The sequence below is a fragment of the Adiantum capillus-veneris genome, chromosome 21, assembly GCF_014529385.1.
Source record: "Adiantum capillus-veneris isolate H3 chromosome 21, ASM1452938v2, whole genome shotgun sequence".
Classification (NCBI taxonomy): Eukaryota; Viridiplantae; Streptophyta; class Polypodiopsida; order Polypodiales; family Pteridaceae; genus Adiantum; species Adiantum capillus-veneris.
In genome coordinates, this window is record NC_140951.1 from 136775743 (window position 1) to 136897638 (window position 121896).

Consider the following 121896-nt stretch of genomic DNA (forward strand, 5'->3'; position numbering starts at 1 on the left):
ATCCATCATGTATCGAGTGAGTAGGTTCCTTGTAAAGACCAAGAAATAGGGCCCCTTTTTCTTTAATAGACAGCAAAGCAATGCTATAGCAACTGCTTCTGATAGTGCCAAAAATTGATGAAGTGACCCACATGAGAAAGTGCCAGATCCTCACTACAAGAGACATCCTTAAGATAGATGTGTATACCAACACATCTAGTTCTTATGTGTGCAGTATTAAATTGAAAGCAATGGAGAAAAATGTGTATACCAACACATCTAGTTCTTCTGTCTCCAGTATTAAATTGAAAGCAATGGAGAAAAATGTTGGCACAAGTGATACGAAGAAGGCAAAGAATTAAAAAGCCCCTAGCAAACATGGGTTTTGAATCTCAAATTAAAAAAATTATCTCCCAGATTCGGCCTGACAAACAGACTTAGTATTGGAGTATAACTTGGCGTAAACAAGTTGAAGGTTTAGCTAGACAATTTCTTCAAAATTTTTACAAAGTTGTGCTTGAACTCTATTTTGATTTAACCTATGGTAGCCTTAGTATATAAGGTACCTAGGTCATTTTGTAAAGAGAACTTAATCATAATCAAAGTTTTAAGCTGTCATTGACCGTGTGTGAGAGAGAAAGAGAGAGAGAGAGAGAGAGAGAGAGAGAGAGAGTGAGCTTCATCCTGACACTACTTCTTGCTTGCTGGTCGCATTGGAGATTCAACTGCACCATCACGATTGGCTCAAAGAGATCTACACAACAATGCCAAGCATTCCTTGCAGACCAAAGCACGTGTGCTAACTCATCTACGAGTCGTTTGTGGTTGTAAATGTATCAAATGATGTCTGTTTTTTGCATGCAAGTAGTCATTATAATCGTGGAGACACTAGGTAGCTCCCACAACAAAGGTAGTCATTGATCTCTCTCTCTCTCTCTCTCTCTCTCTCTCTCTCTCTCTCTCTCTCTCTCTCTCTCTCTCTCTCTCTCTCTCTCTCTCTCTCACACACACACACACACACACACAATTGAGGACTACTTGTACCAATCAAGGATTGTAGCCCCCTTATGCATCTTACTCGATATATAAAAGCTATTTTCACCCAATTAAGGATTATAGCTCTCAAATTGTGCGGTAACAATGTATATCAACTCAAATCTATGATGTTGAAAAATGCAAGACTTCAAGGATCTTTATATACCCAGTACACTAGTACACGGCATCAGACCCTTGACTATCAACAGATCATTTACATATGCTCATCTTCTAAAACCAACTTCGGCCCTTTTATGGACTAATGGCTTCGTCGCAATGAGCACCACTCTCGAAATTATCAATTGTTTTGGCTTTGTACCTTTTCATTTGGTGAAGGATTAAAAATATTTTTAGAAGTGGTTACCGAATTAAGAATCACAGTCATCCCAAAAAAAGGACTTGTGACTTTTTAACCTTAGGTCAATTCACAAGGAGATGATTGTATCCGACGCTCGGATACACTCCCTAAGTATTTTCTTAGTCAAAGTGCCAAGGTTAGAAGAGGTTTTACTTTATATAATTATGCCCGTCAGGCTTTTTTATTTTTGCAACGAGCCCGCCATGCAAAAGACACTCCTCGACAGGCCTGCAGGGACCGACTGGCTCGGGGGGAAAATAATGAAATCCAACGGGCTAATCAGCTCTATTGGTTTTTGTAGGTCATTATCAGGATTACATTAACGATTAATGTGATCACATCTTTTGCATGTATAATTACTAGTGTTATTAATGTAATCACATAATCGTGATCACGTCAGTGAAATCCCTGTATCTAAGGCCCCTTTCCTACGATGGCACCCCCAGGGTTTTTTGCTTTGCACCTCCTCTAAAGCCCTTTTTCATGTTGGTTCTAGGCCTCAAGTCCTTGTTGAAAAGCTTTTCCATTAGCCGGCTTTCTCCGCGGGTCTAGGAGAGAAATGTTTTCCCGCAGTAGTAACACCCTCAACATCGAGCTCCAAAACCCCTTGGAAGCTGTTCACACAGCTATTTGCAAAAGAGAATTGACCTGCAACCAATACATATGTTTGCAAAATCCACCATGTATAAAGTTTGTTTTGAAATGTATGTATACACATGTATCTTTGAAGATAATTTGATGATTATGCAAGATTAAACAGTGCCATGAAATATGGTAAGACATTCTTATGAGGCAACACATTATACACACACACACACACACCACATGAAATGTTTGTTTGTTTTGCAGTATTGGATATGGAGATTTCATCCTCGGCATGAAGGACCAACAAGAACAAGAAACTCAAACACTATATCAACGTACAAATAAAAAGGAAGGAAATGACATGACGATGAAGATTAACTATGAAGAAGAACAACATGGAGATATATCCATAAAAATGACAAGGACCCATGAAAATGACAAAGACATGAAGATGATTTTGAAGAGGATACTCACGAATAACCTCTTCGCATATGACTGAAGAAATGAAAGGATGATTTTGTACTACCTAGGAGTACTAGTAAACCTACTTGAATCAAATTGAACCACCATGATGTATCACGTGGATGAATCATGTTAGCCTAGGATTACACCATGATATGAACACATGAAATCTTTGTAAAACCCCCAAGTTTGGCTTAAGGGGCTGATTGTTGCAGTAAGTCCAACCTATGGCTCATATGGGAAAGCCCTCCCAGCCACCTAGGAAGAAAGGATAGATGATAAGATAGTCCACCCAATGAGAAGAGATTGAAACTCTCTCTAGCTAATGATGGTAAAGCATACGCCTATTTAAGAGGCCATTATCTAATGAGTTAATTTCACTTTTGAGTTTAACATTTGTCACTATAAGAGGTTATGTGCACTTGTGATGGCTGTAGCGATGAAAATACACTAGGTTATCCCCCCCCCCCGACGTCGCAAGAGAACATCGTTACAAGCGTTGTTGTATGCATCGCTATATTGCGACGCATATAGCACTGCTTATAGCAATGCATATAGTTTCCAATTTAGCGATACTGCAGAACCTTAGATAGAGACACCTATAGCGACGCTCGAGAATTTTTTTAAAAAGGGCAATGAATTCCTTGCCACCCATCAACCATATTGAACATAAAGTTTTTAGAATAAAGATGCAAAACTGACAAAAGTGAATTGACAAAAGTAATGCAATGATAAAATTATACACATCATAGGCAAAACAAGAGTTTGGAACGCTTGAACCCATCAAAGTAACTTCCTTATTAAGTATAGAGTGGCCGGTGCCAGATTTGTGGTCGGTAGCATCGTTCAAGCAAAAGATGATAATAAATGTCCAAAACTCTTTGAAATACTCTAAAGCTTCTAGGTTTGTGGGCTTGAGTTGGTGTTTGCCTATTCATTGTTTTGTGCACATTTTTAAAGAGTTTGGATTTGTGGAGACTACCACAATGCTTGTATGTAAATATGTGCATTATGAGGAATTAGGAAGGCTTTTAGAAGAGGATTGGGGTCTTGTGGAGAGCATGCACAATGGGGACCGGTATCGTTGTAAGGTTGGAGCTTCAGGTATTGGAATGCGCTATTTGAAATCCCACACCTCCTTGTACATACGATTTCACTATGATCGTTGGATGTGCAAGCTTGGAGTGTGGACTCCTTACAGAGTGTAGACGGCGCTATTGCAAGCTTTGACATTGCAGTTAAGATGCCCAATGATGATTTGGAGGCAGTCCAAGTGAAGAAGCATTGGACTCTTAGTAATGTGCGAGAACATTTGGTTATTATGGGTTTTGAGGCCCTTCAACAAGCACAATTTCGTTTACAAGGTCACAAGGCGAGAATCCTTCCACCACATTTTCAATACATCATAGTTTTTCGATCATTGGATGCTTATTGTAATGAATGTCCGCAGATTGGGAAGAGAATGGAAGACAAATTGAAGGTCGAGGAGGATTGGGGGATGGATGGAACTATGCTATTGCTCTTATAACTTTGTAACTCTTGCAATTTTAAAAGCAATTTTAAAAATGATCCCCGATGTAATCAACATGATTTGCTGCGGCAAATCATGTCTTTGAATATAATTTTTCGCATTGAGATGAGAGATCATTTTTTGGTGAAAGTGTCTCTTTTTTTTTAATATCTTTAAAAAAGGGACCATTATAAAAGGGGGTCCGCATAACTCATTCACTATTTTCACTTTTGCAACTCTTGAGCTCCTCCACTCTCTATCTACACCCCAGGCTAGACATGGACACTTCCACAGCCTCTTGGCATCTGCACCCACATCCACCCCTTTGTCACGCTTCATCCTATTCGTCGAGGACACCAAATACAAAGAGAAGTTGGACCTCCACACATTTTTTACTCATCTTCCTGACCTTGATGCCACAATTTCCCTTCACATGGATGCATTTGTCGAGATTTTTGCGTTCATGAAGGAGCACATCATTAAATATTCCGTATCTAACTCCCATATGCAAGGATCTGGGTGCCTTGCAATCTTTTGCGCTACATACACAAAGGTGATTTCCCATTCTCCAAGCGGTTGCAACAATTCTAAGAAATTGCCACCGGCACATGCCATTTCTTGGACGAGCAAGCCCCAAGGGTGTCAACTCTCAAGAAGCGCAAGTTGGGGGTGGAGTACCTTTCTCGGCTAGCAACATTTATCTTCTTGGTGAGCGAGGAGCGTGATTTGGACGAGCTCCGCTTACCACACCTTCAGGTTGGGTCCTTTATCAAGGACACCAAGGAGCAGGAGGTTATCCCCATGAACCTTGCAGCAGCGGAAGGAAAGACAGTTTGGCTCGAGTACCCCAGGGGGCTCGAGGAAGTGGTTGAGAAATCTATCGTTGTGGTTGTCCCTAGTGACACTCCAGTGCCACTACCATTGACGGATGTGGCTATCCCAGAGGTAGCAATCAGTCGCTTCTCCTCAATGGTAGTGGATGGGAAGGAGTATGTGTTTATGCATGATTTAGAGAAAGAATTTGGCATGCGCATGGATGAATGCTTGAGACTGCTATGCAACAGCACCAAATGTCCCTTAGACAATATGCCATATGCCCTAGAAAGCAACCTCTTCCCACTTGGGGACTCTGTTGCTGACACTATTGCACTTGTATGTGAGGAGGTCCTGGCAGCAGAGTAGTTGCACGTGGTTGAGGAAGAATTCCAAGCCACGCAAGCCAAGGTTGAGGCCGCTAGGATGCCTATGCCATTATGCAACCTCCCATTTGATGATCCGAAGCTCGTAGTTGCGGTGCATGGGAGAATTGACTTGGATGCAAAGGGCAACAGGGAAGAGGACGACAAGGAGCAGGAGGTAAACTCTATCCTAATTTTCATGTTATTATTTTATCCTTCATTGTCTTTTTTCTCAACCTTCATTGGTTTATGACAGGACGTTATGGAGGTTGATGATTTTGATGCAAGGACGGGTGGCAAGCGAACGGGCTTTGGACCTCATTCTTCCCTTGCACATTACCTAGGACAACTCCCCCTTGGCGATGTGGCCATTATCCATAATGAATTTACTCCCCATGCCCATTTTATGACTTGGTCGTTGAAAGCTTTGAGCAAGTTTTTGTGTTTGAGCACCATTGCTCAAACTGCACATCTTGTGTTCCTAGTGCGTAGATCCCTTGTATACACAGCGTTTGGCACTGGCTTTTGTGGTGAAGTGCTTGCCCAGATAGGGATACATGCTTCCATTGCCTCAAATGACCCAAAGGCCATAGCACAGTCCCTCTTGAATGGGGAGTTGCCTTACACGCAAGATAGGCGCCAGGAAATGGTCAAGAAAATTATGAACTCCTCAGATACATGATGTAAACTCACCTTTTTGGAAGTAATAAAAAATATTCTGAATTGTCTCTCTATCTTGTAAATTCTTCTAAATGTGATTGTCAATCTTGAAAACTGTTGTAATTGGTGATATGTTTCAATAAGCTGTGTCTTTTTTGCTTGAAGTAACAACACAACGGAAGTTGGATGCACATGATACTGGGAAAGTATAAAACACATTTGAGTGAGAAGAAGTGGTTTCTCTAAAGGAATGATGCAAAAGCAATTGCTTTCAGTTAATTTATGTTTTTTAAGTATCCTAGGCGGTAGAGAAGCCTACTAGGTGCCAAAAAAAGGGTGGCCACAAGGGCGTGCAAATGACCCATCCACCAATTTTGGATGGCCCATTTGCGCGCCCTTGTAGCCACCCTTTTTTTGGCACCTGGTAGGCTTCTCTACCCCCTAGGATACTTAAAAAACATAAAGTAAATGAAAGGAATTGGTTTTGCTCATTACTTTAGATGGAGCCTTGTGGCCACCCTTTTTTTGGCATATGGAGCATATGTTTGCACTCAAGGACACTAGAAAAGGTGAAATCAACTCTGAATTTAAGTTTTCAAGCACACTATCACCTGCTTTATCTCTACCTAATACACCCCTGCACCAAAAGGCCCAATTACATTGGACATTTGAAAAATCTAAATCAATGTTGCATAGACACTTGGTTTCACAATATGTTAACTTTTTTTATATCCTATGGGGTAGTCAAAGCTTGAAATTGCCAAAAAAAAGGGTGGCCACAAGGCTCCATCTAAATTAATGATGCAAATCCAATTGCTTTCAATAACTTTATGTTTTTTAAGTATCCTGGGGGGTGGAGAAGCCTACCAGGTCCCAAAAAAAGGTGGCCACAAGGGCGCGCAAATGGGCTATTTTTGCGCCCTTTGTGGCCACCATTTTGTTGGCACCTGGTAGGCTTCTCTACCCCCCAAGATACTTTAAAAACATAAATTAATTGAAAGCAATTCATTACTTTAGAGAAACCACTTCTTTTCACTACCTAATACATCCCTGCACCAAAAGGACCAATTACATTGAACATTTGAAAAACCTAATTTAATGTTGCATAGACATCACAATATGTTAACTTTTTTGATATCCTATGGGTAAACAGAACTTGAAATTGCAAAAAAAAAGGTGGCTACAAGGGCCACATATGGATAATAGACACAGTAGACACAACGACACAACATGTTTATCATATTGTCATTGCAAAGTCATCTCATTACAAAGATAACGGTGTGGAATACAAAAAGAGGGGTAGCTTCGGCTAATGCTCGAAGTCTCGTCGCAATCGACGTGCAAGCTGCATATCTTTTGGCTGTATTGTCACTCGCTTTGCATGAATGGTGCATAGGTTGGTATCTTCCAACACCAAAATGATGTGGGTCTCTGCAGCTTCTTGAATAGCCTCTAGCGCTATTGCTTGCATTCTATACTAATTTCCATAGCTGTGAAGCACCTCCTTCACTGTGCGAGCAAAGGGGGCGTGTCGAATCAAAAGCTTTGTAGTCTTCTGGTAGTGGCGGATTTCTACAAATGCCCTTGCTATTTTTCGATGCCGCTGCAGTTGTCTTGGGGGCACTTGCACATTTTTTGGCTGGCGGCGTTAAGGCTTCTTGAAAAACTTTGACTTGCACCTTTTTACATGCTTAGGGGTTGGATCTGTAGCCTCTTTTAATTCATCCTCTTCCCTTGGCTGTGGATCTTGTGTTGTGGGGAGAGCTCCCTGACCTCGAGGTAGTGTCTTCCCCCCAATGGGCACCCAGTGTGTGCGCCGTATATCAGCTCGTAGCCATGGTGGCTCACTCTCTGATTCAGTGTCTGTATGGACCACCTGAGTCCTGGATGGTTCTGCTTGTGATTTGTGGCGTGACGGCTCCTCCCTATCGGACTCTGTTGTTTGTTGGGCCTCTTCTTCTCTCCAGCCCTGGGCACGTTGCTTCATTCTTTTTCTACATGTTTGTTCTTGTGGACGTGGAGATTCGACAGCCCTCGATGACTCTGGTGCCCTACTACCATGCCCAATGCCAAGAAGAGTTCCTACAACGGCCAGGTGTTCATGGCTGTTTTCTTGTTCCTTTAAGCCATGCCGGCTTCTCACATCCTTGGAGGGTGTTTTTGTTGGCAGGCGGATGCTCTTTCGCGGTTTGTTTGGTGCGTGCCATTTCGTATGGTAAGAGCTCACCTGTTATTAAGAAATGAGTGGTTTATGAGAGCATGCAATATTTATAAGGGCCCAACTATTATTTTTTAAATGAACATGTCGTTAAGAGTTGGACCCTGCGTCCACATGTAGTGACTCGCGCAGAATCCACTTTGATCCTTGTCGCACTCTGCATCGCCGCCATGCAGCATGCTTGGCAGGACCTTGCGACATTTTCCACTTGTTGCTATGCTCTTGACGACTCCATTTCCGCACTTCAATAGCAATCTTGAATTGTCGCGCACGCTCCATTGTAAGCTTACGAGCAAATGTTGTGCAAAAAACCAATTGAACATCTCCTCCAAATAATTGGATTGCACCATTCCACCACCATGTCGCGTATTTTTGAAGTACACTCCCCTTGCTCGATAATAATGGGACTTCTCCATGCCTGAGTGCTAAAAATTTCAAGCGATTCATACTTGTGCATAAAAAATGCACCATGTGCAAACAAGATATGTTGTTCACATGAGTAAATGATCCACATTATTTAATAGAAACAATCCCTTGTAATAAATTCACCACGTAACATGGCTTACCATGTGATGTGTGATGTTATTTTCACCCAAAGAAACGGTGAAGACCTTGGTAAAATCCGCCAAGGCTTCTTGAAATGATTGGCGTTGTTCTTCTGTTATGTTGTTAAGGCCCATAAGCTTGACCATTTTATCAAAATGTGCCCAAAATTGCTTGCGCTTGTTTGCAAGCTCTCCATTTGAATCATTGTCAGTAGTAACTTTGCATAACTCCTTCCAAATCTCCCAAAGGTTACCTGCCTGCTGGTTGGAGCTGTTTTGAGCAACATATCGACTTGGCTTTCCTTGGGAAACTTTCTTCAAAAAGTGTCTAGCTTTTTGTCCACTCATCGACACTTGTTGAGCAATTTCATGGGCCTCCCTGTGTTCTTTGCAGCAACGATAGACACATTTCCACCGTGACAGCCAATGGAGTTCAAGAGTACCTCCACTCTTTCGATCGCTTCCTGGGACTTTTCCAATGGTTTCATTGTGAAAGCATAGTCAATGTGGAGCTTCAATAGCCTATCAAAAATGCGCATGAATGTGTGTAATGTACAAAAATGTACATTCGATAGAGGAAATGGAAAGATTGGATTCCAAGTGTAGTCCTTTTGATCACGGTCTGGGGCATTGAGCATGGGACATCTCAGAATAGACTCTTCCCATTCTCTACCTTCATCTCCGACATCACGGAAATCTAACCCTTGCACTCCATGCCCTTGCCATGGAAGCATGGAACCGACCTTTGCAGTGCTCTTATGTGATTTTTGTCCATTAGGTTTGTACCCTTGAGTGTAAAATGGACAAGGCATGCGAGAAGAAGCCCCTTGTTTGCAGCCAAGCAAACACCTTATGGTCTTCAAGTCCCCACCTAAGTGCCACTCCACATCATAACTACCAAAACCCTCAACCTCCAACTTCTGACCTGCAATTTGGGAGTGTATTACTTCTGTGATCCATGGAGTTCTCTCAAAAATCCATGAAAGTACTCCATTGGTCTCTTTGGGCACCTCAATAGCACCCAACCACCAAATGTCTTTCTCTAATTGCACGCTAAAAGACAGGGTGGGAGATGGCTTGATTGAATCCCTTCGCTTGGTTTGCAAAAGGGCCTCGTTCATTAGAGTGACACTTAGCCTATCTAACCTTCTGCCTTTCACTATTTGACACTCATCGAGTTTCAACACAAAAGCAATCTTTGTGCCAAAACATTACAAAATAAATAGTGCCAAGACCTTAAACTTCAAAGTCTATGATAAGAACAATACCAAAGAAAAAAGTAAAGTGTGTCACCTTCTTCGGGTAACTCGTAAAATCTAAGCATGGCTTGTTGAAGTCTTCTAAGGTCCACAAAAATATTGTTCCACATTGGAAGCCCTTCTATGAAGGTCTTATGGATTGTTTCTTACCTTTTACCCTTGTCTTTGTTGCGCACGAAGCATAAAGGGAAGTTGTCATTGTGTCCTCAATGTGTAGGTATGTCCCAATGCGGGAGAACACATCTTTGTTTGTGGCTTTCTTTTCGAGGTTGACCTTGTAAGGAACGGGAAATAGGTTTTTCACAATGCATGCATGCTCTTTGAGGGCATCCTTTAGGAATTGTAAAATAGCATGATAGGCTTTGGTGCTGATTCCAGCCTCATCACAAGCTTGTTGCACATCATCATCGACACTAACCACATTTCTCAATTTACGCATAAGGTCCTTGGTGAGACTGCATCCTTAATGTGCTTACCTCCAGGGGATTGTAAGATAAAAATCACATCCTGGGTATTGAGACAACTAGTGAGAAGGTTGACTCAATCATCTTGGCTTGGTCCACCGCATGCCTCCTGGATGAAGTTTCTAGCAACCAATAAAAATAAAATGTTAGAAAATAGTCTGAAGCAAGAATGCATCATGCAAGTAAAGACCAAATCACCTTGTGGCTGTCACTCGTCATTTGCATTCTCCTCCCGAATGTGCAAGAGTTTCAATGGGTGAATACATGCGTTTGCGTTCCCTTGCACCAAGGGGTGTTTCTTTCAAGTATGTGATGGTGTTGGCAAGCTTCTTAATGTGGGACTCCTTTTCTTGTATTTGTTGTTGAAGAGTTTCAACCACCCTCTCCAAAGAGGCAACACTCTCTTGTAATGCCGTCGTCTTGAGGTGAAGAGCTTGACATTCGTGCATCCACATATGCAAAGAAGCACCTACACCCATACACAACCGCTTGCAACAGCCTAACAAGCCTGCTTCTCCCCTCCCAAAAAATTGAAGAAATATTGAAAGGCTATTAAAAGATGGATGGAAGCGGCTTATAGGATCGTAAGGGTACAAATGGCCGTCCACCCAAACGTCAACATTAGTCTCACGAGTGGTGCGACGTTTCTGTGATGACCTTTGATCACCCTCAGTAGCGGTCTTCGGTGCAAAACGCCAGGGGTAAGCAAAATATGTATGCTTTTGGTGTGCGGAGTATGTGGTGGTGGAAGCAAACCATTAGTGATGTCCGTGAGCACCATGGAAGCTGTTGCATGAGGAAGCAAATGATGAAAATATTGAGGGGGAGGGGTAGGGAGATTGAGGAAGATGGGAGGAGAGAAGGAGAGAGGGGGGGGGGGGAGGAGGAGGAAGGTAAGGGCAAGGAGGGAGAGGATAGGGAGGAGGAGGAGAGAACAATGTTTTTTACTTTTCGGGGGAAAAGATTTTTGAAAAAATAATCTTTCTAAGCTTGTGGGTTTAAAAATGGATCAAAAAATGATTTTTGGATATGTATATATGTTGGGAGGGAGTTTTAAGTCAAAAATAAGTAAAAATTATTTGTTTTTTAAAAAGTCAAATTTTGACTCTTAGTGACCCACGTTTTTGTTGATGTGGTCACACCCCTATGCTTCCTTCACTTTAAAAAAACTAGAGAGAGAAAGTAACCCCTTAGGTCCACATCCTACATTTGTTATAAAAAAAGGCTAGAAAAGCCTACTCAAAACTACCTTCTTCAATGCCTTTGCCCCCTTAACCCCACACAACATTAGTCTTAATCCTTAAAAATTAGGATTCTTTACAAGGCCCATGCAAGATTCATATTTCTCCTAATGCCTCCGGACGTGCCTTCTTACGCATATATCCCTTGAGAGTTTTCATCAAACGTTTTTAAAAGAACATCCATCTAAAATGTGTTGTGCCTGCTATTTCCACCTCATCAACTATGTGAACAAGAAGATGCACTTGAATGGTTAGCATGATAGTAGGAAAGTGTTTCTTGAACATACATACAACCTCCGCAGCGTTTAGTTTGGAGGATGGTATGGAACCTACATGGATCTCCTTCTAGGAGATCCATTGCACCAACTTCTCAAGTTTGTAGATTGTGGTACGAATGTCAAGAGACAAAAAACCCTCAATGGCCACCAATAAAATAAACTGCAAAACACATCTAGCAATGGTATTAAAGTCCACACATGGATATGCTACACAATTCCTGCTATAATATATTCACTTCAAACATACTTGACACATTTTATGCGAGTCGTGTGACTTCAAACTAGTAAGCTTCCCTTCTTTAGTGAAACATGTTAGGAGTGAGTGCATTACGCTAGTGGGTGTCCGTACGGATCGAATGATCTCTTTTACTTTGCGTTCTTGGTCTCCTGTCAAAATGCATGGTGATTTAGAGGGTTTTATGATCAATCCGTTGGGTGTTGTCTGTGGCCAGTATTGCTCCATACGATCCGCATTTCTAAGGTCAATTCTGGCTCCCAAAGTATTTTTCTTGCCAATGAGATGGTCCCACAAGAGATTACCCACATTCTTGAATATGTGCATTGGATCGAGCAAGTGATTGATCGTGAGTCTAGACCAATATGGTGACGCATACTATAGAAAGAGTCTCTTCATCCCTGGGAGCAAACCATAATCACACATCTCCTTTTGCTCTAACTATGCTTGAGTAGACATCCTTGGTGGCTCTCTTCCCAAAAAATCGTCGCGTAACTTGTGATTCTCTGGAAGATGCGCTTGATGACCTTCGTAGATTTGCTTCTTCAGTGAGGGCGCCCGACGTGCATTAAGTCTAGGTCCACATGTGATACATACTTTGTATCCGCTTGTTTGAAGCCCTGCATGTATACACATGACAATAGATAAGCTTGAGAAAAACAAAGGTTTATAGTGTTTGAGTTTGAGTATATATCACCTGAGCTTCTGTTAGTCTGGGATAGTCATGCATGGTCCACATTAGAATGACTTTGATCAAAGCATTGCATCGACCTGTGTGTTGGCTCATATCCACCACTTCTATGCCAACCCACAATAGTGGACAAAGATACACGTCCATATTCTTCACTTTATACTGCCCCGACACAATCAAGCTTTGAAACAGGCGTCTCTTCTTGGTAGTCAACCACGGGGGAATGTTGTAGTTGACAATGACAACTGGCCATACAATGTAAGATGTTGACTTCTGACAAAATGGATTTACGCCATCCATAGCCAGGCCGAGACACAAATTTCGAGCTTCTCTGGAAAAATCTGACCATGTGTCGTCTATATGCTTCCAAGCAGTGCAATCTGCATGAATCCGTAGCACACCATCCGAAGATCTATTCTCCTCATGTCATGATGCTAGGGTGGCCACGGACTTACATTCAAAGCAATGCTTGATGCGAGGCAGCAGAGAAAAGTGTTGCGAAACCTTCTGCGGAATTTTTTATCCATGGAGATCTACTCAATTTCGCTTGGAGTTTTTGGACACTTCTCCATGTCTATGTATTCTCCTCTGAAAAGAATGCAGTAGTTAGGACAAGCATGAATAGAATTGTAATCTATCTCCAAGTTTTACAAGATCTTTCTTACTTCCTCTCTGAAATCTGGCATCACATTATAAGCTGGCAGTATGTGCTCTTTGAGAAAGCTACACAGAAAAAAATGTGGTACACTTGTGAGTAATTTGGTACATTATACATTTGGAGTTTTTTATTGAAGTAAACACATTGTAATAGATCACCTGAAAAGTGTTGTGATGCTAGTGTCACTCCATCCAAACTTTGTCTGCATGTTGAGAAGAACCAGGAGCGCCTTCAATCTAGATACACGTGCTCCACCATACAATGGCGTATCGGCTTCACTTTTCATGTCATCATAGATAAGCCTTTTTGAATCTCGACCATTTCATCAATCTCGGGCTCCAACATAGCCTCGTTGGGAATGTGGTCTGCATGATCACTCTCCGAGCTGTCAGAGGCTGCATCTTGTAGCCTCATATATGCTGCTTGACCAAAGCTCATGCGAACACGTCTATTGGGTTACAAGATTGCTGCCTATTGGCCAACGTCAGAGTCTGACAAGTTGTAATTGGCAACAAGTCGATCTATAATAGATGGGTCAAACTTTTCAAATTCGCGAACGTGCTGCAAAGAAACGCATCTTGTCTGTCGCACAACATGTTTGTATTGATTACAAGGACATAAGATCCTTGTTGAGGGATAGGCGTTTTGGTTGGACGGCCCCACATCGTTGTCTCACTAAACATATTGAATGTAAAAACCTTATAACCTGAACATAAATTTAATCTTCTATTGGCATCCTCTCTCTCTCTCTCTCTCTCTCTCTCTCTCTCTCTCTCTCTCAATTTCCCTCACAATCAAGAAACCATAGATTACACTATAAATTACCTCAAATTCTCTAGCCACCTCCGATCCCCGTACACCTCGGTCTAGAGTTGCACGAAGATCAGAACCGCTGGGTTATAATCTCCTCTTTATTGGTCAATGCCTATATTTGTGGGTAAGAAACATCTACACACCCACGTCTACATGACAATGCATGTAGTGGACAAAACCCCTTTGTCTCTTGTTTATCTATAGCAATTCACAGCAGCTAAACATCTCTTCACAACAGCTCCTTGTTCGAGGGATTACTGTGCACATTACATGTCTACCCATTCTGAGTATCATGCCGTTGAAACCTTTCCAACTTAATGCCGCATCCGTGGAGAGGAAGAGAGGAAGAAACAGAGAGAGACGTTTTCACTTATGAGCTTGCATACAACATCCGTAGCGTTTAGGTTGGAGAGAAAATGAGGGAGAAAAGAGAGAGATGTTTGCACTTGTGAGCTAGCAAACAACTACATACCTAAACTCATGTGAGCTACATGCACACTACTGCAACCATAACAATAAATCTAACTCTCAATTTAAACCATAATCTTGAAGCTAGAAACTAAATCAAAAATCAAATCTTAAATCTAACCTAACCTCTCTCTCTCTCTCTCTCTCTCTCTCTCTCTCTCTCTCTCTCTCAAACATGCATGACATACATAGAATAAAAATGCAGATTTTTCAAATGAAAACTGCTCCTGCTACGTCGTCCGCTTTAGCTGCTCTAATTCCTACTCAGCACTGTGAGTGCTCTCTCTCTCTCTCTCTCTCTCTCTCTCTCTCTCTCTCTCTCTCTCTCTCTCTCTCTCTCTCTCACACACACACACACACACACACATACAAGCCAACTTGATACGTTGTGAAAGTCCTGAGCTATCCACTTTCCTCTTCCATCACTCAAGCTCAATAGAAGGAGAACGCTTTCAGCAGCTAGTGTTGTTTCCCACCCCTTGAACATTCCAAAGCTAACTAGCTTCAAACACCTTTAAGCCCTACAAAAAAGAGTGAGCGGTTGGGCCTCTTCTTAAGCTCTAAACCTTAAATCTCGAATTAAATCCTAAACCTAATCCCAAGAACTCAAACACCTTCGAAGGTAGAGAGAGCTAGCGGGCAATGAGGATAGGGAAGAGGAAGAAGAAACATTTCATAGGAGAAAGAAATAGTTCCTCACTTCTCATTACTCTTCTTGCTAGCATGCAAAATAGCATAATAATAAAGATGGAGAATATGGCAAGCTTAAGCATTAAAGCATGGCTCTTGGTTGGATAGCATTCCATAGCCAAGAGTGTTGATGTAGGCTCTCACTTCTCACAAGCTTGGAGAAGGAGGTGGTGTTCCTCAACTTTCACCAAGTGAGAATCCCTTGCAATAAGTGTGTGTGGAATATATCCCCCTAGCACCCCCCCTCCTTGCTTTGGGCGAGTGGTAGATTTTCCACATGCTTCCATCTCATTGGACTCCTCTCCCCCTAGCCAATCACATGCAGCATGCAGTCAAGTACATGGGTAGTCTTTTGACAAGTGTCCTCCTTACCCCTTAGAGAGAGAGAGAGAGAGCTTGAATATATCTAGATATTTTTTGGATGGAAGTAGAAGCTCATTGGACCCCTCTTTAGCCCAACCAATAGCATTCAAGCACCCCATGTGGTTAAGCTTATCGAGAGTCTGACATGTGTCCCATGTACCCTTTTAGAAAAGGGGTGCCCATTGGGTGAGTGGAAGGTTAGGTCAAATATTCCCCTAACTTTGGGACTTTTATGCATAGGAAGCTTCTCAAGCACTTCGTCATTAAGTGTGTAGGGTCTCTTTTTGACTCAAGCATATTACCCCCCATACATAAGAAGCTTATGAAGCAACTTCCTCATTAAGTGTGTAGGGTCTCTTTTTGACTCAAGCATCTTACCCCCCATGCATAGGAAGCTTCTCAAGAAACTTCCTCATTAAGTGTGTAGGGTCTCTTTTTTACTCAAGCATCTTATCCCCCATGCATAGGAAGCTTCTCAAGCAACTTTCTCATTAAGTATGACAAGTACCTCAAGTACCTTAATCATCAAGCATGACAAGCACCTTAGGTGGAGTTCCCACCTCGCTTGCCTAAGGTCAAAGGCAAGTTTAGGTCGGGTTCCCACCTCAAGCACAGCCCTAGCTTGCTTAAGATCAAAGACAAGTTTAGGTCGGGTTCCCACCTCAAGCTCAGCCCTAGCTTGCTTAAGGTCAAAGGACTTTTAACGCTAACCATTGGAGGTTTTTAATGAAGCTAACCCTAAGGTCTTTTAAGCTCCATTAGTTAACCTTGCTCTTTGACATACCATCTCTCATTTGGGCCCCTTTACCATTGGCCCCGTGTTGAGATAGATCCATAAGCACATGTCTATATTCTAACCCTTGTTCCCGTTTATTATCCCACATTAAATGATCAATTTAATATGAGAAAATCATTTGGGTTGGTTAGATATCACATTAATGAGAGAGAGAGAGAGGCGTGTGTATACGTGTTTCGCAAGAGCGTCAAAACTCAGATATGAGATATGAGTTTTTGGCACCCACGGATTATTTTTTAACCATGTTGATGTCGCTATGGTCTTCGCTATGCAACAAATAATGGATTTTCACTTTTGAGCGTCACTAATATGAGGAACCATGTCGACGTCGCTATGGTCGTCGCTATGCAACAAATAATGGATTTTCACTTTTTTAACCATGTCGACGTCGCTATGGTCGTCTCTATGCAACAAATAACTTTTGAGAGTCACTAATATGAGGAACCTCTTGTAGCGTGTGTCTATACTCTACCCTTATGGTCTTGCTCTAAGCTCTAACCCTAACCTTAATCCTATTGGTCTAACCCTAGTCCTAGCATCATGGTGAGTTTAAGGCTTCATCCTCCATAGCCTTACTCAGTAATGTGCTTAGGGTTAAGCACATGTTTCCCAACAACACTAGTAATGGAGTAGCTATGAGTAGTACATTTTATAAATAATAAGAAACTAGAAAAAGTTAATCTAGAAGTCATCGAAAACATAATTTCTAACACTTGGTTGAACATCTAATAAGTTCTAGTAGTGTGGTAGCAACCTACCCATAAAAGGATTCATGTAACCAACTAGTATCAGGGTGGTGGTACTTTGATAGGTACCTATCCAAGAGAATGGTAGTTGTACCACTTGTTCATACACATACCCTACTATGCATAACCTTGCAGTTTTGTTGCAGGTTTATCTATGCACAATACCCTAAAGTGAAAAAGAAATTTTCATACACACTATGCAAAAACTCCATGCACTACATAAACAATACCAAGGCATAAGCTTCTATGCATGTGTAATCATTAGTAAATTGTAGGAACACATGGTAGTCCTACTAGTGAATGTTTCAACTATTGAAAACTAAATTACAATCTCTATGCGAACCGGTTGGTCCTTGTGATAATTTGGCTTTATGAAGAAATTCACATGCACAGTGAGGGTGGTACATGCATGCAAATTGTGCTCCAAATTCTCCTTAAAAACTGTGGAAGAGAGAAAATAAATGAGCAGGGTAGAGAACAACTTACCTCTGTGTTGGGTATCACAATTGAATGAATTTTGGATTTTGCCTTTAGTGTGACCTCTTTTTTGGGAGTGGCTGCAATATCTTCCTTTTAGGATGGCTATGTTGGGTCTTTTGCTTCTTCTTGGCTAGTGGAAACTCTGATAGAGAATATGTGTGAGAGGTCTGAAGAGTAGACACCAAGGATCCCAGAGCAGAGGGGTCAAGCTTTGCATGATTCTTCATGCTCCACCTCTCAGGCAGCACCACCTTACTGGAGCTCTACTGCTTGCTTGCCTTGCCTTGCTTGCCAACTATGCTCCCCTCTCATTGCGAACGTTGCTTGCCCCCGCCTCCCCCCAAAAAAAAGCACTTATGACATTAGTAGACTTTCCGCGCGCGCTTCAAATATCATAAATAAAACATTCAATTACAAGAGCTTTAATATTCAAAATATTTGAGCACTTTTACATTTTAATATTGAAATATTCACTCAGCTTTTAATACTCACATATGGGTGACCCCTTTCACATTTTTTTAACTGTTTAGAATAATAGAAAATTAAGTCCTTTCAATTTTAAAAGTATAGAACATGTACACTTTATTTGATCGTGTACCAAAACTACTACCTGCATGCCACCATCCCTGAAATTAGGTAACTAGTGTACCACCAATTCATGCATACACCCATATCTTATCTTCCAAATCTTTATAAGAAGACTTGATGCATTCGCTTGTAGCGCACGTGAAGTAGTCTACTACTGTTTGCATTTTCCCCAAGATTCTTTCAATTTGTCTATATCTCTTGTTCCCTTAATGTTTGTGATTAAGCTTGCTACCAAATATGGTAGCTTAATCTTTCTACCATAACCTAGACCCAATCAAGACCCAATCAAGGCATTTACTAACTTTGTGTTCCTAACAAAAACTTATAAGATAAGTAGAGTAATGGCACGGTCCTTTAAGCATGCACTTGGCCAATAATGAAGAGGTGGTAGCAATGAGCTTCTTATTGGTATCATCTCAAAATTGGGTTCATATACTTTACTACAAAAGTTGATATATTTTAAGTCCCCAAAGCCCTTTGTTAGACCTAAATTCATGAAGGAATGTTATGTATTATCTCTAAAAGGATAGAATCGCCAATAAATAGATGGGATTCCATATAGAGGTGCACAACCCCTCAAACATAAAACACTTGTCTCCCATTTGTCTAGCAAGTACCGTACTATGAGGTTGAACGATTACACCTTTTGAAACTTGGCCCTTCTACAAGAAATCATGGCTTTTTGGCCCTTAGTGTGGCTCCTTCTTGGAGCCCATTTTTGGTACACACAATTACATTAATCTTGTTGTATTTTTTCTTGTCGAGCTTAGAGAGATGATACACCAAAGTCGTTAGAATGCCCTTCAAAAGGCGATTCATATGAACTCTCCATGGTTAGAAATTTCCCTGAGAGGAGAGAGATATAAGCATGCACATTTCGTTGACTATATGATGGCTCATCTACCTTAGTACATTGAGTGTTGCCTCTAGAGATTTTGTGTGTGTGTGTGTGTGTGAGAGAGAGAGAGAGAGAGAGAGAGAGAGAGAGAATATGAGAATTTGAGAATTTTTAGATGCACACAAGAAAGAACACTCGTGATTGAAGCCTTTTCAAAGTTGCTATGCACACTCATTTTTATGGCAAAAGCTTAAAAAGAGAGAAAAACCTTGGTCCTTCACATACATTACAAGGGTCCATAATGTGAATGAGCTTTGTCTCTTATCATGCAATACATCATCCCGAGGTGGATAGAAGGTTCAAAAAGGCAATATAATTGTAAATGAATGGATATATTGTTTTTGTACATAAAAGAATACAACTTAACATATAAAAGATGTATGTGATCTTCAATACAATAGAGATCCATGTTTGCATACAAAGAGAAAATCACTCTCTTCAGAGGTCAGAAATGAGGGAGAAGCCTATGTGAATTGCCTACAACTTACAGCTAATTGCTTGCCACTTGCATGTGACGTAGACGCTTGATGCTAATGGTTTAGTTAGGTGTACAAATGGGGAGAACTTCTCCTCCATTGATGTTGATGCCTACAATATTACTATTACTTGGAGGGTAATTCTAGTGGAGGGAGCACAAGCAAAAACCTCTAGTGGAGGGTTTTTTTCAGAAATGCTGTAAAGGTGAGTGGATGCATATGAGGAGCTTTTGTGGGACACTCCTCTCAGAAGTTGGGGTGGAAAGAGGAAAAGGAGACTAGCCCTAAATTTGTAAGCACAAGGATGGACGCCAAATCGAGCAAAGCTCAAATAGCCTACAATTGACGAAACCATCAGCCTCCGGTGCTTTACCTTTAGCCTTTAGGGCCCTCAAGGCTTTTGCCCATCGCCAATCCCGATGTTTGTCGGAGGGCCCCCGAGAGCCTGTCGCTACAATTAGAGAGGAGAGAGGGAGACGGGTGTAGCCTATGTATCTAGACAGAGTGTTGGAGAAAATAAATAGTGGGTGTGAATGAGACCCGGATAGCCGCCCTTTCCACGCATTTCTGAGTTGCCCATTGCAAGTGTCGGCACTCTCTCGCGCCGGTGTCGACGCCGCTGCCGCTGCCGCTGCCTCTTCTCTTTCTCGTTTAAACATACGTACCTATCTCTCTGTCTCTCTCAGACTTCAGTCCCAACTCCCGCTGAGCCGCTCACTCTCAGCCTCCGCTCTCATCAATTTTCACCCGTCCGAGTTCGATCCTGAGCCCCCGCTAATTACCACAGAGCCTCTCTCTCTCTCTCTCCAAATTTGGTGGTGCCACTGCTCGCTGCAAGCCTGCAACCCTTGCAGCATCCACTGTGTGACACTTGACCAACATCCAGTCAAACCGTCCAGCTGGTCGACACGAACACACCTGCTCAGTTTTTCCCTCACATGCCTTAAGGCTTAGTCACAGAGCTGCGACGCACCCTCATGTACGCCTGTACCCGATCGTCGTAGAGAGACGCTTGGCCTTCCTTTCTCTCTCTCTCTCTCTCTCTCTCTCTCTCTCGGCGAGCCGTCCAAAGCTCGAACTCTTAACCTCGCTCTCTGGAGTCTGTGCAGTGTACAAAGGCGGGAAGGGGGAGAGAGATCTCTCTCCATCTCGGCGAGCCGTCCAAAGCTCGAACTCTTAACCTCGCTTTCTGGAGTCTGTGCAGTGTACACAGGCAGGAAGAGAGAGAGAGAGAGATCATGAGAACTTCAGAAGGGGAGGAAGAAACATGTTACATAGTAATCTCGTACAGAGACACACGAGCTTGTCAGGCCTTAAACATTGCTAAGCAAGCAAAGCTAGAACGAGACGCTTTTCAATCTCAACTGTGCAGTCGAGAATCGAACCATACTGTTAATGTTCACCGGCTACATACACTCACTCCCTAAGTTACAATTACTACCCACACTGTTGCACACAAAGCTGCTTGCAACCAGGGTATGCTCCTTTTGTCCGTAGAGAACAACATTTGCTACCTCACTTTCACGAGTGAAACCCACCATTGCTCCCCCCCCCCCCCCCCCCCCCCCCCCCCCCCCCCCCCCTTTCCCTCTCTCTCTCTCTCTCTCTCTCTCCAACAGGGACTCTAACCCTAGAACAGCACCAGGAGATACATGATCCTTCACGCAACCTCACAACCCTGGTGTCAATCATATTTATATCCACAACATTGGACGGCCTGTGCACTGCCCGCAAAGGCAATCCCCCCCCCCCCCCCCCCCCCATAATAGACTCCATGCTCTGCTCTGTCACTCAGTTACTCTGCTCACACACAGACATATAACACACTTGCCTCTTATCCGAGGCCGTTGTGCCCCACCAGTGTTTGTAGCCCCTACGTTTCTTCTCGAGCGCTGAGGCCCCCAATTAATTAGCAGCAATCGGCTAGAGACTCTTCTGCTGGTTATCGGGCCCATTGAACCCTCTGCACCCTCCCAGGCCTGGTGGGCTATTTCGTGCATAGATCTTGGGGCTGATTTTTTTGTCGTAAAAATGTCGTGAGAAAAAGAAGCCCTTCATTTTCACAGTCTTCCTGAACTAGAGGGTGGGGAGGCAACCCCAAGGCGCTTAGCTGCATGAAAATGGACCTAACAGCAGGAGCTGCCAATCAGCTGCTAGTGTCTCACTACAATGGCATGAGTTGCAGCATGCAGGAAGAAACAAGCCTTCCATCATACGGGCCTATGATGGCACTCATGACTGCAGAGCAATTAGATCTTGATAAGAAGTGTGAGCAGCAGCAAGGCGTGCCTGCAGCATCTACTCACTTCATGCACGATTACTACAGCGATGCATATCCGGTCACAGTTTTGCAGGGCGACAACTCAAGGTTGCCTCAAGAGCTTTCCTATGAGCAGCTCGCCATGGCTAGCTGTGTTCAGGCGCCAGCAGTGGACATATTGGCTTGCGCGCAAGTAGATCAGTTTACGCATCAGGGCCATGGGGATGAAGATGACGACCTGGAAGAAGAAGGCGAGCTGAGCCTACGGAGGATGCATGTGCAGCCTGGAGTACCAGCAGCGGCAGCCAGGACGGTGATATCGAGAAAGAGCGAGAGACCAAAGACCCGCGTTTGCCACGGCAATGCAGCGGTACTAAGCTCACATGAGGTCTCTTCTCTCGACGATATTGTCGAAAGCGGAGATATAGCTGCAGGTCACGTGGATATAAAAAGCGCTGCAAAGGAGGAGATCGCGATAATTACGGATCAGAGCTGCAATGCGTCAAGTATTGTGGATACTAATGATCAGGGGCGCATAAGAGAGAGAATAGCAGCGCACCCCGAATATTGCAGGCTGGTCTTGGCGTACATAAGCTGCCGCAAGGTAATCTGAAGGGATAATTAATCGCAGTCCCTTAATTGAAGGTGTAAATAGGATCGGTAATTAGCGTGAAAGACTGTGTTATTAAGGTGGGTGCGCCGCCAGATGTCGCGAGACGGTTGGACGAGCTGAGCCAGGAGTACGAAAGGAGTCCGGAGCTGCTGAGCATGGTCAGCAAAGAAGCCGCAGCCCCAGACCCTGAACTCGACCATTTCATGGTAGCGTATGTTTGTTTTTCTTTCATTTTATTGTATACCGGTAATGTATTTCATATCTTGGCTGCTTTCGGCTTGCATCATGCACACGCACGCTCTTCCAATCTCACAAGCACACATTCTCTCTCTACGATCCCTCACTGATCAGCACACTCTCTCTCTCTCTCACACACACACACACACACACACACACACACACACACCATGCCCACGCATGAGCCCGCCCCTCATGAGCTTGTGTGCGCTCCATCTTTATATGGCTGGTCGTCTCCTCGCTCACCCCCTTGTCTAATCTTTTGATGTCTGGTCGTGCAAGCAGAAGGCCTACTGCCATGCTCTGCAGCACTATGAGGAGGAGCTCTCCAAGCCCTTCAATGAAGCCATGGCCTTTCTACAAAAGGTGGAGCTACAGATCAGCCAATTGGTGATGACCAGCGGCACGTCCACGACTCTACCGGGTACTTTCTTGTGGGCGTCATCCACATAAAAAAATAAATTTAAGATAAAGTGCACATCCGTCTGATTTTGAAATTACCGCTTTACCATCGTGACGTGGACGCTTAACCTAGACCTCATATTGGCAAGTGCTTTAACATAGTGAAAGTATGTATCGTGCTCTACATAACTACGTTGCTTACAGATTTTCCACAAACCACAAAAAGGAGACCATGGTTGTTAATGTAGACAACTGCTATACACACATTAACAACTACTCTACATTACACGTCAACACTTATCATGTGTTAAGGTGTGGTATTTAAGTATTGAAGGTGCTCAGGAGTAGTAGTCACAATCAGCTGCAATCACAATCACAAGGAGAACACATGAGTCATAGATTATAGAGAAGATAGAATTCTACCCCAAAGAGATCACTGTATATGACTAAAATACCTCGCTCAACATGCGAGGATAGCTTGTTATGCTTGTCTATTTGAATGAGAGCGTAACAAGGTGCACCAAAGATACAAAGGTCAGGCTTTGCACTAGGAAGAATTCCAATTTTGGACATAGCACACTGTAGCGGAAGCTTCTTCCTAGAAGGATTGGGAAACACCAGCATCAAGCAATGTACAATTTCTTCTTTTAGTTATACTATTTTGTTGAGGTAAATAGGGTACAATAAATTGCTGAATAATGCCAACTTGATTACGATAGACTTTGAAGGAATTTGATATATATTCACCGCCATTGTCAAGGCGAATGCTCTTGAGTGGCCTATTGAGTTATCACTCTATAAATATCTTATATTTCTCAAATTGAGCAAGTATCTTAGATTTATGCCTCAAAAAGTACAACATAGTGTACTTTGACCAATCGTTGATAAAGGTTAGAATGTAGGAGGAGCTAGTAGTGGAAGTTGTAAGCATGGGTATGGGTCCACATATGTCAGAGTGGAAGAATTCCAGAAGCTCTTTGATCTCACTTTTGGATCTGCAAAATTTGGTGTATCAGCTTACCAAAGAGGCATGTCTCACATAATGAAATATGCCTCAATTTTGGTGTAAAACACATCAAAATCATATGGGTTTGTAGAGTGTGCTTCATTGAACATGGGGATGTCCCAAATAGTAATGCCAAAGAAGAGTTTCCTCGTCTTGAGAGCCGATAGCAGAATGAAGTTCCATGCTTGGACGAATGACTCCCAAGTTCAAGAGGATATAATCAACATTTTTTGGGACATATATGAGGTAGACAGTGACACCAAAAGTGGGAGGGGGGGTTATTACGCAATAGCTGTGTTGAGACTCCACCGAAGTACCATGACTAGTCCACTCATTGATAGAGAGAAGATTCTTTGCCAATCCGAGAACATAATAGATACTGGGAATTGTAGTGGTTGCGTCCATTGTTAGCAAATGCAAGGATCCGTTTCTAGTAGCTTGGTAGAGCAAATCAGCACCAAGGTGAACTTCAAGAGATAAGGAGATTGGGTCGTAGTCATGTAGTTGCTCTTGAGTTCCAATCATTGGGTGTGTACCACCAATATCATGGTGCCAAGTATCAATATGAGGTGGGTTGGCTATACAACATAGAGATGCATAGTGGTAAGGTCATTACTCACATCATGAGCATAATAGCCAAATTTTCATTCATACTGGCTTTGAAAGGTACGTAGCTGGTGCCACTTCATGCAACATTGTCGCTTAGTATGACCTTGTCGATGTCAAAAGTTGCATGTGGAAAAGGTTACTCCCGTGGGAATGCCTCAATCTATTGTGAAAGGGAGAGGGAGTAAATGTGGGCTATAGAATTAAATTTTGAAACTATTGTCTCGATAAGGTGGATCTAGGTTGTGCGGTAGATGGAGAAAGTAGTTGAGATTCCTCAATTGGTTGTGAAAGGGGGAGGGATTAAAAGTGGGTTATAGAATTAAATTTTGAAACTAGTGTCTCGAGAAGATGGATCTAGGTTGTGCGGTAGATGGAGAAAGTAGTTGAGATTGGCGAGAGTTGAATTGTCTAGGGTGAAATAGGAGAGTGAATGAGAACCATCACCAAGCATGGTCAAAGGTGTAATGGGAGAGTGCTTGAGGATGGAGATGTATAAGTCCTTCCTCGATTGCGAATTTAACCTTCCTGACTTATAGTAGCCAGTCAATTTCAAATGAGATGTATTAGAGTGTTGTGAGACAAAATATTTGCATGTATCAGGTGAAGCTCCAACAAGTTTATTTACTTGACCCTCCTCAGGGGGGAGGGGTAATCCTGCAATAAGTAGGTTATCATTCTTGGTCACCATCTAAATCTCATTTAATAGCTTGTGGAGAAAACAACATTGGTTTGTTGACATTAAGAAGTTTCTAATGTTCAAACAAGTTGTAGTTGACGATCACCAAGATGCATGATGATTTTACTTTGGGCTTCAAGGTCTTTCTTCTTTCACATTGCTTTCTCAACATTGATGAGTACTTAGGCACCAATTGCAATAAGTTTCTTGGCGGGATCAAGTTTGGAATGGTCAGTGACATCCCAATTATCAGCTTTTTCAAGGACCATCTTTATGCACATGCTCGAACGTCGATAATTGTTGCCTTGTAGATTTTTGATTTGATAGAATTTTGGCATGGTCGAAGAAGTCGATGCCGCGGCCATGGCTTCTTGAAAAGTTTGGATTGAATCAAGAAGCAGATCTTGTAGCAAGAAGGGAGACGTCTATGAAAGAAAACGATTAGTAGTTGTGAGCAATTGCTACCATGTAGACAACTACTATATAATATTGTGAATGCTCAATTATTGAAACATCATATCACGTAAATATAATACAAAACACTTATCATGTGTTTTCATCGCAGCAGAGAAGAGGAAGGCAACGAAAGACGAACGTAGCTTTCTCTTTTGTAATATGCTTAATTAGTTAGTCGTTATACATAAAATCTTGCACCTTATTATTATAGGTGGTGTGTTCGTTTTTTAATGTTTCAGTAGTTTGATGATTATAATCGAAGTTATAAAAGAAACTTTGTAGTATTTTGTTTATAGTGAACACTTAATTCTTAGATAAGGTCTTTGTTAGTTATTGTGCTCTTTGAAGGCTTGGACCTTCACAACTTGTTTACCCATGCTCAAATTCCTGTGGTAATTGGACCTTTTCACTGCGCCATTGCTTCAGAATGAAAAGTTGCAATTACGTAGGTAAAGGCAAGTTTGTATCGCCTCTCCTTCTTCGAAATGACCTCACTTCATTAGCGATAGACTTGCTTTTCAGCCAACAATAGTACACGACCTTCAAGTCCCACTCATCGAACTCAATGTAAATGTCACTGCCCTCTTATCTCACCTCGGCAAGCTCGCCACTCAAAAAACCCTCTTCATGTGCTTGCCTCCAATCAAGCTTTCCAACTACCTCAACGGCATAGATGACACCTTTCACTTGCAGATCGAGGGAACTAAGCAGGTAGTTGAACGTGTATATAACCGTGCAAGTCAATTATGGAATTTTTTCTCTGTGATCATTTGGAACTTTCCCCTACGCCACATCCATGCTAGCATTGATGGGCGTGCCTCTCTACCGTCATTGGTGTTGCCTAAGACAAAAAGAATAGAGAAGGTATGTACAAAGCCACACACATGTCTAAACCAACTTTAGAGCTATGGCTTAGCTTTCAACTTGACTTAGGTATCAATCGATGTAGCTTGTGATGACAATCCATTGCTTAATTCAAATTCTTTGATAATTTGCTTTATTGGCAATGCTCTTACCTAAAGTTTTGTGAACCATCATTTGTTTTTAGCCTTATTTGTGGCAAAGGGTGGACACTCACTATCTCTTGAAGTAAATAGAAACACTCACCATCTCTTGAAGTAAATAGAAAGATCCATTTAGTTATATGCATAAAAGCCTTGGAATCAATTCTTATAGACAAAAAAAAACATGAATAAAGCTACTCTATTATCTAGAAAGATCAGAGTATTTGATCAATAAAGTTTAGTTACCTCAAAAAGAATTGGCTAAGTCTGACCAAATCCATCTTTTAAAGGGTTTGTTTGGTCTTTTTGGATGACTTGTTGTTTAATAGCTTGGCCAAGGGCAGATGCACCATAAGGTTGGTTTTGCTTGATTTATAGACTCTATCTTCTCCCTCGCTTATAGCTCATGCTCCTTCTGTTTGCCTCCATCCCCTTTGCAATAATCTCATGCAACATAGCTAAGTGGCCTTGGATGCAAGTCTGCGCACATGATATATATATATATAGAGAGAGAGAGAGAGAGAGCTGCAAACAATTTGCACATAGAATGACAAAGAGCATTGAGGGTGAATGTCATGATCACCTCCTATAGAGGGCATTATATATATATATATCTATATATCTATATATATATATATATATATATATATATATATATATATATATATATATATAGAGAGAGAGAGAGAGAGAGAGAGAGAGAGAGAGAGAGAGAGAGAGAGCTGCAAATAGAATGACAAAGAGCATTGAGGGTGAATGTCATGATCACCTCCTATAGAGGGCATTAGAGCAAAGCCCTCGTTAGTAAATCTAGATTGCCCAAGTTGCCTAAGGAGTCCCCAAATAGAGTCAGAGAAAGTTAGGGAGACTGAGTGGATGGCCCTAGCTGCAATCAGTTTGCACATAGAATGACAAAGAGCATCGAGGGTGAATGTCATGATCACCTTCTACGACCAAAATCATAGAGGGATTCAGAGCGAAGCCTATGATAGTAAATCTAGATTTCCCAAGCTGCAAGATGCCTATGGAGTCCCTAAGTAGAGTCAGAGAAATCTAGGGAGAGGAGTGGATGCAGAGCAAAGGGTAGTGAAGTTTGTGTATCCACCCCTCATGCTTGGGGGATTTATGTACTTAACCCTTGTTGTAGGACACGTTTACCTACCCAGCTTTGTGCTGGGAGGATTTGTGTGCCTACACCCTATGTGTCAAGGAAAGGCAAATTTGTGTTTATCCTTGTTTGTGTTTTGAAGGGAGGAAATTTGTGTGGGTGCTATACCCACAAGGGGAGGGTTGTTGGGGTGCGAGCATTGTACTACCTCACTTGTGGTAAAACCCCCTAGATTAGGATTCATGTGGAATATGTGTGAGCCCTTGATAAAAGGCATGAAGTCTGTGAGAAAAAGAAGTTGGTGTGAGAGAAGCATGTCAACAAGGCAAGGTCCATGTGACAAGCTTGTATAAAGAAACCCTTTGTATCCACAACTAAACCTAATGCAATTACTATGCTTGCTTTCATCATGAATGGCTTATTGTGCTATCCACCCTAGCCTTGAGAGAGAGAGAGAGAGAGAGAGAGAGAGAGAGAGAGAGAGAGAGAGACTTTTGACGCAACCAACCTTGGCAATGAAATAAGCATAATCTAAAATGGGGGCTACGTGTGTTTATATACTCACCTTAGTAAATTACCCTACCAAAGATTTGTCGAATAAGTAAAATAAATACGTTGAGCCAAAATAAATATTCGAATTACATTGAGATATTCATTTGAGATGCTTCAACCACTCTCTGCAGAGCATACCTAAAGCCAAAAAAAACATTGGGATCTTACATTGGGATACACTTGAGATTCTATAACCTTTAACGCCCTCTTTACAGCTCATAGTGGATATAAATAGTGAGACCAAATTGATGAAGAAGCTACCACGAACACCCCACCAATTGCTGTCATGTTGGGTACGCCTTGGATTTGCTATTCTATCATCAATGTGTCACCTGAGAAGAATGCAATCTTGAGGATCAATTCTCTCATAGAAAATTGAATTGTAAACCACACTAAGTCCAAGAATTCCCATTTGTGGATTGTGAACACAACACATCCACACTTTTCAAGATAATTAACTTCAAAACACATCATGTCCATAACCTAGTCCACAACAATGAATTGGTGCACTCATCCATAGTGTTTTGGACATGTCTGATTTGTTTGTTACTTGATGCATGTGCATTAAACTTCGACTCACAGGTTCAAATACCGATAACTTCAACTCCAACACATGGGTCCAAATCATTTGTAGGAGCATGGTTTGCCCTCTATGGGTGCCACTCACAAACCTCTGCTGGGGCGGCAACAACATCCAGTTGACTAGAAGGTGGGAGCCTTTGTCAGTGTATTCATACCAGAAAACTCCTGAGAATCCTTCCCTAAGTCATTATTACTACATTCTCATCATGCTTGCCTTTACCTTTGTCCTTTGTAGAGCTTTTGTCTTTGCCTTTGGATCTGCAATCTTGAGACAAATGACCATGCTTCCTATAGTTGTAACAACGACTATTAATTGGTCTTTGTTATGCAATTTGAAGCGGCAAGTGCTTCATCACCCTTGTCAAAAACTTAAATTCTCCCTTGAATGATTAATATGGATTCCTTCTCAATGAGAAAAGAGCTGAAATCATCAAACTCCCTCTTTTTCTTTGTGGTTTGTAGCAGAACTAGTGTCTTAGACACCATTTTGTACTCAATTATTTTCATGAGTACCAAAGGAGCTAATTGAGTAGTGTGGTCAATGCACTTTTCAAATCCTATACTTAATCATGAGTAGCCTTTGCCTTCATAAGAAAAAACCGCATTGAACTTTGAGTTAGAAACTTGATGGTAGGTAAGTATCCAAGAAGGGTGATTGCGTGCATAGTGAAATTGTGATCAAACATTTTGACAAGCTTGAACCACATAGCATTGGCAATCTTCCAAGTCTATATGGCTTGGAAAATTTCCCCTTTAAGAGATGCCATAATGAATGGCATTGCCTTGCGTTACTTATATCCTAATCAGCACGTGATTTTTGATGCTCCTCATCTTGAAGATGGTGTACATGTTGCTAGGATCCCTCGTAGGACGAGGCTCCAAGCCGTCGACTATATCCCACAAGTCTCTTTGTGTGAACCAAAGTTATATGATCAAATTCCAATGGACATAATTATCATCCTTTAGTTTGTCATTGACACTCGAGCAAGGGGGCCATGTTGCAAGTGTAAGATTTGGAAACTTGAGTCGCTTCCTTCTCGTACTCCAAAAGGCCTCAAGAAATCTCTCAAGCCTCTCAACAAGAAAAGTTTACCAACGCGTGTTCAAAAAAAAAAAAAAAAATCTCTAAAAAAAATGCTCTAAATCTCCTAGGTTGGAGCCTATCCATAGGTCATAGCGCCTCGGTCGTCGTTGGGGTTTACTCAACCAAATCTAGCAGCACCACAATCGGAGGTTCAAAATGCTAGTGGGCGCGCAATAAAAGGAGTGTGTACTTTGATGAAGGATGTTCTAAATTGTTGGCTTGTCATAGGAGAGAAGGAGCAAAGAAAGGGATAGCTTGCATATCAAAACACTAGCAAGTTTGTAGTTGTCGCTAGAAGCAATGCCCATTGCGTATTAAAAACAAAAATAAAAGGAGGGAGTGGAGCACTATCGGTGTGAGATAGCAATGGCATTTGAAATGTTATTGGTAAGGGACCAACGGTAGGTAGCAAATTTGCCATGATTACTAGTGCTCCAATATAGAATAAAAGCTTGTGTTTTAAAATGCTACAAGGGGAGGTAAGAATGCGAAGAAGGCTACACTACGGCTTCTCTTTGAAACTCCTCAATGGTGCTGGTTACTCCAAGGCTTTGATATCATGTCAATGTTGATGATGCAAAAGCACCTGAAGAGAGAGAGAGAGAGAGAGAGAGAGAGAGAGAGAGAGAGAGAGAGAGAGAGAGAGAGAGAGAGAGAGAGAGAGAGAGAGAGAGAGAGAGAGAGATTATCGTCTTGGTGGTCATATATGGCATCAAAAAGTCATACCATACAAATGGTTCTTGATAAGGGGGTAGTGAAGCATGAGTAATCATGGATACAATAAAATGCAACACATTCCACTTAGGGGGAAAATAAATAGTAACTAAGGGGTGGTGTTCATGATGGTAGAAGTCTTGGGAGATTGGAACTCTCGTATGATAGCCTTCTATGCAGTGGATTGCCTATTCTTCTTCGCCTCATGTTGCATGCACTTTCTTGAGCTCTGTGCCTTTATTTTTGAGTTTTGATGGGGAGAGTTCTTCTGTGATCCATAGCTTGGTGCCCTTAAGAAGGTGTGTTTTTTGTAAGATCTCTTCTCTTCTCAATTTCAAGAATGGCTTGGCCCGCTTCCATCGACCATTTCTATCTTTTTGGGGTCGAGCTTGATCGGCTTGAGGGTTTTGTTGCGGAAGTTGATGCGCCGCTCCAAAAGTCCTTTACCACTTCCCACGCTTGTGGTAATCCGTCAATGCAGACCTTGAGGGTATTTGCTTCTTCGTACATTTGTTCTTAAAGTTCCATTGCCACACATGTCTTTCTTGAGCGAGCATCTACGAGTTAGGCTTGGGTGACAGGAGACTGGCCTTCTTCGAAGCTGCTATGACGATTGAAAAACTTAGCTATGGTGGCATCGGGGTCTTCCGGAGCCCCTTTTTGCTAGAGTCTTCTTCAATCAAAGTCTTCTTCAATCAAGGTTTTCCTCCTCTTGCGAGCCATTTTTTTGAGAACCTTGCTTTGAAGCTTCTACTTCTCCTCCCTAAAACTACTCCTAAAGGTTTTGCTGGCACTCTGGGGTCGTGGGATGACGGATACACATGCTTTGATTAGAGGGGGCATTGCGGGCTGAGGGATACACATCCTTTGGGCTGGGTGTGCACTATGGGCTAAGGTACGATGGCCATCAAATAGGTGGGATGAGGCATCGTGGCCATCGGAGAGAGAGAGAGAGAGAGAGAGAGAGAGAGAGAGAGAGAGAGAGAGAGAGAGTGAGAGAGTTTTGAACCAGCCAACCTTACCAACCTTTGCAATGAAATAAGCATAATTTACAATGGGGACTAGGTGTGTATTTATAATCACCTTAGCAAAGTGCTCTACCCAAGATTTGATAAATAAGTAAAATAAATACCTTATGCCAAAATAAATATTGGGATCGCATTGGGCTATTCACTTGAGATGCTACAAACTTTAACACTATTTTGGATGCACATCCAAATATAGCAAGAGAAATGATGTCGCAAAAAACTAAGGAATCACTTTTAGTAAAATTTAGAATTACCAAAAGTTAAACCTTGCAACACAAAATGTAATATAATTAATGAGATTGTAATCCCAAGGGAAAACGCAAAGGGAGTCATGGATCCACGTCAAGGGCTGGCTACTAGGTGTGGACAAGGATTCTAAGTATGGATGGCCAAGGGCCTATGTTATGCGTGGTAGGGTGGAGAATCTTGTACGGTAGTTCTGTTAGTCTCATATTGGTATCAGAGCCAAGGGGAGAGGGGTAGCTATGGAGGAGGGGGAAAGGAAGCTTCGAAAGTCTCGCATGGTGATGCATGAAGCTCTCTCTCTCTCTCATAGGAGTTTGCATGGCAAGGTTGACAAGGGATATATAGGGCCGCAAGAGCAGTCCCTTCCATGGCGTGCTCAAGCTTTAATGAACGAGCAGGTGAGCATGTCCCCTTAGGTCAAGCCAGAAGGTTCGATAGAGAGGTGTCCACAGGAAACAAGGCTTGTAGTCCGAGATGGAGCTAGGGTCGATCGTCCACAAGACAACCCGCAAGCAGTCTCAATGGAAGCACATTTTTTGTTTCTATTGCGATGGTGTTAGTGCATCATACAATGGCGCATGAGAATCACACGCCATCATTGCAAGAGTTGCAAATTTTTTAATTATTTATTTTCAGTTTTGGGCCACCCTATTTTGGCCACCCATTCCATAAGGGCTTTTTCCACGATGCAAGGCAGGGGAAGAAGCAATGAAGTTCGTGTTTCCAAGCGAGGACCCAGAGGCTTTCAAATATCTGCCAACTCAAAAATTGTAAGAGTTCCTTGACCTATATGCAAACATTTACTATACAAGGCATGAAGAACATTGGCAAACTGTGAAAGCACAAAACTCCCATGGCCTTTGTGCAAGGCATGGTGGAAATCATGGAGTCAATCAAGAGGCTTCTAAAAGTTACATTTATGAAGCCTAGTTAATTTCAAAGCCTTGGAGATTGTGTGCCTCACGATGGATGATCACAAAGGAATTTACCAATGGAAGAAAGGATTCTGCTTATGTGTCATTGTCGACCATGTGACATCAAGACGCTTTATATTTGACGAAGTTTTTGATATCGAGGTTTTGATGGCAGATAAGTACAATTAACTTGAAATTAATGTTTTACATTCATTTCAATTTTGCATAAGTAAAAGCAAGACACCAATTCTAGACAAGCCGCGTCAGAGTAGGTTTGAAAATTTTTCTAGGGATAATTGAACTATAGCAAGGCTGTTGTAGATTGAATATCCAAAAAGTTCAAGAGAGTTTTGAGAAGATCCATTTTTTCCCCGTTGATACATGAGTTGCAATTTTGCTCTACCTTTCAACTATCCTTATGCACGTTTTGTTGCACACCAGTTTTAAGTCATGTAGAAGCAATATATTGACCAAAAGAATTTTCTATGAAAGAATGTTGTGCCTTGTATTTAAACACAAAAATCATAAACAACCCACAAGATTGACATTTTGTTGATATAGAGCTTATAATTTTCTATCATGAATGGATGCAATACTTTTGGTTTAGGTTACAAAGACTAGTATTTTCATAGTATGCATTCTTGGATCTAGACTTTTGAGTTATGTCATGGATAAACTTTCTTGTTCAAGGTAGTGAAATATCCTTTATATGATTTTGTTGAATTTTAATTCCTAGACATTATCAACCATATATATCAAATTTGAAGACAAAAGCTTTTGTACATGTTGAATAAAGTTTACAATATTTGAGAAAAGTACTTTCATCAATATATAAGAGATAAAGTATCTCAAGGAGATGTTGACCATCATGCTTCATATATAACTTGGGATAAAAAAATAGTAAGGCCATGTGATGTAAGAAATTGGTGGATCTTCATATAACATGATTGTGAAGCTTTATTTAGACTTTAAAGCACAATGAAGTTCACAAACTAAGTACACCTTATCGGGAATGACATTCTTTTGGTTACTCCATATATATCTCTTCCTTGATATCACCATTAAGAAAAGAACTCTTCACATCCTTTGGGTCAATGTCTAAATACATCCGTGTAGCAAATGCAAAGAGTACTTGAATGCTCGTGAAAAACATGTGAAAGTACATTATGATAGTCAAACCTTGTAACTTGTGAGTAGTCCTTTGCAGTCAAGCAAGGTTTGAACTTATCAAATGATTTATTTGCTTTGTTTTTTTTTTTAATACCCACTCATATTTGATAGGAAGGTGATTGGATGTTAAATCAGTAAATTGTATATTCCTTTAGAAATCAAAGTTTCTTCCATAATTGTCTCAATTCATCCTTGTGTGTAGATATAGTTGCCTCTTTATAGGTTGAAGGACCTTCACAAGTAGCCATTGCGCAATCAAATCTGTCAAAATACTCATCGTAAACATGATAAGAACCATGGTCCAAACCTATAGGTAGATCAACACAAACGTCAACATTCGCTTCAAGAAGAAGATTCTCCATAGATTTCTCTTTTATACATGATAGATGTTCAATTATTTCAAGAGTAGAATCATTATCAAATAGAAAAGGGAACTCTCAAGTAGAGACAGTGTGTCGTCAAGATTTTCAAAAAAGCACATACCTCATTGATTGCTCATTAAATATGGCACTCCAACTCACGATTGCCTTTTGAGAACTAAGATTATAGAACTCCCAATTACTTTGGGACCTATCAAAATATTTAATAAAAATAATTCTTTTTCAAAGAATTGAACTTTCAATGTGACGCTTTGGGAATATGAATGTAAGCAATGCTCTCAATGGTACGAAAATGTGAAATAAAGAAAATCAAACTTGTCTATATAAAAATTGATTATCTTATTAAACGGTACCATAGTGAAAATGTGGTGCTATACAAGTACTAGTAAAAAGAATTCTTGAGCCCAAAAACTAAGAGATAATCTAGATTGAATGAGTATACATCTCATGGCATGGAGAGTAGTACAATTTTTATGCTTTGAAACTTCGTTCTTCGAAGTTGAATATGGCATAGTATACTTGTGATAAATATCTTTAGAAGTGCAATAATCATCAAAGAGATTAGATGTACATTCACCGCCATTATCATTGCAAAGAGCCTTGATACGTGGACCAATTGATTGCTGATATTTCTTTAAATATGGACAAGGTCTCGTATTTTTGTTTTTGTCACAAGAGAAAAACCATTGTATAATGTAAGAGACCATCAATGAAAGTTATAAAGTAGTGATAATGACATCTTGAAGGAGAAAAAGGTCCATCATAAATATCAATATGAACAAGATGATCCAAGGAACTAGAGAAGCGAGTTGTTTTCAAGGTAGTAAATGGTTTACAACGATTTTTACCAGGAGCACAATATTTACATATCGCCACTTGAGGATGAGCTTTAAGATTTAATTTGTGCAACAAATCATGATGTCAAATATCAAGCACCTTTTAAAATTTGAATGGAAAAAATGATGGCGCTATATCTTAGAGTCATGACCTCTAGAATTGTAAGACTTTCTAACGTGATCATTCATCAAAAGCTCAAGCTGATTACCAAGAAGCAATGGCAATTGTATGGCCATCCTTTTCTATGTGACATTGTGTGATCAAATCCAACCAACAATGCGAGATCAAAAAGTTTGGCAACATAAGGTAGAACTCTTTGAAGATCTTGGGCATGCAAAACTCCACACAATGTTTTTGTTGAAATAATGTATCAATTTATAAATCTCAGTACCTAGTACTTGGTATCTAGTGTCATCAACCAAATAGACCTTCTTGTTAGTAAAAGATATGATTTTTTTTTCTAATAAGGCTTATATGTCATATTTTTAGAAGGATTACAATCAACAAAGAAAAGAGAGCCATCACCAACATAAAGTACTTTTGCTGGAGAGACAATATAGTGAATTATGCAATTAAGCTGTTGTTCTATATGATCCATCTTCAAAAAGGGTATATTGAGCAACATAAGCAAGATTGCAATCTTGATTGTATGGATTTTTGTAGCAACAATTAGGGCAATGACATGTGCTACTACAATAATCACAAGGTATAGAAAGATTTCCAAAGACGTGGCTCCCTAGTTATGTCATTCTTTTTTCATATTGTTGTGAGCTCAACAGTAAGATGTAAGATAACCATGTCTATCACAGTACGAAAAATGTTTACAAGGATGTCGAGGCGAGAAGAATCACCATCTTCACAACCACCACCAACATGAAGTTAAGACCTACCACCACCACGGTCATATCTTGTGTTAGGTGTAGCGCTAGTGTTTAAGGATTTAGCTTGGATCTAATACTCCTCACAAACACAAGGTTTACTTCACTTGAAAGAGCCAAATTGACGAGAGAGAGAGAGAGAGAGAGAGAGAGAGAGAGAGAGAGAGAGAGAGAGAGCACGGCATGTCGGATCCCAGAGGACGCGGCATGTCGGATCCCAACCACCCTAAAGGGTCCCCTTGCTCTATTGCCAGAGCAAGTGCTTGCTTTATCACTTGCACAATGCTGATATAATGATGCTAAATGTTGAGATGATGATGGGTACTTGATAGTGATGCTTGATATTGTGAGGCTAAAGACTGGGTGCTATGATGGATGCTTGGTAAGTGCTGGGTGTTGTGGGTACTTTGAGTGTTGAACGTACTTGGGTGCTAAGGACACACAGATCTAGATGATCCCTACGTTGATCTAGGTAGGAGCCAGTCCGAAACACAAGGGATGCTAGATGTTGGGGTACTCATGGACAACGATGACAGGGACGATGATGAAGACGACAATGATGACAACGATGAGGGATACTGATATTGCGGTGCTCTTGTGGTGCTATGGGTATTGCTAGAGATGCTTGGTACTCTGACAACGATGACGACAATGACAACGATGACAAGGCTGTGGGCTGATCTGCTATCATCGAGGACGACGTTGGGCTGAAATTTGAAAACGTTGAAGAGGATGATGGTTGAAATCTAAAAATGCTGGTGGTAATGTGGAAAGGACTGCAGTTGCAAAGAGGCTATTCTGGAAATGCTGAGGGTTGAAATTTGATGGTGATCATAGGGCTGAAAATGTTGATAACTATTAGAGAAAATATTGGCTGATGGTTGCCCAAGTGATAATACTGTTGAGAGGCTCTTCTAGTGCTCCTTTGCCCTTCATTGGCACCCAAAAGGCTTCTTTTATACGTTATTTAGCCATTTACCCTACGTACTTTTAATGAATGCCATGTCAAAGTCAGTTATTACCAAAGTTACCCAAAATGGAAATGGGGGACGGGAACAAGAGCCTCCAAAACGTTTTCGGAACGCCCTTCCCCTCCCCTCCCTCAAGAAAAGCGTAACGGGAACGGGGGCCAAAACGGTAAGCTTAAAATATGCTTAAATTATGTTGGATTTAAGCTATATGTTAGTAGAGAGCCATACACACCCATTAGTCCAAGTAGAATCCTATTTAGCCATGCTTTGCAATGATTATTCAGTTTTAAGACTTACACGCGATTGCGCACTACACACAACACGACACATGAATTGGGATCATCCTTTACAAAAGCATCTTGATTTTGCATAGAAAGAACATCAACTCAAAGTTGAATAGAGTACAAACTCCACACAAAAGCTTGGAGAAAAAACATGAATATAGATTATAAAGATGGCTTACCAAGCCAGCCAATGCGCTACAGAAAGACATGTAGAGACTAGAGACTAGAGTGCTAAATAACTACTATAAGAGTCACTTGGTGACATGTCAAGACTCAAATCACTCATATGGTAGTGCAATACAAAAAGGGGACAAAGCCGACGGTCACAATAGAAACAAATATCAAAAACCAAGGAGCAATGAGTCATGACTCATGTCTGACACCAATGGTCTCTACGGTGGAGGCCCACTCACCCGCAAGGACATCTGTTGATTTTTTTGTCTTCTTGGCATCATGGGAGTTGGCAAAATACATTTCTCCTTTGGAATAGGCAACAATGCCATGGATGGATCTCCTCCTAGTGTCACTCCATCCATTTGCAATGAGGGTCATGTCTTACTTTGTCCATTGCCTCTTCATATTGAGGGTTGTCATCTCTACAACGGTCTTCTCTCTATCGAGTAGAGTAGTGCGGAGGGCCTCGGAAGAGGGTGGCACATAGCGTGCTCCATACTCCAATCCTCGTGCAGATGGTTTTGCAGTACTCCGATCTACACAATGCACACAAGAGGTATTAGGATTTACTATTTAGATGAGAATGAGAAGCAAGATTATCAATTGTGAGAAAATGATAGTAAGTCTTACCAAGCCTTTATGAAGGGGATTTGATCATGATAGAAAAAGCGAGCAACACTTGCATCCACATCCTCCTTCCTTTTTGGCGGTATGTAGGGTGCAATGGTGAGATTTGGGAGTGGAGACTGGAGTAGTACTAGGCATTAAAACTGCCAATCAAAATAATGTCATCGCCGTCTCTGTCGTTGCCACATTACTATTACCACCAACTGATGAAGACGATGTTGAAGAGGGAAAAACCAAGTCATTGGGATCAATTGCAGGACGCTTCGGCCTTGCCGCATCTTTCTCTTCTTTGTTGGCTTTGATGGAGGCATCCTTGGCTTCAAATGCCTTCAACAATTGCTCGTTGACCGTCGTGCATATTGCTACTTGTTGTCCCTCTAGCTTAAGGAGGTGAGCACAGACTTTGGTTGTGCCGGATTGCCGTTCAAAGCCACATAGTTTGCACCTCCATGCAAGTGCAACATCAGTCTCTCCGAACAATCAAGAATGCACTTTGTCCCACCATGAAGCTTCATCCTTCTTCTTCGTGCCCAAGGACACACGGTCACTTGATGCGGAAGCATGGGCCATGAGACGAGAGAGAGAGAGAGAGAGAGAGAGAGAGAGGTTGCGGTGTGGAGATTGAACCTTGAGCCTTGAGGCTTGAGCAAAAGGAGAGACTTGAAGCTTGAGGGCTAAGTGGCAAGAGAGAGGGGGAAAGACCATAGAAAAGACTCAAGAGAGGGAGAATAAATGGAGAGAGCTTCGAGCTTCAAGCTTCAAGCTTGAGCCTTGAATACTTAAGGCCCAAGGGATGCAGAGAGACTCGAGAGAGGCTTGAGGGAGAGGCTAGAGCATGTGAGTCTTGAGGCTCGAGGTTGAGATCTTGAAGGCTTGTGGGAGGGATGATCCATTATATAGAAAAGCCACCCCTCCCCCTCGCTCCCCCAGGGAGCGCAACAAATTTAGCGCAAATTTGAGTGAAGTGACAGACTAGATTGCGAATGGTCGATTTAGCTTGCCAAGCAGTTTGAGCTGCCACTCTCGACTCCAATTTTTGTGGGCTTCGTCTGTACTCAACTCATTCTAGAGGCTTGAATCAACCTTCATTACACATGGGTCCTCCTCCAGCCTTCCAACTCGACCCTCGAGATGTTGCGAGCTCATCTGTGTTGGGACGTTCTTATGCGATGTATGACCGTGTGGCTATGGAAGGTATGCTCAAGGATGCCTTGATTGGGGATGAGACAGTCATTGGTGACCATAAAGTGAATCTAAATCCCTCTATTGTGTGGTCGTAATTATCCATCTTCCAGGAAAAAGCTGTGGTACTTCTTTTCACTAGGAAACTCCTCCCTATGACAGACATTGTTGCTAGGTTCATTGATGCGGGCTTCAAACATCTTGCAATAGATAAAGTGTTTTACTCTCGTTCTGGGTTGGTTGAAGTTCTTTTCCTAAAGAAGGATTATCAAATTTCCTTCCAATCTGCTCTACGACAGTTATTCTAGGAGGGCAGATTGTGCATGTTCTACCATGGCAGCCCATTAAGCTCATAAGAGAGGAGCTGCTTACCAAGTGCCTTGTTTGGGTTGATTTCGCTGACCTTCCATTGTGAACCTTGTTGCATCCCTTGGCAAAGTCCTCTTGGCCCCAACAATACATTGTAGCAACAAGAACAAAGCGGCCTGCATTCTTTGGCAGACTGATAAGAGGTTTCCCCAAACCTTAGAAATCAACCTTGAGTCAGTTAGGAAGCTCGTGATTTATCTTAAGCGGGGCAACCTCACCGGCTCATGCTTCCATTGTGGACATCTGAGGCACTTCTCAAAAAATTGTCCGACCATCTCAGCAGCATCAGCAGATCTTATCCCATCGATCTTACCCCAGGAGCAAAACATTGGTGCCCCATGAACAGATATTTGGGAAAGCCTCTTCGGCAAGAACCCCCTCACCATCTGCTTCACCCCTCCAAACTCCTAGCTATGAATTGGCACCATGTGGTACTAGACCCGCAGGGAAAACAAACCCCCGACCTCTATTCAGGACTTCTAATGAGGCATCGTCATGAACCCTAAACCCCAGGTCGACAAAGGCAAAAGACCAATTGATAACCAGGGTTTTGGGCCTGCCAAGAAGACATTCAAAGGGAAGAATATATCATTAGGATACTCCTCACACAACTACTATGAGGCACTCATTGCAGACATTTCGTCTCCTGAGTCATTGGCAGTCATTGATATTGTTATCGATGATCACCATTCGAGCAAAAAAATAGCATCAGCTCTAGAGGGTCATGCTATTCAATTGGAGGTCAACATGAATGATGTGGATAGCGATGGGGACACAAAAATCATTCACAATACTCCCCAATGAAGGTAGCTACATTCAATGTAAAAGGGATTAACAATCTCTCTAGACTGCACACATTCAATTGTTGGCTGTTGAAACAGGACATAAACATTTGCTTTGTGCAAGAACACAAGATGCATCATCGGGCTGGACAAACATTTCATATGAAAGGGTATCAATTCTGTTATGGTGGACAAAAGGGACACTATTCTGGTACCCTCACCCTCATCAAGACTCAACTTCACCCCTCTTGGATACTTGACCACCCCTCTGGTTGATGCTCTATTTTTCTAGTTACCAGCCAGTGGGGGAAACTAACCTTGGTTAATTGTTATGATGACAATAACTCGAAGCTCCGATCACATTTATGGGAATGGCTACAACCCTTACCCTTGACCCAAGGACTCTTGGGGGGCAACTTTAATATGGTGTGCAGATTAGATGATACGACCACGCCCAACTCAATGATTCCTAAGCTTGAAAAGAGACCTTGGGATCAATTGGTGGGAGTTCATTATCTCCAAGATCTTTGGACCTTAGTTATTCAACAGAACACAGGTTTCACCTTTCACTCTCTGAGCCATGTCTCATCCTGGTCTAGATTGGAGAGATTGTACACTATTAATAAAGACTGGTTGCTTGAAGAAGCTATTATGCATGTTGATGTGCAAACTGCACTCTCCGACCACTTTCCCTTGATTTTACATCTCCGCATCAATGCTTCCATGTCAAACATGTTTGATATAGGGCTGAAAATACATTTAATGGTGAATAACAATTTATTGAAGCACCTTATAGGCTATGTTTAAATCATCAGTGCATAATCTAATTGACAGAGTTAAAAGGGAGCAAGACTCCCCCTTGGATGTATGGAACTCCTTTTGTGCTGGGATGCAGGATTGTATCAGGAATGTGGGGAAGTATATAGCAAGGGAGAAGAAATGTAGGGCAACGGCTGCAATCCGATGTATTCAAGCTGAGGTTAACGGGGATGTTAAACACCTTACAGATGCCCAAATGCAAAACACCTTACAGATGCCGAAATGTAGGAACTAATGGAAGCAAGACAGATTATGAGGCGGATCTGGCAAGAAGGACAAGATTTCTATGCAGAGCTCAAGAGCTCAAAGACACTCACTGTACCTCTAAGGCCTTCTTTGCTAGGCTGAAACAAAAGCACACCAAGGACTGTATGACTAAGCTAGGGGACAAGGATGGAACAGTTATAACAGATCCCCAAAAGATTTTGGACACTACGATTAGTTATTATGAGGCTCTTTTGAATAAAACTCATGATACCTCTTCTGCTAGGAAACAAGCCATGGGCCTTATGCTTGAGGTTGTGGATTCATGTATTGCGAGCTCCAATGCCCAACGGCTTGAACAACCATTTCAAGTCGAAGAATTGAAATGGGCATTAGAGAAATTTCCTAATGATAAGACACCAAGCTTGTGGTCTTTCCAAAGAATTTGTGATGTACTTGGATAACCTCAAAGACATCATTTTGAGTCTTATTAATTCCATTTGGCACTCTCAATACATGCACCCTAGCCTTAAGCAAGGTACCATCAAACTAATTCCCAAGCAGACCTTTTGTATCCTCTTATCTCATTGGAGACCAATAACTATGATGTGGATCTTGTATAAGATACTGCCTAAAGCAATTGCAATCAGGATCTCCCCCTTCTTGCGGAAGCATGTACACAATGCTCAATCTGGATTCATCTCTGGACGATCCATATATGATAACATTCTCACAATCATGCTCGGTATGGAAGCTGCTCCCATCAATAATCAAAAACTTGTGTTGCTTCAGCTCAACTTTGTTAAGACTTTTGATAATGTTAATTGGGACTTCATATGTTTGATAATGCTCAAGCTTGGGTTTGGATCCAAAATGGCTGGATGTATATTCCTCCTGGGGTAAGATGCTATTTCTAGACTTATCTTCTATGGGAGGCTTTCCTCTAGCGTACGCATTGGAAACTCAGTCAGCCAGGGTTGCCCCCTTAGCCCTTTGCTTTTTGCTGTGGCCGCACACCCGCTGCATTGTTTTTTGCATCACCAGGCCCAATTCGGGAGCATTAAAGGACTAAAGTTGGGGGAGGATCATGTTACTGTTGTGGGATTTGTTGATGATACAATCACCCTTTTGCAAGCTGATGTTAACATAGGGAAATGTATGAATCATTTGAACTCGTACTCTTTAGCTGCAAGTCTAGACTTGAACTTGGGGAAATCCCATTTGATTGACATCTCTGCAGAGGGCTTTGAAAAATTGATTTGGGCCGAGAAAAGAATCCTTGGAGGTCATATTGTTAGACATCTAGGGTACCCTATAGGGGTCGATGTGTCCCAAAAGGATAAGACTGAGTGGATATTGAAAAAAGTGCAGAGGAAATGTGCTGTGTGGTATGGCTAGGAATGGCCACTACATGTGAGGCTGAAAATTATTCAGGCCATTTTAATTCCCTACATTTTTTACTTTTTGCCACTGCTTGATTGGTCTAAAAAGACTCTTCAAAAATTTGACTCTGTTCTACTGAATTTTTTTTGGGGGAAATAAGCCTGCATGGATTTCTTGGTCCATTATCACTATGCCCTACTCCCATGGGGGGCTTGTTGTCCTCAACTTGACCATCCATATGCATGCTAGAAGAGCAAGCTTGATCAAGCACATGGTTGCCAAAGATACCACATGCGCCAGGATTGTTTGGACTCTGACAGATTATGCAGTGGTGTATTTTCATGGGCAATGGCAATTGCTTGGAAGGGATAACATATTTTCTGTAGTACCAATTAAACTTCCTTCTAGTATTGCTCAATTTCAGATTGTCTCATGGAAACTTGTATTCTCTCAGCTCATTTGGAAGGGTCGGGCAAGATATATAGGACACTCACTTGGGAAAGAGAACATATTTTGGAGTTATGTGTTTAAAAGGGCGTCCGCTCTTTTGATGGGGGAAAAAGCCCTTGCTATGTACAGACGGGGGGTCAATTCAATAGATCATGCCGTGGACACTAACAACAACTATGTTTCTTTTATGGTGGCAAGGAGGCAGTTCAGATTGGGGAATGGACTTAAAATCCCATGGAATCTGCTTTGTGCACATGTACATAGGATGCCTCTTCCTCTTAACACGAATATTTTTGATCGATTTAGAGTTTGGACCTTGCCCGATTCATCAGCTAATTGGTGGACCAGTATGACGGATAAATTTTATGATCTTATTCTTCCAGAATCTAATATTGCTGTGAGATGTAGCAAAGCATGGGACCTTACCAAATCTGACACTTGGTGGCCAGGTAGGCTTGCTGCTATATGGAACCTCCCTTGTTCCTTCAAACATGAGGTACTTTTGTGGAGAGCACGTACAGGAGCACTTCTTGTTGGACAACTGTTGCTTAAGAAGAAAATGTCCATGGGGCTCTGTCCCAAGTGTAATAAGCCCAAAACATTTAAACACATGTTTTGGAATTGCAAATATGTGGATCAGTGGTGGAAATCGTTTATGTAGCTTGTGGATGTATCATTGGCAGACGAACTCACTAAGTTTACAATGCTTTCTGGGCTTGCCCAAACAACAGATGATGCTATGAATTTTCATATAACCTCTCTGAGAGTATGGATGATTTCCTTTATTTGGCAAACAAGGAATGTTGTTGTGTTTGATCATCAGGTTGCCTACAAATGCTCATTCCCATGGGAGCTCATTAGAACTAGGATTAGAGAAGACCTCATACCTACTGGCCACTACCATAATCCTTCCTACAAAAGGATTATGTTGAAGATGTAATTTTGTACAAAATGTAATATAAGAGCCGAGATGAAACATCCCTTCAAAGAGAGAGAGAGAGAGAGAGAGAGAGAGAGAGAGAGAGAGAGAGAGAGAGAGAGAGAGAGAGAGAGAGAGAGTGAAGGTTTTGTGAGTGATAGAGTGAGAGAAGATAACATTAGATGGGGACCCAAACTCCCCTCCCAAGGGATCCCTCTCTAGTCTCTCACTAGAGAGGTTTGGATTGCACAAATGTTGATACAATGGATTTAGATGTTGAGATGTTGATGGGATCTTGCAGTAGATGCTTGAATTTTTGGGGCTAAAGATTGAAAATGCAAAATGCTAGGGAGGTTGATAGAGTTCTACAAGCTCGATGAGGATATGGGCCGATTTGGTATGGCTCATATCGAGGATGGGCTGAAAATTCAAATTGCTGATGATGAGGGCTGAGATCTGCAATCAATGAGGCTGGTGGATGTTGGAAATTTTGGGTTTGAACTATTGCAAAATTGCTAGACAGATCTGCAAGAGGATGTTGAAAATAGTAGTGGATCTTGGAGGTTCTGGCTGAAAATTGTAGGTTCCAACTGAAACTAAAGATGGGGATGGAGGTCATGCTGAGGGAAAACACCATGTTGAAGGCTTAGATGGGCTGGCTGCCCATAATGTGTTGTGGATACTATCTTTTGATTATCTAAGGATGACCCCTACCATCACTTACATATGTCGGCATGGCATGGCTTGATTAGGCAGGGCCAGAGGAACTCCATGACTTGGTTACATGCTGGCTGAAAATGTCACCTAATAATAAGTTAAAACCTACTATAAGAGGTGCTTTGTTTGCATATAATTCCGTAGGCTTGGTACTAATGCAACTCTATGGCAACACTCCTTAGTGCCTACGCCTTACAGACGTTGGTTGTGCTCTTTTGCAATCAAAGGGTATGCAACTACACTAAAGTGTCTGTGCATGCACGCCCTGTGTTCAAGCTCACAAAGGTGCCAGAACACTCCTTAGTGCCTACACCTTACAGACGGTGGCTGTGCTCTTTTGCAATCAAAGGGTATGCAACTATTCTAAAGTGTTTGTGCATGCACGTCCTACGTTCAGGCTCACAAAGGTGCTAGAACACTTCTAGGTTGTCTTAAGCGAAGTAGGATTTAGCTTGTCAACATGTACATGTACACGTGCGAATAAGTGATTGTTTTTCTCTAATACTTTGTCAATGTATTTCTCTAATCACTTGATGTGAACTGTTCATTTTATGGTTTGAGAAAGCAGTCATATATGAACTAGTGCCACTAGACCAAAGCACGATTGCATCTTGCTCTTGGAAGTTTAAATGAAACATTGGTATGTAAAATGGATTAGTGTCTTCTTGATATTTGAAGATAATAATATATTCATTGAATAATATCAACCTTTTTTGTTGGCTTGGCCTTGTAGTAACAATCAGTGCTAACATACATTGATGCATGAGTCTTTTTTGATAGTATGGATCACAAGTGGTGTTTGTTGAACTATTCCTCTCCAAAGTTACTATCTTGATAGGATCCATTGCCATGAGTGAAGTGGTAGTTAGTGCTCTTCAAGATTGATGACCCGATATGCTTTTGAAGCTAAGTCTTTCCTTGTGGAAGGTCAATGTTGCTTTATCTTTGTAGAAGAAATGGTAAAGGTTTTTGGTGTGCACTATGGATCTTATGAGAGTAATGTGTGTGATGGTGGCATCCATTTCTTGCTACCAATATAAGTGATGGTATCAAGATGGTGTCTCCAAAGGAGCACAATATAAGGAAGTCTTTCCTCATGGCGTAGGTATTCCTCTAAGATTCTATACATTAGCAAGTGTCAAAGCATGTATATGTTTCTCTCAATATCTACATGCTTCATGTAATGTTATTTCCCATCGAGTTCAATTTGGCTCAATCAAACATTGAAGTGTATCATAGATTGGTGAATAATCAGCACAAACATTTAGACTAGATAATATCATTTACGGGTATTTTTTGCAAAAAAATTATTTTGCAAGAATGAGTTTTTCTTCGATCTACAAACATATCTCAAAATGGCTGAAATAGAAGGTCTAAAGTGAATAATATTTTAATCCTAAAGGGGGAAATGAAAAGAGAATCCCAAATGATTGAAAATAAGTGGTTTTGGGATTTTGTTATGTTCCATATTGGAGAGGTTGATTCCTCGGCTATCTTTATTATTGATAGATGATTAGGAGGTGTAGAGAAAGACAAACTGAAAGAGAGTATAACTAGAAATAATCTAGACAATTTTAATAGAATATTGATAAATATCTGCGTGGAGAAAGATGAGTAACATGTCAAAAAATTCCAATTCAAGGATTTGATTTTGGTTCAAATGAAGACCAATGAATCTTCCAAGCATGCCTTGTTTACAGCGAGAGAAGATATAGAGGAACAACGATAACAATAGTACTTAGCAAGCAGTCAAGAAATAGCCTTGCCTTACAAGTCTACAAATCTAGAGGGAGGGTTAAGTCTACCATTAATGATTAATTATAAAATGCAATCTGTCATGATTCAGAATATTCACCACAACAATTGCAATAGCATATGCACTAAATTTATAGTATATCAGAAATATTGTATCCAAATAGACCATTCAAAAGGACATTCACTTTGTTATAGGCCACTCATTTAAGATATGTGTGAGTGTTTAGTATATGTATGAGTCTCTACTTGCACACATGTGGATGCATTATATAAAGCACCACATCATTATAATGTAAGGAAATAGTTTCATTTGTGGATACATGGCATTCTAAATTTGTATGTGTGTTGTGTGTTGTGAACCCAATGTCAAACCATCCGGAGATCACGTTCTCAAAATAAAGATCATAATCATAGTTCATTAGGTATAAAATGATATGACCATTTGCCTTGCCACATACTGAAATATATCATAATGGTCAACCTATTGTGAAGAACATATTGAATCATATGTTTGACCTTTTTTTGCATATGATAAATCCTAGACACATCCTTTGTCTCAATATGGTCTATTTCATAGGTGTAATAAGATTTTGAAGGAAATCTCTTACAATAGTCTATGCATATTTTCGTGTTCAATTTATTGCCTTCATTGTTGGCTGCATGGACATTGCAATTTAGACCACATTATACTTCATACGAGATGTGTCAGTATGTATGTGTGCATCTCTATGTTTGCGTTTGTGTGCATGTACAAATATGTACTCATAGGTGCATGTTCAAATACTTGGGACCAAAGATTGAATTTTAAAAGTATGTGAAGAGAGTGGAAATGTAGATGCTTAGGGCAAAGAGGGAGATCAAGACTACTCATCCTTTGGGAATACAAAGCATTGTGGTAACAGTTCCATTTGTTCTAGTGGCCTATTGCAAGTTTTTAGGAAGGTCTATCATTTGAATATGCATATGGTGCTGAAACAAATATTCTCCATTACTTAAGAGACATAATGAGAAGGTTATGTGTGTTCGAATGTTTATATATAGACCTAGGTTTACTCGTACATGTTATGTGCTTGTAAGGGCATTTAGATAGGCTCATGACGATGTGAGCTGACATAATAATATGGTGCTTGCAGGTAACGAGGGATCAATGAGCATTGTAGTGCATGGAGATGAGAAGGGGCAGTGGCAGCTGGGAGAGCAAACTTTAGCGCAGGGGGGAGAATTAGGAGAGGTAGAGGAAGAAATAGGAGAGGAAGATCAGGACGAGGAGGAGGAGGAAGGGGGAGGCGAGGTGCTGGACTTCGCAGAGTCCATGGAAGCTGCAGCAACTGCATGTGATAACAACAATATGATGATGATGGCGCAGGAGCAGCAAGCGGCGGAGGAGAAGCAGCTGAAGGAGCAGCTGTTGAGGAAGTATCGGGGCTACATCACCACTCTAAAGCACGAGTTCATGAAGAAGAAGAAGAAGGGCAAGCTGCCTAAGGATGCCCGCCAACGCCTTCTCGACTGGTGGCACCAGCACTACAAGTGGCCCTATCCCTCGGTATGCCCTACTGTCCTTTTACCACTCAATTTGCCGTTTTAGGTTAATGTAGGTGATTTGCGTACAGTTTGTAGGCTGATTCTGCACTTTTAAATTTTTGTAAATCGTAGATGCATTTTAGAGTGCTCACTCGTACTCAAGGGCCATGCTACTCATGCCATGCCCTTCACATAAATATGCTTGCTGCCTCTTTGAAGAGATGGTGGCTTATCACCTTTGAATCACTAGAAAGAACTCCTTAATAAATACTTTACAAGGTTTGCACATGCTCGAATTGACAAAATAAAGATTTTGTATTAAGGACAAGAAACTTGTGAGTTTACATCCAACATTTGTACCTATATGACATTTGATGTATCAAAGGCTCAAGAAGTAGAAAGGTCATAGTGTTTGCATATACTAGGACAAAAGAACTCTTATGTGGAGCCAACTAGTCAAAACCCTCAAAAAGAGGCTTGCCCATTGTTGGATTTTTGGTGTATGCGAAGATCGATAGGATGAAGTAGAAGCTCAATAACACACAACATAGGAAGTAGTAATACTAGGTGTGCTAATACAAAGATAAGGCTTGACATAGAGCGTTGGATGCATACACAAAACTCGGGGGAGAAACCTCCTAGCAAGGGAAAGAGTGGCTCGGCTATCCTAAGTGTGGTCACACACATCAATACCATAATATCGTAACAAATCCCTCTTTGGAAGTCATACAGTGATCATGAGCTGACACTTATGTATATGGGAGTGTGAGAACCTATGTGATCAATCGACAAAGGAGAGTAAGCCCAAACCTTGGCAAAATGCTTCCAACTGCTTACAAGATAGACGATTTCTGAAAAGATCCGCAGGGTGTGTAGGTACATAAGCCAAGCTGACTCCTCTTGCAAAAGGTCTCTTCTTAATATAAAGATTATAAATCTCAATGTTCTTAGTGTGAGCATAGAACATTGGGTTTCTTGAAATAGCCAAAGCACACTAATTGTCAATGAAGATCGTGGTGGGAGACTACTACAACATCCATACCCGAGGTTGTGTCAGAAGGCATTTGAGCCACATACTCAACAATAGCTTTGAGAGCTTTCTTGTACTTAGTCTCACATTTAGAAGTGGCCATTGTAGACTTTTTCTTACTCAACAAAGGTTTGCACGAGCTATTGATCATGAAACAAAAGCCACTAGCGAACACTCTGTATCATAGAAACAAGCCAAGTCCAAGCTTGCAAAAGCAGTAAATCCATTAGGCTAGGATTTGGGGCTTCTCCAACAGTAGACAATGGTGGATGCAGAGGATTCAACTTGTTTGGAATGTGCATGGTGTCTACAAACACAGTTTTTATGTGGAGAGTCTTGACAGATGCTTTACCCATTGGAGAATTTTTGGCTCAGAAAAATGTAATGCAAGGCATTTGTATCAGATGTAAGAAGTTGGAAACAATAGAACATTTGTTTCTTGATTGTAATCAGGTTAAAGTGTGGTGGAAAACTCTTCAAGACTATCGTCTGTTATGTTGGTAGATAAAAATTACCAAGTACAAATTGGTTTTGGTCTCATGCATATTGGTCTTGATTTATGCTTGGTGTATATGCCAACACAATAAGCAATAATCTTGGAGAGATTTCCACCACACTTTTAACTTGACTACAATTAAGGAGCAAATCTTTCATTGTTTCCAACTTCTTACATCTGATAAACTTGCCTTGCATTACATTTTTCATGGAAAGCAATTTCCCATTGCTCTCTCTCTCTCTCTCTCTCTCTCTCTACTAGATCTGGATCCTCTCTACTCTACAAGCTTTGATCGATTTCTAACTCTGTCTCTAGATGGAAGAGAACATTTTGCTTCGCATTCCTTTCTCTCTCTTCTCTTCCAAGCCTAGGTCTGATTGTTATACCAAAAACTAGCAACAAAGAGCTTCACCTGCATCCCTTATTCTCTCTACATAGCTTATTTTCTTAGACCATCTTCTTTTCCTATATTTCATCAAATACTTGCGGAATCTCTTCTCTTTTGTCATTGTCCAAGTAATCAATATCTTGCCAGGATCATGAATTGTAGACTTTGATCAAGTTTTGAGGCCTTCTGTACTCACCATTGAAACACCAGAGTCTATGTGAATTGGATGTGGGTAATGATGTGACCGAGCACATGAGGTCTCTCGTTGATACATTCGTACTGGAGTCATCATTGGAAGGGAAGTATCGTTGACCTCAAGTAAACCAATGAGGGAGACGACGATTGTGAAGGTGCAACATGTTTACAAGAGATGCAAATTTATGCGGCTTGCGGTGGAATATCATCTTTTTTTGTAGATTGTAAGTCCTATCTACTTCAAATGCTTTGGCTCGTTCTTTCCTTCATCACCTCTTGTATGTGCCTAGGTTATTTTTTATGTGATGGTTCTCAAGCTTAATATGAAGACATTTTCTCGTCAATATTGGAAGATTGGGAGTCCTTGGAATCTCTCACAAGAACCTTTGGATCGCACCACCTCGACATTGGAAAGCTCGTCTACTCAAGTTGTAGTACATGAGAGCTTGTGGAGAGAGAGGTCTTTTCTATGTCACAATATATATTGTTCTCTAGTCATGCAATGAATGGAAATGGTTGGAGTCAATTTTTACCTCTCAAAAAAGCCAATATTCAAAAACGCATCCGTGACATTCACGAGTCAAAAACTTGAGAATGACATCCACAATGCAACAAAGTGTGCATATGGTTCGCTTCAAACAACGATCACTATTTTCATGACTTTGTACATGTTTGTGCTTTTGTTTAATACAAGTGAAGTGCATGTCACATCAATGATGTGTATTGCAATGGTGGGAGAAGCACTATCTTGAATTCTTCTAGATGCTTGGGAGTCTTAAGGTTTTCAACCACAAGGAAGACACCATTAAGTGCATGTTGATGGTCAAGAAGTTAGTGATTCGGCACCAAAAAGCCAAGCAACAAGTCTCTCTTGTCTTCCCCTATAGACATTGTAATCTCATGGGGAATGAATGGGAGGCTTTGGATTTTGACATGGTGGATGGTGGAGCAAGTGGAGCTTCATATTGTTGTTGATGATTGGATCTTTAAAAACTTTGAGAACCATCAAGAATATTTTTCCCTCTAGTTTGAGTTGAGGGGCGACTACTCTTTTTCTCAATGGACAAGGGAAAGGAGCACTCCTTAATGTGTAAGGAAATCTCATTTCAGAGAGGTGTATATATATCCATAAAATATCCCATTGCAATGCAATTTGTACTATGATTCATGAGACATATTTTGATCCCATCTTTTGTTTTGAGTATGGCATTTGTAATCATTTTTTTGGGTTTTCAATGAGCAAATATTAGCGGCGAGTATGTGTTTGACAGAGTTCGGCTATTTGGGACAAGCTCTACTTTTATGTGGCACTAATCGAAGTATTTTGCACACTTGTGATGTCTTTAAGGTTTTAAAATTCTTATATCAGTGACTTTAAAGTCATTAAGGTTCTTACATGAGTCATGTTTTTAAGGTTTTTAAAATTCATAAATAAATGACTTTAAAGTCATTAGTTCTTATCACTTTTAAGTCATGTAACCTTCTTAACTCATTGCAAATATGGCCTTATTGTTATCTCTTGCTATTCTACTCGTCACATGCACGTAGTTCACTTGTACATTCGAACCATGTAAACTCCCTACAATGTGCGAACTGCACAACTGGAGAAAATTGACCTTCTCCACTTGGTGAAGAAGATTTTCGTGGTGTTTTAAGGGCTCCATTGACATGCAAACTACCGTACAGCTCCACACACCAATCTTCCAAGAGATCACAGTGTACATGGAGACATACAATCTCATAGTTTGCGATCAAATTCAAGGGAGAAGACATAGTTTTGACATTTCGAATCACTGCTTTTGAGATGAAAATATTTTTTGCTTTATATTATTGCGGTTTGAGAAGGGTTTAAGCGAGAGGGTTTATGAACAGGCGGACACGGAAACCTTGGCAACACTTTCCTAAAAAGAACTTGATTTTGGCCATGATGGTCCTTGAGGGTGTGAATAACACCTAAGGCAAACTATGCAAGGCCAAAAATAGCAAGGGCACTAGAACACAACGTATTTGCTCTTTTCATGAGGTTGATGAAAAAGAGGAGACATGGCTTAGGCACTTGTTGCAGAAACACTTGTTGGCATCAACCAAAATGAGGCCTTCTACGATGCATCAAATGCAGCCTTCCAATAGCAACACCCACTTACCCTCAACAATCGCTATATCGTAGGTAGCATCAACATGTCGAACTCATTGCTTGTCAAAATGGATGAATCCATAGAGATACTGTTTGATTCTACACATTGATGATAGAGGCCATAATTTTTCCCCTTCAAGTAAGAAATCAATGTCTTTAGTAAATTGCAAACAATGAAGGAAATTGGTTGTTTTGTGATGTTGTGGAGTGTCTAAAAGAAAATACATCTCCCTTTGGCACTATTTACCAAGCTTCAACACCTCCATTTTCTCTCTGAGTATTTGGAGAATTAACATAGAGAGTTTAGCAAGTGTAGAGTGCTTAGCGTGGTGTTGTATGAACACTCCCTCACGCGCAACACCCACTTGAATGTATCCAATCAATTGAAAAGTTTCTTTTTATAGATCCGAAGCCAAACATGTGAGTTTTTTCTAAGCCATTGTGCCCTAAAGATAAAAAACCATATGTGAAAAGTTGCACGTAAGCCACTTTCTATGGATAGGTTCAAGAATCTTGTTCGAAGGCTAAACTGTCCTCTTGTTGTAACACATTTGTAATATAACCAAAAAATATTTTGAATATGATTTTTGGATGTCATTGTTTGAATGTGTATTTATATTGAGTTGCAATAATGTCTCATATTCAAATTGTATATCTTTTTTTGTTAAGGTTAGATTTGTTAATGTAGTGCATCTTGTGGAAGCTGTGGTCCAACACGCGTGCAAGTTTGGCTTGAAAATTTGGTGGAAAGGACGATGTCAATTTTTTGGCCAGCTCAGTTGGCCCATGCTGGTTCGGGGAGGGGGGATGAGGTTTCTCTGTGGCACACAAGATTGTTTCTTATGTTGTGGATATTAAAAACAAGGACTTCTATGAGAGTGTGACAAGTGGAGCCTTCAACTATCAACACCTAGTCAACATTGGCAATCCTTACAACTTTGGCAACATCTTGTCCAACGTCACTTGCCAAGATGGATGAATCCATAACTTAGGTACTTTTGATGATAGAGACCATAATATGGCTCCTCCAAGTACAAACTCAACTTCTTTAGTACATTGTGGATAGTTAACAAATTTGACCGTTTTGTGATGAAAAGTCGGATCTTATGGAGCGTCTAAAGGTAAGGACTCCTCCCTTTGGCACAATCTACGAAACTTCAATGCCTCCATCATTGAAGTATTCCACTCAAGGTATCCAAAGGATGGGCACGAGAAGCTTATCATGTGTAAAGACTATCACAAGACGGGCACACGTGCCAATAGAAAAGAACAGACTGAACAGACTTTTAGCAATTCAATAACAATTGAATTGAGAGAGAGAGAGAGAGAGAGAGAGAGAGAGAGAGAGAGAGAGAGAGAGAGAGAGAGAGAGAGACGACACGCGACACGGAGTGGCAGAATTCCACCCCAGAGAGTATTGGCCCCAAACCTTGGCGCCTCCTTTTGGTATTTCTTTATATTGCATCAACATAGTACAAGTCGGTACTCCAGACTCTATACCTTCTTCAGGAAGCATGCCAGAGAATGAGCCCTAATCGCATATTTAAAGACCCTTGGCTTGAAAAGCACCTACAATGAAAAGCCTTCAAAACTCAAAAGCTTCTATTCCAAAAAGCAAAGCCAAAAGTTGCCAACATAATTTACAAAAATCCGTACAACTTGCCACATCATCAACCAGCGCAAAATGCGGAAATTTGTACAGCCTGCCACGTCATCATGCGATCGTAATTTTTGAAAATCTGACACGTCATCAGTTTGTGTGTGTGTGTGCAGGTCGTACTTTATTTTAATCCTTTGTCACTTGGGGGCCCATTGGACGGGTCCCCATAAGTTGGGAGGACTTATTTTGTTGCTTGTTCTTCTTAGGGTTTAGGCCCCTCGGTCGGCACTTGGAAGTTGGCTCCATTCTTTTGGCTTTGGCACGTCAGCAGTTTGTTATAGAGAACTCATTGTGATTTTGTTTGAAGACTCCCTTAGTTAATCAAGAAGCTACTTTGTATGCCTTTGGGTGAAAACTTACGAGCTTCTTTCTAGATCGTTGTGCTCTGTAGTGAAATTTTAAAAACCATAGGTGAGAAGCTGACAAGTAAGCTACTTTCAATGGAAAGGTTCAAAGTGCTTGTCTGAAGGCTAAACTAGCCTCTTCATGTAGCACGGCCATATGTAATGTTTCCAATGCTGGATGAGAAAAAATATACAAATCAAATTGTATATCTGGATTCTGTCTTGATAATGTTAGATTGTTTGTGTTAATACATCTTGTGGACGGTGTGGCCAACACTCTTGCAAATCCCTAAGCCTTGGGAATGATGGGCTCCATGTCCTTTCAATATTTCCAAATCTTGCAAAGGGAAACTATTCCTTGTCTAGTACTCCTTTGTTTCTTCATGATGCGACATTGAATCAAATCAAGCGTCATTTATTTGCTTTCTCAAACCCGCCTAAAGTTAATTGTGTCTCCATTGTTAGAAAGTTGTTCTACAACGGTTCTGCCTTATATGGAAGCTAATTGGAAGGTGTGTAAGATGGTCCACATAGCAAGAAAGTTTGCGAGTGGATGATTGGAGATGCATGTAGTTGTTTATAACATGATCAATTGTGTGGCCATTGTTTTTTAGTTGCCTTCTTTACGCATCCATCACCTCCATGAGATCATCGATTCTTTGTGTCCCATTTCTTCTCATTTTTCTCACTAGGAGAGGTATAAAGTTGGTCCAATGTTTATTGAATTTCCTTCGTTCTTGCAAGCTCTTTTAAGTAGAGGATGTACAAGATTATACAATATCCAAGTTTTCCACTGTGACAGATTGTATGAAGAGATGTTAGGGGGGGGATAAAGAGAAAAATATGATTTTGGAAATGGAAGAATGTCCATAACGACCTTCTAGGAACTTAAGGCCATGTTTCTTTCCCATGCACTTGAATGGAATCATTAGATCACCTTTTAGCAACGCTGATTTCTGTAAAAAGAAAATATTTGCATAGCTATATCTATAGGCTTAGCCATAAGCTATATCAATCTTTAAGCATTTCACTAGAGGTCCAAATAAAAGGACCCATGAAGTCTACACTGAGGCCTTAATGTTGGTGATAACGTTTCCTCCTTGGGAATAAAAAATCCAAGATGTATAGTGCCACTAAAGTAGCAAAAGATTCTCTTATAAAATTGCTCTCCAATGTGTGTACGCTAGGTTGTGTTGAAATTTTCTCACTTGCAACGCTTTATATTGAAGACTTTGTCTCCCAGTGCATACTAAATGTACTTTGTTTGACATAAAGCAACACCATCATCAGCCTGGTTTAACTTTATGACCAAGTAGTGATGCAAAATCCTCAATTTTGACATTTCAATTAGATTTAAATGAGCCTTTAATGTTGTAATATGTTAGGCCTCATTTAGTATAATGAAAATGTCATCAATATAGAGCACAATGATCATAAATACATTATTAGTATGCTTGGCATACAAAGCTCTCTCGATTGACCTATTTTGAAAAGATTATGGACCCATGTAAGCATCTACCTATTCACACCTAGCATGTTGAGCTAGCTTCAAACCATACAAAACTTAAGCTTGTATACCTTCTTTTTATACCCTTTTTGAACAAGAAAACAAGATTTCACTACATACACTTTCTCGTACTAATCATGATTTTAAAACTTAGCCTTTATGTCTCAATGATGTGCATGCCAACCATTAAGATCTTCCAATGCACAAATACTATGGATGCTAAGAATATAATAAGGGGGAGAAAAGTTCTCTTGAGAATTGATGTCCTTTTATTGAGCATAACCTTTTGCAACAAATCTAGCCTTTTAAAGAGAAAACCCACCATCGGGCTTATCTTTTAACTCGAAAATTCACTTAGTACCAATGGGTTTTGCAAGGAGAAATATCACTCAAAGATCTTGTGTCATGATTTATTATAGCATAATGGTCTGATTGTATTGCAATTAACTAAATTTCTGAATTGTGTACTTCCATCATACGTACTAAACCATCATACGTACTAAACATAACCAAAAGATAACAATTTGATAGAAAAGAGACATATTGAGAACTTGATGAGAATAGCTAGACAAAGTTGCACCTAGTTTACCATCACAAAAGGTTTGCACCAACTATTTTGGCATGATGCAGCTTGCTCATTTTTTGAACCCTATCCTCGGCAGATACATCTTGTATATTTGTATCAAAAAGGGTTGAATTCTAATGGATTTCCACCTACATATGTTTCACATTAACCTCGTTAAGATAAACATTTGTGATTCCATGAACAGAGAAAACAATGTATCATATACATATTGTGAGCACATGTTTATCTCCATGGTACTTGCTAACAAGGGTTAAACTCATAGTTACACGGGGACGGGGACGACACGCGGCGACAAGGACGTGGCAAAACAGGGGACGGGGGATGGGCCAATGGATGCGTGTTAAAAAAGTGTATACTAGACAACACTACAAGCACAAGATTGCAAAAAAAATGTGGGTTTTGCAGTCATAATACCAAAATATGACATGTGGTAAGGGTGCAACGCGTGCACTGTGCACTTTGACGTGGTGAAATTGTGATCAATCATCATACTCAAAGGTAAAAAATGAATGATGTACAAGTGAAGAGTGGATAAGTAGAGTCTAGTGGGCAACATTGGCATAGATGGGGCCCTGTCCCTTGTCAAAATTCAAACTTGTGGTCCCTTATCCGTGTCCCGTCCCCTTGTGTCACAAAGGATCTGTCTCGAGATGCTTTCCCTTTGCGTCGCATGTGAAGGACCCTCTGTCATCTCCTCCTCCCATCCCGTCCTACGTCCCCCATCTTATCCTTGCCAAAAACCCTCTTGTCCACTACAACATGGCGTGCAAAAATTGACACTTATACCGACGAAAGAAACTAACCCTAAAACTAAAAAGCGTTGAAATAGGCCTTGCAGGAGACGTCGTTATCGTGATGTCGGTATAAGCACCGGTTTATTAAGCGTCAAAATAAACCATGAAATGAGCGTTGGAATATACAATGAAATAACCGTCGGTAATATTGCAGCATACTTCGACACGGCTATCGAGGTCTATACATACGCTTATATCGTACTTTGTACCCAACACCAAAGCTGCAAATTCTTTTCGGCAGATAAGCCTGGGACTGATGCTACATGTACTGCAGCAAAAGAAAACAGCCTTCTGTCCAAAGGAAGAGTGTACAAGTAGCTGCACTCCACCTACAACCTGACGCTAAAGAGCAAGTGTATGGCAATTAGCAAAATTGTAAGAAAAACATAACCACAAAATCAAAAGCTTGATCATGGCATAACAACATAAAAATTTTCTAACCATAATTAAAACATGAGTCGAAAACTGCTAAACCATAAACATAACCTATTTGCCATACCATAATCATTATCATAACTTGCTTGTCATACCATAACCATAACAGTCATACCATCATTGCACAACCATAACCATAACCATAACCATAACCATCATCATCACATGATTGCCATACCATCATATCAAACCCATAACCTCAACTTGATTGCCAAATCTTAACCATAACATCTATGCCATACCATAAACATAACCATAAACCATAAAGATAAGCACTACAAAACTGTACATATGCAATCACTGAGTGAGAAGACCCTCATGGTAATGCCTCTCAGTCAACGTCCTCTCCCTCCTCTTGTAACTGGGTCAAAAGGGCCACAAGTCCATGCTTGTACCCATACTTCTCCTCTCGGTGTGTTCGAAGACGCTTCATGGTAACTTCCTGCAAAATTATGATTTAATCATTAGTTAAATCTTCAATCAACATATATATTTTTCATAATTTAAAGCATACTTATAATACTTACAAACTCATGTCGAAGCGTATCGTAGCCTTCACTCCCAAGATGTGATGCTCCAGTAGACTCCAAACGTGCTCTGGTTGCATCTCTTTGCTGCTGAAATCATTGATGATTGTCTTGTGTCTCTCGTGCAATCCCCGCTCACTCCTCTGCGTCTAACCATGCCGGCTTGGGACTACCGTCATTATACCTATCTCTCGTCTCTGACCGACGGTGTGACATTGTCGACTTCGCCATGCTCAAAATCCAGAGGTTCAAGATTGGATCATACCCCTATGCCGGCATGTACTCTCTATGAATGGCCTCAGCAATGTAATTCTTTATTTCAATATCAAGGTTATCCCAAACCTCCATCACAAAGTGACCAAATTGAATCGTACAGAGCTGTCAAATCCTCCATTGCATGGTCTTTCCGACCCCATCGGCCACAACAATCCCATCCTTGCTCTTGTACACCTTGCTAGGATCATGCTCGTGTGATCCCCAAGGTGTACGTGGTGTGCCAATCGATGAACTATCTACTGAAGAGAGTGGTGGACACTCTCGATGGTGTGGACATATCGATAGAACCGCTAACACAACAACCATCATCTCAACAACGACGCCTACCTCATCTTGAGTATGAGCCACTCGTCCGTGTAGGGGACACACGAGTCTTAGGCGTAAGGGGCACACTAGATTCAGCTGTGGGGCCGCTCGGTGTAGGGACCACACTGGTCTCGGGGGTAGGGTCGGCCGTAGTAGGTCTAGAGGAACCTATTGCCCAAAGGTGCTGCGCCAACATGATCTGCTTTGGTGTGAACAGAGACAAAAAACAGTCCATCTGCTCGGGTGACATGTCGGCCGGAGTGACAGGAGAACTAAAACTAGGAGAGTATGGCTCATCGTCATCGGCCATGGCTAATCATACACAAAAAACACCCACAAAATACGTTAGTTTATAGAAGAAATACGTAATCAATACAAATAACACAACGAAGCTTCTACACAAATGAATGAATCTAAAGTGTATTGTAGACTAATAAAGAGAGTTTTACAAAAGAATTCCTAGAAAATATTGTTAGTTAATCTCTCATCCTCTATGAGATCTGATTCACCAAAGATGTCTATCTCAATTTGTACTTCTACATCTCCGTTATCGAACTCTACTTCTTCGTTATCTCAATATTTGACACCTCATCTCTAGGTTCAGACAATCTCTACTTCTTCGTTGCTCTCCACATCAGCTTCAAAATTTGACACCTCATCTCTAGGTTCAGACAATTGCTCACTATTGACATCCACCGCAAAATCTCAACTTCCAGTTTTCGTTGGTCCTACGTTTTGTTCATGAATCACATCTTCGACCTCAACGTCCAATCCTTCATACACTTGCTTGCTACGTGGAGCAACTTGAGGACAGAGCCAACAGGGTTTAGAAAGATAATTCTCATCATTTTCTGTCCATAGTGGATCGTGTTTGAACACAACTTTTTTGACATCAAAGATAAACATATCAAACTTTCTAAAGCTAATCTTCAAGATGTCTTGAATGTAGCCAAAGCATTCAAGCTAGTTAGTCTCTGTATTCTCATCCCTAGCACTACTTCTACTTTCTTGGATGAAGCTTTCCCTGACACCACTTTCAAAAGTGACCCTTTGTTCGTCGATCCGTTGCACTCTGAAGTGTTTCCCATGCGACCACAAAGCTCCATATTTGTGATACTGCAGTCACAATATTGAAATAGACTAAAAGTTATTAAAGCAATGTGATCATGTGGAGCTCGAAAAGTAAGTTACATGCCAGAATCGCAACCCCTTGACATCTCCTTTTTCTCTTTAGTAATCAACACTCCATTCCTCCTTGCCTCTGAGATTGTCGCATCTAACCATCGCGCAGTTAGAAAGTCAGGCAATTTTTGAAGATGATATGGAAAAGAAGGGTTTCTAGTGGCACAGTTGCGCTTGAATTAAAGGCGATCTGTCAAGCGTTGTTGTTTTTCCCCTTCGTACCTCTCGCCACTTTTGCATGATGCTTGAGTTGAGAAGACAAAATCTCATAACCTTTTCTAGCATTGTGATGTCCATCTTCCTAACGATGTCTTGTCCTTGCGGTTCGTCCCCTGTCTCCTTGATGTTGACCTCAATAGTCCACATTCTGGGCATCTCTGGATCAATTGAGACAAAAAATTCATTGATGAGGACAAGAGACTCTTGTACAAGCCATCCTTCGGCCATGCTAGTCTCGGGGGGAGCCCTTTGAAGAACAAGCCCCTTTAAAGTCTTTATAAATCTCTCCAAGAATAACATCCACCTGCTATGGACCACATGCACAAATACATGCATTTGGATGGTAAGAATGTTTTTTCGAAAGTACTTCTCCACCATGCACACTGCTTCAATAGCATTTAAGCGTGCTGCATCGATGTTGTCTTCTCTTATCTCTTTTGAATTGGTCCAGTGTACCAACTCATTGATTTTGTAGATTGTTCTTCTGACGTTATCTGTCAAACAATCCTTTATGCCAATTGGTAAGATAAATTGTAAAAATTTATGCTAATCATGGGACTTAGACCATTGAGATTGTCATCTCTTGTAAAAGCCGTTTTCAAACTTTGCATGCACCTTGTGGGAGTTTTGAATGAAGATATAGTCTTCTTCACTTGTTGCTCTTTTGCACGACTCAGAACCCATGGACCTTTTGGTATAACAAGCTTTCCATTGGGTTTAAGTCGACGCCACATCTCTGGCACTCGACCCACATCGTGCAGGTCATCTATTTGGGCTTTGCTCTCGCTTTTTCTAGTGATGGTTTGCCACGTGATCTCCCTCACATTCTTGAAGATGTGCATTGGGTCGAGCAAATGATTAATCAGCAGGTCACTCCAGTATGGGATTTCATGGAAAATAGAAAGTCTTTTCATGCTAGGTGGTATCCAATCTTCCCTCTCCAGCCACACATTTTTCCAATCTCTCACTTTCAGTGGATACAGGTCATGTTTGCGTATGTTTGGTCCACGCAGCTCATGTTCTTCAGGCAAAAATCTACCATGCTCCTCGTAAACTGTCTTGCTCAAATGCTCAGAGCGACGGAAGCCAAGTCGAGGACCACATTTCGGACTTTCATGATTGCTCGAATAACGCAAGCTTGAGACATCACAAAATTAAAATATAAAAGCGTTGGCATAGTCAGGAATCAGATGTGTGTGACGGTTTAAAAGGCACTTACCTGAGCACTCACCGAAGCTTGGCCAATCGTGCATGGTCCACATGAGAATGCCTTGCATATGTACATTCCATTGTCCGATTGGTTGGGGCATATCAGCCACATCGATTCTTGTCCACAAGATTTGGAGATCTTCTATAAGTGGTGCTAGATAGACGTCCATGTTCTTTGCTTTGTACTTTCTTGCGACGATCAATGACAACAACAGATGGCTCTTCTCGATAGCAAGCCATGGTGGAAGATTATAGTTAACCAGACCAATAGGCCATGTGCTCCATGACGAACTCTGTAATCCGAATGAGTTTACTCCGTCCATTGCCAGACCAAAGCGGATACATCGAGGCTTGTTCTTAAATGTAGGCCAACTTTCTTCTATGAGCTTCCATGCACGAGAGTCAGCAGGTACTCGCATCACATCATCTATCGATCTAGTATTTGAGTGCCATCTCATCAAAGCGGCTATGGATTTGCACCTGAACATGCTCTTTATTCTTGGAATGATAGAAAAGTGTCAAGGAACCATTGGAGGGATACATTTTCCTTGTGTCCTCCCTATACCTGTTTGATCCACAATTGGGACACTGTTCAAGGTTTGCATACTCATTGCGAAAAAGTATACAATCATTAGGACATGCATGCATTTTGTGATAATCCATGCCCAAATTAGTAAGAAGCTTTTTAGCGGCTGGACAGGTAAGGGGCATGTGATTTCCTTCTGGCAAGATTTGCTCATTGAGAAACCTGTCGTTACATGAATAAGTCAGCCCTTTGATCACTTTATATGAAATGTAGTTTACACTTTATCATGCTTAGGATACAATGTATTTACCTGAAAAGCTCTCTGGCTGAGGCGTCAGACCCTGCAAATTAAGCATTACCAAAGCGGTACGGAGAACTAAGATCTTTGCACCTGTGTAGAGCGGCATGCGAGCAATACTTTTCATCATTTGGCTCTCTTTATCGTTGCTATCATGTCGTCAATATGAACGTGATGGCTGAGGTTGTGGTCCACAGTACTGCGTTCAATGTTGTTGCCTTCTATGTTGAAATCCATGTCAAAGAATGCGTCCAACATTTGCTCCATCTCTACTTCTTGAAATGCCGCATCAGGTATTAGTTGGGAGGACTCAGTCCATGGTTGCTCGTTTAAAAATCGTCTTCTCTGGGATGAAGTTGAAGCATTATCTACTTGCAAAATTTGACCTTCAAGCTCTAGACCATGAGATTGATAATGCAGGTCTTGTAATTGCTCTATCGAAAAGAGACCGTGATTGCGTATGTGTTGGTCGTAGATTTTTTGTTTTCGAAAGATTTGATGCTTGCAATGCGCACAAGGACATGCCATCCTATCGTCTATACTTTATCTACCAATGATGCAGCTAATACTTAAAACACTCTAGTTGTTATAACTACACACTACTAAGTACATGACAATACAAGACAGCCTCACATTCTCTAGCCAGTCCCGATCCCCGCACACCTCGGTTTAGAGGTGCACAAAGATTAGAACCATAGGGTAATAATCTCGTCTTTATTTGTCAATGACTATATATTAAGATTCTTGAAGTCTGTGTGTACTTTTGAAGTCCGGTTGCATTTTTTCTACCATTTGCTACTAGCTCTAACTACCTCACATTCTTTAGCCAAGTCCAATCCTCGCACACCTCGGTTTAGAGGTGCACGAAGATTAGGACCAGAGGGTAATAATCTCGTCTTTATTGATTAATGACTATATTAAGGTTTTTGAAGTCTGTGTGGATATTTGAAGTCCGATTGCATTTTTTCTACTATATGTTAATATGTCGCTAGCTCTAACCTATAACCTAAACATAATCTAACTTAATCTAATCTAACTTATAACCTAAACTTACCTATCACCTAACCTAACCCAAGTCCGTTTGCGTTTTTAGAAGTACACGAGTTATCTTCGAAGTCCGTTTGCGTTTTTTCTATTATTATTTGTCGCTAGCTCTAACCTAAGCTAAAATCTCACCTAGCCTATAACCTAACCTAACGTAATATAAAAAAAACACAATTGTGAGGAGTTTGGCAAAACGGCAAGCCATACAACTTACCCACAATGCATATGCAATGTCGGCAAGCTCTATGGCTTGCCAATTTGCCAATTAGGATTGCGAAGTGATTTTAAGCCGCTGAAAACCGCTCGAAGATATATAGACAACACAATGGCGAGCCGTTGGCAATATGGCAAGCCATAGAGCTTGCCCACAATGCATATGCTTTGTGGACAAGCTTTATGGCCTGCCATATTGTCAAACAAATCACCATTGTGTTGTTTTTAGGGACATGAGGCAATTTTAGCGCTTGAAAATCGCTCGCAAACATACAGACAACATAATGGCAAGCTCTTTGGCAATACGGCAAGTCATAGAGCTTGCCCACAATGCATATGCATTATGTGCAAGCTCTATGGCTTTTCGTTTTGCCAAACAGATCTCCATTGTGTTGTTTTTAGGGCTGCAAGGCAATTTTAAAGCTTGAAAATTTCTCGCGGATGTATAGATAACACAATAGTTAGCCTTTTGGCAATAGGGCAAACAATAGAGCTTGCACATGATGCATATGCATTGTGGGAAAACTCTATGGCTTGTCGTATTGCCAAAGAGCTTGCCATTGTGTTGTTTTTAGGGTTGCTGAGCTATTTTAGGGCTTGAAAACTGCTTGCGGACATAGAAACAACACAATGGCAAGTTGTTAGCAATATGGTAAGCCATAGAAATTTCCCTCAATGCATATGCCTTGTGGGAAAGCTTTACGGCTTGCCGTATTGCCAAACGGATCGCCATTGTGTTGGTTTTAGGGACATGAGACAATTTTAGCGCTTGAAAATCGTTCGCAAACATGTAAAAAACACAATGAGGAGCCGTTTGGCAATACGACAAGAAATAAAGCTTGCCCACAATGCATATGCATTTTAAGCAAGATCTATGGCTTGCCATATTGTCAAAAGGCTTGCCAATATTGTGTTGTTTTTAGAACCGCTTAGCTATTTTAAGATTTGAAAAGTGCTTGTAGAGAGGCGAGCCGTTTGGCAATACGTCAAGCCATAGAGCCATAGAGCTTACCCACAATGCATATGCATTGTGGGAAAGCTCTACGGCTTGCCGTATTGCCAAACGGCTTGCCATTGTGTTATTTTTAGGGTCGTTAGCTATTTTAGGATTTGAAAACCGCTCGCGGATATATAAACAACACAATACCAAGCCATTGGCAATACGAAAAGCCATAGAGCTTGCCCACAATACATATGCGTTGTGGGTAAGCTTTATGGATTTCCGTATTGACGAACGGATTGTCTTGATGTTGTTTTTAATATGCGTTGTGGGTAAGCTCTATGGCTTGTCGTATTGTCGAATGTAGCTTAAACTAACCTAACGTAACGTACCTTTACCTAACCTAACATAATCTAACCTAATGTAGCTTAACTTAATCTAACTTAACGTATAAGATAACCTAACATAGCCTAACGAAATGTAGCTTAAGCTAACCGAACCTAACCTAACCTAACGTAGATTTACTTAACATAACCTAACGTATAAGATAACCTAACTTAATCTAACTTAATGTATAATCTAACCTAAAGTACCTTAACTATGGATCATGTATGAACACAACTTGTTCACAATGCTGTGAAAGTATAAATGTATCCCGCACATCTGTTCACATCCGCCTAGAGTTCACTTGAATCAATCCACTCTTGTATTTACGCACAGTTGCATTAGGGTCGCTAGTAATAACTTTGAACCACTTGATATCAAAGATAAACATATCAAACTTCTCAAAGGTAATCTTAAAGATGTTTTGGATGTAGCCAAAGTATTCAAGCTGGCTAGTCTCCGTATTCTCATTCCTAGCACTACTTCTACCCTCTTGGATGAAGCTTGCCCTAACACCACTATCAAAAGTGACCCTTTGTTCATCGATTTGTTGACTTTGAAGTGTTTCCCATGCGACCACAAACCTCCATATTTGTGATACTGCAGTCACAATATTGAACAGACTAAAAGTTATTAAAGCAATGTGATCATGTGGAGCTCAAAAAGGAAGTTGTAAAATATACATGCCAAAATCGCAACCCCTTGACATCTCCTCTTCCTCTTCAGTAATCAACACTTCATTCTTCTTTGCCTCTGAGATTGTCGCGATCTAGCCATCTCCCAGTTGGAAAGTCGGGCATTTTTTGAAGATGATCTGGAAAAGGAGGGTTTCTAATGGCACAATTGTGCTTGAATTGAAGGCAATCCGTCAAGCGTTGTTGTTTTTCCCCTTCGTATCTCTCTAGCCACTTTTGCATGATGTTTGAATTGAAAAGGCAAAATCTCATAACCTTTTCTAGCATTGTGATGTCCATCTTCCTAACGATGCCTTGTCCTTGCGGTTTGTCCCCTGTCACCTTGACGTTGACCTCAGTAGTCCACATTTGGGGCATCTCTGGATCAATTGAGACCAAAAATACACTGATGAGAACAAGAGACTCTTACACAATCCATCCTTCGGCCATGCTATCCTCTGGCGAACAAACCCCTTTAAAGTCTTTATAAATCTCTCCAAGAATAACATCCACCTGCTATGGACCACATGCACAAATATATGCATTTAGATGGTAAGAATGTTTGTTGGAAAGTACTTCTCCGCCATGCACACTGCTTCAATAGCATTGAAGCGTGCTACATCGATGTTGTCTTCTCTTATCTCTTTTGAACTGATCCAACGTACCAACTCACTGATTTTGTAGATTGCTCTTCTGATGTCATCTGTCAAACAATCCTTTATGGCAATTGGTAAGATGAACTGTAAAAATTTGTGCCAATCGTGGAACTTAAGACCATTGAGATTGTCATCTCTTGTAAAAGCCGTTTTCAAACTTTTCATGCACCCGTGGGAGTCTTGAATGAAGATATGGTATTCTTCACTTGTTGCTCTTCTGCACGACTCAGAACCCATGGCCCTTTTGGTATAGCAAACTTTCCATTGGGTTTAAGTCGAGGCCACATCTCAGGCATTCGATCCACAGCCTGCAGGTCATCTCTTTGGGCTTTGCTCTCCCTTTTTCTAGTGACGGTTTGCCATATGATCTCTCCATATTCTTGAAGATGTGCATTGGGTCGAGCAAATGATTAATCAGCAGGTCAATCCAATATGAGAGTTTATGGCAAATAGAAAGTCTTTTCATTGTAGGTGGCATCCAATCTCCTCTCTCCAGCCATACATTTTTCCATTTGCTCGCTTTCAGTGGATGCATGTCATATTTGCATATGTTTGGTCCACGTAGCTCATGTCCTTCAGGCAGATATCTACCATGCTCAGAGCGGTGGAAGCCTAGTCGAAGACCACATTTCGGACTTGCATGAAATTCCGAATAACTCAAGCCTGAAACATCACAAAATTAAAATATAAAAGCGTTGGCATAGCCAGGAATCAGATGTGTGTGAGGGTTTTAAAGGCACTTACCTGAGCACTCACCAAAGCCTGGCCAATCGTGCATGGTCCACATGAGAATGCCTTGCATATGTACATTCCATCGTCCGAAAGGTTGGGATATATCAACCACATCGATTCTTGTCCACAAGATTTGGAGCTCTTCTATAAGTGGTGCCAGATAGACGTCCATGTTCTTTGCTTTATACTTTCTTGGGACGATCAATGACAACAATAGATGTCTCTTCTTGATAGCAAGCCATGGTGGAAGATTATAATTAACCAGACAAATAGGCCATGTGCTCCATGACAAACTCCGTAATCCGAATGGGGTTACTCCGTCCATTGCCAGACCAAAACGGATACATTGAGGTTCGTTCTTAAATGTAGGCCAACCTTCTTCTATGAGCTTTCATGTATGAGAGTCAGCAGGTACTTGCATCACATCATCTGTCGATCTAGTATTTGAGTGCCATGTCATCAAAGCGGCTATGGACTTCTATCTGAACATGCTCTTTATTCTTGGAATGATAGGAAAGTGTCAAGGAACCATTGGAGGGATACATTTTCCTTGTGTGTCATCTCTATACTTGTTTGATCCACAATTGGGACCCTGTTCCAAGCTTGTATACTCATTGTGAAAAAGTATACAATCAGTAGGACATACATGTATTTTGTGATAATCCATGCCCAAATTAGTAAGAAGCTTTTTAGCGGCTGGACGGGTAGGAGGCATGTGATTTCTTTTTGGCAAGATTTGCTCATTGAGAAACCTGTCGTTACATTAATAAATCAGCCCATTGATCACTTTATATGAACTGTAATTTACACTTTATCATGCTTAGGATACAATGTATTTACCTGAAAAGCTCTTTGATTGAGGCGTCAGACCCTGCATATTAAGCATTACCAAAGTGGTACGGAGAATTGAGATTTTTGCACCAGTGTAGAGCGGCATGCGAGCAAGACTTTTCATCATCTCACCCTCTTTATCGTTGCTATCATGCCGTCAATATGAACGGGATGGTTGAGGTTGGTCCATAGTACTGCGTTCAATGTTGTTGCCTTCTATGTTGAAATCCATGTCTAAGAACGCGTCCAACATCTGCTCCATCTCTACTTCTTGAAATACCGCATCAGGTATTAGTTGGGAGGACTCAGTCTATGGTTGCTCGTTTGAAAATCGTCTTCTCTGGGATGAAGTTGGAGCAATATCTACTTGCAAAGTTTGACCTTCAATCTCTAGACCATGAGATCGATAACCCATGTCTTGTAGTTGCTCTATCGAAAAGAGACCGTGATTGCGTATGTGTTGGTCGTAGATTTTTTGTTTTCGAAAGATTTGATGCTTGCAGTGCGCAAAAGGACATGCCATCCTATGGTCTATACTTTATCTACCAATGATGCAACAAATAATTAAAACACTCTACTTGTCATAACTACACACTACTAAGTACATGACAATACAAGACAACCTCACATTCTCTAGCTAGGCTCGATCCACGCACACCTCGGTGTAGAGGTGCACAAAGATTAGAACCATAGGGTAATAATCTCGTCTTTATTGATCAATGACTATATATTAAGGTTCTTGAAGTCTGTGTGCACTTTTGAAGTCTGATTGCGTTTTTTCTACTATTTGCTACTAGCTCTAACAACCTCACATTCTCTAGCCAAGCCCGATCCTCGCACACCTCGGTGTAGAGGTGCATGAAGGTTAGGACCACAGGGTAATAATCTCGTTTTTATTGTTCAATGACTATATATTAAGGTTCTTGAAGTCAGTGTGCATTTTTTATGTCTGATTGCGTTTTTTCTACTATATATTAATTTGTCGCTAGCTCTGACTTAACTTATAACGTAAACCTAACCTAATTGAATCTAATCTAACTTATAACCTAAACCTAACCTAAAACTTAACCTAACCCAAGACCGTTTGCATTTTTAGAAGTACACGAGTCATCTTCGAAGTCCGTTTGCGTTTTTCTATTATTAATTTTTCGTTAGCTCTAACCTATGCTATAATCTCACCTAGCCTATAACCTAACCTAACGTAACATAAAAACAACACAATGGTGAGGATTTTGTCAAAACGGCAAGCCATACAACTTGCCCACAATGCATATGTGATGTTGGCAACTCTATGGCTTGCCTATTTGCCAATTAGGGTTGCGAAGTGATTTTAGGACCTGAAAACCGCTCGTAGATATATAGACAACACAATAGTGAGCCATTGGTAATATGGCAAGCCATAGAGCTTTCCCACAATGCATATGCCTTGTGGACAGGCTTTATGGCTTGCCATATTGCCAAACAAATCGCCATTGGGTTGTTTTTAGGCACACGAGGCAATTTTAGAGCTTGAAAATCGCCCGCAAACATACAGAAAACACAATGGCAATCTCTTTGGCAATACGGCAAGTCATAGAGCTTACCCACAATGCATATTCATTATGTGCAAGTTCTATGGCTTTTCGTTTTGCCAAATAGATCTCGATTGTGTCGTTTTTAGGGTTGCGAGGCAATTTTAAAGCTTGAAAATTTTCGGCGAATGTATAAACAACACAATGTCTAGCCTTTTGGCAATAGGGCAAACAATAGAGCTTGCACATGATGCATATGCATTGTGGGAAAACTCTATGGCTTGTCGTATTGCCAAACAGCTTACCATTCTGTTGTTTTTATAGCTGCTTAGCTATTTCAGGGCTTGAAAACCGCTTGCGGACATAGAAACAACACAATGGCAAGTTGTTAGCAATATGGTAAGCCATAGAAATTTCCCTCAATGCATATGCCTTGTGGGAAAGATTTATGGCTTGCTATATTGCCAAACGGATCACAATTATGTTGTTTTTAGGGACACGGGACAATTTAAGCGCTTGAAAATCGTTCACAAACATGTAAATAACACAATGAGGAGCCGTTTGGCAATACGGCAAGCAATAAAGCTTGCCCACAATGCATATGCATTGTAAGCAAGATCTATGGCTTGCCATATTTCCAAAAGGCTTGCCAATATTGAGTTGTTTTTAGGAGCGCTTAGCTATTTTAGGATTTGAAAAGCGCTTGCAGACATATAGAAAACACAATGGCGAGCCGTTTGGCAATACGTCAAGCCATAGAGCTTACTCACAATGCATATCCATTGTGGGCAAGCTCTATGGCTTGCCGTATTGTCAAACGGCTTGCCATTGTGTTATTTTGAGGGCCGTTAGCTATTTTAGGATTTGAAAACCGCTCGCGAACATGTAAACAACACAATACCAAGCCGTTGGCAATAGGGAAAGCCATAGAGCTTGCCTACAATGCATATGCGTTGTGGGTAAGCTTTATGGTTTGCCGTATTGACGAATGGATCGCCATGGTGTTGTTTTTAATATGCGTTGTGGGTAAGCTCTATGGCTTGCCGTATTGTCGAATGTAGCTTAAAGTAACCTAATGTAACGTGCCTTAACCTAACCTAACTTAACTTAACGTAATGTAGTTTAACTTAACCTAACATAACGTATAAGATAACCTAACATAACCTAACTTAATGTAGCTTAACTTAACCTAACCTAACGTAGCTTTACTTAACGTAACGTAACGTATAAGATAACCTAACCTAATCTAACCGAACGTATAACATAACTTAAAGTAGCTTAACTTAACCTAACCTAAAGTATAAGATAACCTAACCTAACTTGAACTTAACCTAAAACATAAACAAAATTTCTTTAAAACAAAATTTTTTCATAAACCAAACCAATATTTTTTCATAATTCAAAATGAAATTTCACATCACAAACCATAATTTCTTTTAAAGCATTGAAAGTTTAAAGCATTCAAAGTTTATAGCATGAATTTTTTTAATTAATATACAAATTAATTTAAATAAATTTAATATGCATTTAGAGGTTCGATCACTCACATTTGTCGTATTTGAGCAATAAAAGAAGTTGTAAATGTCTTGGAACTTGCAAAAATACACACACAAACACAAAGCTAAACCCTAAATCTACAAGTAAACATGAAAACAGTCTCACCTTAGTGTCATGGGCTAACCGACAAGCAAGATTAGCACTTCCGAGTGCTTGTTTTGCATCAGATCTGTTAGAGGTGAGGAAGGAGGGAGCTTGAGAAAAGATGCAAGAAGAAGAGAAATGCGTAAAGAAAGCCCGGTGGTTTCTCTTTTTGTAGGTACCACCGGTACAAAAATCGGTATATAGGCACCGAAAGCGCATCGGAGATGGCGTCGGAAAGTGCATGGGCCAGAACAAGCGTCCGAAATTTGAAAATCAATTTTTGTAAAACCTTTAGCTCCCTCCATACATACCTACACATATACCAACGTCCACCAGTGATGTCGGTAATATGGTGCCGGAATTTAAGTGACCTCTTGTAGTGGTCCTTGGGTTCCCTATTACTATGGTTGAGCTTCATCTTCTAGAAAAAACATCAAGCAATACGAGATTTGTTTGTTTGTGGATAACACAACGTGTACCCCTTTTTTTCCAGACTATACCAGCCTTAATTCTCATAAGATAGGCAACCAAGGACACACAAGTGACCAATACATGGCCATTGGCTTCTTTTCACATGAGATTCTCATGTGGAGTGATAGACTACAATGCTTTAGTGGGACACCTATTTGGAAAACACATTTGAGAATCTCATGTCAAAAGGCGTGTGGCAAGGCTTTGTCTTGGGCCATATATCATTCTATCTCTATAATTGTAATTTTTGTTCTCTCAATAGTTTCAAATTGCTAAGGGATATGTGGCACTCTACATTAGTGTTTATCCCATGATTTATTATAAACACATTGAATTTTCTAGATACGTACTTTCTACTTCGATAAAAATGGGAGGTGTTCATATTATACACTACATTAACTAGATGCATAAGCAAAAATTGCTTGAAGCATGTTAGGCAAAACAACTTTAGCAAAAGAATTGCTAGAATCCACATCTTCATCCATAGAACTTGTATCCAACCATCTTGTCTCACATGCCATAACCATGCACAATGTTCCAAACTCCATTTGCAACAATGACATCTAGTACATTGTATATGCCTAAAATAAATAATTATCCCCATTCTTGAAGAGACAATGTGTAGAAAATATCATTTTTTTCAGACATGGCGTGTGATTAAACACACAATTTGCTTTTGTAGAGAAAGAGTTGCACTAAAGTAATCTATACTTTATAGCACAGCCCATTGAAGACTACAAAATTCTTGGTTGAAATAATTTTCACTACATAAATAAAGGCCAAAGTGAACCGAAATTATAATTTCAATGAAAGGAGAAGAAAAGAAAGGATTTGATCATGTGACAAGCGCTACATTTTGCTGCTTGATTTCATATCATCTCAAAAGTTTCATCAAGCACTTGAGTTTGTCTTTTTGCTTGCGTAATTTACCTAGTGATGTTGTATCCATTTGACTTTGTAAAAACTACTCTTTCAAAATGCACAATGAGATTTATTTGATGCAGCAGAGGTCAGTCCAAGTGACAATACTTATGTGTATTTTTGCGTGAAAAATTTGGCATGTGCTATAGAGAAGACACTACAATACTACACTTTTTATGACAATCTACATCATAAATTGTCTATACATGACCCCTTTGTGCTTCATGACATGCGACAGAAACAATGAGGTTTCTCTTTGAGATATCATTGGGTGTGGTCCAACATTACTATTTCACAATGCAAGGCACTATAGCTTTTCTGTTTTGTGGCTAGATACTATCAATGAACATACTTGTACATGGTGTGGAATATCTTTGCATCGGGTCACCAAAAAGGAGAGAACTATGAGGCAATGGATTCATCAAGAGAGCCTCACACCCCAAGGAGTTGAATCAAGATACAATTTCAACGACGTGTGCAATTGATGTAGGCAATTTTCTGAATGCAAGATTTATGTAAAATAATCGAAGTCCATAGATGCGATACCAAGAGGGTTTTTGGTTGGTATCAAAGGACGATGCGAAGATCAATCTGTAGTAACACCTCCAACCTTGTGCAAGCTATCGCACCATCCACTACATTGATGTACATTCAGCTTATTGTATGACTTCAAGCATTCATGATTCTGTGATGCATGTGTGAGTGGCAATGGAGGAGATGCAAGTATAGAAAATACATAGAGGAATGGAAAGATGTATCTATTGTTCCATTGTCGGAGTTGTAGAATTCACATTGCGAGGAAATATGAAGCAAATGGGGAGGAGGACATTGATAGTCTCCAATGATTGGAGATGTTAACATGACAATGTACAAAGGTAGCCACGAGCTGTTGTGTATAATGTTTTCCATTGGGGATAACTTTGTAATGAAGGTAATCAAGGCTAACAAGGATTTTTACCTTCTTAGATTCTCCCAAAACATGTATCAAGTGGAGAGATCACAAAAAGTTAAGTGACACAATAGAATTTCCAAGACTGGGGTAGTGGTTGAAGGAATCTACTATGGTCAAGTTGACAGAAAATGTGATACATATAGTCTTCTCAATGAGACAAACTGGTGATCATCTATTGGACCACCTTGTTCTAGCCATATGGTGTGTTGTAGAGCATATGCATTTTACATTACGGACCAAAGTGTATGAGGAAATCTACAAATGCATGCACTATTATGATAGTACTAGTAATGATTAACCTAGAAATTTTCACCCTGTAGAATCAACAGTGGAAGTAGATACATTTGTAGTACCAAACATAGAATTTCATCTACTTCTATGTATACCAATCGTACAATGACATTGAGATCCATGTTTACCTATCAAGTGTTTGCACTTGCTCTCATTTTGTACACAATAACATTTGAGATTTTTGTACCAAAGTTTGTCCTTTACAATACCAAGCTTGTAACTAGCGATACCAACTTTGGTATGCCAAAATAGCACTGTCATTCACTACATTGGGTATTACAATAAAAAATTTGGTACTTGTACAAATACGCTTACAACTAATAATACCAATTTGGATGATTTAAAACAACATTTTTATTTAGTTAATTGATATTATCCTACCAAAATTGGTGCTTACATTACCAAGGTTGCAACTAACAATACCAATTGTGCTACTTTAAAAGTCCTGCATAAGTCTTGCCATGAGCTAAAGTCCTGCAAGCATCTATTTGGTTGGTGGTTTCTTTTTCAACCACCAAGGTTTTACTACTACAACACCTAGATATTAGAGTATTGAATTTGGGACAGCAAAACACTATAGTCAGTACTCTCTTGTACATCTATACAGTATAAAAAATGACCATATGAAGTAGCAAAAGAACCAAAGTGGACAACAATGCATCTATAGAAAAGACCTTTCAATGAAATTTGAGTAGCATTAAGGATTAGCTATGCAGAGTGTTGAGTAGTAGAGACAACCAAGACACCATGTTTGCTCCTAAGGATTGAATCATATTGATCACAAGCTATGTGTATATAGGTGAGGCCTAGTTTAGTTATGGCAAGAAAGATATAGCTTCAACATTTCCACTCAGACAAAGGTCTCTAACTGCAAATCAAAAGAACCCTTGGACAACCCTACTCAAACAAAGATGAAAAACCCTTGGGGAGTACAAGGGAGAAACATTATCGGTCAAGGACGATGCTCTATAGCTAGCTCAAATGAAAACATCAACTACATGTTATGTAGTTGTACTAAATTAGAAAACCCATATTGTAAACAATTTTTAGACAATGTAATGGCATTGATAAGATCATGGATGAAAGTATCGTATCCTCCACCATCAAGATGAGAAGTACTTGTAGACTGTAGTCTAACCTCCATGGCCTCTGTTTGCTCTTTGCCCTTTGCATCTGTCTAGAGTCATCTCCATTTCTTGCCTAATCTCTATCCACTCACATGTGTCCAGCAAGATGGACTTATCTTCCCCCTTTATTTGTGCACTGCAAGCTTTCAAGTGATGATGTGCCTTGCAATCCCATATGGAGGTTGGAATCCAATGAATACTCATAGCTACAAATCCCTTAGTTAGCAAGAACTCCTTAATTTTCTTTGCGGTATAACTTTTTGCAGCCTCGTTTTTATCTATCCACTTTTTCATGACACAAGGACCAAACTAAATGTTACATAGTTGTTGAATATGCTTCTTCATTGCCTTTCAAACTTCATGTTGGAATGGGACTCTAACTATGCATGTGTACACCTTGGTGGGAGTATGCTTATGTGCTCCTTAAAATGTACTAGCTGTGCAGCAAGGAGTATTGGTAAGTTTTCTCTATGATGTGTTCTTCGCAGAAGATGTTGATGGGTGTATGCTCTCTTTCATGTGGGAGTTGGTGGAGACCTCTTTGCAGCATCCTTCCTTCCCTTCCCTTTGTCCATTTCTGTTAGAAGAGAAGGATGTATGCCTATGACTCAACCTTTTCAACTTAGAGGACCGTGAATGTGTAGCCTTTAGTGTGGTTTCAACTAGCATATATCCCTAACGCATACCTCGGGGATTTAAAGAATGGTAACGACCAAGGTGGTGGATGTAGACAATTTTAAAAATGTAGTGGATGTAGATGGACTTTCTTTTAGCAAAAAGTGCAGCTATCTCATTTTGTATTCACACTTAGTAATACACTTTGTGTTGTGCTCTGTGTGTCTTCTTCATACCATAACAACAACAAGATTCTCAAACCATAAATGTAACATGCTTCAAAAATTGTTACCATATTCACAACATAATTGCAAACCATAACCATAACTTGATTTCCATACCATAACCATAATGTGATTGCCAAACCATATTTGCAAAACCATAACCATAACCTGCTTGCCATACTATAATTGCAAAACCATAACCATAGGCTGATTGCCGAACCATATTTGCAAAACCATAGCTATAACTTGCTTGCCATATCATAACCATAACATGATTTCCATACCATAATTGCAAAACCATAATCATAACATGATTGTCATACCATAATTGCAAAACCATAGCCATAACCTGATTGACATACCATATCCATAACATGAGTGCTATGCCATAATTGCAAAACCATAACCATAACCTGATTGCCATACCATAATCATAATCGTAAACTGAATGCAAAACCATAAACATAAACGTGAAACTATGTATGCATACAATGAATATGGTCATCAAGATGACCACAACTACAAATATATATATATATATATATATGGAGAATCTCACCCTCATGATAATGCCTCTCAGCCAATAGCCTCTTCCTTCTTCTATAGCTAGGTCAAAAGGGCTACAAATCATGCTTGTGCCCATACTTCTCCTCTCAACGTATCGAAGGACGCTTCACAACGACCTTGCAAAATAAACAATTAACCATAAGATAAATATTCAGATAACATATACGTATTTTTCAATTCAAAGCATACATATAATACTTACAAACTCATGCAAAAGAGTGTCGTAACCTCCACTCCCAAGATGTGATGCTCCAATAGACTCCAAACGTGCTCTAGCTGTATTTCTCTGCTGTTGAAATCTTGGAGGATTGTCACATGTCGTGCAATCGTTCCCCACTGCTCTGCGTCCAACCATTTCGGCCTTGGACTTCCATCCTCGTACCTATCTCTCGGCCTTGATCGATGGTGTGACATTGTGGCAATCGTCACGCTCAAGGTCTAGCCATTCGTACCTCTCTGCCGGCATGTACTCTCTGTGAATGGCCTTGATGATGTAATTATTTATTTCATCATCCCAAATCTCCATCCCAGAGTGGCCAAACTCAATTGCACAAAAAGCTGAATCGTTTATTGCATGGCCTTTCCAACCATATCCACCACAACATTTCCATCCCTGGTCTTGTACATCTTGCTAGGATCATGCTCATGTGATTCCCAAGGTGTACATGGTGTGCCAATTGATGAACTATCTGTCCACACACGCCTAGAGTTTACTTGAATCGGTTCACTCTTATCTTTGTGCACAGCTGCATTAGGACCACTAGTAATAACTTTGAATCACTTTACATCAAAGATAAAAATATCAAACTTCTTGAAGCTAATCTTCAAGATGTCTTGGATGCAACCAAAGTATTCAAGATGGCTAGTCTCTATGTTCTCATCCTTGGTACTACGACTTCCTTGGACGAAGCTTGCCCTAACCCCACTATCGAAGGTGACTCTTTGTTCGTCCATCCGTTGCACTCTAAAGTGTCTTCCATGCAACCACAAAGTTCCATATTTGTGATATTGTAGCCACAAAAATTAAATAAATTTAAAGATACTAAAGTAATGTGGTCATGTGGATCTGCAAAAGGATTTTGTGAAAACATTTACATGCCAATCGTAATCTCTTGATATTTCCTCTTCTTCTTCAAATGAACACTTCGTTTCTGTTTGCCTTTGAGATTGTTGCATCTAGCCACCACTCAGTAGGAAAGTCGGGTAATTTCTGAAGATGATTTGGAAAACAAAGGTTTTTAGTGGCACGATTGCACTTGAATTGCAAGCAATCTGTCAAACGTTGTTGCTTTTCTCCTTCGTACCTCTCTAGCCACTTTTGCACGACTTTTGCATTGAGAAGACAAAATCCCATAACCTTTTCTCGCATTGTGATATTCATCTTCCTAACGATGCCTTGTCCATGTGGCTTGTCCCCTGTCACCTTGACATTGACCTCAATAGTCCACATTTAGAGCATCTCTAGATCAATTGAACCCAAAAATGCACTAATGAGAACAAGAGACTCTTGCACAAGCCATCCTTCAGCCATGCTCCCTTTAACGTGAGCTCTTTGACGAACGAATCCCTTTAAAGTTTTCATAAATCTCTCCAAGAAGAACATCCACTTGCTTTGGACTACTCAACAATTACAACTTCATCGACCACATGCACAAGTAGATGCATTTGGATGGTAAGAATGTTTGTTTGAAAGCATTTCTCCCATACACATTGCTTTGATAGCATTTACAAGCTGCATTTATGTTTTCTTTTCTTATCTCTTTTGAACTGATCCAATGTACCAACTTATTGATTTATAGATTGTTCTTATGATGTCATCTGTTAGACAATAGTTTATGGAAATTGGTAAGATAAATTGTAAAAATTTATACCAATTGTTAAACTTAAGACCACTAAGATTGTCATCTCTAGTAAAAGTCGTTTTCAAACATCACATGAATGAAGATATCGTCTTCTTTGCTTAACCCATGGATCTTTTGGTATAGCAAACTTTTCATTGGGTTTAAGTCGACGCCACATCTCGGATATTTGACCCACAGCCTGTAGGTCATCTCTTTGGGCTTTGCTCTCTCTTTTCCTAGCGATGGTCTTCTATAGGATCTCCTCCACATTCTTAAAAATATGCATTGGGTTGAGCAGATGATTAATAAGCAATTCACTCGAATACAGGGGTTCATGGAAAATAGAAAGTCTCTTCATGTTGGATGGCTTGAAATCTCCTCTCTCTACCACATGTTCTCCCAATCTTACTTTCAGTGGATGCATTTTGTGTTTGTATCTGTTCAGTCCACGCAGCTCATGTCCTTCATAAAAAAATCTATCATGCTCCTCGTAAATTGTCTTGATCAGATGGTCAGAACAACAGAAGCCAAGTTTAGGACCACACTTCAAACATGCATGATTGCCCAAGTAACTCAAGCCTGAAATATCATAAAAATGAAATAAAAGCGTTGACACGGCTAGGAATAACCTATACATGAGGGTTTCAAAGATACTTACCTGAACACTCACCAAAGCTTGGCCAATCGTGCATGGTCCACATGAGAATGCCTTGCATATGGGCATTTCTTCATCTGATTGGTTTGGACATGTCAACCACAGTTATCCCTGTCCACAAGATTTGGAGCTCTTCTACAAGTGGTGCCGGATAGACGACCATGTCATAATTACACGAAATAGCTATTTTTAGGTCTCCGTTCCCCGTTTCCATCTCAATTTTTTGTTCCGGATCTCTGTTCCGTATTTTAGACGTGAGTATCCAAAACAAGGAATGTCATTTTATGCATGTTTCCATTCTCCGTTCCCCGTTCTGATTTCTCTTTTTGGGTAACTATGGTCTATGTTTTTTGCCTTATACTTTCTTGGGATGGTCAGTGATAACAACAAATGGCCCTTCTTAATAGCTAGCCATGGTGGAAGATTATAATTAACCAAGCAAATAGGCCACGTGCTCCATGAAACTCCGTAATCGAAATGGGCTTACTTCATCTATTACGAGACCAAAATGGATACAACGAGACTCATCCTTAAATGCAGTCTGTCTTTTCTCTATGTGCTTCCATGCACGAGAGTCAGCAGACACCTGCATCACATCATCTGTGGATCTAATATTTGTATGCCATGTCATCAAAGCAACTACATACTTGTATCTGAACATGCTCTTTATTCTTGGAATGATAGGAAAGTATCGAAGGATTCTTTGAAGGGACAAATTTTCGTTGCGTGTTCTCTCTATACATGTTTGATCCACAATTGGGATCGACACTGTTCCAAATTTTCACTCTCATTGCAAAATAGTATACAATTATTAGGGCATGTATGTATTTTGTGTTAATCCAAGTCCAAGTTAGTAAGAAGCTTTTCAACGGCTAGACGGGAAGGGGGCATGTGATTAGCTTTTCGCAAGATTTTCTTGTTGAGCAACCTATCATTACATCAACAAGTGAACACAACAATCATATTATTTTAGCTTAGGATGTGGGTTGATGCTTAGGATACAGTATGTTCACCTTAAAAGCTCTATGAAACTCATGTCAGACCACCCATAAACAGACTGCAGATTAAGCATTGCCAAAGTGGTACGAAGAACTGAGGTTTTTGTACTATTGTAAAGCGGCATACCTGCAAGAGTCTGCATCATCTCACCCTCTTTATTGTTGCTTTCATGTTGTTGATATTGACAGGATGATTGAGATTGATTCGCAGTGTTGCCTTGGATGTTGTTGCCACCTTGGTTTTCAATGATGAAGTCCTCAAAAAACGCATCTAACATCTTCTCCATCTCAACTTCTTGAAATTGGTGCGGTAGACTCCATCGTTGATAATTGCCTTCTCTGTGATGAAATTGGAGTAATATCTAATTGTAAGGATTGATCTACTACCTCCGAACCATGAGATCAATAACGGAGATCTTGTAGTTGCTCTATGAAAAAGAGACCGTTATTGCGTATGTGTTGATCATAGATTTTTTGTTTTTGAAAGATATGACGCTTGTATCGTGCACAAGGATACATCATTCTATCGTCCATAATTTACTTACCAATGATGCAAAAAATTATCAAATCACTCTTGTTATAAGTACACACCTATGTCTACATGGTAATACATGTACGTAGATCCAGTGCAAACCCTAATCTAGTGCATGTGGATTACTTAAATGGACCGATCTAATGCCGATTGATGGTGTACATATTGTCATTTTTAAAGAGAATTTGCATTTTTGGAATTTGTTTGTATTTTTGAAGTTCTATTTGTGTTATTTTACTTCGCTTGCCAAAGTTCGTTTGCGTTTTGAAGTACACAAGCCGTTTTTGAAGTCCGTTTGTATTTTTTCTACCATTTGCTGCTAGCTCCAACTTCTCTAGCCATGCTTGATCCCGCACACCTTGGTCTAGAGATGTACAGAGATTAGGATCACCAAATAATAATCTTGTCTTTGTTGGTCAATGTTTATATTGGAGGGTTTGATATAAGTACACACCCATGTATACATAACAAAGCATGTATGTAGATCCAGCACAAATCCTAATCTAGTGCATGCAGATTACTTAAATGGACCGATCTAATATAGATCGATTATCTACAGATTACCATTTCTGAAGATCATTTACTTTTTTGGAATTCTTTACATTTTTGAAAGTCTATTTATTTGTACTATTGAAGTCAGTTTGCGCTATTTTACTTTGTTTGTCAAAGCTCATTTGCATTTTTGAAGTATATAAACTATTTTTGAAGTCCGTTTATATTTTTTCTACCATTTATCGCTAGCTCTAACTACCTCACATTATCTATCCATGCTCGATACCCGCACACCTCGGTCTAGAGGTGCACATAGATTAGTAGCATCGGGTAATAATCTTGTCTTCATTGATCAATGCCTATATTTGAGGGTTCGACATAAGTACACACTCATGTCTACATGAAAATGCATGTACGTAGATCCAAGACAAACCCTACTCTAGTACATGCAGATTACTTAAATAAATCGATCTAATATGGACCAATCTAATACAGATCACCATTTTTGAAGATCATTTATGCTTTTTGAATTCGTTTGCATTTTTTAAGTTTATTTGCATTTTGAAGTCTGTCTACGTTATTTTACTTCGTTTATAAAGTCAATTTGTGTTTTTAAAGTACACAAGCCGTTTCTGAAGTCTGTTTGTGTTTTTTCTACTTTAACCGTTGAAACACAACCATATCCTAGCAATTGAACCTTGAGAGTCTTCGTACAGCCAAACATATAAGCAACTAGCTCTACCTGATACTTAAACCTTCAGTGGATTCAAATAGCCAAACCGCTTATCCTAAGCAACATACTATAAGTGGCTAGCCCTAAACGGTCTAAATACCAACTAGCCCTTAGCGGCTAAGCAATTGAAATATACCTAATGGGCTAGCCCTAAGCGGCCAATCCTAAGCAGCTAGCCCTAAGCAATTAAGCGACTAAATAACGAAGAGAGTATAATTGGATATGGAAAATTAGACTTGGTAATAATTTGCCGAAGGAAAATGAGGATTGCCTTATGTTTATGTGTATAAGAAGAAAAACACGATAGAAGAACTTGAGCCTAAGTATAGGTTTAGATTGGTTGCAAAAGGATTGAAGCACAAGAAAAGTGTGGGATTTAATGAGATTTTTTTTTGCACTCAAGATGACTACATTGATTGCATATGGTGCGTGGACTAGTAGCCATCGAGAACATGGAACTTGTCTAGAGAGATGTGAAGATGGATTTCCTTCACAAGGATGTAGAAGACGTCTATATGAAATAGCCATATGGTTCTAAAGTTAGACCTAACAGGCCTACGAGGGAAGAATTGATATGTAGACTGCATAAGACATTTATGGCCCAAAGCAAGGCTCAAGGCAGTGATAACAAAAATTTGACAAGTGCATGCACTTCCAAGGTTATATACGGAGCCAATAAGAAAATTGCTTGTATGTATGAAAGTTGAACGATGGTTTACTTATGATCTTGATACTTTATATTGATGATATGCTCATTGTTGAAAAGTCTAGAGACAAGATTTCCATCTTGAAGAAGTCACTTAGCATGTAGTTTGCTATGAAGTATTGAGGTGTTGCAAGTCACTTTCTTTGTATGAATATCAATAGGGATAGGAAACGTGAAATACTGAAGTTATCAAAACAATGACAACCAGGCTACAGATACTCGCATGAAGAGTATAGTCTCAGAGCAGTTTGCACATTGTATTGAGATAATGGTGAAGCAAGTGGAAGGCTTCACGGTTGTATAGGTTGTAGGTATATAGGCCACTTGGGTCACGTTGGCCTTCAAGTGAGAGATTGTTGGATTTGATCCAACTAGGATATCTATTATTAGCCTATCAACTAACTCACTTATTCTTTAGATAAATATAAATTAAATTACATGAGGAAAACTCACTCATAGCTCAATCCAAACATGTGTCTCCTCTTCTCTTACATGCATGCATTCATATATGTGCACTCCACATTTCATCAATATCATTAAGGGATGAACCACAACATTGAACTATTTCAAACAATCACAATGGATGTGTCCGATCCAGAATGACAAGATGTATATGACTTTTTGCAATATCGATGTTTTTCAAAAGACATCTTAATCGAATAAAAGACACTTACAATAAGAAGTATGAAATTCACTATTATATATGGATCTTTCTATAGATTGGGTATTTATAGGATGTTGAGGAGACGTGTGCCCATGCAAGGAAGGATGCAAGTGGTCACTAAAGCTCACAATGGTAGTTTAAGAGAACATGTTTTTGCATTGCTTATGGTGGCAGAGCATGATAACAGATGTTAGATCCTTTTGAGAGTTGCTAGAGAATGGACATAACTATTGTAGCAAATATGACATGACACCTTCAACCACAATACAATCATTAGGAATATTCATGAAATGGGGTTGGACCATTCAAAAAGATCACTCTTAGAAAGAATAAGTGTATAGTCATGGCTACATGTTATGTAATTAAACATGTGGAAGCTAAGTCATTTCCCAACAACGCAGCCAAGTCCACTCCATGGTTTAATAAGCACATCATATGTTAATTCGGATGTCTGAGATAGTTTCAGATCAAGGATCACATTTCATTAATGGTATTGTTCAAATTTTGACTAAAATCTTCTTAATCAAGAATCAAAAGTCTACATCGTACTATCCCAGATACAATGGAGAGGTTGAAAGTAGCAACAAGACTATTCTCAATAAGATAGTTCAGAAGTAACCACCCACTTGGGATGAAAAGCTTCAGATGACACTATGGGCATACAAAATAGTCTATAAGATTATAATTGGTATGACACCATTCAAAATGATGTATGGAACTGAAGCAATGGTACCCATGGAATTTTCCATCCCCAGTCTCACGTTGACTATAGAGCATGATCTGAATTACAACTTAACATTGAAGAAGAGATTGAATGAGCTACTTAAGGTGAATGAAAGCAGACAAAGAGCAATAATGGAACAAGAAGTAGTGGACCAACAAAGGAAAGACTCGCACGATAGTATGTTGAAAGTACATGAGTTTAGAAAAGGAAACCTGGTATTGTTATATAGGTCAAGGTTAGCCTAGAAGAAACCCAATCTGAAGATAGTATGGTCAAGATCGTATGAAGTAGACTAGGTTTTCTCTAATGGTAAAGTCAAAATAAAGGACTTTTCTAGACTAATGACTCTTGGGATCTATAATGGAGTGAAGATGAAGTTGTACTATTCCAGATCAGACAAACCTCTAGCATCAGATCCTCAAGAAATTAATATATCTAACTCTAAAAGCTCTCCATGCCACTGGGTCTATTCTTTATCGGAGTAGAAGTAGTCAAAGTAGTTGACATTCATCCAAAGAATGATATTAATGGATTCTAGATTCCACTCTCATCTACTAGATAATTGAAAGAGATTTGAAGTCCATAACGATCACTAGCAATGTTTAAAACGCGTCTCTTTTTGGATACTCCATTATTGATTATTATAGGGTAAATCCAATACATGAATGCTATGTCAATAACTGTTGTTATAGTCCCAAGGTGCAAAAAGACTGGAGCACTTATGGCTCAAACTAAAATAACTATCAAAACAATGCGCGGTTCCATGACTTGTCCTTCACCTTCTATGCTAGATATAGTTATAGAGCTCCAAAAGAGCACAGAACAAGCTGACACGTTTATAAAAGCTACCACAGTCACCACTACCAGAATAAAGAAACCAATCAATAGGCTGTAGTCTTTATTAAAAAATAGACTGGTTGCAAATCTAGTCATAGATTCAACAAATACATTGATAGTTCTTGATAATGTTCAAGTGCGCAAATATCAAAGAAAACAAAGAAATGCTACCATCATCACTAATAGTTGTGTTGTCACCATCCAAACAGGTTGGAACACAATTGAAAGGCCAAAGCTCCATCAAACAATCTGATGTAGCTAAGCTAGAGCAACATATTGTCAAATGAAAAACCCATAGGAAGGAGGTGCTACAACTTAAAGACTATTTAATTGAGGAGGGAAATGTCGAAGGGATCAGGATACAAAGCTATCAAAGAGCTCCAACAACAAGCAAAGCAATTGAAGGTCCAAAAATCAAGTTTAAATGCTAACAAATAGAGGCTCACAAAAGATATGACTGCTCATAAGGTTTTACTTGATCAAAAGATAGCAGCTTTAAGTAGTTTAAAACTTATAAGTCCATGGTATACTTGAACAGTCAATCCTTCACAAGTATATCTACCAGTCACTAGAGGATATATTTGACTTTGATGGAAATTTAATTTTGAAGAAGACCTACAAAATCTAGGGCAGTGATAAAGGATGATCTAGAGGCAAAGCGCTCCAATTACACTAGTATACTGGAAAATAAGGTTTGTGTGTGCGTGTTGTGTTTGGGAGCATATGTTAGTACCTAATTCTTATACAGCCACTATTGGGCACTGCTGACGTTAGTGGGGATGTTGTGGTATGTAGTCAAAATATGTGACCAAAACAGATCTAAAGTGGGAAATGTGATGAACAACCCTAAGTGTGCCTGAGATCCATGTCCAACAGGTGTACGGGTGGCCAACCCACAACCAAGGGCCAATGCACATGAGTGGTGAGGAGCCTGGCAGTGTGCGAAGCATCTGGAGATGAAGAAAATCTAACACCCCCCCCTCAACAACAGATGTATGTGACCAAAACAGGTTTAAAGTGGAAAATGTGTTGAACAACCCTAAGTGTGCTTGAGATCCCTGTCCAGCAGGTGTACGGGTGGCCAACCGACAACGAAGGGCCAGTGCATGTGAGTGGTGAGAAGCCTGTAGGTAGTGTGCAAAGCATCTGGAGATGAAGAAAATCTAACATCCCTCCTCAACAACAGATACGAAGAAGCTGTTGAGGAGACTGAAACACACCTGTAAATCTAGAGAAGATATAAATCTCGATAGAAAAGGATGAGGAGCGTCAATCAAACAACACGACAATCCGTAAAACACCAATGGGATGATGACCAAGGGTGAGGAAACGCCAATCAAGTCACACAAGGAAGTCGATGGAGTGGCAAACTACAGAATTAGTTGTTGAAGAGGATTTATATGAGGAAGTAACCTAAGATGAGCATCCAATAGCCCATCGGTGATGATCACCATTGGGATGGAGGAACCCAGTGAAGCAGCAGGAGACAAGACATGGGGACCCCCGTTTGAAGAGAAGCACTGACGAAGAGGAGAGAAAAACTACCGAGGTGGAAAATTGATAGCATATCCAAGTCAAAGAAGTTAGAGCAGAAGAGGGAGAAAGGGCAAGAAGAAGAGGCTCAATAGGAAAGGCATCGTCCACCATAGTAGACAGGATGACAGGATAAGCAATCCATCCATGTAGACACCGCAATATCTGCAATCTTCTAGGAGAAGAGTCAAGTTGAGGATATAAGTTGCAATATGATATGTCGTTCCATGGCAAACACACAATATCAAACAAAAGATTCGGAGGAGATCCTGGAGAAAGTCAACTTGTGTGAGCATTCTATCATCGGGGTCTGGACAAAAAATCCAAGAGAGAGTGTACAAGTGCAAGTCATGAAGACACGCAACATAGCAGCACTCCCCACCTCGGAAAGTAATGGAATGTGGTGAGGTAAAGGACTACAGAGAGGATGCATCAGAAAGAATAATCGGTGTTATAGAAGTCATAGCCTCGGAGTAGATCAACAAAGCAAGGTACATCCATGAGGTCTTCACCGTGTAACTAGTCCATAGGTACATCCAAACTACAAGTGAGGAGCCATAGGACCAAGTAGAAGCAAGGAAGAGGCTCTACCATGGAGAGGCAAGGCAAAAGAGCCACCATGAAGCAATGTGCCGGAAGAGACCATGCAGGCATCCAGATGCTGAAGGATACTCACATCTAGGGGTGCATGTCCAAAAGAAGTGTCTGACGTGCCAAGAGGCACGGGTCGATCATACAAAGAACCATTAAAGAAGGTGGATAGGGCAAATCCCAAATAGAGACAACAATCAAGGGAGAGGAAGGGAGAGGTACTGAGTTAGAAGTAGCAGAAGAAAACACAAGCCACATCCACATAAGTACCTGTATCAATCCAATCCCCTATATCTCTTTGAGGGCAAGAGAGCCTCGAGGAGGAAAGATCTGCAATGTTGAGGGAGATCCGTCCGTTGTGTCAGAACCTATATCGGAGTCCACGTCTCAATATCGAAGGAAAGGAGCAAAGCTGAAATGCGATCTGAAAACACGTCGTATAAGCGCCACACTGGTGCGGGTAGGGGGTAAAGACCTATGAATCAAGAAGGGAATCCAAGAAGTCACTAACAAGGCCAAGATAAGGTGTTGTCCATGTCAAAGAACGTAGCAAAAGAGGCTGAAAAACACTTTTATAAACACAGTATTCAGCAGTCCACTCAATGCTGAAAAGCATTGGATGTCGGAGTTTGGGACAAGAGGACGGGAGGGCCACCAAAAAAATGATTGGAAATCAGCAAAAAACAATCCCAAATCTGAACTAGAAGTCCAACAGTTGGTACGGGTAGCAATGGGAGAAGCTCCTCGTGGTCGAGGAGATGTAGATCTGGCAAGGAAGAGGAGGATCTAGTCGTTGATAGGTACAAAAATTGAAAATGCAAGTTGTGGAATTCTCCTTTATACAAAACATTGGGTAGCAACAAAAACCAAAAGCCTGTAGGTGCACAAAAAACACAAGGCAAAGAAGATTGATCCCTATGCTACAAAATGCATTGCAGCAAAAATGCTAGGTTGCTGAAAACTGCATGCAGAATAGAGGGTGGAGTAGGATGGCGATGGAGAGGGAAGGAAAAACGTTAGCAGCCCACACAAAAATGCAGCCTAGAAGGGGAAACCATTAGGAAGAGAATGGGGTCTAGGAGGGCCTCTTCATTTGCCATGAGATTATGGAGGTGATTAACATTCTGACGAATAGGTGCATGCCATGTATGCAAGAATGGTGGGAGTGTAAGAGAGGTGTAAGAGTGGTCAAAGGATGCACTTTTCCCTCCCAAAAGGGGGATGGATAACTTTATGATTTTTGGCCTTCCATAGCTCCTACATATGATCTTTGATTTGAGCGGAGATTGTAGATTTGTAATCTATACGCGGAGCTCTTTCCATAGATATGTTACATAATATGGTTTTGCTCGCTAGATTTTAAATTTCATTCTGGGAAAAATTTTGAATTCAAATAAAATAGTCATTTTGCCTATTTAAATTTAAAAGATGTCCTTTGATTGCTTTCTTATTACTAGAGCTTTGACTCCCTTAAATTGCCAAATAAAGAGGCCTCCTAGACCCCATTCTCGACCTAATGGCTGATGGAGGTAGCAACTTCTTTGCAATGAAACTCTCTACAATGGCCTCCTTGTTGATGGTGATGGTAGATCTAGGACCCTTGTGCTTTGATACCATGCTAGAGTGTGCAATGGAAGGTGAGAGAGAGAAAGAGACAATGGCACGAGAGAGAGAGAGAGAGAGAGAGAGAGAGAGAGAGAGATGGTGAAAATGCTTGCAGCCCAATAACTCCAGATGGCTACATGGTGTGAGACAAGACAATGAGGGTGTCCCCCCTCCTATATATACCTATATATAGGAGAATAGGGGCTGGTCGGGCAATAATCCTTAATATAGTCCAATGACCTAAAAATATGACTCTCCAATATAAATGGGGGAATATGTGATCAATAGGTCTAAAGTGGGAAATGTGTTGAACAACCCTAATTGCGCTTGAGATCTTTGTTTAGCAGTAGATCTCTGACTAGGAGGTGTGCGGGTGGCCAACCCACAACCAAGGGCCAGTGCACGTGAGTGGTGAGGAGGCTGTAGATAGTGTGGTTTCAAAAATTAAAACATCTAGCCTCAAAAGCTATCGTAAATTAGCCAATGCAATTTTTGGATTTTTGTACACTGCCACGTCAGCATTTCAGCGCGTTTTTTGACACTTTTCTCGTTGGCTAGTTGTCACGTCAGTCTTTTTGGCATATTTTAGTGGTTGTGTGTGTGTCCGGGGTTAGCCACATCACCAGTTTGTGACATACCCTCCTCTTGAAAGAGTTGTAATATCCTTGAAATCCAAAGGGACATCAATGACTCTATATCAAAAATCGGGGCTATCTATTGACAAAGGAGCGAGTGACTCCCCTCTTGTGCAAGTCAGTTGCACTAGATTCACCCATGTTGAAATCTGGGTTCTATTGGAGTAGACTATGTTGAACCGAATGCTTTAAGGTAAAGTTCCAAAATCTGAGGAGTATCTATTAGGTCCTCCTCTATCCACTTCGCATCCAGTGCAGGATAGTTCTTGAATTTTACCAAGAACCGCCTAATCACTTTATGTTTAATCTTTCTATCCTTGTGTGCCAATATATGTTTTGAAACAAGTATCTCCTTGCTTTCTTCCACTTTCATTTGCTCAGTTGGCTTCCCATCATCGGGCACATCGCCTTTAAAAGGCTTCAAGAGACTCACATGAAAAGCATTGTGAATCTTCCAAGTATTGGGCAACTTCAATCTAAAGGAGACATCACCTATCTTTCCTTTTATTTGGAAAGTTCCATAGTATCTCATGCTAAGCTTTGGAAAAAACCGCTCCTTTCTCTTTCTTCTTTCTTACCCATGCCTTCTCAAAACGTAACAGGACCCCATTGTCTTCCCTTAATTTCAAATCACGGTGTTGATCTGTTGCCTTCTTGTGTCTTTTGAGAGATTTCTCTAAGGCCTCTCGGACCTTAGCAAAAGTAGTGTTCAAGTCCCTCGTGTACTGATCGGCTTTAAAAATCTTATCTTTCTTGCTTTTAGGAAGGGTGGAACCTTCGTAGCACCTTCAATAATCTCAAATGGTGCCTTCTCTGTCAAAGAGTGGATCGTGTTATTGTAGGCAAATTCCACCAAGGGCAAAAACTTTTCCCATTGAGTCTTCCGATAAAATATAAGACTTCAATAAATCCAGTACGACTCAATTTGCAATCTCAGATTGCCCATTTGTCTGCGGGTGGAAAGATGACGAGAACTGTAACCGTGTGCCAATGTTCTCCCAAATAGCCTTCCAAAACAAACTCGTGAATCAAGGATCTTTGTCAGAGACTATTGTCTCAAGCATGCCATGTAATTTGAATATCTAGACAATGAACAGTCTCGCTAAATGATCCGGATTGACTGTTTTCTTCACTAGAAAGAAATGAGCTTTCTTGTTAAATTTGTCAATAATAGTCCAGATACCATCGTGCCCACTCTGTGTCTTCGAGAGATAAAAAAATAAAACCCATTGCAATACTTTCCTAGGGGCGGGTGGGATTGGATAAAGGCTGTAACAATCCTTGTTCTTTATGCCTGTCAAACTTGACCTTCTTGCATACCAAGCAGCTGCATACAAAATTGTCCACATCCTTCTTGAGTCTCGGCCAAAAGAAGTATCGCTCCACACCTTTCAAGGTGGTATCAATGTTGTGGTGAATCGTAAATGGTGGATATTGGTATTCGGTTAGAACCTTTTTCCTCAATGGTTGTGTAACGCACATCGTTTTCTTCATCAAGTAGCCATCCCGAATGGAATATCCCACTACTACCTCCCCATTTTGTATTTGATTGAATACATCTGAAAAATATGGATCTGCGGTGTACTGATTGACCATGTTCTCCAAGCTTCTATGATGAATCACGGAAATACCCAAGACTACCGGCTTTTGGAAGACAAAGCATCTGCCACCAAGTTCTTTTGTCCCTGCACATCGACAATCTTGAAGTGAAACTATGACAAGGTGTTAGCCCTCCACATCTGCTTTTCCGAAAGCTGCGTCTGTGACAAGAAGTAGCATAAACTTTAATGATCAGTGAAGACCGAAAAATGGTCTCCGAGTGGGTAATGTCGCCACTGAGTAAGAGCATGGATAATCGCCAAAAGCTCTTTCTCATAAATTTGTATTGTCAATTCCGGCCTTGAAAGCAATCAGCTCTCATAGCAATGACATGGCCTTCTTGCATTAAGATCGCACCTAGACTACGACCACAAGCATCACAATAGAGCTGGAATGGCTTTTGCAAATCCGGCAAAGTCAAAACTGGTCTTGTAGTCAATTTCTCATTCAAAGTCTGAAAGGCAGTCACCTCTGTGGGTCCCCACAAGAAAGGGACTCCTTTCTATGTCAAGATATGCAAAGGGAAAGAAACCTCTGCAAATTTTCTAATGAACCGCAAGTAGTAAGAACATAAGCCCAAAAAGCTTCTAACTCATGGACATTCTTCAAATCGGGCCAATCACGTATAGTTTCAATCTTGGCCGGGTCCATCTGTACTCCTGCTGTTGTAGCAGATGTTGTCTATGTTTTGCCTCATCCTTGGAGAAGACTATAATGTCATGAAAGAAAGTGCCAACAAAAGATCTGTACTCTCTGAAAATCATGTCTATCATTCGGTTAAAAGTCGTTGGAGCATTGGTAAGGCCAAAAGGCATCACCAAGAATTTATATAAACCGAAGCTTGTCCAAAAAGCTATATTGTAGATATCTCTCGGTGTGATTCAGATAATACTCCAAGATCCGTCTTTCTTTAGAACCAACAACACCGGAGAGCAGTAGTGTGAAGTACTTGGTTGGATAAGACCCTTTTCCAGGAGCTCTTTCAATTTGTTCATAATCTCTTCATTCTTGGCTCGGCTCACACGATAGGTGGCCGGTTTTCTCGTGTGCTTACAGGTATCAGATCAATAGTATGATCCTCAAGACAAGATGGTGGCAACGCGCCTAGTAGGCTCTCAAAGAAGCAATCGGCATGAGTGGAGAAAATCTTGGTGTTGTTTATCAAGGTCAAAACATATTTGACCTTCAATCATCATTCAGTTCTCTAAAAAAAAATTGAGTAAAGAAATTGACTTTCATCAAGTACAATCTCTTTGCCCTTCATTTGTCAAAGTCGCTTTCTCAGCCCGATAGTTAACCACGGGATTCTTCTTGTGGTATCAAGGGATTTTGAGGAGGACATCACAACCTCCCAAGGGCATTACGTAGAAGTCCTCGTGTCCTAAACACCTCTGACATTGCAAACGAAGTTTTCCAATGATCATTGTAATAGAAACATCTCGTCCGGGTGCCGCTAGAACTGCCTCTGCTTGTGGCCTCAGCCTGTCGGGCGGAATTCAAAATCAAGCCGCCAATTTAAGTGAAAAGAACTTGGCCTTGGCTCCTCCATCAAAAAAATTGAGGGCTTTCTGATCGTTCACTTTGCCATAAGTGCGGCAAAGTTTTGTACTTCCGTTCTTCTGATTCGGTTTGGGCCCAACTAGTCTACATTCCTCTACTAGTCTAGAAATCTCTAGTTTGCTGTCTTCAATGTGTCCTTGTTGTGCCTTTTGGAGGCACTTTGCAGAGATGTTTCTAAATTCCCTACAACCAAAACACTTCTCCTCTTTGAGATAGATAGCCCTTTCTCTAAGAGTTTGTCAAGGAAGTGTATCTTTCATTTCTTTGTCCCGGGAACTCTTTCTCTTTCTATGTCGAGGACATGTATCTTTTGTTTCTTTGTCTTGGGAACTCTTTGTCTTTCTACTTTCATTGTGAGAGGTTTATTGGGTTCTCTAAATCAAGATCTCATCAGTGGGGTAGGTCAAATTTCTTGAATGTATCGCAAAACCCCATTTTGCATGACTCATCAATTCTGGAATAGAATTTGACTTTTGTTCACACAATAGTCTCGGATCTTTGTAGGAAGTCCGCAGCAAAACTGCTCAATCTCTTCCTTAAAAGAGACCTCTTAAATGAAGAGGTTGGTAGAAAAGAGTTTGAAAATCTCTCGCAATTAGTGTCCATAGAATTTCCCTGGGTCATCCGAACATGATTCCAAGCGGTTCGTCTATCTTGTTTGTACTCCCGAGTCATCCAAGAAGAAATAGAGAGTCTTTTGAATTTCAACCATTAAACTGGAGGTTCCTTCCTTCGAAGAAGAGTGGACCACCATGTTCAAGCATTTCCTTTGAAGAAATAGGTAGCCCTCCAAATGTTGGAGTGCTCTGAGTAATGCCCTCCAGAGAAAGCTATGTCAAACTGCTGAGTGAAGGCTAAAGCCCTTGGAGCATCTCGGAACCCAGAAAAGGATTCAAACTTAATCAACTGTCCACCTTCTTTGAATTCTTTTACTTTCTTGCTTTTTTCTTCGAGAAAGTCATATTGGTTGGCTTTGTAAAAATGCTTCTTTTTAAAAGTGCTTGTTCATGTCTTTCTACGAGTACAGGTTTCGCTTTTCTTCACTCGTCTGTCTTTTCGGCTTTCCTCCCTACCTGAGAGGAGTAACGATGGCCACACGCCATCTCGAGTAAATATTATCAATCGAGTAATTCTTTTGGTGTTTCACTAATCTTAGGTCCTTGGAGTACTTAATCAATCTAATAACACGTATGCCAATCTTCGGTTGATGTTTGTACTCCTTTCTGGCAAACTTGTCCGAAATTTTTTAATCCAAATCTTTATTCTTTTGTTCAGTTCTCACGTCAGATTTTCAACTTTTCTTTGCCTTCCCACTGAGAGATGTCATCTCTGTCAGATTTTTCACGAGAACCCATGTGTAATCTGGGATTCTTTATGGCTTTATGGCTTGGAAGACAGAGCGTTGAAGATAGGAATGCGCCCGATGCGTGATGTATGAAGGGTGGGAGTGGCTCATACGTCCGAGATTGGGATACAAAGATTCTTTCCCAAAAGTTGTGTGCACTGCAAAAAGGATCGGATCATCCATAGAAGAATCATCTTTTTGTGCTGTGATATCGTTGTAACAAACTTGGACACCCCAAGTCGACCGCAACACAGCAAAGATTCACTTCAAAATAGTTCACAATTTATAACTAGGTCGACATGGCATAGCGTAGTTTAGTGCATAGAGCTATCGGCCCCAAATACTGGCGCCCCTTTCGGCATTTCTTTTTGTATAAATCTATGTTTAAAGTACAAGAAAGTGGGCAAGTGCTCACTCTCAGACTCTGCGTCCAGATGGTCTGAGAAGTGAGGCCTAGCTCACTAATTTACTAGTACAAGGGATGCCCAAAAGCAGAGCCCCAAAAGCACTTTAACTCAAAAGCTTATAACCTCGAAAGCAATTATCCCAAAATCTTTCAAAAAGCTGCCGTAAATCAGCCACCGCAATTTTTGAATTTTCGTACACTGCCACATCGGCATGTCAACGCGTTTTTGGCGCTTTTCTCTTTGGCCAGCTGCCACATCAGCCTTTTTGGCGCATTTCATTGGTTGTGTGTGTCCGGGGTTAGCCACATCACCAGATTGTGACAGCTTCACCAGTTCTTTTCTGACCCACAACAAGCAATTGTTGGCTTGGTTGTGTATACTGGTTTGGTTCTTCCTCATGAAAAGATAGTGTGATCTTTTTTGGCGGTACACCAGGTGATGTTGCCCAGGCTTGTTTGACTTTTTGATGAGGATCTAGACCTTGAGCCTAGTAGAGAAATTGCCAATCATACCAAGTTTTAAATAGATTTTGTGATTTGAGCTTGGCAGTTTGTTGCAATACACTAGTAGCCAAAAATTACATGAGATTGATAGAAGCATGAGGGTTCAGTATCTTTGCCAGTAGCATGGCAAAGAGCTTTTCAAAAACATAGGTGGAATTATTCTTCAAAATGATGGCTTCAGCAATAAAGCGATATATTGAAGCGGCTATCTTTTGGAAAACAATAGCCTTGAGATATAAATCCCAAAACTTGTCCACATATTGGTGGATAGACTCGTTGGAGAGCAGCTTCAAACTCCATTATTTGGTAAGCACTTCATCCTTTGCATCGCTTGCAAGAAATGGCTTCATGATGGAAACTTGTAGAGTTTTCTATGTCTTTGGGGCTTCGTTGTTGCCACGAAAGCTAGTCCACCATTGACGAGTAGAATTCTGGAAGTGCATAACCACACGGCGTAACTTGGAGGACTCTATTAAGCCCTTGTCTCCAAAAGGCCGCGTCAAATTGTTGGATGAAGGCCAATACTTTGTCAGTAGCACCAAAGGTGTCATCATAGGTGAGAAAAGAGGTACTCTTTTCTCTCTCCTTGAATTTCTTGAGCTTTTGGGACCTTCTCCACGATGGGTAGGATTTGCGATGTCCTCTCCTGTTGTATTCTTTGCTTTTGTCGAAAGAGGAGGAAGGTGAAGAAGAAGGAGAAGAGGGTGATCTCTTTCTTGTCTTTTTCTTCCTTTGTCTCCTCTCTTCCCTTTTGGAGTGACGAGGAGGAGGACTATGGGTTGACCGTTTCCTCTTGGGAGGAGTTGGCGATCGTCTTGATTGTCTTCTTCGTGGAGCCACATCTTCAGAGGAACTTAGTGATTCACTTCTTTCTTGTTCTTTGGATTCCTCCTCTCTTATGGGAGAGAGTCTTCTTTTGGGAGTTTCATCAAGAGGCCTCCTATGCTCTCTCTCCTCTTGGAGAGGAAGGGGAATTTCATAAGCATGAAGTTGTTGAGTAACTTCGGCTTGCAGAGCAGGGTTGCCCATAGCTTGTTGCAACCTAGTAACGGGATAATTAACAAATATGGGGGCATCATCATTAGCACCTTCATGTGCAAAACCAAAGTTTTCAAAATTCATTCTACTCTCTTGGTTATTGTCAGCCACATTAATTAAACTTATGTATAAATTACTTTGTGCTTTGGTACCCTCTAAAACCTTAGTCGCTACTCTTCTTTACCTTTGAAAGTTAGTTCTCAAGCAGCCACACCCATGGTTTAGAGATTGTTGATTATGGTTCTTGTTGAGCTTGCTAGTAGCTCAATAATGGTTAAGCCAAAGGCAAGCCCCAAGAGACTTCATTATTAAGACTATAGTTTCCAACGGTGTACCTCCAACTAAGTCCTTTTCAACCAAGAGAATAGATCCCTCTCCCACTTACCCTATTGTGAGAAATTGCAGCACACCGAAATCTCTCTTCATGGCTTCCAATTTGCATCGCCACACTTGTTCGGTGATTCCCTAGCTTCCCCGAAGCTCCTAGAACTTACAAGAATCAAAACTGGCCAAAATCTTAAACTTGTAAAAACAAATTCAGCAAGTTGTAATTCTTTGTTCTGCACTCCGATTCGCGTGCCGATCAGTCTTGTTGGTAACGCTCGAGCTGTTGTACCTGTAGGGTCACTTGCCCCGTGAATTACACAAGATTCCTCACGGGAAATCTCTCTAAATTGTCCTGTTCAAGCACCCAAGGCTTTCTTGAGGCTCCCTTGGCATTACCTTGCCATTGAAACTCTAAACCTGCAGAAAAACACAGCAAGCTGTAATTTTCCGTTTTGCATCATTTTGAGCGGAGCAAACACGTCTATGCGTGTGTCAAAAGCTCCGCACGCAATGGGACAATTCCTCTGTAAATCAAACAAGTTTTCTTGCAAGAAAGCTTTCCGTTTTTGCATTCCTCTGTGATGGATTTGTGCGTACCTGAAGGGGATTAGCAACCAATCTGGTTCCTTTATAGAAGGGTCTTGCCTTGGAAGATGCGCATATAACCCCCCGAATTGTACATGGCTATCTGAGAAGCCCAACTAGAAGGGCATTACCATATGTGCAAAGGGGGAGAAGAGATGCACGAGAGCAAATCATTGCGCTACATAGAGCAAGAGAGAAGGCATGCTTTCCCTTAAAGCTGTGAGAACGTGCACCCACTACTCACACACGTATTGAGTGATACACTTACTCAAAAATGAGCATCCAACTCAAATTTGGGTGGCCCCTCTTGGATGAGGCTTTTGGAAGGTGTGTGTTGGTCTACATGCAACTCCCTGACTGCCATGTGTTCATTTGACTCCCTTTTGTTTGATTTCCTAGTACCCACCAACTTATAGTATAGCGAGGGGCCTAAATGACTTTGAATTGAGCCAAGACACCCTTTTACTGCTTGAGTTCCAGTGACAACTAGCTTGACCATCTCATGGAGACCTGTCCTGTCCGACCATTTGTGACTTGAAAAACAGGGTTCCAAAAATGAAATAAAATCAAGGGAAAGAAACCAGCTACTAAGTTTAGCATAGCCTCTTGACATATCCCCCTCTTTAAATCGTAAAACATCGTTGATTGCATGCCAGATATACATGCTGCAAATGATTTAGTGTGGCTAGAACCCGTTTATCATCGCATGTATCCGCAAGAAAGGTCATGACATATAGATATAAATGACTTAATGAGACTTCATGCTTTTGTCATTTCTATCAATCATGGAAGTGAACATTGCACCTTTTAACACCTATGAAGATTGCAATGTACACTTTTGTTGTACTAAATCCGTATGTACATTTGATGTGCTAGCTTCATCATTAGTCCTCTTTCGAACACATTGAGTTGTTACACATGAAGGTTCTCCACCCCCAAAATACCCACGATGTACCATGGGTGGTGGAAAAAACTGACGCATAGCCTAAAAATTGGTTTCCTATCCATTTAAACCAACATTTAGACTCCAAAAGGTAGTTGGCTGAACTGGTAAATCTTATGGAACATGCGTCCTAACCACCTGTTCGTGGACAAAAGGAATTTGCCTTGAAGCTCCAACCGACTCGGCAACATGCGAGTACTCCCTGCCCTACCGAGACACATAAGAGACCTGGGCTTGAGCCAAAATGGGCTCTCCTGCATGAGAAAGTTGCCTTGTTTGCTATGACACTTGTGACGCTCGCAGAAATTCCATAAACATAGGATTCTGCACCAACCAAGAAAACACTTTCTAGCTGCCCGGCTATAAACCCTTGAACTTGTGAATGCTACAAAAGGCACAGACAATGGTGGTCGTCAACTCTCGCCAACCTCAAACACTTGAGGTACAACATGTTTGTATTGCAAAGAGGAACTATCTTCCTTGGTGTCATTTGTCCTGTCAGCCATAGTGTAATTTTAAGTTCCTGTGCTGTGCCTTTGCTGCAAAGCAACCAAGGCTCACTCTTTAACAAAAAAGTGATTCTGTTACGGCGATAGAACCATGAAACTTGCCCGTAGGACAGTAGACTTAAGCTTTCACCCGATTTTTACTTAAACTTTACGACACAAAGGAACTTCACAAATAAGCATGTGGTTGGAATTCAACACTTCAAGACAAACCACGGCTTGGCCGCTAGAGCGCTCCGAAGAAGACAACGACACCCTATTGGCCCCAAAGGTTGGAGTCCCTTTCGTTATTTGTTTATTCTTATTATACTTGAGAAAAACTTGTAAACTGCTACAAGCTATTCCTCTATTATCCGGCTGAAATTACCTCACTCTAACCCATTTTGGCAGCCTAACCACAGTAGAAGTCTCCACGGAAAAAATCCCAAGTAGAGAGTGACTTTACACGTAGTTTATAGCACTTTGCTAAACCTGGTGAGAAATTGTAGCACGCTAAAATCTTTGTTTATGGCTTCCAATTTGCGCCACAACACATGTTCGGTGGTTTCCTAGCTTCCCAGAAGCTTTTGGGGCTTGTAGGCATCAAAACTAACCAAAACCCTAAACCTGCTGAAAAACACAGCAGGTTGTAATTTTCTGTTTCGCATCATTTTGAGCGGAGCAAACACGTCTACGCATGTGTTAGAAGCTTCCGCACGCGAGAAAACTCTCTATTTTTGCATTCCTTTGCGATGGGACTATGCGTATCTGAAGGAGATTAGCAGCTAATCCGGTTCTTGTACAGAAGGCTCTTGCCTTTGCAGATGCAAATAAAACCTTAGAGCTGCACATGGTCATTTGAGAAGCCCAACTAAAGAGGCATTACCATATGTGCAAAGGGGGGAGAGAGATGCACGAGAGCAAGTCATCGTGCTACATAGCAAGGGAGAAGGCAAGCTTTTCATTAGAGTTATGAGCACATGTACCCACTACTCACACACACATTGAGTGGCACACTTACTCAAAAATCAGCTTCCAACTCAAATTTGGGTATCCCTTGTCTGATGAGACTACTGGAAGGTGTGTGTTGGCTTGCATGGTGCTCTTTGACTGTCATGTGTTCATTTGACTCCCTTTGGTTTGATTTCCTAGTACCCACTAACTTATAAAGTGTAGCGAGGAGCCTAAAGACTTTAAATTGAGCCTAGACACCCTATTATTTGCTCGGATTCCAGTGGCAACTGGCCCAACCATCTCGTGGCGACCTGGACTTCTCGCTTGCAAGTGAAACTCTCGACCATCGATTGTTTCACATCGGCCAGACAATGTTTGACCATTTGTGACTTCAAAAAGAGGGTCCCAAAAATCAAGGCAAAGAAACCATAACTAAGGTTAGTTGTTGCCACAGCCTCGTGACAAGTTACGTGCCATGCAGGTTTCCTTTACGCATGCAACCATGAACAGTTTACCTCTTCAATTCCATCCCAACCCCTTCAAAGGGGACAAGAAGGAATGTGAGGAGACCGTGACTGCTTCATGGCCTGGCAAAATGGACGGCTTACTTTGATTTGTATCATTTCACTAATGCTCAACGTATTAGTCAGATACAATTCATGCTCTAGGGCAAGGCGTATGCATGGTGTGTTGGGTTATGACCTAAGCCAACGACTTGGACAGACTTTCAGACAGCTTTTTGTGCTTGCTTTGTGCAAGTTGATAAGATCAAGTGCTTCAAGAAGATCTTCAAGTTGGAGATGGGTAAGAAAACCTTAGATGCTTACTCACAAGAATTCAAGGACTTAGTCCACAAGACAAAAGCCTTAGAGAATTCGCCGGTCATATTGCAAATGTTGTATCTATTTGGATTATTGTCAGCTTATTTGAATGCGATATTGCAAAATCTTGCCACTTTGCTAGACGACATCTACAAGTTTGCCAAGAACTATTCGCAGCTTCTGGAGGTGTCCCAACAAATGGGGAGACTCCTCGTCGTAGTTCCTCCATGTCAATGTATCAACGGTCAAACGCTTTCGCACCACAGGTGAATAAACGGTTCTTCTGCATAAGAAACCAAAGCATGACAGAAAATCAACGGCAGCTCGCATGGAGGATCAGAACAAGAATCTTTGTTTTGACTATCACCAGACCATCCACTTCCGCGATGACAAGGCGTGTCCAAAGCAAAAGAGGAGGCCATCTACATCCGCATTGGCGACTAATTCGGTAAACGTTTGGACAATCAAGGTACTTGTCTTCTTTTATTCATATATTTGTCACGTCAATGAACATAGTTGCGTGGGTTGTTACATTAATAAGGCTATATTGGACCCGCAAGATCTTCTCCGCATTACATGGAGAGATCAATGGCCATGCAATGACGGTCTTATTTGACAAAGACTCTACTCATAATTTTATTTCTTCACGTGTGGTACAGGAACTTTAGCTCAACACATCACTTGCATACCCCATCCGTATGTGGTCCGTTATGCAAAACATTCGAGTGATCAATGGACTGAGGTTGTGCCGCGACTTGACCTCCATATCTAGCATTACCACAAAGTGTTGGACTTTCATATCATGGGCCTTGAGCATGTAGATGTTATTTTAGGCATGCCATGGTTTTACAATATGAAAGATTTGTTTTCTATTGATTATGCATTGCAAACAATTTTCTTTGAACTTGATGGTGTGTACCATGTGGTCGAGGGATCTCCTTCTTCCCTCACCGCCAATTATGATAAAAATTTGCTTTCAACCATGATGAATGCAATTTGTTGTCTCATGATTCTAGTGTTCAATTTGCAGTTTGTTGAGTTAAATTTTTGTTGTTAGTTTTCCATCGCATTATTAGTCTTTTCTTTCAAAAAGTGGTGATACTGCACTTAAATTTTTTTATTCTCTATCTGATCATAATGTAACTTTTGAGCATTATTTGGATTCCATTTCGACCAAATTTGCAGACGTTTTTTTACCGGATTTTTTAGATGGGCTTCCACCGTCTTGTGGCCTTGATATCAGTCATAAGGTAGAGCTTCTATCCAGTAGCCATCCCGTCTCTCGGCAATCTTATAGGTGTAGCCCGAAAGAGGAAGACGAGATAGCTAGGCAACTTCAAGCCTCTCTTGCCATTGAACCTAGTAAGTCTCCGTGGGACACTCTAGTTCTTCTGGCTAAAAAGAAGGTCGAAGGAATGCGCTTTTGTGTGGATTACAAAGAACATATTAGGTAGTGAGCTTAGCAAGGTGGTGACGTGATGCTACTGGGAAGCACACTCACACCTTAGCATTGGAAAGAAGAAGAAGAGAGCATAGTGAGAGACATTGTGAGGCATTAGATCATTTTGTATAAAGTGTCGTTAGTTGGGAAAACGCACTCATTGTACTTGTAGATTTTAGCCTTCATCTTGTGTTTGGGGATCATCCATTGAGTCTCTGAGAAGTACCTATATTGTGTATCAGAGGTGCTTTCACAATACCTGTCAAAGTACTTTAGAGTGCCTTCGACATGTAGTGAAAGTACCTTAAAGTATTGGTTTGTGTACTTTAAGCACTTAGATTGTATCCCATGGTAGTTTTGTGATTAATACAGCTTTTCATTACATTATATCATTGTTTCTCTCATATTTGAGTTGTGTACACCTCCTCTCTTTCTCGCTTTCCCTCTTCTCCCTCCTACATTTTTCGAATAATATCAGAGCCCACATACTGTTGTCCCCTTTTAGAGCTTAAGATATTTCAAACTCCTTTGAGTTTGGAACTAGATATCTATGTTCATTGTTGATGGCATTGAACTCGGGTAGGTGAATCTAAATATTATCAGTATGCCCCAGATTTCTTTGAAGAACTCTCTTTTTGCTAAATATGGTGGCTTTGCTTTGAATTGTTTAGATTTGTTTGTCTTTGTTTTAGTAAATCATTTGCATTTGTTCTTTTGCCCTAGGTTTCTTTAAAGAACTCTCTTTTTGCTAAATATGGTATCTTTGCTCTGAATTATTTAGATTTGCTCGTCTTTGTTTTAGTAAATTATTTGCATTTGTTCTTTAGCCATGCCATCTTATTTCTTTACTTGTTGTGAAAGGATACTCATTCAAGATTTTATGTATTTGAATTCAAGTTCTATATGTGGAGGGATTTATTTGAAAGGGTTTTCTGAGCTTAATTGTACCGGAGCTCAATTGTTCCGGCATCACAAATAGTGACTATTGTGTAAGACGAGAGTTTTGTGAACTTAATTGTGCCACAAATAGTGATTGTTGTCGCTTTGAACTAGATATCTATGTTGATGCCATTGAAGTGGACTAGGCCCAATCTAAATATCGGTCGTATGCCCCAAATTTCTTTCAAAAACACTCTCTTTTGGCTAAATATGGTGTCATTTGTTCTCAATGATATAGATTTTCTTGTCTTTGTTTTAGTAAATCTGCATTTGTTCTATAGTCATGCCATTTTATTTCTTTACTTGTTGAGAAAGGATACTCATTCAAGATAACCATGAGAAATTTGTTCATTTTAGCATCATAGTAAGTTTATTTTCAATGATTCTTTCTTTGGAAGGTTCGAGGTAAGATGTATAACCGGGGACTGAAAAGCTCATTTATTTTTTAACGGAGTAACATACTAAATTTTTTGTTTAGATCTTTAGTGCTTTTATTATTTTTTGCTCTTACTTGACACACGAGTATGTATCATGGGTAAGTATGCCCATGATACTAAATTTTTTGTTTAGATCTTTAGTGCTTTTATTATTTTTTGCTCTTACTTGACGCACGAGTATGTATCATGGGTAAGTATGCCCATCATCCAAAGGTTGATGGAAACTAGTCTGTTGGTTCTTTAATGAACTCTATATAAACCTGCACGTACTCTTGGGCATTGATGATGTGAGTAGGGATGTCATAGCCCTTGGGATATGTGAGGGGTACAGGTAATGTGGAGATTACAGGACGAATCTGTTTGTCTAGTACTTGTGATTAATATTGACGGTAGGAATAACAGAAAAAAAGACGCAGAAATGTCGATTCATTAACCCCTTGAATGGCAACTTTATATAGGAGACGGAGAAAGTGACGCTGGCAGAGGCTACGGGGCTGGACCAGAAGCAGATCAACAATTGGTTCATCAATCAGCGCAAGCGCCATTGGAAGCCGTCGGATCAGGACATGCGCTACGTCATGGTGAACGGTCAGGATCCTCCCATGCAGGACACGTCCACCTGCAAGCTTGACCAACTCACGTGAAACCTCTTCTGCTCTTGTGGGGCCGCCGTAGCAGAGCCACCACCATTGCTCGCAACTCTCTCATAAAAACTCTCTTCTGAATGGAAGCTGGCAATTAACAAGGAAGGAGGAGGCCAGGCCGCTGCTCTGCGCCATTGCACTCGATCTGCGTTTTGCACATCAATCTCAAGCTTCTCATCTACTTACCAGCTGGATGAACCCTCCACCATTCAAGCATAATAAAAAGCTGGGCCCGTCTGTGGAATCGAGGCAAGACAATTTTTATTAGATTTGTGTAATTAAGCTTGCTACTACTTGTGCGCGACCTTAATTATACGTCTGCTGGCGTCGTATATTTATTCACAAGTGCGTGTTAGTTTAATGACCAGTTTACATGTAAAAGCAAACCTATGCTTTGCATTTCTATTCATTGGCCAGTACCAGTGCTATTAAAGAAAAACCTATTCTTATAGTCTTACCACCAAAGTCTCTAAAAGTCTATACTAAGTCTCTATCGCACAAAACATATCTCTAAGTATAAAATTATGACCCTGGGTACTAGGTTAGCATTCTTTAAAGTTTGAATACAAACGGGTCCTCCATCATGAAAATGAAGGTAGAAATCATTATTTATGACAAAAATCACTCAAGGCTATTGAGTTAGAACGTTCTTAACGTTAAAACTCAACGTTAAGAACGCTATTGTTTGCTTGTGGAAAACAATAGCTTGATGCTCAACTCAAATCTTGGACACATGGCTTCTCTTGAATTAATATAGCTTTCCATTACATTATATCATTGTATCTCTCATATTTGAGTTGCGTTAACCTCCTCCCTCTCATTTTCCCTCTTCTCCCTCGTGCGTTTTTCACATAATACCAGAACCCACATATTTTCACATAGCCTTGAGGCATGTCCCTCGCTCTCTTCAATTCTTTCTTTATGCCAGGAGAAGGATTAGTCCATGAGTGATTGCCCATGTGGAGACCTTGGTAGTAGTCTCGTGTGCAAGAGCAGATAGTAGTAGTAGCCGCAATTATGTGTACCTTAGGTCTATACATTCGGGCATGTCAAATCTATGTCGGACCATCCTTGGTCACTTCTATGAACAATTTGTCATCAGCACAGAGAGCCTTTCCTAGATCTCTCTCTCTCTCTCTCTCTCTCTCTCTCTCTCTCTCTCTCTCTCTCTCACACACACACACACACACACACACACACATTATTTTGTACCTTTGTATTGAGTAGGGAGTAGTCTTTCTTTTAGCACATAGGCTTTCTATTAGATTCACCACTTTGTAACTCGTTGGTCTTATAGGGTAATATATCATTTCGTTGCTCTCTCTCTCTCTCTCTCTCTCTCTCTCTCTCTCTCTCTCTCTCTCTTTTGGAGAATCTCTTTGTCTATATTACAATTTTATGTTACACCTTTTAGACCTTCAAAGAGCGTCTATATATCTCCTCATCTACCTTTGCATCGGTTGAGGCATCGACACAAAATCTTCCATGAGTTTTTAAAAGAGTCCTTAAGGCAATCTAGTGCTTTGATCTCAATTATCAAAGATACTTGCATTTCTTATTTGCCAAATAAACAAGAGCATCCATATATTGACAAGCATAATACAAGTATCTAATACAGCATCCTTAGATTGCACAAGACCAAAGCACATTTAAATATGGTAATCTTAATCTACCAGCAAAGCATGCGGTAGTCTTGCAAGCTTTTCCACCACAGTTTCACCACTCTACAATCAAAAAATAAATGTTGGATAAATTCCATATTGTCGCATCTAGTACACATGCCATTCATTACATTTTTCATGGCTAAAAGTTTCCTAATATCTAATGCTCCAATGATGATCCTCCAAAGAAATGCTTTATGTTTGAAAGAACAATGCATTTGCCAGATACAATGTAATCTTTGTAGCCACCATTGTTGACTTTTATTCATTTCCCATATTTTGTTACATCAGATATGTATAGTAGAATCAGGAAATGGAAGGTACTGGTAGGGGATGTCCATGAGTGCTGAAGAGTGTGGCAGTTCCCAATCTATGAACCTTTAAGTTGAGTTTTGGCTATAAGGAATTTGAAGGTTGAATAGACAGGCAGTTCCCAGTCTATGAACATTTAAGTTGAGTTTTGGTTATAAGGAATTTGAAGGTTGAATACACAGGTAGCAAGCACTCCCCATGGAATCCTCAATCCATTCCCCAATCTGTATAGTCTCCTGGCAACCAAAAAAGCCACCAACTAGCTATTAGAGTCCACAAGTACTTGCTCAATGGAATTGACACCTCTTTTGAAAATAACAAAAGCTTTTCTCCCCACCAACAAAGCAAGAGGATCTTTATAAACAAAACTCCAAAAACATGATTTTATGCCCAGGGAATTACCCATATAGTATATCTGGCTCGACCTACCCACACCAATTTAACAAGAACATTTTTCCAAGAAAGCACGAGCATATTACCAATTTTCCCACAGTTTCAATGGTGTTTTAGTGAATAATTTATTCCACTGACACATATCCCACGAGCCATAAAAATACACTATTGATTTACTATTGATTTATCTGAGTTCAACATATGCTTGATAAAAGTTTCCCGTCTTGCCAGCATGTGTGTTTTCACATTCAATATCCCAAGGTCTCCTAAGGCAGAAAGCAAGGCAATAGACCCCAAGCACGCCAGACAGTATGGGATGCACCCCATAGAAATTTAATGAATAGAGATATAATTCTGAGCACAACCTTATCAGACCAGTCCGGTAAAGGCAAAAACTACAAAACATATGGAATCATTATTGACTGCAAATTTATGACTTTAACATGAAAAGGCCATTAGCTACTAGAAATAGTAGGGGGCTGAGGGGACAACCATGTCTGGTTGATCTACCTATGGACACTTTACTAGACAACCTACCATTGATCAATATGTTTGAAGTAGAACCCTCCCAAAGTAGCATAATGCAAGATGCAATTTTTTCCCCAAATCCCAATTCTGCCATAACCCTTACTACAAAGTCCCAAAGAATGGAGTCAAATGCTTCGGCAAAATCCAACTGCAGCATAACCACTTTTTGGTTGGTTTTCTGACATGCCTCAATTCCTAGCATCACAGTTAAGATGTTGTCAAAGATAGATCTGCCCCTAATGAACCCTGTTTGAGCCTTGTGCAGATGCTTTTTGAGAAATGGGGAGATCCTGATACTTATGGCCTTGGCCAACATTTTTGATCTGTCTGGTTTTCTTAGGCAACATATTTACCAGCCCTTGTTTCAAGAATGGATCCATGCATTGAGATTGCCATACCTTATTAATGACTGCCATTATTAATGGATACAACTGCTCCTAGAATTTGAATATAAATTCCTTGGTAAGACCACACATTCCTGGTGTTTTATCATTGCCCAACTTCTTGAGGGCCCATAGAATTTCCTTCACCTCAAATGGTGCTTCCACTCTCTTAGCGTTACATTCTTCAATGCATGGATCCACTACAAAAATCAATAGCTCAAAACCTTGTTGTCTTTCAAATGACTTGTCCCCTCAAAATAGGTTTGGCATTCCTTCATAATAATGCTAACTATTTTAGAGATGAATCTCCCATCCTCAGTGATGAGTTTGTGAATTCATTCCCTAGCATGATTAATATGCAATTTTCTAAAAATAGTTTTGGATCAGCAATGTGCATCCCTGAGCTCATGCTGCCTGCATAGAAACCTTGCTCTAGCTGCTCTCTCTGTCTCACACTAGCTTATGTTTGGCATCCCTAAGCACATCAATGTCCCTATCAGTCAGTTGTTTTACATCTTGAGCCATAATTGATCTTACATTTTTTACAGCATGTCTAACATCCTTTGTTTTTTCTTTGGCTACCCTCTTCCCAATAAGTCTAATGTAATGTTGCATCTCTGCACTGGTTCTTGTATACAATATTGCATCAAAGAAATTTCTAATGCATCGGACACTATTTGTTTAAAGCCAAGATTTTGTAATATTGTATTATTAATTGGGCCAAAGCATGTATTGCAGGTGGTACCAAAAAGGGGTGTCTTGGACACTTCTTTGGTAGCCCTTTACAAGCCCCATCTTCATGTGGTGTAGCAGGTAAAATAAACTAGCATGTTATATATCAATGGATATATTTTTTCATGTAGAATCTAAAAGTATAAAATCCGACAAGTTTTGAGTTTTTTTGCAAAAAAATTACTTGTCTCCACTTTTTTTTAAGTACCACCAAAAGGTGCAAAAAGTGGTACCACAATACATGCTTTTACCCAATCATGAGGGGCCTACTAGACCCCACATTATGAAAAGACTGCATATCAACATTATTCAGGCTCTGAACCAGAGGAAAGTGATCAAACCAAGATACGTAGACTTAAACATTCAACTAAGCAAAAGCTAGCAGCCAATCAGATTCAATGAAATACAATCTATCAAGTCCGGATCATGAGGATGTATGGGATTGAGAATGAAATTTGTATCCATTATGTAGATGCACATGAGTAAGCTATGCATAATGAAATGTGTATCCATTATGCAAATGCCCATGAGTAAGCCATTCCAGTTACCAAGTTATCAGATGTTAAAGCATCCCAACTTGGGACTTCTAAGGGGGACATGACATGGCAGGAGAGGTAGTGTCCCTAGCTAGTATAACACAGGATGTTGAAATATCCTCCAACAAGACCTGAATTTAGATGCACATGGTCAAGCCATTCCCATAGATTTTTTCTCAAGGTATGGTTGTTATCATCTTCAATGCTGACTGGAGTTTTTTGCCCCCATTCAATGTCATTAAAAAAAAATTGAGCATCTAAACACTAGGGTTATCCATAACCCATTGAGGGTTAAGAGAAGCTTGTATGCATGTCAATACACCTGAGTCTCCTGATTGCTTACCCCCATAAAAACAGTGCATTCATTTGTAGTGCATGGTTTTACGCTCTATTATGCATTTTATTCTCTTGAAGACAACATCCATTTATTAAACAAGTACAAAGGGGTAGGGTCATTAATCCCCTTCACATTAAAAGTGACAAACTTCATTGGGGAGTATTATGCACTATTTGGGTCTCCCCATCCTCACTATCATTATTATGCATGCGGACTTCTAACTGCACACCTTGTCCCTCATCATATTGTAATCGATCTTTCTTATTGGAGTCATGGTTCTCTACAATGTTGTCTATAGCAACCAAGGTCTCTGGTGAGGGCATATCCTCCATGAGCACCTTATAAAAGTTATGTGATGAGAAGCCTGATGAGAACCCTTTGGATTTGAAGGTTTTCTTAGAGGGAGTAAACCCTTCTGTGTCAACCATCCTTTTCCCTTTCTCTAAGTTCCATGATCCATTAGAAGAGGAAGCCACATTACTAACCGCCCCCACTCTGTTTGAACAAGGATCTTGGATTGAAGGGAGCTCTCCCCCCCAAAGTTCTTGCATAGGATGGGGTAGGAGGGTTAGCATTGGGAGTGTTATGAGGGCCTAAAGGTTCTCCTTTTCCTACAGTCTTACCATAAATTTGTTCCTTAGGCACCAAAGTTTTGATGCAAGGGTATGATGGGATAAGGTCCACTGCCTTGTTCATCAAAGGACAATTCTTGGAAAAGTGGCATAAATTCCCATACAAGCTCCAGCAAGTTTGCCCCATTAAAGATATATAACAAGCTTCCAATTGTATCCATAACAATTATCAAAGTTTCAGGAAACTTTTGATCACTTTTTCCATAACACACAGGCTTTGTTCCTATTAGGACAATGGATAGTTGGGGAGAACAAATTCTTGCCCAATGAAGCTACTAGTTCCCCTATGCATGGCCACAAGAATCTTGGAAGATCCACAAAATCCACCCAAACTGGGCATTTGGGTAACAATTCTTCCTTAATCAACTTAATTGATTGCCACACAATGATATGGACGACTTGCCCACACAAGATCACAGTAGGAGCACTCAACAGAGCTCGTTTTTCTCATCAACTTTGAAGAACAGGACTTCAAACAAGCTAGACCTTGAGAAGAATATATTATGAACAATAAGGCATTTGAAACCTGCATCTATCTCAGACGCAATAGTCGCAAGGTCGGGTAAACGCCTTGTAAAGAAGAGAGCCAGAGCCCTTTCACGGAAAACCGAAAGTTGAGACCACACAATGGATGAGTTAAGGCAAACCTTACGCTCCCCCTTGACCACAGGTTCTGGGTTGAGGGCATCCTTTAAGAGGTTAGCCATGACCTGAGGATTGTAATCATCCAACCCCTTACCCAACACAGAGTGCCCCTTGGCAGTACAAGGGTCTAGTTGAAAAGAAAGGGGGAGGGAAGCCATAGCACAAGAAGGGACCTGGTTAGGAGATCGGTGATGGATACAACGAGTGTTATGGTGTTGTAGCAGAGATCCCCATCTCTAGCATCAAGCTTGCCATATCTCTCTCTCTCTCTCTCTCTCTCTGTGTGTGTGTGTGTGTGTGTGTGTGTGTGTGTCTTTCACACACACACACACACACACATTCGTGAATGTCATGTCTCTTTCTGCCTCACTGATCTCTCTTCTCTATAGTTTCCTTGATCATTCATGTGGCATTGAAGTCATTTTCTTTTGTCAAAAGATCTTACTAGAGTCAAGGTAGGACATTTCTTGTCTTCATTGCATTTTGTGCTGCCTATTCTAACATTAAGACCATGGATGGTCTCTAGACTCAACTACATGCAAATTTACATGTGAAAAGAAAATCATGAAAAACCAATTATTTATAAAATGTATAACAAAAAAAAGTTTTTGTTCAAAGGCGAACAAATGCTTCAAGGGGATCCCAAACTTAAGCTTTGCAGGAGGGAGTTGGTAAGATGATCAAATTTTGATCAGCTCCATGCACTTGATTTACTATATTTGCCCAAGAGGGAGGCAAGTCCACTTGAACTGGGTAAGGGGAAGCAAGAAGGAAAAGTTATCCATTGTTAACTTGAGCTAGAAGTGCATAACAATTCATCCAAGTCCTATTTTGATGTTGAGGTAATGTTTGATGGAGTCTGTCTTTGTGTTGGTCCTTTGGTTCATGAAGAGTTGAGAAAGGGCCAACTCCATTATTTGCAATCGAACACTATAAGTAGGAAGGGCTATGTTATGGGCGGATTATTGGCAAGTGCAATTGATTATGGCAGGTGGTGATGCCCAAGCTTGCCCTTATTGTCTATGGATCGGTCCTCAAAAAATCCAAGGATTGAAGATTCATGTATTGAGGAGAATGACTTGCTTGTACATTGATCGCAATTTTGACTAATTGTGATCTCTTATGCTTGGTGGTCTCATGCTTCACTTGTGCCTCACTTTCCTCTCTTGTAGAGAACCTAGAGGTATGCTATAGCACTACACTATTACTTTCTTTGCAATGTGACAAAAATCTAAGGGGACTAAAAGATACTAGCATTCTACCTTGGACAATGAGAGGGACATCGATCCCTAAATTTTTTAGTAGTGAGGCCATTATAACATAGGCATTGGGTAGGTGCTGAAAATTATGGGTTGAAGAAACTAAGCACCAGTATTTATGTTAACCTTTATTTGTTTAGGCACCTTTGTTGAGGTCTAGCTACACTAGAATTTGTGGGTGTCATAAGGGGTTGAAGTCTCTTGAAGGGTAGCTCCCTAGAACTCTACATAAAGAGGAACGTATGGTCCATAAGGGATTGAAATCCCTGAAGAGCGGTTGTTTAAAACTCTACCTATAGAGGAATCTATGGTGCTTAGAGAGTTATATATTGAATTGGGAGTTGCAAAAGTTTTCTAAAAATCAGATTTCGAGCCACGTGACTATCTTATGTATAATCGTGTGTGAAACTCTTTTCAAACAACCAATTGGTATCCCTATGGGCACCAATTGTTTTGTTTTTCTTACCACTTTTTATCTCTTTATGTATGAGTTTGATTTGAGGGAGTGCCTTGTCCTTGCAAACTCTTGCCCAATATTTTTGCACAAGTTATGCAAAGTAAGACCCTTTGTAGATTATTTCTTTGTTGTTCATGTTCCTTCTTTTCAAGATTTTATGTATTTGAATTCAAGTTTTGTATGTGGAGGAAGTTATTCTAGAGAGTTTTGCGAGCTTAATTGTACCAGAAATGGTGATTGTTGTGCAAGATGAGAGTTTTGTGATCTTAATCGTACCACAAATAGTGACGGTTGTCCCCTTTTAGAGCTTAAGATATTTCAAACTCCTTTGAGTTTGAAACAGATATCTATGTTCAATGTTGATGGCATTGAACTCAGGTAGGCCAATCTAAGTATTATATGTATGCCTAGAGAGAAGGGGGGGGGGGAGAGAGAGAGAGAGAGAGAGAGAGAGAGAGAGAGAGAGAAGAGATGTCAAGGTCTCTTCTTCCCCTGCTGCTAATCGTAACAAGTGTGCCCCTTCTGGCACGATGAATCTCACGATCTTTTTTTTTTCCTCCTGATTCTTGGTTGACCTCCAGCTGTGTGATAACATCCCAAATCAACCTCTATGCTCATTTTTTATGATTTATCAAATAAATCTGCATTGTCTCATTGCATTCATGATACCCTTAGTATGGTTCTCCTAGTGCAATTCTAGCACAAGGTCACGCTACCTAATATACCTTGTCTTTAACCAAGTTTGTGTCTTCAAATCGTGGGCTATTGTCTTGTATTACACTGGTAAACTCCTTGACCAAAATGAAAGTTAGAAATTTTAGTATTCTTTCAATAATCCACAGTACTTGGTTTCATCACCATTTGTGTCAAACTTGCCTATGATGCCACAATCCATGTTGGTTTGACGCTCGTCAATATGACATGTACAAAAGTGTCAACCCTTTGATCACATAGAGTTAAAGGAAAGGCACAATAAAATAGAAAAAATTATTTTGGCATGCAACCTTGTGTATACTCTCATTCAACCTTTGGTATGCAACCTTGTGTATACTCTCATTCTTTGTCGGTGATGTCCTCTCCACGTGCCTTTGCTTAGGTCATTCTCTCATGAATCCAGTGGACACTAATGAAATTTGGAAAACATGCAAGGTTTTGAGGAACCGATGGCGCCCGCTCCCTTTATGAGCTTGCTTTCATGCTTCCCTCTCTTGCAAACACCTTGTCTTTGCCATTGTCCACAAGTCCATCCACTTGTTCAGAACCTTTTCATCAAGAGGATGCAAAAGTTGTTGACCACTCGACTTAGATCCATATCCATGTTAAATAATTTTTCCTTGCCATTTGGCAAGTGTGAACTCATCCTTTCATCCTCCTCATCTAACCACATGCTAGGCATAGAGGGATCAATTTGTCCAAGTACTCTAAAATATAAACAAATGTCTCTTGCACGATCCGTCCTTCACCCATGAATGCCTCTGAATGGGCCCGTAGTCGCATAAAATCATTGAGACTGTTTAAAAACCTCTCTAAAAAGAACATCCATCGTGCATGCACTATTTCACATGTAGTAATATCCTGAACCACGTGAACCAAGAGCTGGACTTGACCAACAAGAACGGATCAAGGAAATGCATCCTCAATGGCACACATGATTTCCACCGCAAGCATTTGAGCAGCATGGATGGCATCTATATTAATTTCTTCAGAGCTTAAAAATCTACAATACAACACACAAGATTACATTAAGTGCATGTTGAGGATATAGTGTATATTCAAATGGTTTAGTTGAATAGAGATATGATGTATCTTACTAGCTCCCCAAGGTTGAAAATAGCTTCTCTCACTTTTTTGTCCCGGCATGTGCACATACTCACAGACAAAATGAACTACAATGTCAAAAGATTAAAACAAAATATGATTTTAACCATACAAAAAATTCAATATTTAAACAAAATGAGGGAGAGTATAAAGATTGAATGAAAGAATTATCTATAATATCTTGTGTCAATCTTGGGACTTCAACCCGTACAATTGAACACTTTCATCTTTCTTTGCTTTTGTGAAAGCTTCGTTTAGTAACCTCATATACCTCGTTAGTGTGCGAATAGATGCAATGGAATCCATGGGGCTTTAGGAAGCACAATCTTCCTATTGGATCTGAACTTCGAGTGGCAGATGTAAAGAGACGTTTCAAGGCCCTCAAATCCTCCCTCGCTTCGAAAGAGTCCTTTTTGTCCATAATGTGGTACTATAGGGTGAGTGCTATATTCTTTAATATGTGAATGGGATCCAAGAGGTGTTGTATTTTTAAGTCCTTCCAATATGGAATCCTTGAAAATATGGAGTACCTTGCCATACTTTTTGGTAGAGTAGACGGAGGTGGATCATTGCTTAGTGCTCTTCCCAAATGCTTGCCCAATCTGCTATTATGCACTTTGGAGGTGTCTACCCAATCTTCCATTGTGCGCTTTTGAGGTGTTTTCCCATTTGTTGGAGCCTTGTATTTGCTATGAATTTGGGGCAAGAAATGATGACTGTTTGGATCGATTACCTTGTGTAGGGCATCTGGCTGCTCCATAACCAACAACTAGGACAGACATTGTGGCCCAATGTGGACAACCCTGAACTCATATTATATCATTAGAGAAAATCTTCAAACTTCAAATCATAAAGAGAGAGAAGAATGAGCATAGTATAGCAAAAATCACTCTAGGGCAAGGATAGTCGTGCATGGTCCACACAAAGATGCCCTTCACAATGGCCTCTCTCCTCTCCTTTGGAAGTGAAACATCGACAACGGGGATGCCCTTCCATAGCTCCTCCAACTCCTCAATGAGGGGCTCGAGGTAGACATCAAGATGTTTTTCTTTGTACTTCCTTGGCACAAGCAAAGAAAGAAGTATATTGCCCTTCTTTCTTGTCTCCCATAGTGGTATATTGTAGTTGATGATCAACACATTGCAAGTGCTCGATGATGTGCCAAAGGGATTCACATCGTCACTTGCCAATTCAACCCTCAAGTGTTGAGGCTCTAGATAAAACTTTGGCCAATTAGTCTTGATGTTTCTCCATGTAGCTAAATCGACAGGGACATGCATCATTCCATCATTTGAGCAATGACTGGCATGCCATGTGAGAAGCTGGAAAATGCCTCAATACCTTGTGGGGTAGACGAGCCCCGCTCACATTAGTCTTGTAGCCTGCTTCTCCACACACAGGATAGGAGATAGCATGTGCATGTTCATTGCAATAAATTATGTAATCATTCATGCATGCATGGATACACTCATACTCCATGTCAAGTGCAATGACATACAACCTCGCCCGTTGACGATTCAAGGGCATATGGTGATCTTTAAGAAGCATTTTGCCCATCAAACTACAACAAAATAGAGAATTAATACAAATGCAAGGGGGGACCAAGAAGAGAGTGCAATTCACAAAAAACCCTAAATAAAACTTACTCAAGGAGTGCATCTACACTTGCATTTCTCCGACCAAATTTTGCTTGTAAGTTGAGGACTTCCAACACTGTTGGGAGCACTGAGTACTTTGCACCGTTGTAAAGAGGTGTTCGAGCACTCGATAGAACTTGTCCTCCATTTCTTGTGTTTGTTAGTGCATGATCTACAATCCTTTTTATACATGTTGTTTTCATGTGCCAAAAACTCAACAACCATGTCACGAACATGTGCTCATCCTCAAACTTAAAGTGTCCTTGAGACGTGTGTGGAGGAGCTACTGAGGTTGAGTAGTGCTCTCTTTCATCCTTGCATGCCATAGCACCACCATCGAACGTAGACCAACGGGGAGCATCCTCAACCGAGGGGGGATGATGCTCCCATCTACTGGATCACTTTTTTGAGGGATCAAAGCCCCTCGTTCTCCACACGCTCGAACACAATGCGCATCAAGTAAGGGATTGGCCCTTTGCACTTGGCACAAGGGCAAGGGAATTTGTCCTTGAGCCTTGTCCTTGAGCCATCGCTTATGTTTGGGGACGTTTGGAGGGCCACAATCATCCCAATCGTTGTGCACACGCATGAAAATCAATTAGTTAAAATTAATTTTTTTAGGAAAATTATCTATGCTCTAAAAAATAAATAGCTAGAAGATGAGATGTAAGGTAAAATTTCAATAGTGAAAGAAAGGAAAAGACTAAAGAAACAATCAAACAGAGGTGTGATATTTTGAGAAAATGTACTAAAGGACTGTTGATTAGAGAGGGAGCTGGGAAATTGATCACAAGCCCTGCAAGATTGAGTGAATGAGTGAAAATATGTAAATAAGGTAAAAAAAGAATATTCTTAAATGAGAAAATGACCATAAAGTGACTAAATGAGTGTTGTAAAAAATTAATTATTTAAAAAAAAAGTATGAAAAAAACTTAATGAGCTTGTAAAAAGGAAAAAAATGGTTGAGAGAGAGGGACAGAGAATAGAGAGAGAGAGAGAGAGAGAGAGAGAGAGAGAGAGAGAGATAGATAATTTGAGATTGAGATTTACCACAATTGGGATTATGATGATATCTAAAGAGGTGCCACTAAAATATTGGCACTACTAGCCCCTACATAGGTGTAATAGTATGGTCCACGTTTATGTATTTAATTATGAGTGTATAGATGCTCCATATATATGTATCTATAGAGTGTGTGAATATATGCATGTATATATGTATCTATGTGTGTGTGTGTGTATGTGTGTGTGTGTGTGTGTGTGTGTGTGTGTGTGTGTGTGTGTGTGTGTGTGTGTGTGTGTGTGTGTGCGCGTGCGTACGCATGTATGTAGGCACTAAGTAAGGGACCATAGCACCCGATGGTTGAATGCCTCCTCTTGGGTATAGTCCCTTTTTAATCATGACGTTGCAGTCCATAGTCACACTCGTGTATGGATTACTGTAGCATACCTTTGGTTTTACGACAATTGAGATTGTGATGATATGTAGAGAGGTATCACTAGACTATTGGCACTACTAGCCCCTACTTTAAGTATAATAGTATATTTGTATGCATGTATATACGCATTTATATTTCTGTGTACCTAAACTCTACGTCTAATCTACTTTTATTAGGTGTAGACATAGAAAGGTGTGTAGATTAAATATAGGTGTAGAGAAGCGATGTACATTAGATGCAGATTGAGTGTAGACATAGAGGTATGGAGAAATTAGAGAGAGACTAGGTCCTAATACTTACCAACTAATCTCTCATAGATGTCAGAAAAGAGATCACCTACTAGGGAGCAACCCTCACATTCTTCCTTTGGTTTGTTCATGTCCCACATGAGTCCGGGGACTCCTATTGGGATGCTTATTTTCGTGGTGGAGAGGAGACACAGTCACCTATTTTGGAGTATGTCCCTCCAACCGCAAAGGATGAGGACACTGATGCACACCTACCAAACGTGCATGGGCACTACTACAGGGTCAAGTATGGTGGCAAGGTTGACTTTGGTATTGCATATGGTAGGGCATTTTGGAGCCTTTTGAAAATTCTTATACACTTGACGTATAAGAAATTTTTTATTAAATTCAAAGACCAAGTATCCATACATGCATGATATGTCAACAAGAAAGCGTTGCATGCTCAATTTTTGAATTCCCTCAATGAGCGTTTCTCGACATAGTGGTTGCAGAGGTATATCAAAAAATTTCTAAAAACCAAGCAATCAAGAGTAGGGCACGCAGCAGCCAATCAAATTGCAAATTCAGATAGGAGCTATTGTGGTGGCAACATGACAAATGCAGAGTGTGACTGGGGTGAGGAAGCTACAACGGGCTCATCCCACATTCAACAAGACAAAGCTCCGGCCGGACAAACTCCCACACACTATCATTGGGAAGGCAAAGCATCTTGGAAATGTAAATATGTAAGCTATTTATAATGTGCAAGTTTGGTTTAGAGAATGTTTTAGCTTATGAAAACCTTTTGGTTATTATTAACTTAGGAAAATAGCATTTTGACCCATCCTGCTAGAGAGATGGTCAAGTATCAAGAGGGACACACGAAGTCTGATACTTGGCAATGGTTGTTGGAAAACCATCATATCTCTCACGAGAAATTCGACACAGCAATCCGATCTCTACAAGAGGTAACTGTAGACAATGAATATTGTATTAATTGTTTTGGGTTATTAATTTATCTAATTTGTTTTTGGTTGTTGTAGAGTCAAAGCTATCAAATGTATATACCTATGAACGAGGACAAGGGACGAGGAGGACTAGGATAGATAGATAATTTTTTGTAGTCCTCTTTTACAAGTGTAAATGTGGCACCAAAAACCCTCATGATTTGTATCTAAAACTCATTTGAAATTTTGGCTGTATTTGTAAGTTTTTTTAAGTATTATTCCTTTGTGATTCAATTTATGAAGGTAGGGTGTGACTTGTAATTTTAAAGTTTATCATCATTATTATTTGTAGACTTTTCAAAATAAAATTGATATTTGATATGTTTTATGCAGGTCAACAATAAAGTTGTTTGTTTGTGCCACTCAAAATTAGATGGCTCACATGAGCATCTTTATTTTCGAAAAACCATATAGTGGCAATATACACGACGAACAAGCACGGATATATGTGCAAATATAACTACACATATTGCTTAAAAACCATTGCATGCAAACTTTTCTCTTTCTATTTTCCTTTGTTAATCCGAGGCAATCCTGGCAGTTCTGGACCTTTCCTTTATAATGATTTCTTCCTATCTTGGCAGTAAACATATGGTCCAAAAGGAGTATATTTTTCGGAAAACCAACCATATGGGGGGAAAAGTCTCCCCTAGCCCCTTTCCCTTCCCCTCAAATTGCTACTCCTATCTATGCTCTTTCCCTCCACGTAGATATAAGGTTGCTCTGAAGACCCCACCACTCTCAGTTACTCCTCATGCAGGGAATCAGGCAAGCTTCACCCCTTCCTCCTCTAGAAATCATCGCCCTATGGATAAATGAAAAAGGTCAGCGGATGTCGATGGATTTTATTTATCTAAGAGAACCTTCAAATCTAGACTAGGTGTCACTGGCTACACATCTCCCAATGTTTTTGATGTGCTCCAAGGTGTTCCCTCACCGGATACTCTAACTACCATTGACTCAATTATAGCTCAACACTCTAATTCCAAACTCTCATAACCCCCACATGTCAATTTGGAAGTGCATATGAATGAAGATAGTGATAATGAGGATACCCAACTGGTCTTAGACACTCCTTACTCATGAAGATTGCCTCATTTAATTTCAAAGGGCTCAGCCATCCCTCAAGGTTGTTTTGTTTACATAGCTTGTTGGTTCACTCTAATCTGGATGTATGTCTTTTACAAGAGCCCAAGCTCCATCATAGATTTGGCTATCTTATGCATTTTAGAGGGTATTCTAATTTTTATGGTGGTAAAAAAGGAGGATATTTTGGTACATTGACCTATATTAGGAACAAACTCAGCCATAGTGGCTTCTGGACTGACTCAGGATTTGGTCCCTTGCAAATTGTAAATGTCTATGATGACAACCTCTCTACTAGGAGAATCTCCATTTGAAAATGGCTAGGAGATCTCCCTTGGGCCCAAGGTCTTATTGGGGGGGACTTTAACATGGTTCAACACCTAGACCATACTATTTCTGTAGGCTCAACCATGCATGCATCTAAATGTCCTTACTAGGAAAATTTTCAAATTTAGGTCCATCTTAATGATGCTTGGACTTTAGCTAATAGGCAATCAACTGGTTACACTTTTCACTCTTTATCTCATGATGCTTCGCGGTCCATACTAGACAGAATCTACTATATTGGATCTCATTGGCTGCCTAATGTTGATGATATGTGTTTGGATGTGGCAATAGCTTTATCTAATCATTTCCCTTTGGTTCTTAATCTTTCTAGCATTAGTCATACTGTCATGAATGATTTTGGCCATACAAGGCCTCTTATGGTTAATGATTCTCTACGGACTCATTTTGATTTTATGCAACAGGTTTATGCTCTTGTTTACTATGCTTGTCAAACTAGGTTACACTGCACTATGCCAACATGACTTGGTTGCATTGAAATAAGCCAGGAATTTAGTTTTCAATGAGAGCACAATAAGGCCAGGAAGGCTCGGTTCTTGTGAAGACATTGGGTTATGTCTGACTGTAAGGATTCATCCAAGGGTTTTTACAAGAAGATGAAACACAAAAAGAGTAGACTATCGTGCTTTATCACGATGATGGGCTCCAATGACTAATTTACTGGAGATCTTTGAGGTGGCTAAAGGGGATCGGGGAGCACCACAGACGGAGAGTGAGAGAGAGAAGGAGACACACACACGATGTGGGTGGAGAGACTGTGAAGTGGCAGCTCCCCGATCCCCTTCAACTGGTATCAGAGCTGGTTTCATTCCCGAAATCGCTTCCGCGCGTGTGCGCACTTTCAAGAGTGCAAATAGGGTTTCGAGTTCGGCATCGGCAAATTCAGCTTTTCGAGAGCGTTTCCAATAGGTGTTCTGACGGTTTACCCCCCTTTTGAAGCCATTCGAGCCATCAAAAACTTCATTCAAGCTACGGTTGAGGAGATGCATTTTTCAGCCCTCTTTTGGCAGTTTATGCTACGTTTTTGGGCCGAAACGGAGGTTTTTGGTATAGCTTTCACACCCGGACTCAGATACATGTGATCCAGGAGTCTACCTTGGGGTTTTGGCACGCTCCGGACGCGCTCGTCATATCAGAATTTTAAAATTCTGAACGCTGAATTTTCTGCTACAGCAATTGTTTATTGTGTGTCGAGGATTCCACACATGGTTTGCTCTCAAATGTGAGAGTGATATTTGCTGCAAGTTTCCTCACAGGTGGGAGGATACGATGTATGCCTTATGTGGTTTGATGCTCAGGGAGACTAATGTGATTGCATTTTGAGCTCGACAATGTATGCCTCGAGCATGTTTTTTGGCAGTCACAGGTAGAGCAGATATTTGGGTACTAGATTTGCAGGTGTCTGCAATGATGTATGCAAAGTGTGGAGATTGGTGCATGCATTTGGAGTGCGTTTTGATGCGCTTTGGTTGCTCATGGTTTTGAGCGTGCAGTCAGTTTGGTTACTGGTTTTGTGACCGTTTTACTGACAAAACTCTGGCGAAATTTTCCCAGGAGTTTTATGCGCATTGTTGGTGCGATCGAGATTGTGATTGCTTATAGCACTCAGGATTTGTGTGCAGTGTTTTTCCTTTTGGGTGGTGCATTGCGAGCATGTTTTGCTTTGCTTTTTTGGTCTTCAGCTGTGTGTGCTCGGCCATTTGGAGCTTCCAGTTTTGACTCCCGCCTACAGGTTGAGTCTAGTACTCCCACATGTGTTGCCATTTGCAGTTGAGGACATCTTCTGTAGTGTTTTGGCTTGCATACCGGTTTCGACACAGCAGGTGTCTTGAGCTTTTGCTTTGTGTATGCTTTTGTGGGATAGTGGTTGGAGATTACTCGCCATAGTTTGTGATCGAGCTTGGCTCTCACATTGACATGTTTTGTCAGTTTGGACACAGTTTGGTGTTCTTGTACCCACTCTTGTAGGAGTGAGGATTTGTGTATGCTATGGTTATTGGGCACATTGTTCATTCATTGACACATTTTGGCAGCAGTTTTTCACTCACATATGTATGTCATTTGTAGCGCCGTTGAGTGATACTCCGGCTAGAGCGCTTTGGCTTTGTGTATGACTTTGTGAGGTGATTCCGGACGAGTACATTCCCGGATTGGCCATTTGGGTATTTTTTGTTGTCTCCATTGCTATTTACTGTTGAGTTTTTGCTCCAGTTAGAGAGGAGACTCTGCCGAAATTTTGCCAGATATGTATGCCTATTGTAGAGGCTAGTGCGCTTGACCTCTTGGTCACCTTCTTTGCTTGAGACAGTGGTTTGCTCTCGGGTGGCAAAGTTTTTTTATCTCGAGCATTGTTTGCCATAGTATTTGGCAGTTTGGATTGCGACGTGTATTCCGCATCCATCTCTTTTGCCCACAGATTGTAGTTCTAGTGGGAGACCTTGTGTGTATTTTGTGCGTCGAGCTATTCCGCACTTGATTTTTTGGTTCTGTCTCAATTGTGTGGTTGCCGACAGTTTTTTGGATTGGTTTTACTGCTCTTTGGTTGTACAGGTTGCCATACATGGCAGTACGCACGTTAGAGTTTGAGCTCTTTGTTATGAGATTTGATGGGTCAAATTTCGCTTGGTGGAGCTCTCATATGCTTGATGCATTGACTTGCTTGGGCCAGGCATTGCCACTGCAGGGCAAGGATGCGAGGCCAGAGTCCATGTCTGACAGTGAGTGGGAGGACTTGGATGCACTAGCGCGGTCGAAGATTATGTTGAGCCTAGTAGAGTCAGTCTATTGCATAGTTATGCATGCACGTACAACTAGAGATTTATGGCAGTTAATGTGTCAGAGATATGGCACCTCATAGTCCAGAGATGCGCCTAGATCGAGATGCAGGTCTCAGAGACGGAGACTGCACACTTGTTGGCATTGTGGACACACAGGACACATTCAGAGGAGTTGTTTTCGCAGGATGCGACAGCGCAAACGTCAGTACAGGTTGGATGCTTCAGCTTTGACTACATCAAAGGCAGATGTTGTGCATGAGGCTACACACGACAGTGAGGTCGTTCTTGCTTCCATGTTTACTCCTGAGGTTCTCATGTCATGCGATGGCACATTACCTTCGCAGTGGATGCTAGATACTGATGCTTCATTTCACGTCTCGCCGAGACGCGAGTACTTTTGCTCGTATGCTAGCGGTCTGCTTGGACATGTGCGCTTGACTGATGGTTTAGTCCATGACATTGTTGGTGCAGGAGATGTTCAGATGTCATTGCCGAGTGGAGCAATGCTAGTGCTAAGGCATGTTCGCCATGTGCCGAGTTTGACTCGGAGTTTGGTCTCCGTGAGTCAGTTGAGAGACAATGGGTGCCATGTTGTGCTAGATGAGCACGGTTTTA

The 121896-nt window shown here is 40.6% G+C and overlaps 1 protein-coding gene across 1 annotated transcript; it reads left to right on the forward strand.

The window, feature by feature from the left end:
* The first annotated feature begins 21278 nt into the window (after nt 1-21278).
* Nucleotides 21279-103525, forward strand: LOC147431790 (uncharacterized). The gene is made up of 5 exons (XM_086494276.1): nt 21279-22538; nt 22625-22753; nt 23070-23208; nt 48200-48612; nt 102885-103525. The coding sequence occupies exons 1-5, from the start codon at nt 21789-21791 to the stop codon at nt 103068-103070; spliced, it is 1617 nt and encodes a 538-aa protein (XP_086350402.1). The 5' UTR covers nt 21279-21788; the 3' UTR covers nt 103071-103525.
* The last annotated feature ends 18371 nt before the right edge of the window (nt 103526-121896 follow it).

Excerpts from the sequence above, each read along its gene's own strand:
- LOC147431790 (XM_086494276.1), top strand. The coding sequence starts at position 21,789 with ATGAAAATGGACCTAACAGCAGGAGCTGCCAATCAGCTGCTAGTGTCT. Across the intron at positions 22,754-23,069 it reads CTGAACTCGACCATTTCATG|AAGGCCTACTGCCATGCTCT; the intron begins GTAGCGTATGTT and ends TCGTGCAAGCAG. Across the intron at positions 48,613-102,884 it reads ACAAGTGGCCCTATCCCTCG|GAGACGGAGAAAGTGACGCT; the intron begins GTATGCCCTACT and ends AACTTTATATAG.